The 121,896-nt window shown below is 41.0% G+C and overlaps 18 protein-coding genes and 1 pseudogene across 18 annotated transcripts; 1 reads left to right on the top strand and 18 right to left on the bottom strand.

The window, feature by feature from the left end:
- Positions 1–561: 561 nt before the first annotated feature.
- On the bottom strand, positions 562–3,911 carry LOC121186944 (extracellular calcium-sensing receptor-like). Its single transcript, XM_041045888.1, has 6 exons — positions 3,718–3,911; positions 3,204–3,501; positions 2,293–3,087; positions 1,903–2,130; positions 1,621–1,744; positions 562–1,475 (listed from the first exon to the last, which is right to left on the bottom strand). Exons 1-6 carry the CDS (start codon positions 3,804–3,806, stop codon positions 562–564), a joined length of 2,448 nt encoding a protein of 815 aa, XP_040901822.1. The 5' UTR covers positions 3,807–3,911.
- Positions 3,912–6,772: 2,861 nt separating this feature from the next.
- Positions 6,773–10,327, bottom strand: LOC121186945 (extracellular calcium-sensing receptor-like). Its single transcript, XM_041045889.1, has 6 exons — positions 10,134–10,327; positions 9,662–9,959; positions 8,763–9,557; positions 8,373–8,600; positions 8,105–8,228; positions 6,773–7,686 (listed from the first exon to the last, which is right to left on the bottom strand). The coding sequence occupies exons 1-6, from the start codon at positions 10,220–10,222 to the stop codon at positions 6,773–6,775; spliced, it is 2,448 nt and encodes an 815-aa protein (XP_040901823.1). The 5' UTR covers positions 10,223–10,327.
- A 2,364-nt stretch (positions 10,328–12,691) lies between these two features.
- LOC121186984 (extracellular calcium-sensing receptor-like) lies at positions 12,692–16,466 on the bottom strand. Its single transcript, XM_041045960.1, has 6 exons — positions 16,273–16,466; positions 15,801–16,098; positions 14,898–15,692; positions 14,508–14,735; positions 14,253–14,376; positions 12,692–13,605 (listed from the first exon to the last, which is right to left on the bottom strand). The coding sequence occupies exons 1-6, from the start codon at positions 16,359–16,361 to the stop codon at positions 12,692–12,694; spliced, it is 2,448 nt and encodes an 815-aa protein (XP_040901894.1). The 5' UTR covers positions 16,362–16,466.
- A 1,591-nt stretch (positions 16,467–18,057) lies between these two features.
- On the bottom strand, positions 18,058–21,764 carry LOC121186985 (extracellular calcium-sensing receptor-like). Its single transcript, XM_041045961.1, has 6 exons — positions 21,571–21,764; positions 21,084–21,381; positions 19,959–20,753; positions 19,569–19,796; positions 19,285–19,408; positions 18,058–18,971 (listed from the first exon to the last, which is right to left on the bottom strand). Exons 1-6 carry the CDS (start codon positions 21,657–21,659, stop codon positions 18,058–18,060), a joined length of 2,448 nt encoding a protein of 815 aa, XP_040901895.1. The 5' UTR covers positions 21,660–21,764.
- Positions 21,765–23,587: 1,823 nt separating this feature from the next.
- Positions 23,588–27,130, bottom strand: LOC121186937 (extracellular calcium-sensing receptor-like). The gene is made up of 6 exons (XM_041045865.1): positions 26,937–27,130; positions 26,450–26,747; positions 25,326–26,120; positions 24,936–25,163; positions 24,645–24,768; positions 23,588–24,501 (listed from the first exon to the last, which is right to left on the bottom strand). Exons 1-6 carry the CDS (start codon positions 27,116–27,118, stop codon positions 23,588–23,590), a joined length of 2,541 nt encoding a protein of 846 aa, XP_040901799.1. The 5' UTR covers positions 27,119–27,130.
- Positions 27,131–28,498: 1,368 nt separating this feature from the next.
- Positions 28,499–32,225, bottom strand: LOC121187602 (extracellular calcium-sensing receptor-like). The gene is made up of 6 exons (XM_041046920.1): positions 32,032–32,225; positions 31,516–31,813; positions 30,605–31,399; positions 30,219–30,446; positions 29,937–30,060; positions 28,499–29,412 (listed from the first exon to the last, which is right to left on the bottom strand). Exons 1-6 carry the CDS (start codon positions 32,118–32,120, stop codon positions 28,499–28,501), a joined length of 2,448 nt encoding a protein of 815 aa, XP_040902854.1. The 5' UTR covers positions 32,121–32,225.
- A 1,777-nt stretch (positions 32,226–34,002) lies between these two features.
- Positions 34,003–37,796, bottom strand: LOC121187138 (extracellular calcium-sensing receptor-like). Its single transcript, XM_041046267.1, has 6 exons — positions 37,603–37,796; positions 37,089–37,386; positions 36,185–36,979; positions 35,795–36,022; positions 35,521–35,644; positions 34,003–34,916 (listed from the first exon to the last, which is right to left on the bottom strand). Exons 1-6 carry the CDS (start codon positions 37,689–37,691, stop codon positions 34,003–34,005), a joined length of 2,448 nt encoding a protein of 815 aa, XP_040902201.1. The 5' UTR covers positions 37,692–37,796.
- A 2,843-nt stretch (positions 37,797–40,639) lies between these two features.
- LOC121187250 lies at positions 40,640–43,858 on the bottom strand (annotated as a pseudogene).
- Positions 43,859–46,795: 2,937 nt separating this feature from the next.
- Positions 46,796–56,160, bottom strand: LOC121187246. The gene is made up of 13 exons (XM_041046422.1): positions 55,897–56,160; positions 54,998–55,792; positions 54,608–54,835; positions 54,340–54,463; positions 53,018–53,921; positions 52,103–52,195; positions 51,680–51,865; positions 49,953–50,207; positions 49,439–49,736; positions 48,528–49,322; positions 48,138–48,365; positions 47,856–47,979; positions 46,796–47,709 (listed from the first exon to the last, which is right to left on the bottom strand). The coding sequence occupies exons 1-13, from the start codon at positions 56,158–56,160 to the stop codon at positions 46,796–46,798; spliced, it is 5,208 nt and encodes a 1,735-aa protein (XP_040902356.1).
- Positions 56,161–58,926: 2,766 nt separating this feature from the next.
- Positions 58,927–62,701, bottom strand: LOC121187167 (extracellular calcium-sensing receptor-like). Its single transcript, XM_041046308.1, has 6 exons — positions 62,508–62,701; positions 62,036–62,333; positions 61,133–61,927; positions 60,743–60,970; positions 60,488–60,611; positions 58,927–59,840 (listed from the first exon to the last, which is right to left on the bottom strand). Exons 1-6 carry the CDS (start codon positions 62,594–62,596, stop codon positions 58,927–58,929), a joined length of 2,448 nt encoding a protein of 815 aa, XP_040902242.1. The 5' UTR covers positions 62,597–62,701.
- Positions 62,702–64,292: 1,591 nt separating this feature from the next.
- On the bottom strand, positions 64,293–67,804 carry LOC121187194 (extracellular calcium-sensing receptor-like). Its single transcript, XM_041046350.1, has 6 exons — positions 67,611–67,804; positions 67,097–67,394; positions 66,194–66,988; positions 65,804–66,031; positions 65,520–65,643; positions 64,293–65,206 (listed from the first exon to the last, which is right to left on the bottom strand). Exons 1-6 carry the CDS (start codon positions 67,640–67,642, stop codon positions 64,293–64,295), a joined length of 2,391 nt encoding a protein of 796 aa, XP_040902284.1. The 5' UTR covers positions 67,643–67,804.
- Positions 67,805–70,662: 2,858 nt separating this feature from the next.
- LOC121187604 (extracellular calcium-sensing receptor-like) lies at positions 70,663–74,044 on the bottom strand. The gene is made up of 6 exons (XM_041046923.1): positions 73,851–74,044; positions 73,339–73,636; positions 72,417–73,211; positions 72,027–72,254; positions 71,772–71,895; positions 70,663–71,576 (listed from the first exon to the last, which is right to left on the bottom strand). The coding sequence occupies exons 1-6, from the start codon at positions 73,937–73,939 to the stop codon at positions 70,663–70,665; spliced, it is 2,448 nt and encodes an 815-aa protein (XP_040902857.1). The 5' UTR covers positions 73,940–74,044.
- A 1,122-nt stretch (positions 74,045–75,166) lies between these two features.
- On the bottom strand, positions 75,167–78,919 carry LOC121186943 (extracellular calcium-sensing receptor-like). Its single transcript, XM_041045887.1, has 6 exons — positions 78,726–78,919; positions 78,215–78,512; positions 77,314–78,108; positions 76,924–77,151; positions 76,669–76,792; positions 75,167–76,080 (listed from the first exon to the last, which is right to left on the bottom strand). Exons 1-6 carry the CDS (start codon positions 78,812–78,814, stop codon positions 75,167–75,169), a joined length of 2,448 nt encoding a protein of 815 aa, XP_040901821.1. The 5' UTR covers positions 78,815–78,919.
- A 1,570-nt stretch (positions 78,920–80,489) lies between these two features.
- On the bottom strand, positions 80,490–83,753 carry LOC121187046 (extracellular calcium-sensing receptor-like). The gene is made up of 6 exons (XM_041046112.1): positions 83,548–83,753; positions 83,129–83,414; positions 82,105–82,929; positions 81,782–82,012; positions 81,536–81,659; positions 80,490–81,403 (listed from the first exon to the last, which is right to left on the bottom strand). The coding sequence occupies exons 1-6, from the start codon at positions 83,751–83,753 to the stop codon at positions 80,490–80,492; spliced, it is 2,586 nt and encodes an 861-aa protein (XP_040902046.1).
- An 834-nt stretch (positions 83,754–84,587) lies between these two features.
- LOC121187047 (extracellular calcium-sensing receptor) lies at positions 84,588–88,147 on the bottom strand. The gene is made up of 6 exons (XM_041046113.1): positions 87,927–88,147; positions 87,549–87,837; positions 86,419–87,225; positions 86,108–86,335; positions 85,640–85,763; positions 84,588–85,498 (listed from the first exon to the last, which is right to left on the bottom strand). The coding sequence occupies exons 1-6, from the start codon at positions 88,145–88,147 to the stop codon at positions 84,588–84,590; spliced, it is 2,580 nt and encodes an 859-aa protein (XP_040902047.1).
- A 1,692-nt stretch (positions 88,148–89,839) lies between these two features.
- On the bottom strand, positions 89,840–92,542 carry LOC121187287 (extracellular calcium-sensing receptor-like). The gene is made up of 5 exons (XM_041046471.1): positions 92,273–92,542; positions 91,441–92,193; positions 91,127–91,354; positions 90,890–91,013; positions 89,840–90,738 (listed from the first exon to the last, which is right to left on the bottom strand). The coding sequence occupies exons 1-5, from the start codon at positions 92,525–92,527 to the stop codon at positions 89,840–89,842; spliced, it is 2,259 nt and encodes a 752-aa protein (XP_040902405.1). The 5' UTR covers positions 92,528–92,542.
- A 2,760-nt stretch (positions 92,543–95,302) lies between these two features.
- On the bottom strand, positions 95,303–98,011 carry LOC121187180 (extracellular calcium-sensing receptor-like). Its single transcript, XM_041046326.1, has 5 exons — positions 97,742–98,011; positions 96,910–97,662; positions 96,596–96,823; positions 96,353–96,476; positions 95,303–96,201 (listed from the first exon to the last, which is right to left on the bottom strand). The coding sequence occupies exons 1-5, from the start codon at positions 97,994–97,996 to the stop codon at positions 95,303–95,305; spliced, it is 2,259 nt and encodes a 752-aa protein (XP_040902260.1). The 5' UTR covers positions 97,997–98,011.
- A 2,283-nt stretch (positions 98,012–100,294) lies between these two features.
- LOC121187164 (extracellular calcium-sensing receptor-like) lies at positions 100,295–103,107 on the bottom strand. Its single transcript, XM_041046304.1, has 5 exons — positions 102,838–103,107; positions 101,999–102,751; positions 101,685–101,912; positions 101,440–101,563; positions 100,295–101,288 (listed from the first exon to the last, which is right to left on the bottom strand). The coding sequence occupies exons 1-5, from the start codon at positions 103,090–103,092 to the stop codon at positions 100,390–100,392; spliced, it is 2,259 nt and encodes a 752-aa protein (XP_040902238.1). The 5' UTR covers positions 103,093–103,107; the 3' UTR covers positions 100,295–100,389.
- An 11,929-nt stretch (positions 103,108–115,036) lies between these two features.
- On the top strand, positions 115,037–118,690 carry LOC121187486 (extracellular calcium-sensing receptor-like). Its single transcript, XM_041046746.1, has 10 exons — positions 115,037–115,185; positions 115,281–115,584; positions 115,821–115,907; positions 116,009–116,116; positions 116,228–116,394; positions 116,558–117,035; positions 117,119–117,343; positions 117,456–117,579; positions 117,688–118,160; positions 118,250–118,690. Exons 1-10 carry the CDS (start codon positions 115,046–115,048, stop codon positions 118,688–118,690), a joined length of 2,547 nt encoding a protein of 848 aa, XP_040902680.1. The 5' UTR covers positions 115,037–115,045.
- Positions 118,691–121,896: the final 3,206 nt, after the last annotated feature.

Genomic DNA, 121,896 nt, shown 5'->3' with positions numbered 1-121,896 from the left:
TGATGTAACTGGCCTTCTTGCATTTCTATTCATAGGAGGCTTCTGAACCGCTCTTAGTCTGACCCGTCCCCTAGGACCTGTTTGCCTTGGGAGACCCTAAGAGGGAATTTAGCCCCGACAACATAGCTCCTAGGATCAATCGGGTACTCAAAACCCTCCACCACGATAAGGTGGCGGTTCAAGGAGGGGAGAAGAACCGAAACCAAACGAGGAAATTGAAACGTGTTCGTCTGTGAAAACATTGACTTTATTGTTTGATTACATTTTAAAATATGCAATAAATGTTGTAAAATCAGAAAGAAATCAGGTATTAGGCTGGTGCGTTTACACGTTCTTTACGAATAGGTTGATGTGATTGTGTATTACACTGTATTAAATGCTGTCACCTCCATATGCTATGTCAAAATTGAACAATACACACTGGAAAAATATAAAAGAATTATAATATTACAAGACTTAAAATGAATATAGGCATCTATCTGACTATGTTGTTAACAAAAACCTTTGTGTAAATATTGTGATGGCTCCTGAATTCCTTTGCCACTATATTGTTTGTACTTCTCAGAATGATTTTGGTGCTGCCTTCCCCATCATATTCTTTTTTGTATTCTTCTCTGGTTTCATTAAGATAATGTAACATTTTGGAATAAAAATACAAATGAGCAGTCCAAAGCTGGAGGCCAGGATAGCAAATATTTCCACAGCAACACTGAACTTCCCAGGAGAGCTGACATATGCTGGAATGAAAGTGATCCACACTGCACAGAATATCAACATGCTGAAGGTGATAAATTTGGCTTCGTTAAAGTTATCAGGCAGTTTCCGAGCCAGAAAAGCAAGGATGAAACACAGGACAGCCAGGAGCCCTATGTATCCTAACACAGCCCAGAAGCCTACAGCTGAGCCAAGCTTGCACTCTAAGATTATTCTGTCCTTATAGAGCAACAAATTCTTGAAAGGAAACGGAGGGTTGATTGTCAGCCAGAGTATGCAAATTAAAACCTGTATGAGAGTGAAAGCCAGAACACTGAGTCTCTGCTGTGCAGGTCCAAACCATTTCATCACATTACTGCCTGGAAGTGTGGCCCTGAAGGCCATTAACACCACTATAGTTTTCCCCAGAACACAAGAGATACAAAGGACAAAGATAATGCCGAATGCTGTGTGTCTCAGCATGCAGGACCACTCAGAGGGCCGGCCGATGAAGGTCAGAGAGCACAGGAAACACAGAGTCAAGGAGAAGAGCAGCAGGAAGCTCAGCTCAGAGTTGTTGGCCCTGACAATAGGAGTTTTCCTGTATCTGAAAAAAATGAATGAAACAGCTACAGTCATGCATGTTCCAAACAGTGACGCTGCAGTGAGCAGTGCTCCCATAATTTCTTCATATGATAGAAACTCTGCCTCCTTCTTTACACAAGCATCTCTTCTCTCATTTGACCAGAATTCAGGTTGGCATCTCACACAGGTGACAGAATCTGAAACGTAACATTAAAGCAAATGTTATATTATAAAAAAAATAAAAAATAAAAATATATATATATATATATATATTCATGTTTATATATTTATATTTATATATAAGAAAAAAAAAAGAAAATCCCACATTAAATATTACCAGACCTGTAATGTTGCTTATTTCTCCCTCTGCACATCTTATACAGTCATAGCAGCAGACAGGCTTTCCTTTCTGGAGAACCTTACGAGTTCCTGGGGGACATTTCTCACTGCAGACTGACACAGGCACCTGCATGGACAAAACTACTAAGAGTAAAATGTATAGACACAGAATTTAAATAGGTGGTGTCTTTGCCAACCTCTATTATCAATTTTGATTCATTGAAGCCAAACATCATCACAGAGTAACAATTATACTATTATTACTAATTACGCTTGGTAACGTACCTGTGTTGAGTTCTTTGCCCAAATTAAAGTCTTATTGTGCAGATTCAGCTGCTTTTCTGCAGGTAAAGATGCATCATAGAGACCAACTGTGACAAAGTCCACAATGCCATTTTCCCTTGGCTGCCAGTTTATAATTTCATACTTTGCTGCTGGGTCTCCGTCCTCATTAAAGAAAACTTCATCTCCTTCCTTTGTTTTGAAGTGAACCTTTTTTATGTGCTGTAAAATCTAAGAAGACAGTTAATGATTTGGTTAATTGTGACAAACATCCTGTAGATCTGATCACTCAGCAGCATCACAGACAGAGGGAACACTTTTAAAAACACTGGAACCATTTTTCTTGTGACCTCATGTGAAAATGAGAATGTTAGTATTTAGTGTTGAACTCACCGTGAATGGATCTAGCTGCACCTTGTTGTTACATGTTTCATTACAGCCCAGAATACTATGAAGTGCATGAGCCACAGCATACACTCCTTTGTAAACATTGTTAAATATAGGCATGAGGGACATATCAGTGAAGCTGTTATGCACTCCAGTCAAATCTTCATGTCCAGTACATTCTCTCTGATTCTCTGCTGATGACTCTGACTGCTTGAACTTACAGCTAAATAACGTCTCCCAGAACTCAGTAAACATTTCATTACTAGATGAATTGAGAGACTTCACATCCAGTATGAACTCTCTCATGCCGCTGACATGTGTTTTGGGGATGGACAGGCCTATGGCACCATCCAGAATATGATGCTTATCCAGTTCTGCAGTTTGAGAATCTAAGATCCAGCTCTCACTGCCTACCCACTGGCATCCAGTCAAATTGTGGCGGGACAACTCACGTATTAGCATATCCATTTCCTTGAGGGAGAGGAAAGTGACAATCACCTTGGAGGTGGAAGCCTTGATAATGTCAATTATCTTTTGTACTTTATTTGGTGGATCTGTTCTAAAGAAAGACACAGAGTACTCCAGACAGATTCCCAGCTGCTGTGCAGTTTCTATGAATGTAGCCATCCCATTATTACCATAATCATCATTGGTTCTGATAGCTCCAACCCAAGTCCAACCAAAATACTTGACCAGCTGGGCCAGAGCTCTGCTCTGGTAGTAGTCACTGGGTATTGTTCTGAGGAAGGATGGGTACTTGGTTTTGTCACTGAGACAAGCACAGGTGGCAAAGTGACTGATCTAAAAGAGAAAAGAAATGACATTCTAAGATAAATATTCAAAATATAAATATAAATGAAATCTCAGAATAATCTGTGTATTTTCACAATTAAAATTCATTTACCAAACCTACTCACCAATGGGATATGAAAAGGTCCAATAGCAGTAGCTATACCCATGCATGGAGAGGAAGAACTTTCTCCCATAATGACCTGCACCTGTGCAGTTCTGGTACATGGTGCCTCAGATGGTGCAGATACAATTTCATAACCGTTAGCCAAGGCCAGTGCAACTTTCACACTTCTGGCAATGGATCTACAAGAATCATACATTTTATATCCCAGAGAGATGCCAGGCAGCAAGTCTGTGCTGTTGTTAATCTCCTCAATGGCAAAAAGCATAGCCTGGGCAAACTGGAACTCTCTGAAATTCAAACTTAATGCAAAAAGTGATATTTTTGTAGTCACAGAACTGTAAACAGAACCAATAGCACAGTACATGAAAGTAACCGATGGTATTAATGCACACAACAGGGAATATTTATCATTTCAGTACTTATTTTGATAACCCTTTTTCTTTTTTACCGTTTTTCTATCTCTACCCACTTCCTCTTAATATTTTTAATACAAATATTTCTACAGTATAATTTACCTGATACATTCCAGTGGCAGTGGTTTGTGCATGTAGGTATCTCTTCTTTCCTTCCAGCTGCTGTGGAAAGAGAAGATTCCCCCCAGCATAATGTCCCCGTCCTTAGACAGCTGAGGACTCTCAGGATCCCCTCTCAGCCTGCACACCGGCTCCTCAGCCTGAGAGAAAGACGCCACTAACAACAACTGTAACAGTGCCCAACCTCGCTCAGGCCAACTCTGTGTGGACGTCATTCTGTCTGAGAGGACTAACCCACTGGGTGGTATCACATGTACCTTGTCGCACAAGAGAAGCTTGCACTGGTATTTATACAGTTTTGAGCAGGATAAAAAGTAATAATAGAACAGTGATGTTTCATCTCTGTGGACCTGCAAGTTGAGGCAAGAAGAACAGGTGCACAAACAGAAAAAAAGAGTTTTGGTACCAGCCTTTTTTTAAATTTCCTTCCTGAATTTGTTTTCAGACAAAATTCAGTGAGGCTTCACATATTTTACTTTTTGAAATGATCATTTTTAATGTGTGAAAATCCAATTTATATTTTCAGTTACAACGTGGAAATATAATGTGGAATGAGGATTACTCTATGGATAGTCGAAAAAGTTTGACTTTAGGCCGGATCATTGAAATTTTACACTGTAAAATAACTGGTCCAGTACTAATATGGAGTCTAAGCCTGCAGTAGTTGACAATTCTTGACCATTAGGGGGCCGTACCACAAGGTTTAAACATTATATCATATCTAAGAAATTTGATATACTGCTCTTGTTAGCAAGCAGTGGCTCATTTGCACATTCAGTACACATAACGTGCTATCAGTATTAATTTGGAATAATGTTCGTGTCCCCCAGGCGTATTCAAATATAAAATTCAATTTCATTTTACCTCCATTTTGGTCACCACCAAAACCTGATGGAAATATCAGACATTGTACCTGCTTTGTTTTTCTTTTGCTTAATTCAGCCTGGTGTCCCTGAAAGTGGTATTGGAAAATCACAACAGTAAAACTGAAGGCTGTAAAACCAGAAATGCTATATTGACTTAAGGGAATCTGAAGAGTTGTGATAAAATTTTCGGTGACTTTGTCACTACATGTAACACAATTCACAAAGCAAATCAATCCGTTAATACTATTAAAATATCCATCAGAGAAGCTTTAACGTTACTCTTACGCACCAAAAGAGAGAACTGAGCTGAAGAACTCCTTGGAACATTTTATGTTACGAAACCACACTTGACCAGGCACAGTGTGAATGTGGGGACAAACTCTTCTGGGGGAATCCGGAGGCATTCCCAGGCCAGCCGAGAGACATAGTACCTCCAGCGTATCCTAGGTCTTCCCCGTGGCCTCCTCCCAGTGGGACATGCCCGGAACACCCCCCCCAGGAGAGGCCAGGGGCCATCCGAAATAGATGCCTGAACCACCTCTCGATGTGGAGGAGCAGCAGCTGTACTCCGAGCTCGTTCCGGACGACAGAGCTCCTCACAATATCTCTAAGGGAGCACCCAGCCACCCTGCGGAGGAAACTCATTTCAGCCACTTGTATCCAAGATCTTGTCCTTTCGGTCATCACCATAGGTGAGAGTAGGAACGTAGATTGACCAGTAAATCAAGAGCTTTGCCTTTTGGCTCAGCTCCTTCTTTACTACGACATACGGGTACATTGATCACATTACTGTCAATTGCACGCTCCGTCCTTCCCTAACTCGCGAACAAGACCCCAAGATACTTGAACTCCTCCACTTGACGCAGGAACTCTCCTCCAACCTGGAGAGGGCAAACAACCCTTTTCCGGTTGAGAACCATGACCTCGGACTTGGAGGTGCTGATTCTCATCCCAGCCGCTACACACTCGGCTGCAAACTGCCCCAGTACATGCTGAAGGTCCTGGTTTGATGGAGCCAACAGGACAACACTGTGTTCAAAAAGCAGAGATGAAATCCGGTGGTCCCTAAACCGGACTCCCTACGGCCCCTGGCTGTGCCAAGAAATTCTGTCCATAAAAATTATGAACAGAACCAGTGACAAAGGGCAGCCCTGCCGGAGTCCAGCATGCACTGGAAACAGGTCTGACTTACTGCCGGCGATGCGAACCAAGCTCCTGCTCCAGTCGTACAGAGATCGGACCCCTTACTCCTAGAGCACCCCCCACAGGATGCCATGAGGGACACGGTCGGACGCCTTCTCCAGGTCGACAAAACACATGTGGACTGGTTGGGCGAACTCCCATGAACCCTCGAGCACCCTATAGAGGGTATAGAGTTGGTCCAGTGTTCCACAACCAGGACAAAAACCACAACGTTCCTCCTGAATCTGAGGTTCGACTATTGGCCGCGGGTGGTGGAACCATGGGAGGACGGCCCCACATCACTCCTTCAGGCTCTGCCCGACTGGGCCCAGTAGGGAGAGGTCCAGCCACCAGGCGCTCGCACGCATGCCCCAACCTCAGGCCTGGCTGCAGGGTGGGGCCCCGGCTGTGCCATACCAGGTGATGTAACTGGCCTTCTTGCATTTCTATTTATAGGAGGCTTCTGAACCGCTCTTGGTCTGACCCGTCCCCTAGGACCTGTTTGCCTTGGGAGACCCTAACAGGGCATTTAGCCCCGACAACATAGCTCCTAGGATAATTCGGGTACTCAAACCCCTCCACCATGATAAGGTGGCGGTTCAAGGAGGGGAGAAGAACCGAAACCAAACGAGGAAATTGAAACATGTGTTTGTCTGTGAAAACATTGACTTTATTGTTTGATTACATTTTACAAAATGTAATAAATGTTGTAAAATCAGAAAGAAATCAGGTATTAGGCTGGTGCATTTACTTGTTCTTTACGAATAGGTTGATGTGATTGTGTATTACACTGTATTAAATGCTGTCACCTCCATATGCTATGTCAAAATTTAACAATACACACTGGAAAAATATTAAAGAATTATAATATCACAAGACTTAAATAAAATGAATATAGGCATCGATCTGACTATGTTGTTAACAAAAACCTTTGTGTAAATGTTATGATGGCTCCATGAATGCCCTTACAACCATATTGTTTGAACTTCTCAGAATGATTTTGGTGCTGCCTTCACCATCATATTCTTTTTTGTATTCTTCTCTGGTTTCATTAAGATAATGTAACATTTTGGAATAAAAATACAAACGAGCAGTCCAAAGCTGGAGGCCAGGATAGCAAATATTTCCACAGCAACACTGAACTTCCCAGGAGAGCTGACATATGCTGGAATGAAAGTGATCCACACTGCACAGAATATCAACATGCTGAAGGTGATAAATTTGGCTTCATTAAAGTTATCAGGCAGTTTCCGAGCCAGAAAAGCAAGAACAAAACATAACATGGCCAGAACTCCTATATACCCAAGTACAGCCCAAAAGCCCAGAGCTGAGCCCAGAGCGCACTCTAAGATGATTTTGTCCTTGAAGTCCTTAAAATTCTTCAATGGAAAAGGAGGAGAAATTGTTAACCACATGATACATATAACAACCTGTATGAGAGTGAAAGCCAGAACACTGAGTCTCTGCTGTGCAGGTCCAAACCATTTCATCACATTACTGCCTGGAAGTGTGGCCCTGAAGGCCATTAACACCACTATAGTTTTCCCCAGAACACAAGAGATACACAGGACAAAGGTGATGCCGAATGCTGTGTGTCTCAGCATGCAGGACCACTCAGAGGGCCGGCCGATGAAGGTCAGAGAGCACAGGAAGCACAGAGTCAAGGCGAAGAGCAGCAGGAAGCTCAGCTCAGAGTTGTTGGCCCTGACAATAGGAGTTTTCCTGTGTCTGAAAAAAATGAATGCAACAACTGCAGTCATGCATGTTCCAAATAGAGATGCCGTAATGAGCAGTGCTCCCATAATTTCTTCATATGACAGAAACTCTGCCTCCTTCTTTACACAAGCATCTCTTCTCTCATTTGACCAGAATTCAGGTTGGCATCTCACACAGCTGACAGAGTCTGAAACGTAAAAATGAAAGCAGACGTTAGACTTGCTAAGTAGATTTCTTTCTTTGCTTTGCTTCTGCATCTGCATGAACTCCATGCACGTCAGTCACCCTACACGGTCATCACAAAATAGATGGATAAGTGGATTACAGCTCCATAATATGATCATGCAATATATGTTTATTTTATAGATACATTATTTTTTAAATAATAATGTATTTCTACATTTTTCCAATGTACATTTTTTTACATTCTATTTCTTGTCTGTATTGAAAAATACTAGAAAGTAATTGCATATTCCCCAGGGTCACCTGCCGTGCTTTGGAAAATATAAAATAACAATGAACCATTCTCAAAAATGACCTGTGATCATGGCAATTTTGTTTTGCAGCACAATGAAGTGAAAATCCCACATTAAATATTAAAAGACCTGTAATGTTGCTTATTTCTCCCTCTGCACATCTTATACAGTCATAGCAGCAGACAGGCTTTCCTTTCTGGAGAACCTTACGAGTTCCTGGGGGACATTTCTCACTGCAGACTGACACAGGCACCTGCATGAACAAAACTGCTATCAGCAAAGTGTATGTGTATCCATTTTCAATAGGTGGTGTCTTTGCAACACTTGAATTTTAATATATTGAAACCAAACATCATCATACAGTAACAATTATAATGTATTATATTTGGTAACGTACCTGTGTTGAGTTCTTTGCCCAAATTAAAGTCTTATTGTGCAGATTCAGCTGCTTTTCTGCAGGTAAAGATGCATCATAGAGACCAACTGTGACAAAGTCCACAATGCCATTTTCTCTTGGCTGCCAGTTTATAATTTCATACTTTGCTGCTGCGTCTCCGTCCTCATTGAAGAAAACTTCATCTCCTTCCTTTGTTTTGAACCTAATCTTTTTTATGTGCTGTAAAATCTAAGAAGACAGTTAATGATTTGGTTAATTGTGACAAACATCCTGTAGATCTGATCACTCAGCAGCATCACAGACAGAGGGAACACTTTTAAAAACACTGGAACCATTTTTCTTGTGACCTCATGTGAAAATGAGAATGTTAGTATTTAGTGTTGAACTCACCGTGAATGGATCTAGCTGCACCTTCTTGTTACATGTTTCATTACAGCCCAGAATACTATGAAGTGCATGAGCCACAGCATACACTCCTTTGTAAACATTGTTAAATATAGGCATGAGGGACATATCAGTGAAACTGTTATGCACTCCAGTCAAATCTTCATGTCCAGTACATTCTCTCTGATTCTCTGCTGATGACTCTGACTGCTTGAACTTACAGCTAAATAACGTCTCCCAGAACTCTGTAAAAATTTCATTACTAGATGAATTGAGTGGCTTCACATCCAGTATGAACTCTCTCATGCCGCTGACATGTGTTTTGGGGATGGACAGGCCTATGGCACCATCCAGAATATGATGTGTATCCAGTTCTGCAGTTTGGGAATCTAAGATCCAGCTCTCACTGCCTACCCACTGGTATCCAGTCAAATTGTGGCGGGACAACTCACGTATAAGCACATCCATATCCTTGTGGGAGAGGAAAGCGACAATCACCTTGGAGGTGGAAGCCTTGATAATGTCAATTATCTTTTGTACTTTATTTGGTGGATCTGTTCTAAAGAAAGACACAGAGTACTCCAGACAGATTCCCAGCTGCTGTGCAGTTTCTATGAATGTAGCCATCCCATTATTACCATAATCATCATTGGTTCTGATAGCTCCAACCCAAGTCCAACCAAAGTGCTTGACCAGATGTGCCAGGCCTCTGCTCTGGTAGTAGTCACTGGGTATTGTTCTGAGGAAGGATGGGTACTTGGTTTTGTCACTGAGACAAGCACAGGTTGCAAAGTGACTGATCTAAAAGAGAAAAGAAATGACATCCTAAGATAAATATTAAACATAGAAATATATATGGAATTACAGTTTTTCTTTCAACAAATATATTTACCAAACCTACCCACCAGTGGGATATGAAACTGTCCAATCACAGTAGCTATTCCAATACAAGGAGAGGAAGAAGTTTCTCCCATAATAGCCTGCACCTGTGCAGTTCTGGTACATGGTGCCTCAGATGGTGCAGATACAATTTCATTACCATTAGCCAAAGCCAGTACAACCCTCACACTTCTGGCAATGGATCGACAAGTATCATACATTCTATAGCCCAGAGAGATGCCAGGCAGCAAGTCTGTGCTGTTGTTAATCTCCTCAATGGCAAAAAGCATAGCCTGGGCAAACTGGAACTCTCTGAAATTCAAACTTAATGCAAACAGTGATATTTTTGTAGTCATAGCACTTCAAACAGAAACAATAGCACAGTGCATGAAAGTAACTGATGGTATTAATGCACACAACAGGAAATATTTATCATTTCAGTACTTATTTTGATAACCCGTTTTCTTTAAATCCTAATATTTCTACAGTATAATTTACCTGGTACATTGCAGTGGCAGTGGTTTGTGCATGTAGGTATCTCTTCTTTCCTTCCAGCTGCTGTGGAAAGAGAAGATTCCCCCCAGCATAATGTCCCCGTCCTTAGACAGCTGAGGGCTCTCAGGATCCCCTCTCAGCCTGCACACCGGCTCCTCAGCCTGAGAGAAAGACGCCACTAACAACAACTGTAACAGTGCCCAACCTCGCTCAGGCCAACTCTGTGTGGACGTCATTCTGTCTGAGAGGACTAACCCACTGGGTGGCATCACATGTGCCTTGTTGTAATTCAGAAGCTTGCACTGATATTTATACATTTTTGATCAGTTTGAAAAAAAAAATTGAACAGTGATGTTTCATCTTTGTGGACCTGCAAGTTGGGGCATGAAGCGGGAGGTGCACAAACAAAAAGTTTTGGGCTCCATCCTATTTTTTAATTTTCTGTTTGTGTTTTCAGACATTAAGATTCAGTTGGGTAGTTTCTTTCTTTCTTCTTTTTTTTTAATGTTGACTTTTGCATCATAAAGATTCAGTCCATACTTGAATCTACACTGTCATTTCAAACACAGAAGCATAATGTGTGATGAAGGTCAGTGTAAGCAAGAGAAAATTAAACTTTAGGCTGGCTCAGTGAAATTTCACACAACACAACAATAACTGGTTACACGCAAATAGAGAGTCTTTTTAAGCCTGGAATAGTTGAGACTCTTTGGCCACTTGGGTGTAACACTACCAACAGAACATCATTTTAACTGTGTGTATATATTGTCAGCAAACAGTGGCTTATTCACAGACCTTATGACTGCGCCATCAATCTGCTGCCAGGGGCGCCTCTCTGTTTGAGCTGACTGCATAGTCTGTCTCGTCTGGGAGTCACTGGATGCAGGTATAATCTGACCATCATCTTCACCACTGGGTGCAGGGTTTTTCTTTGTAACCAAGAAAGACAAGACATTATGTCCATGTATACGTTTTTTTCTATACATAGATTTTCTAAGTTAGATCTATTAAACGCAAGATCGAGCCAGATGCTATTTCTAGACAACATGCTTCTCAGGAGGAGGCAATGCCACCATCCAACACTATCCTGCCAGCATCACCTGTGGTGGCTGCCCTTACTTGGGAGATAGTGTCGACCATCATAGAAGCCCAGCTGGGAGGGTTACTGGCCGGAGGAGTGGAGCTGGTGAGCAACTTTCACAGGGCCCATGCTGACAAGCCTGGTGGCACCCATTTTGGGGGGAGGTGGTACTGTTACTACCTTCTACCTTCACTCTACCTTCTGGAAACCTGGACTCACACTCTGCCCAACGTCACCCCTCCACTGAACTCAGCCCACGTCTCCTCTGCCTACTGAGACTGAACCCAACACTCCTCTGTCTGTTGCCTTTGTCCTCTGTCACCCTCTGCCACAAGCCAGACCTTTTTTGTTTGTTGTTGTTGTTGAAGGACATTAAAACTGTGGAACTGCATCTTTGCCTCTGTGCTCTGCATCTGGGCCCAGCGTCATTAGATTAGTTGGGAGATAATTTTCTGTGACTTTGTCATCAACAGCAACCCCATTCACGGTACCCATAGCAAATCAATCCATTCTTATTAATAAAATACTGATTGGAGCAGCTTTAACATTTAACTCTTAGGTATTATTCTTAGGCACCATAAGGGTGAACTGAGGTGAAGAAAACTCTGGAACATTATATGTTTTTAGAAAGCTTAATTTTACAATACATTAAACCTGCAATTATTTGGTATTTGTGTGAATAGGCTATATAAAGGAAATCTTATTTAGCCTGATGCAGTGTGGATGTCAGGGATAAGTTCAAGAGCAAGTGTCTTTGTAAGTGTCAAGCAGTCAGTGTCAGAAGCACCAATCCTAGCCTTTTATGATGTTAACAAACCAACTATTGTGAGCACTGATGCAAACAGCTTTGGCCTTGGACAAAAAACCTAGCACCAGTCACTGTTATAGCTAATAACCCAATTCTTCTTCACCCTAAGAAGTGCAGAGATAAGAGATCAGAAACAGTGTATAGAAGATCTGAGCATGTGAAAAGGTCTCCAGATAGTTGTAAGGCCTGGAAGTCTTCACTGTCCAAAAGGATCATAAGCCATTGGTCCCACTCACTTACAGTAGGGACATCGATGGGGAGACACACTCCAAAATCCTGTACATTATATGCAGATGAAAGGCATCTGTTGAAAATGGAGACATCTGCGAGTCAAGCCAATTTTTTTTCTGTGAAAACATAGATTTTATTGTTTGATTACATTATATACTGTACTAAATATTGCAAAACCAGTATGAAATCCTATATTAGGCTTGGGCATTTACTTGTAATTTATGTATTGGATGTTGTGACTGTATGTTCCATTGTATTAACTCATCTCCATATGATAAGACATAAACAAAATTAAGCACATTAGGAAAATACTAAAGACAGTATTAAGAGTCTTCAGTAAAATGAATATGGGCATCTGCTTCAAAGGTTTGTTAACCAAAACTATCATGTAAATATTATGATGGCTCCTGAATTCCTTTGCCACCATATTATTTGGACTTCTCAGAATGATTTTGGTGCTGCCTTCCCCATCATATTCTTTTTTGTATTCTTCTCTGGTTTCATTAAGATAATGTAACATTTTGGAATAAAAATACAAATGAGCAGTCCAAAGCTGGAGGCCAGGATAGCAAATATTTCCACAGCAACACTGAACTTCCCAGGAGAGCTGACATATGCTGGAATGAAAGTGATCCACACTGCACAGAATATCAACATGCTGAAGGTGATAAATTTGGCTTCATTAAAGTTATCAGGCAGTTTCCGAGCCAGAAAAGCAAGAACAAAACATAACATGGCCAGAACTCCTATATACCCAAGTACAGCCCAAAAGCCCAGAGCTGAGCCCAGAGCGCACTCTAAGATGATTTTGTCCTTGAAGTCCTTAAAATTCTTCAATGGAAAAGGAGGAGAAATTGTTAACCACAGGATACATATAACAACCTGTATGAGAGTGAAAGCCAGAACACTGAGTCTCTGCTGTGCAGGTCCAAACCATTTCATCACATTACTGCCTGGAAGTGTGGCCCTGAAGGCCATTAACACCACTATAGTTTTCCCCAGAACACAAGAGATACACAGGACAAAGGTGATGCCGAATGCTGTGTGTCTCAGCATGCAGGACCACTCAGAGGGCCGGCCGATGAAGGTCAGAGAGCACAGGAAACACAGAGTCAAGGCGAAGAGCAGCAGGAAGCTCAGCTCAGAGTTGTTGGCCCTGACAATAGGAGTTTTCCTGTATCTGAAAAAAATGAATGCAACAGCTACAGTCATGCATGTTCCAAACAGTGACGCTGCAGTGAGCAGTGCTCCCATAATTTCTTCATATGATAGAAACTCTGCCTCCTTCTTTACACAAGCATCTCTTCTCTCATTTGACCAGAATTCAGGTTGGCATCTCACACAGGTGACAGAGTCTGAAACGTAAAAATGAAAGCAGATGTTAGACTTGCCAAGTAGATTTCTTTCTTTGCTTTGTTTCTGTATCACAAACTGAATCACAAACTACATGGTCATCACAATATAGATGAATAACTGTATGAAGGCTCCATGATCAATAATGATACAGGTATTACAGTTACAAGATCTAAAATGTGTATGTTTTATAGATATATTATTTGTTTTATGATATAGTGTTACTAGGTTTTTCCTTGGTCAACGGTCCTCGATTCTGTTTACTTTCCATACATTTGGATAAATCTGGAGTTGAGGAAATTAAAAAAAAAAAAAAAACCATCAACCTAAAACCTTCACATTCACAAAAAGTCACCAGAAGGCTGGAATCAAATAAGTTGTTCATATACATTATTTAACCTTGAAGTTCTCACAGTGTGTGTGTTGTATTTAGCTGATTTCTGTACTCTCAGTATTTGTTTGATATGTTGGACGTTCCAATATTAAATTGATGTTTCTATTGAAAAATACTGCACAGTCATTGCATATTCCCCAGGCTCACCTGCCCTGTTTTTAAAATTTGAAAATAAAAATGTGCCATTTATGGAAATTAGCATGTGATTGTGGTGAAAAAAAAAAAAGAAAAATCCCACATTAAAAATTACCAGACCTGTAATGTTGCTTATTTCTCCCTCTGCACATCTTATACAGTCATAGCAGCAGACAGGCTTTCCTTTCTGGAGAACCTTACGAGTTCCTGGGGGACATTTCTCACTGCAGACTGACACAGGCACCTGCATGAACAAAGCTACTATCAGCAAAGTGTACGAGCATTTATTTTTACCTGGTGGTGTCTTTGCAACACATGAATTTTTGAACATTATGATACAGTAACAGTTATAATGTATTATACTTGGTAACGTACCTGTGTTGAGTTCTTTGCCCAAATTAAAGTCTTATTGTGCAGATTCAGCTGCTTTTCTGCAGGTAAAGATGCATCATAGAGACCAACTGTGACAAAGTCCACAACATCATTTTCTCTTGGCTGCCAGTTTATAATTTCATACTTTGCTGCTGGGTCTCCGTCTTCATTGAAGAAAACCTCATCTCCTTCCTTTGTTTTGAACCTAATCTTTTTTATGTGCTGTAAAATCTAAGAAGACAATTAATGATTTGGTTAATTGTGACAAACATCCTGTAGATCTGATCACTCAGCAGCATCACAGACAGAGGGAACACTTTTAAAAACACTGGAACCATTTTTCTTGTGACCTCAGGTGAAAATGAGAATGTTAGTATTTAGTGTTGAACTCACCGTGAATGGATCTAGCTGCACCTTGTTGTTACATGTTTCATTACAGCCCAGAATACTATGAAGTGCATGAGCCACAGCATACACTCCTTTGTAAACATTGTTAAATATAGGCATGAGGGACATATCAGTGAAGCTGTTATGCACTCCAGTCAAATCTTCATGTCCAGTACATTCTCTCTGATTCTCTGCTGATGACTCTGACTGCTTGAGCTTACAGCTAAATAACGTCTCCCAGAATTCAGTAAACATTTCATTACCAGATGAATTGAGTGGCTTCACATCCAGTATGAACTCTCTCATGCCGCTGACATGTGCTTTGGGGATGGACAGGCCTATGGCACCATCCAGAATATGATGCTTATCCAGTTCTGCAGTTTGAGAATCTAAGATCCAGCCCTCACTGCCTACCCACTGGTATCCGGTCAAATCGTGGTCGGACAACTCATGTATTAGCATATCCATATCCATGTGGGCGAGGAAAGCGACAATCACCTTGGAGGTGGAAGCCTTCATAATGTCAATTATCTTTTTTATTTTGTCTGGTGGATCTGTTCTAAAGAAAGACACAGAGTACTCCAGACAGATTCCCAGCTGCTGTGCAGTTTCTATGAATGTAGCTATGCCATCATTACCATAATCATCATTACTTCTGATAGCTCCAACCCAAGTCCAACCAAAGTGCTTGACCAGTTGTGCCAGGCCTCTGCTCTGGTAGTAGTCACTGGGTATTGTTCTGAGGAAGGATGGGTACTTGGTTTTGTCACTGAGACAAGCACAGGTGGCAAAGTGACTGATCTAAAAGAGAAAAGAAATGACATCCTAAGATAAACATTAAACATAGAAATATATATGGAATTACAGAATAAGTATTTTTTCAAAAATATATTTACCAAACCTACCCACCAGTGGGATATTAAAAGGTCCAATAACAGTAGACATAGCCATACTAGGAGAAGAAGTTGTTTCTCCGATAATGACCTGCACCTGTGCAGTTCTGGTACATGGTGCCTCAGATGGTGCAGATACAATTTCATTTCCATTAGCCAAAGCCAGTACAACCCTCACACCTCTTGCAATTGATCGACAAGTATCATATATTTTATATCCCAGAGAGATGCCAGGCAGCAAGTCTGTGCTGTTGTTAATCTCCTCAATGGCAAAAAGCATAGCCTGGGCAAACTGGAACTCTCTGAAATTCAAACTTAATGCAAACAGTGATATTTTTGTAGTCACAGCACTTCAAACAGAAACAATAGCACAGTACATGAAAGTAACTGATGGTGTTGATGCACACAACAGGGAATATTTATCATTTCAGTACTTATTTTGATAACCCTTTTTCTTTAAATCCTAATATTTCTACAGTATAATTTACCTGATACATTCCAGTGGCAGTGGTTTGTGCATGTAGGTATCTCTTCTTTCCTTCCAGCTGCTGTGGAAAGAGAAGATTCCCCCCAGCATAATGTCCCCGTCCTTAGACAGCTGAGGGCTCTCAGGATCCCCTCTCAGCCTGCACACCGGCTCCTCAGCCTGAGAGAAAGACGCCACTAACAACAACTGTAACAGTGCCCAACCTCGCTCAGGCCAACTCTGTGTGGACGTCATTCTGTCTGAGAGGACTAACCCACTGGGTGGCATCACATGTACGGTGTCGCACAACAGAAGCTTGCACTGGTATTTATACAGTTTTGAGCAGGATAAAAAGTACTGATTGAACAGTGATGTTTCATCTCTGTGGACCTGCAAGTTGGGGCAAGAAGCACAAACAGAAAAAATGAGTTTTGGGTACCAGCCTTTTTTTAAATTTCCTTCCTGAATTTGTTTTCAGACAATAAAATTCAGTTGGGTAGTTTCTTTCTTTCTTCTTTTTTTTTTAATGGTGATTTTTGCATCATAAAGATTCAGTCCATACTTGAATCTATACTTTAATTTCAAACACAGAAGCATAATGTGTGATGAAGGTCAGTTTAAGCAAGAGAAAATTAAACTTTAGGCAGGTTCAGAGAAAATTCACAAAACAGAACAATAACTGGTTACATGCAAATAGAGAGTCTTTTTAACAGTGGCATATTTACACCTTGAGCTGTTGAATGCAAATATAAAATAGAATTTTATAAAATATATATAAAATTCGTTCTCTCTTCCTCTGCAGGCTCTCATAGATTCTGGGGCAGAGGACAGTTTCCTGGATTGGGAACTTGCTAAGCAGATGGGCACTGAGATAGAGGAATTGGAGAAACTGCTCAGTGCTTCTGCTCTGGATGGTCGCTTGTTAGCTCATGTGTCAGATCACAAAGCCGCAGTTATGCTGGTCCTGTCCGGTAACAACAAACAAAACATCTGTTTTCATCTCCTGTTGGCTCCTAAGACCCCTTTGATTTTAGGGCAGCCGTGGTTAAGGCGCCATAATCCTCTCATTGACTGGTCTAGAAACTGCATTTATGGGTGGAGTGAATATTGTCATTCTCACTGAATACAATCTGCTCTCCCTGCATTAACAGATGCTGCCGGTCAGGTTGTGGAGGAGCTACCAGATCCGTCCACTGTCTCATCAGAGTACCATGACCTTGGGGAGGTTTTTAGCAAGCAGCCTCCCTGCTGCTCCACAGGCCTTATGATTCCTTTTGTTTGTTGTTGTTGAAGGACATTAAATCTGTGGAACTGCATCTTTGCCTCTGTGCTCTGCATCTGGGTCCAGCATCATTAGATTAGCCTATTTAGACTATAACCAAGTATTTGTAAGGCCTGGAAGTCTTCACTGTTCAAAAGAATCATAAGCCATTAGTCCCACTCACTAACAGTAGGGACATCGATGGGGAGACACTCTCCAAAATTCTGTACATTGTATACAAATGAAAGGTATATTTATATACTGTACTAAATATTGCAAAACCAGTATGAAATCCTATATTAGGCTTGGCCAATTACTTGTAATTTATGTATTGGATGTTGTGACTGTATGTTCCATTGTATTAACTCATCTCCATATGATAAGACACAAACAAAATTAAGCACATTAGGAAAATACTAAAGACAGTATTAAGAGTCTTCAGTAAAATGAATATGGGCATCTGCTTCAAAGGTTTGTTAACCAAAACTATCATGTAAATATTATGATGGCTCCTGAATTCCTTTGCCACCATATTATTTGGACTTCTCAGAATGATTTTGGTGCTGCCTTCCCCATCATATTCTTTTTTGTATTCTTCTCTGGTTTCATTAAGATAATGTAACATTTTGGAATAAAAATACAAATGAGCAGTCCAAAGCTGGAGGCCAGGATAGCAAATATCTCCACAGCAACACTGAACTTCCCAGGAGAGCTGACATATGCTGGAATGAAAGTGATCCACACTGCACAGAATATCAACATGCTGAAGGTGATAAATTTGGCTTCATTAAAGTTATCGGGCAGTTTCCGAGCCAGAAAAGCAAGAACAAAACATAACATGGCCAGAACTCCTATATACCCAAGTACAGCCCAAAAGCCCAGAGCTGAGCCCAGAGCGCACTCTAAGATGATTTTGTCCTTGAAGTCCTTAAAATTCTTCAGTGGAAAAGGAGGAGAAATTGTTAACCACATGATACATATAACAACCTGTATGAGAGTGAAAGCCAGAACACTGAGTCTCTGCTGTGCAACCCCAAACCATTTCATCACATTACTGCCTGGAAGTGTGGCCCTGAAGGCCATTAACACCACTATAGTTTTCCCCAGAACACAAGAGATACACAGGACAAAGGTGATGCCGAATGCTGTGTGTCTCAGCATGCAGGACCACTCAGAGGGCCGGCCGATGAAGGTCAGAGAGCACAGGAAACACAGAGTCAAGGAGAAGAGCAGCAGGAAGCTCAGCTCAGAGTTGTTGGCCCTGACAATAGGAGTTTTCCTGTATCTGAAAAAAATGAATGCAACAACTACAGTCATGCATGTTCCAAACAGTGACGCTGCAGTGAGCAGTGCTCCCATAATTTCTTCATATGATAGAAACTCTGCCTCCTTCTTTACACAAGCATCTCTTCTCTCATTTGACCAGAATTCAGGTCGGCATCTCACACAGGTGACAGAATCTGAAACGTAAAATTAAAGCAGGTGTTAATAAAATAAATTCTTTACATACATTCTTTAACATTCAAGTTCTCACAGTGTGTGTGTTGTATTTAGCTGATTTCTGTACTTTCAGTATTTGTTTGATATGATGGATGTTCCAAAATTAGATTGATGTTTCTATTGAAAAAAACTGCACAGTCATTGCATGTTCCCCAGGGTCACCTGTCCTCCTTTGAAAATTTGAAAATAAAAATGTGCCATTTATGGAAATTGGCATGTGATTGTGGCGAAAAAAAAAAAGAAAAGAAAATCCCACATTAAATATTACCAGACCTGTAATGTTGCTTATTTCTCCCTCTGCACATCTTATACAGTCATAGCAGCAGACAGGCTTTCCTTTCTGGAGAACCTTACGAGTTCCTGGGGGACATTTCTCACTGCAGACTGACACAGGCACCTGCATGGACAAAGCTACTAGGAGTAAAATGTATAGAATTACTGAATTTAAATAGGTGGTGTCTTTGCCAACCTCTATTATCAGTTTTGATTCATTGAAGCCAAACATCATCATACAGTAACAATTATACTACTATTACTAATTACACTTGGTAACGTACCTGTGTTGAGTTCTTTGCCCAAATTAAAGTCTTATTGTGCAGATTCAGCTGCTTTTCTGCAGGTAAAGATGCATCATAGAGACCAACTGTGACAAACTCCACAATGTCATTTTCTCTTGGCTGCCAGTTTATAATTTCATACTTTGCTGCTGGGTCTCCGTCCTCATTGAAGAAAACCTCATCTCCATCCTTTGTTTTGAAGTGAACCTTTTTTATGTGCTGTAAAATCTAAGAAGACAATTAATGATTTGGTTAATTGTGACAAACATCCTGTAGATCTGATCACTCAGCAGCATCACAGACAGAGGGAACACTTTTAAAAACACTGGAACCATTTTTCTTGTGACCTCATGTGAAAATGAGAATGTTAGTATTTAGTGTTGAACTCACCGTGAATGGATCTAGCTGCACCTTGTTGTTACATGTTTCATTACAGCCCAGAATACTATGAAGTGCATGAGCCACAGCATACACTGCTTTGTAAACATTGTTAAATAAAGGCATGAGGGACATATCAGTGAAGCTGTTATGCACTCCAGTCAAATCTTCATGTCCAGTACATTCTCTCTGATTCTCTGCTGATGACTCTGACTGCTTGAACTTACAGCTAAATAACGTCTCCCAGAATTCAGTAAAAATTTCATTACTAGATGAATTGAGTGGCTTCACATCCAGTATGAACTCTCTCATGCCACTGACATGTGTTTTGGGGATGGACAGGCCTATGGCACCATCCAGAATATGATGCGTATCCAGTTCTGCAGTTTGGGCATCAAAGATCCAGCTCTCACTGCCTACCCACTGGTATCCAGTCAAATTGTGGCGGGACAACTCATGTATTAGCACATCCATATCCATGTGGGAGAGCAAAGCAAAAATCACCTTGGAGGTGGACGCCTTGATAATGTCAATTGTCTTTTGTATTTTGTCTGGTGGATCTGTTCTAAAGAAAGGCACAGAGTACTCCAGACAGATTCCCAGCTGCTGTGCAGTTTCTCTGAATGTAGCTATGCCATTATTACCATAATCATCGTTGGTTGTGATAGCTCCAACCCAAGTCCAACCAAAGTGCTTGACCAACTGGGCCAGAGCTGTCATCTGGTAGTAGTCACTGGGCATTGTTCTGAGGAAGGATGGGTACTTGGTTTTGTCACTGAGACAAGCACAGGAGGCAAAGTGACTGATCTAAAAGAGAAAAGAAATGACATCCTAAGATAAATATCCAAAATATAAACATACACTGTTGCCCATAAAGTTGGAGTTTATTTGCTTTCAGACACATTCCTCTTTTCATTCCGTTTTATACACATCAGTAATCATATTGCAAGCAAGTGATCAATAAAGTTTTGAGAAGATATACACTTTATCTATGAAGAATAAATCACATTGTCACAATAATTTCATGAGAAGAGGTAAAATATAATTTTTTCCAACTTTATGGGCAACAGTGTATATGGAAACTCAGAATAATCAGTATATTTTCACAAATAAAACTTATTCATCAAACCTACCCACCAGTGGGATATTAAATGGACCGATAACAGTAGATATAGCCATACTAGGAGAAGAAGAACTTTCTCCCATAATGGCCTGCACCTGTGCAGGTCTGGTACATGGGGCCTCAGATGGTGCAGATACAATATCATTACCATTAGCCAAGGCCAGTGCAACCCTCACACTTCTGGCAATGGATCCACAAGAATCATATATTTTATAACCCAGAGAGATGCCAGGCAGCACGTCTGTGCTGTTGTTAATCTCCTCAATGGTAAAAAGCATAGCCTGGGCAGTCTGGAACTCTCTGAAATCCAAACTTAATGCAAACAGTTATAAATATTTGTACTTGTCACACAAGTTGAAATGGAAATAACAGCACAGTAAATAAAAGGAATATATGGTATTAATGCACACAACAGGGAATATTTATCATTGTACCTGTTTTCTATCTCTACCCACTTCCTCTTAATACTTTTAATACAAATATTTCTACAGTATAATTTACCTGGTACATTCTAGTGGCAGTGGTTTGTGCATGTAGGTATCTCTTCTTTCCTTCCAGCTGCTGTGGAAAGAGAAGATTCCCCCCAGCATAATGTCCCCGTCCTTAGACAGCTGAGGGCTCTCAGGATCCCCTCTCAGCCTGCACACCGGCTCCTCAGCCTGAGAGAAAGACGCCACTAACAACAACTGTAACAGTGCCCAACCTCGCTCAGGCCAACTCTGTGTGGACGTCATTCTGTCTGAGAGGACTAACCCACTGCCTGACACCACATGTACTTTGTGTAAATCAGAAGCTTGTGCTGACATTTATACATTTTTGAGCAGCATAAGAAGTAATAATAGAACAGTGATGTTTCATCTCTGTGGACCTGCAGGTTTGGGCAAGAGACGGGAGGTGCACAAACCTTTTTTTTTTGTTTGTTTTGTTTTCTTAGTACATAGACTTTCAGACACTAAGATTCAGTTTGGTTTCACATATTTACTTTTTGAAATAATAAATCCTACAACATGAAGATCCAGTGTATACTTGTATTTATACTTTCAATTCAAACACTGGAAAACAATGTGGGATGGTTATTGTATGTAAGAGAAAATTAGACTTTAGGCAGGCTCAGGGAAATTTCACACATCAGAGTAACAACTGGTCCAGTACAAATAAAGAGTCTTGTTAATCCTGCACCAACTGCAAATTTTTGGCCACTTGGGGGCAACACCATAAGATGTAAAAACAACATTATAAAGTTGACCTGTTGACAACCAGTGGCTTACGTACACGTTCAGACTGTAGAACATGATATTAGCATTAATTTGGACTCCTGTTTTTGTCCTCCTGGATAATGCAAATTTAAAATTACACTGTTGCCCCTAAAGTTCGAATAAGTTTTGTTTTCAGACACATTCTTCTTTTTATTCCTATTTATACACATCAGTAATCACATTGGAAGAGACTGATCAGTAAAGTTTTGAGAAGACACTTTTTCACCAAGAATAAATCACATTATCACAATCATTTCATGAGAAGAGGTAAAATATATGTTGTTCTAACTTTATGGGCAACAGTGTATATTTCCCTTTATCTCTATTTTGGTTGCTACCAACACCTGAGGGAAATCTCTGACATTGTAACTGCTCTTTTTTTCCTTTAAGGCCGTCAACATCAAAGTAGAGAAAATGTCCCTCCACACAGGAGGAGGCCTCAGGTACCACTGATCTCCCACCTACAATGTTATCCTTTCAGGAGACTTCCAGGAGAATAAGCACCTGTCCACACTTTGCCTCATGTATCTCCAACAACCGTCATTCACTCCTGACTCCAGGTGACTGACCAATAAGTGATATCATTGGCCAAGTTAACGATACAAGACTAAATACCTGGGTCTCTCCACCAGGATCCAAGATCCTCTATCTTATATGCACACAATGAAAGTCATCTGCAGAAACAGGAGACATCTCAGACAGCCGGTTCACCAATGTCTCCCGTATGCTTTGGAGGAAGGATGGACAGTTCTGACACGGCAGAATGGCATGCAGGCTCTAACACAGCCATCAGCTGTATGTTCCTATCAGAAGTCAGATCTGTCAAACTGTCACTTCACATAAAAGACTTTGTATTGAAAAGTGTTAATTACATAATCCTGTCCCGTATGAAATGAAATCTGTCCTGTGCCTCCAATAACAGGGTTGCCTTCCTGAGCCAGTTCAGGTGGTTGTGCTGAGCCTTATTGAGCTCGAGCCTCAGTAGATTAAACAAAATGTTTTAAGGCAAAGATGTTTCTGTCTGTGAAAACATAGATTTTATTGTTTGATTACATTTTATAAACTGTAATATATATTGGAAAACCAGTGAGGAATCATGTATTACATTTGGACATTTACTCACACTTTATGTATTGGTTGATCTGATTTTGTATTACATTGAATGAAGTGCTATCATCTCCATATTGCATGTCAAAAATTAACTGTTGTGTAATAATTATGATGGCAGCAGAGTGCCTTTTACACAATAATGTTCAAACTTTTCAGAATGATTTTGGTGCTGCCTTCCCCATCATATTCTTCTTTGTATTATTCTCTGGTTTCAGTAAGATAATGTAACATTTTGGAATAAAAATACAAATGAGCAGTCCAAAGCTGGAGGCCAGGATAGCAAATATTTCCACAGCAACACTGAACTTCCCAGGAGAGCTGACATATGCTGGAATGAAAGTGAGCCACACTGCACAGAATATCAACATGCTGAAGGTGATAAATTTGGCTTCGTTAAAGTTATCAGGCAGTTTCCGAGCCAGAAAAGCAAGGATGAAACACAGGGCAGCCAGAAGCCCGATGTATCCTAACACAGCCCAGAAGCCTACAGCTGAGCCAAGATTGCACTCTAAGATTATTCTGTCCTTATAGAGCAACAAATTCTTGAAAGGAAACGGAGGGTTGATTGTCAGCCAGAGTATGCAAATTAAAACCTGTATGAGAGTGAAAGCCAGAACACTGAGTCTCTGCTGTGCAGGTCCAAACCATTTCATCACATTACTGCCTGGAAGTGTGGCCCTGAAGGCCATTAACACCACTATAGTTTTCCCCAGAACACATGAGATACACAGGACAAAGATGATGCCGAATGCTGTGTGTCTCAGCATGCAGGACCACTCAGAGGGCCGGCCGATGAAGGTCAGAGAGCACAGGAAACACAAAGTCAAGGAGAAGAGCAGCAGGAAGCTCAGCTCAGAGTTGTTGGCCCTGACAATAGGAGTTTTCCTGTGTCTGAAAAAAATGAATGCAACAACTACAGTCATGCATGTTCCAAACAGTGACGCTGCAGTGAGCAGTGCTCCCATAATTTCTTCATATGATAGAAACTCTGCCTCCTTCTTTACACAAGCATCTCTTCTCTCATTTGACCAGAATTCAGGTTGGCATCTCACACAGGTGACAGAGTCTGAAACGTAAAATTAGAGAAGGTGTTAGACTTGCTGAGAATATTTTATAGTCACTGCATATTCACTACGGTCACCTGTCCTACTTTGAACATTAGAGAATAAAAAAGTGCCATTTATGGAAACACATTAAATATTAAAAGACCTGTAATGTTGCTTATTTCTCCCTCTGCACATCTTATACAGTCATAGCAGCAGACAGGCTTTCCTTTCTGGAGAACCTTACGAGTTCCTGGAGGACATTTCTCACTGCAGACTGACACAGGCACCTGCATGAACAAAGCTACTATCAGCAAAGTGTACGAGTATTCATTTTTACCAGGTGGTGTCTTGACATCAATTTGTTATAAATTTTTATGCATCAAAAAAAAATATTATGAAAAAATTCAAATTTTTAAAATTATACTACTATTACTAATTACGCTTGGTAACGTACCTGTGTTGAGTTCTTTGCCCAAATTAAAGTCTTATTGTGCAGATTCAGCTGCTTTTCTGCAGGTAAAGATGCATCATAGAGACCAACTGTGACAAAGTCCACAACATCATTTTCTCTTGGCTGCCAGTTTATAATTTCATACTTTGCTGCTGGGTCTCCGTCCTCATTGAAGATAACTTCATCTCCTTCCTTTGTTTTGAAGTGAACCTTTTTTATGCGCTGTAAAATCTAAGAAGACAGTTAATGATTTGGTTAATTGTGACAAACATCCTGTAGATCTGATCACTCAGCAGCATCACAGACAGAGGGAACACTTTTAAAAACACTGGAACCATTTTTCTTGTGACCTCATGTGAAAATGAGAATGTTAGTATTTAGTGTTGAACTCACCGTGAATGGATCTAGCTGCACCTTGTTGTTACATGTTTCATTACAGCCCAGAATACTATGAAGTGCATGAGCCACAGCATACACTCCTTTGTAAACATTGTTAAATATAGGCATGAGGGACATATCAGTGAAGCTGTTATGCACTCCAGTCAAATCTTCATGTCCAGTACATTCTCTCTGATTCTCTGCTGATGACTCTGACTGCTTGAACTTACAGCTAAATAACGTCTCCCAGAATTCAGTAAACATTTCATTACTAGATGAATTGAGTGACTTCACATCCAGTATGAACTCTCTCATGCCGCTGACATGTGTTTTGGGGACAGACAGGCCTATGGCACCATCCAGAATATGATGCGTATCCAGTTCTGCAGTTTGGGAATCAAAGATCCAGCTCTCACTGCCTACCCACTGGTATCCAGTCAAATTGTGGCGGGACAACTCATGTATTAGCACATCCATATCCATGTGGGAGAGCAAAGCAAAAATCACCTTGGAGGTGGAAGCCTTGATAATGTCAATTGTCTTTTGTATTTTTTCTGGTGGATCTGTTCTAAAGAAAGGCACAGAGTACTCCAGACAGATTCCCAGCTGCTGTGCAGTTTCTCTGAATGTAGCTATGCCATTATTACCATAATCATCATTGGTTGTGATAGCTCCAACCCAAGTCCAACCAAAGTGCTTGACCAGCTGGGCCAGAGCTGTCATCTGGTAGTAGTCACTGGGCATTGTTCTGAGGAAGGATGGGTACTTTGTTTTGTCACTGAGACAAGCACAGGAGGCAAAGTGACTGATCTAAAAGAGAAAAAAATGACATCCTAAGATAAATATCCAAAATATAAACATACACTGTTGCCCATAAACTCGGAATAATTTTGCTTTCAGACACATTCCTCTTTTCATTCTGTTCTATACACATCAGTAATCATATTGCAAGCAAGTGATCAATAAAGTTTTGAGAAGATATACACTTTATCTATGAAGAATAAATCACATTGTCACAATAATTTCATGAGAACAGGTAAAATATATTTTTTTCCAACTTTATGGGCAACAGTGTATATGGAAACTCAGAATAATCAGTATATTTTCACAAATAAAACTTATTTACCAAACCTACCCACCAGTGGGATATTAAATGGACCGATAACAGTAGATATACCCATGCTAGGAGAGGAAGAAGTTTCTCCTATAATGGCCTGCACCTGTGCAGGTCTCGTGCATGGTGCCTCAGATGGTGCAGATACAATATCATTACCATTAGCCAAGGCCAGTGAAACCCTCACACTTCTGGCAATGGATCCACAAGAATCATACATTTTATAACCCAGAGAGATGCCAGGCAGCATATCTGTGCTGCTGTTAATCTCCTCAATGGTAAAAAGCATAGCCTGGGCAGTCTGGAACTCTCTGAAATCCAAACTTAATGCAAACAGTTATAAATATTTGTACTTATCACACAAATTGAAATGGTAATAATAGCACAGGAAATAAAAGGAATTGATGGTATTAATGCACACAACAGGGAATATTTATCATTGTACCTGTTTTCTATCTCTACCCACTTCCTCTTAATATTTTTAATACAAATATTTCTACAGTATAATTTACCTGATACATTCCAGTGGCAGTGGTTTGTGCATGTAGGTATCTCTTCTTTCCTTCCAGCTGGTGTGGAAAGAGAAGATTGCCCCCAGCATAATGTCCCCGTCCTTAGACAGCTGAGGACTCTCAGGATCCCCTCTCAGCCTGCACACCGGCTCCTCAGCCTGAGAGAAAGACGCCACTAACATCAACTGTAACAGTGCCCAACCTCGCTCAGGCCAACTCTGTGTGGACGTCATTCTGTCTGAGAGGACTAACCCACTGCCTGACACCACATGTACTTTGTGTAAATCAGAAGCTTGTGCTGATATTTATACATTTTTGAGCAGCATAAGAAGTAATAATAGAACAGTGATGTTTCATCTCTGTGGACCTGCAAGTTCGGGCAAGAGACGGGAGGTGCACAAACCTTTTTTTGTTTGTTTGTTTTTCTTAGTTTATGTGTTTTCAGACAGTAAGATTCAACTTGGTTTCACATATTTACTTTTTGAAATAATAAATTTTACATCATGAAGATCCAGTGTATACTTGTATTTATATTTTCCATTCAAACACTGAAAAATAATGTGGGATGGTTATTGTATGTTACTTACTATAATATTATCCATTAGAGCAGATTTGAAATGTTTTCAATGTACAGATAGTGCACTCTCAGATGTTATTGTTGGACAACATAAAAAAAATCTGTAACTGTGAAGAGTCATCCAAGTCATGGTTCTCTGAGAAAGTTTGAATATAGGGAAACTAAACTGGTATTAGATTCTTCAAGAGTTTTGGATGAGAGGTGAAACATCTTCAACATTTTGAAGATGCCAACGTCTTCAAGGCCATCAGCGTCAAAGCAGAGAAACTGTCCTTCCACATAAGAGGAGGCCTCAGGTACCACTGATGTCCCACCTACAATGTTATCCTTTCAGGAGACTTCCATGAGACTAAGCACCTGTCCACACGTTGCCTCGTGTGTCTCCAACGACCGTCATTCACTCCTGACTCCAGGTGAGTTTAACGACTCTGACAACATTCATCAGAACACCCAGGAACACTGACCAATAAGTGGTATCATTGGCCTGGTTAACGATACAAGACTAAATACCTGGGTCTCTCCAGCAGTCAGTCAGAACTGAAGCCTCTTGGATGAGAGGTCAAATGTCTTCAAGAATCTAATACCAGTCCAACTTTCTCAGAGAAAATTCTATAACATTTAATATTATAAGAAACCAGAGACAACATATGTGCAAATTGAGAAAGAGTGTGTATCAGTGATCTGCGCTTGTTCTACAGACATTTGTAAGGGATTGAAATCTTCTCTGTTCAAACAGATCATGAGCCATTAGTCCCACTCATGAACAGCAGGAACATCAATTAAGTAACATACTCCAAGATCCTCTATCTTATATGTACACAATGAAAGTCATCTGCAGAAATTGGAGACATCTCAGACAGCCGGTTCACCAACGTGTCCCGTATGCTTTGGAGGAAGGATGGACAGTTTTGAAACTTCATGTTGGAGCTGACATCAGCCAGCAACAGAAAACTACCTGCCATTTACACAGTAATGTTCAAAATTCTCAGAATGATTTTGGTGCTGCCTTCCCCATCATGTTCTTTTTTGTATTCTTCTCTGGTTTCATTAAGATAATGTAACATTTTGGAATAAAAATACAAATGAGCAGTCCAAAGCTGGAGGCCAGGATAGCAAATATTTCCACAGCAACACTGAACTTCCCAGGAGAGCTGACATATGCTGGAATGAAAGTGAGCCACACTGCACAGAATATCAACATGCTGAAGGTGATAAATTTGGCTTCATTAAAGTTATCAGGCAGTTTCCGAGCCAGAAAAGCAAGAACAAAACATAACATGGCCAGAACTCCTATATACCCAAGTACAGCCCAAAAGCCCAGAGCTGAGCCCAGAGCGCACTCTAAGATGATTTTGTCCTTGAAGTCCTTAAAATTCTTCAATGGAAAAGGAGGAGAAATTGTTAACCACAGGATACATATAACAACCTGTATGAGAGTGAAAGCCAGAACACTGAGTCTCTGCTGTGCAGGTCCAAACCATTTCATCACATTACTGCCTGGAAGTGTGGCCCTGAAGGCCATTAACACCACTATAGTTTTCCCCAGAACACAAGAGATACACAGGACAAAGGTGATGCCGAATGCTGTGTGTCTCAGCATGCAGGACCACTCAGAGGGCCGGCCGATGAAGGTCAGAGAGCACAGGAAACACAGAGTCAAGGCGAAGAGCAGCAGGAAGCTCAGCTCAGAGTTGTTGGCCCTGACAATAGGAGTTTTCCTGTGTCTGAAAAAAATGAATGCAACAACTACAGTCATGCATGTTCCAAACAGTGACGCTGCAGTGAGCAGTGCTCCCATAATTTCTTCATATGATAGAAACTCTGCCTCCTTCTTTACACAAGCATCTCTTCTCTCATTTGACCAGAATTCAGGTTGGCATCTCACACAGGTGACAGAGTCTGAAACGTAACAGTAAAGTAAATGTTATTTCTTTTCTCTTTCTTCTATTTTTTTCTGCATGAACTCTATGCATATCATATATATATATATATAAACAAGAAACAGAAATCATCCACAGATTGTGATACTACACATTTTATGGAAATTCGCCACGGAACTGCTTTGGGAATTACAGTCATTGACAGAAGTCTTGTCGCACAAGGACATAGTAAATTTAAATTTAAAATCTGACCTTTCTGTCCTAATTAAATGATAAAACTCAATGAATGATACAAAACTTTATTTTGGTATAATAAGCATAATTTAGAGGGCATTGCCTTTGATTTAAGCCATTTATTATTCCAGTTGATCAACTGTAAGTCAAGTTATTATTTGTTGTTCCTACAACTTGGATAAGCAACAAGACTTTTGTCAGGGACTGTAAAAAATAAAAATGTGCCATTTCTTAAGATTGGCTTGTGATCATGACAGTTTTGTTTTATAGCACAGTAAAGTGAAAATCCCACATTAAATTTTACCAGACCTGTAATGTTGCTTATTTCTCCCTCTGCACATCTTATACAGTCATAGCAGCAGACAGGCTTTCCTTTCTGGAGAACCTTACGAGTTCCTGGGGGACATTTCTCACTGCAGACTGACACAGGCACCTGCATGGACAAAGCTACTAAGAGTAAAATGTATAGACACAGAATTTAAATAGGTGGTGTCTTTGCCAACCTCTATTATCAATTTTGATTCATTGAAGCCAAACATCATCACAGAGTAACAATTATACTATTATTACTAATTACGCTTGGTAACGTACCTGTGTTGAGTTCTTTGCCCAAATTAAAGTCTTATTGTGCAGATTCAGCTGCTTTTCTGCAGGTAAAGATGCATCATAGAGACCAACTGTGACAAAGTCCACAATGCCATTTTCTCTTGGCTGCCAGTTTATAATTTCATACTTTGCTGCTGGGTCTCCGTCCTCATTGAAGAAAACCTCATCTCCTTCCTTTGTTTTGAAGTGAACCTTTTTTATGTGCTGTAAAATCTAAGAAGACAGTTAATGATTTGGTTAATTGTGACAAACATCCTGTAGATCTGATCACTCAGCAGCATCACAGAGGGAACACTTTTAAAAACACTGGAACCATTTTTCTTGTGACCTCATGTGAAAATGAGAATGTTAGTATTTAGTGTTGAACTCACCGTGAATGGATCTAGCTGCACCTTGTTGTTACATGTTTCATTACAGCCCAGAATACTATGAAGTGCATGAGCCACAGCATACACTGCTTTGTAAACATTGTTAAATATAGGCATGAGGGACATATCAGTGAAGCTGTTATGCACTCCAGTCAAATCTTCATGTCCAGTACATTCTCTCTGATTCTCTGCTGATGACTCTGACTGCTTGAGCTTACAGCTAAATAACGTCTCCCAGAATTCAGTAAACATTTCATTACTAGATGAATTGAGTGGCTTCACATCCAGTATGAACTCTCTCATGCCGCTGACATGTGTTTTGGGGATGGACAGGCCTATGGCACCATCCAGAATATGATGCGTATCCAGTTCTGCAGTTTGGGAATCTAAGATCCAGCTCTCACTGCCTACCCACTGGTATCCAGTCAAATTGTGGCGGGACAACTCACGTATTAGCACATCCATATCCATGTGGGAGAGGAAAGCGACAATCACCTTGGAGGTGGAAGCCTTGATAATGTCAATTATCTTTTGTACTTTATTTGGTGGATCTGTTCTAAAGAAAGACACAGAGTACTCCAGACAGATTCCCAGCTGCTGTGCAGTTTCTATGAATGTAGCCATCCCATTATTACCATAATCATCATTGGTTCTGATAGCTCCAACCCACGTCCAACCAAAGTGCTTGACCAACTGGGCTAGAGCTCTGCTCTGGTAGTAGTCACTGGGTATTGTTCTGAGGAAGGATGGGTACTTGGTTTTGTCACTGAGACAAGCACAGGTGGCAAAGTGACTGATCTAAAAGAGAAAAGAAATGACATCCTAAGATAAATATTAAACATAGAAATATATATGAAATCTCAGAATAATCAGTATATTTTCACAATTAAAATTCATTTACCAAACCTACCCACCAGTGGGATATGAAAAGGTCCAATAGCAGTAGCTATACCCATGCATGGAGAGGAAGAACTTTCTCCCATAATGACCTGCACCTGTGCAGTTCTGGTACATGGTGCCTCAGATGGTGCAGATACAATTTCATAACCATTAGCCAAAGCCAGTACAACCCTCACACCTCTTGCAATTGATCGACAAGAATCATACATTTTATATCCCAGAGAGATGCCAGGCAGCAAGTCTGTGCTGTTGTTAATCTCCTCAATGGCAAAAAGCATAGCCTGGGCAAACTGGAACTCTCTGAAATTCAAACTTAATGCAAACAGTGATATTTTTGTAGTCACAGCACTTCAAACAGAAACAATAGCACAGTACATGAAAGTAACTGATAGTAATAATGCACACAACAGGGAATATTTATCATTTCAGTACTTATTTTGATAACCCTTTTTTTCTTTTTTACCTGTTTTCTATCTCTACCCACTTCCTCTTAATATTTTTAATACAAATAGTTTTACAGTATAATTTACCTGATACATTCCAGCGGCAGTGGTTTGTGCATGTAGGTATCTCTTCTTTCCTTCCAGCTGCTGTGGAAAGAGAAGATTCCCCCCAGCATAATGTCCCCGTCCTTAGACAGCTGAGGACTCTCAGGATCCCCTCTCAGCCTGCACACCGGCTCCTCAGCCTGAGAGAAAGACGCCACTAACAACAACTGTAACAGTGCCCAACCTCGCTCATGCCAACACTGTGTGGACGTCATTCTGTCTGAGAGGACTAACCCACTGGGTGGCATCACATGTACCTTGTCGCACAAAAGATGTTTGCACTGGTATTTATGCATTTTTTAGCAGGATAAAAAGTACTGATTGAACAGTGGTGTTTCATCTCTGTGGACCTGCAAGTTGGGGCAAGAAGCACAAACAGAAAAAAGAGATTTGGGTACCAGCCTGTTTTTAAATTTCCTTCCTGAATTTGTTTTCAGACAATAAAATTCAGTGAGGCTTCACATATTTTACTTTTTGAAATGATCATTTTTAAAGTGCGAAAATCCAATTTATATTTTCAGTTACAGCATGGAAATATAATGTAGAATGAGGATTACTCTATGGAAAGTCAAGTAATTTGACTTTAGGCAGGATCATTGAAATTTTACACTGTAAAATAACTGGTCCAGTACAAATATGGAGTCTAAGCCTGCAGTAGCTGACATTTCTTGACCATTAGGGAGCCGTACCACAAGGTTTAAACATTACATTATATTTTAGAAATCTGATATATTGGTCTTGTTAGCAAGCAGTGGCTCATTTGCACATTCAGTCCATATTAAATGCTATTAGTATTAATTTGGATTAATGTTGGTGTATGCGAATATAAAATTCTATTTCTTTTTAGCTCCATTTTGGTCACCACCAAAACCTGATGGAAATATTGGACATTGTAAGTCCAAGTCCAAGTGCAAGTCATTGTGACTGTCAAGCAGTCAATGTCATCTTAACACACACAAAGACAACAGATGCACAGATTGAGAGACGGTGTGTAGCAGTGATCTGGGCTTGTGAAAAGTCCCCAAACATTTGTAAGAGCTTGAAAGCTTCACTGTTCAAACTACTATTATTACAATTATAAGCCAGTAGTCGCACTCATGAAACACAAGGACACTCATGGAGTGACACATTCCAAGATCCTCTGCCTTGTATGCGTAAAGAACAGTTTCTGCAGAAACTGCAGACATCTGAGACAGCTGGTTCATCCAGAGTCTAACTCAGCCACCAGCTGTGTTTTCCATGTCAGAATTCATAGCTGACTTACAAATCCAGAAGTAAATACACATAAACACATAAATCATTCTAGATAGATAGATAGATAGATAGATAGATAGAACAATAAATACGTTTTGAATTTTCATACTTCTGGATTTGTCTGAAATGTGTTAATTACGTAATCCTGTCCTGTGCAAAATGAAAACGTCCCCGTTCCTCCAATAATAAGGTTGCCATCCTGAGCCAGTTGAAGTGGTTTTGCAGAGTCTTGCTGAACTCAAGCCTGATTGGAAGAAACTAAACGAGGAAATCGAAACATGTTTTTGTCTGTGAAAACATTTTGATTTTATTGTTTGATTACATTTTAGAGAAAAAGTAATAAATGTTGCAAAACCAGTAAGAAACCAGGTATTAGACTGGTGCATCTACTTTTACTTTATAAATTGGTCTACGTGATTGTGCATTACACTGTCTTAATTGATAGATAGATAGATAGACTTTATTCATCACTCAGAGGGAAATTGTTAAATGTTAAATTGTTAAATGCTGTCATCTCCATGTGGTATGTTAAAATTTAATGATACAGTAGATGAGTAGAAAAATACTTAAGAATTAAAATATCACAAGTCTCCAGTAAAATGAATGTAGATATCTACTTCACTATCTTGTTAACAAAAACTTTTGTGTAAATATTGTGATGGCTCCTGAATTCCTTTGCCACCATATTGTTTGAACTTCTCAGAATGATTTTGGTGCTGCCTTCCCCATCATATTCTTCTTTGTATTCTTCTCTGGTTTCATTAAGATAATGTAACATTTTGGAATAAAAATACAAATGAGCAGTCCAAAGCTGGAGGCCAGGATAGCAAATATTTCCACAGCAACACTGAACTTCCCAGGAGAGCTGACATATGCTGGAATGAAAGTGATCCACACTGCACAGAATATCAACATGCTGAAGGTGATAAATTTGGCTTCGTTAAAGTTATCAGGCAGTTTCCGAGCCAGAAAAGCAAGGATGAAACACAGGACAGCCAGGAGCCCTATGTATCCTAACACAGCCCAGAAGCCTACAGCTGAGCCAAGCTTGCACTCTAAGATTATTCTGTCCTTATAGAGCAACAAATTCTTGAAAGGAAAAGGTGGGTTGATTGTCAGCCAGAGTATGCAAATTAAAACCTGTATGAGAGTGAAAGCCAGAACACTGAGTCTCTGCTGTGCAGGTCCAAACCATTTCATCACATTACTGCCTGGAAGTGTGGCCCTGAAGGCCATTAACACCACGATAGTTTTCCCCAGAACACAAGAGATACACAGGACAAATATGATGCCGAATGCTGTGTGTCTCAGCATGCAGGACCACTCAGAGGGCCGGCCGATGAAGGTCAGAGAGCACAGGAAACACAGGGTCAAGGAGAAGAGCAGCAGGAAGCTCAGCTCAGAGTTGTTGGCCCTGACAATAGGAGTTTTCCTGTGTCTGAAAAAAATGAATGCAACCACTACAGTCATGCATGTTCCAAACAGTGACGCTGCAGTGAGCAGTGCTCCCATAATTTCTTCATATGATAGAAACTCTGCCTCCTTCTTTACACAAGCATCTCTTCTCTCATTTGACCAGAATTCAGGTTGGCATCTCACACAGGTGACAGAATCTGAAACGTAAAAATGAAAGCAGGTGTTAAACTTGCTAAGTAGATTTCTTTCTTTGCTTTGTTTCTGTATCACAAACCAAATCACAAACTACATGGTCATCACAATATAGATGAATAACTGTATGAAGGCTCCAAGATCATTAATGATACAGGTATTACAGTTACAGGTATAAGATGCGAAATTTCTTTTTATGATTTATAAAAAATATTGTATTATAGATATATTTATGTTACTATGTTTTTCCAGTTTTTTAAGAACATAAAAAAAGCATCAACCTGAGATCATCGCATTTCTCAATGAAGAAGTCACCAGGCAGCTGGAATAAAATAAATTGTTCACATACATTCTTTAACATTCAAGTTCTCACAGTGTGTGTGTTGTATTTAGCTGATTTCTTTACTTTCAGTATTTGTTTGATATGATGAATGTTCCAAAATTAGATTGATGTTTCTATTGAAAAATACTGCACAGTCATTGCATGTTCCCCAGGGTCACCTGTCCTCCTTTGAAAATTTGAAAATAAAAATGTGCCATTTATGGAAATCGGCATGTGATTGTGGCGAAAAAAAAGAAAAGAAAATCCCACATTAAATATTACCAGACCTGTAATGTTGCTTATTTCTCCCTCTGCACATCTTATACAGTCATAGCAGCAGACAGGCTTTCCTTTCTGGAGAACCTTACGAGTTCCTGGGGGACATTTCTCACTGCAGACTGACACAGGCACCTGCATGGACAAAACTACTAAGAGTAAAATGTATTGACACAGAATTTAAACAGGTGGTGTCTTTGCCAACCTCTATTATCAATTTTGATTCATTGAAGCCAAACATCATCATACAGTAACAATTATTCTGTATTATATTTGGTAACGTACCTGTGTTGAGTTCTTTGCCCAAATTAAAGTCTTATTGTGCAGATTCAGCTGCTTTTCTGCAGGTAAAGATGCATCATAGAGACCAACTGTGACAAAGTCCACAATGCCATTTTCTCTTGGCTGCCAGTTTATAATTTCATACTTTGCTGCTGGGTCTCCGTCCTCATTGAAGAAAACCTCATCTCCATCCTTTGTTTTGAAGTGAACCTTTTTTATGTGCTGTAAAATCTAAGAAGACAGTTAATGATTTGGTTAATTGTGACAAACATCCTGTAGATCTGATCACTCAGCAGCATCACAGACAGAGGGAACACTTTTAAAAACACTGGAACCATTTTTCTTGTGACCTTATGTGAAAATGAGAATGTTAGTATTTAGTGTTGAACTCACCGTGAATGGATCTAGCTGCACCTTGTTGTTACATGTTTCATTACAGCCCAGAATACTATGAAGTGCATGAGCCACAGCATACACTCCTTTGTAAACATTGTTAAATAAAGGCATGAGGGACATATCAGTGAAGCTGTTATGCACTCCAGTCAAATCTTCATGTCCAGTACATTCTCTCTGATTCTCTGCTGATGACTCTGACTGCTTGAACATACAGCTAAATAACGTCTCCCAGAACTCTGTAAAAATTTCATTACCAGATGAATTGAGTGGCTTCACATCCAGTATGAACTCTCTCATGCCGCTGACATATGTTTTGGGGATGGACAGGCCTATGGCACCATCCAGAATATGATGCTTATCCAGTTCTGCAGTTTGGGAATCAAAGATCCAGCTCTCACTGCCTACCCACTGGTATCCAGTCAAATTATGGCGGGACAACTCATGTATTAGCACATCCATTTCCATTTGGGCGAGGAAAGCGACAATCACCTTGGAGGTGGAAGCCTTGATAATGTCAATTATCTTTTTTACTTTATTTGGTGGATCTGTTCTAAAGAAAGACACAGAGTACTCCAGACAGATTCCCAGCTGCTGTGCAGTTTCTATGAATGTAGCCATCCCATTATTACCATAATCATCATTGGTTCTGATAGCTCCAACCCAAGTCCAACCAAAGTGCTTGACCAGCTGGGCCAGAGCTCTGCTCTGGTAGTAGTCACTGGGTATTGTTCTGAGGAAGGATGGGTACTTGGTTTTGTCACTGAGACAAGCACAGGTGGCAAAGTGACTGATCTAAAAGAGAAAACAAATGACATCCTAAGATAAATATTCAAAATATAAATATAAATGAAATCTCAGAATAAGCAGTATATTTTCACAGATAAAATTCAAAACTACCCACCAGTGGGATATGAAAAGGTCCAATAGCAGCAGCTATACCCATGCATGGAGAGGAAGAAGTTTCTCCCATAATGGCCTGCACCTGTGCAGGTCTGGTACATGGTGCCTCAGATGGTGCAGATACAATTTCATAACCGTTAGCCAAGGCCAGTGCAACTTTCACACTTCTGGCAATGGATCTACAAGAATCATACATGTTATAGCCCAGAGAGATGCCAGGCAGCAAGTCTGTGCTGTTGTTAATCTCCTCAATGGCAAAAAGCATAGCCTGGGCAGTCTGGAACTCTCTGAAATTCAAACTTAATGCAAACAGTGATATTTTTGTAGTCACAGCACTGTAAACAGAAACAATAGCACAGTACATGAAAGTAACTGATGGTATTAATGCACACAACAGGGAATATTTATCATTTCAGTACTTATTTTGATAACCCTTTTTCTTTTTTACCTGTTTTCTATCTCTACCCACTTCCTCTTAATATTTTTAATACAAATATTTCTACAGTATAATTTACCTGATACATTCCAGTGGCAGTGGTTTGTGCATGTAGGTATCTCTTCTTTCCTTCCAGCTTCTGTGGAAAGAGAAGATTCCCCCCAGCATAATGTCCCCGTCCTTAGACAGCTGAGGACTCTCAGGATCCCCTCTCAGCCTGCACACCGGCTCCTCAGCCTGAGAGAAAGACGCCACTAACAACAACTGTAACAGTGCCCAACCTCGCTCAGGCCAACTCTGTGTGGACGCCATTCTGTCTGAGAGGACTAACCCACTGGGTGGCATCACATGTACCTTGTCGCACAACAGAAGCTTGCACTGCAATTTATGTTTTTTTGATCAGGACAAAAAGTAATAATAGAACAGTGATGTTTCATCTCTGTGGACCTGCAAGTTGAGGCAAGAAGCACAGGTGCACAAACAGAAAAAAGAGTTTTGGTACCAGCCTTTTTTTTAAATTTCCTTCCTGAATTTGTTTTCAGACAAAATTCAGTGAGGCTTCACATATTTTACTTTTTGAAATGATCATTTTTAAAGTGTGAAAATCCAATTTATATTTTCAGTTACAACGTGGAAATATAATGTGGAATGAGGATTACTCTATGGATAGTCGAAAAAGTTTGACTTTAGGCAGGATCATTGAAATTTTACACTGTAAAATAACTGGTCCAGTACTAATATGGAGTCTAAGCCTGCAGTAGTTGACAATTCTTGACCATTAGGGGGCCGTACCACAAGGTTTAAACATTACATTATATTTTAGAAATTTGATATACTGCTCTTGTTAGCAAGCAGTGGCTCATTTGCACATTCAGTACACATAACGTGCGATCAGTATTAATTTGGAATAATGTTCGTGTCCCCCAGACGTATTCAAATATAAAATTCAATTTCATTTTACCTCCATTTTGGTCACCACCAGAACCTGATGAAAATATCGGACATTGTACCTGCTTTGTTTTTCTTTTGCTTAATTCAGCCTGGTGTCCCTGAAAGTGGTATTGGAAAATCACAACAGTAAAACTGAAGGCTGTAAAACCAGAAATGCTATATTGACTTAAGGGAATCTGAAGAGTTGTGATAAAATTTTCGGTGACTTTGTCACTACATGTAACACAATTCACAAAGCAAATCAATCCGTTAATACTATTAAAATATCCATCAGAGAAGCTTTAACGTTACTCTTACGCACCAAAAGAGAGAACTGAGCTGAAGAACTCCTTGGAACATTTTATGTTACGAAACCACACTTGACCAGGCACAGTGTGAATGTGGGGACAAACTCTTCCGGGGGAATCCGGAGGCATTCCCAGGCCAGCCGAGAGACATAGTACCTCCAGCGTATTCTAGGTCTTCCCCGTGGCCTCCTCCCAGTGGGACATGCCCGGAACACCTCCCCAGGGAGGCGCCCAGGGGGCATCCGAAATAGATGCCTGAACCACCTCTCGATGTGGAGGAGCAGCGGCTGTACTCCGAGCTCCTCCCGGATTACAGAGCTCCTCACAATATCTCTAAGGGAGCACCCAGCCACCCTGCGGAGGAAACTCATTTCGGCCACTTGTATCCCAGATCTTGTCCTTTCGGTCATCACCATAGGTGAGAGTAGGAACGTAGATTGACCAGTAAATCGAGAGCTTCGCCTTTTTGTTCAGCTCCTTCTTTACCACGACAGACGGGTACATTGACCGCATTACTGTCAATTACATGCTCCATCCTTCCCTAACTCGTGAACAAGACCCCAAGATACTTGAACGCCTCCACTTGACTCAGGAACTCTCCTCCAACCTGGAGAGGGCAAACAATCCTTTTCCGGTTGAGAACCATGGCCTCGGACTTGGAGGTGCTGATTCTCATCCCAGCCGCTACACACTCGGCTGCAAACTGCCCCAGTACATGCTGAAGGTCCTGGTTTGATGGAGCCAACAGGAAAACACTGTCTTGAAATCTGGTGGTCCCTAAACCGGACTCCCTCCGGCCCCTGGCTGTGCCAAGAAATTCCAGTGACAAAGGGCAGCCCTGCCGGAGTCCAGCATGCACTGGAAACAGGTCTGACTTACTGCCGGCAATGCGAACCAAGCCCCTGCTCCAGTCGTAAAGAGATCGGACAGCCCTTAGCAGAGGGCCCTGGACCCCTTACTCCCAGGGCATCCCCCACAGGATGCCATGAGGGACACGGTCGAACGCCTTCTCCAGGTCGATAAAACACATGTGGACTGGTTGGGAAAACTCCCATAAACCCTCGAGCACCCTATAGAGGATATAGAGTTGGTCCAGTGTTCCACAACCAGGACGAAAACCACATTGTTCCTCCTGAATCTGAGGTTCGACTATTGGCCGCAGGTGGTGGAACCACGGGAGGACGGCCCCATGTCACTCCTTCAGACTCTGCCCGACTGGGCCCAGTAGGGAGAGGTCCAGCCACCAGGCGCTCTCATGCATGCCCCAACCCCAGGCCTGGCTGCAGGGTGGGGCCCCGACTGTGCCATACCGGGTGATGTAACTGGCATTGTTGCAGTTCTATTCATAGGAGGCTTCTGAACCGCTCTTAGTCTGACCCGTCCCCAAGGACCTGTTTGCCTTGGGAGACCCTAACAGGGCATTTAGCCCCGACAACATAGCTCCTAGGATCAATCGGGTACTCAAACCCCTCCACCACGACAAGGTGGCGGTTCAAGGAGGGGAGAAGAACCGAAACCAAACGAGGAAATTGAAATGTGTTTGTCTGTGAAAACATTGACTTTATTGTTTGATTACATTTTAAAATATGCAATAAATATTGTAAAATCAGAAAGAAATCAGGTATTAGGCTGGTGCATTTACACGTTCTTTACGAATAGGTTGATGTGATTGTGTATTGCGCTGTATTAAATGCTGTCACCTCCATATGCTATGTCAAAATTTAACAATACACACTGGGAAAATATAAAAGAATTATGATATTTCAAGACTTAAATAAAATGAATATAGGTATCTATCTGACTATGTTGTTAACAAAAACCTTGTGTAAATATTGTGATGGCTCCTGAATTCCTTTGCCACCATATTGTTTGTACTTCTCAGAATGATTTTGGTGCTGCCTTCCCCATCATATTCTTTTTTGTATTCTTCTCTGGTTTCATTAAGATAATGTAACATTTTGGAATAAAAATACAAATGAGCAGTCCAAAGCTGGAGGCCAGGATAGCAAATATTTCCACAGCAACACTGAACTTCCCAGGAGAGCTGACATATGCTGGAATGAAAGTGATCCACACTGCACAGAATATCAACATGCTGAAGGTGATAAATTTGGCTTCGTTAAAGTTATCAGGCAGTTTCCGAGCCAGAAAAGCAAGGATGAAACACAGGACAGCCAGGAGCCCTATGTATCCTAACACAGCCCAGAAGCCTACAGCTGAGCCAAGCTTGCACTCTAAGATTATTCTGTCCTTATAGAGCAACAAATTCTTGAAAGGAAACGGAGGGTTGATTGTCAGCCAGAGTATGCAAATTAAAACCTGTATGAGAGTGAAAGCCAGAACACTGAGTCTCTGCTGTGCAGGTCCAAACCATTTCATCACATTACTGCCTGGAAGTGTGGCCCTGAAGGCCATTAACACCACTATAGTTTTCCCCAGAACACAAGAGATACACAGGACAAAGGTGATGCCGAATGCTGTGTGTCTCAGCATGCAGGACCACTCAGAGGGCCGGCCGATGAAGGTCAGAGAGCACAGGAAACACAGAGTCAAGGAGAAGAGCAGCAGGAAGCTCAGCTCAGAGTTGTTGGCCCTGACAATAGGAGTTTTCCTGTGTCTGAAAAAAATGAATGCAACCACTGCAGTCATGCATGTTCCAAATAGTGACGCTGCAGTGAGCAGTGCTCCCATAATTTCTTCATATGATAGAAACTCTGCCTCCTTCTTTACACAAGCATCTCTTCTCTCATTTGACCAGAATTCAGGTTGGCATCTCACACAGGTGACAGAATCTGAAACGTAACAGTAAAGCAAATGTTATATTATAAATATATAAAAATATTATATATATATATATATATATATATATATATAATAAAAAGAAAAGAAAGAAAAATCCCATATTAAATATTACCAGACCTGTAATGTTGCTTATTTCTCCCTCTGCACATCTTATACAGTCATAGCAGCAGACAGGCTTTCCTTTCTGGAGAACTTTACGAGTTCCTGGGGGACATTTCTCACTGCAGACTGACACAGGCACCTGCATGAACAAAGCTACTATCAGCAAAGTGTACGAGCATTTATTTTTACCAGGTGGTGTCCTGGAAAAACTTGCACTGAAAAGAAACATTATGATACAGTAACAGTTATAATGTATTATATTTGGTAACATACCTGTGTTGAGTTCTTTGCCCAAATTAAAGTCTTATTGTGCAGATTCAGCTGCTTTTCTGCAGGTAAAGATGCATCATAGAGACCAACTGTGACAAAGTCCACAATGTCATTTTCTCTTGGCTGCCAGTTTATAATTTCATACTTTGCTGCTGCGTCTCCGTCCTCATTGAAGAAAACCTCATCTCCTTCCTTTGTTTTGAACCTAATCTTTTTTATGTGCTGTAAAATCATTGTTAAATATAGGCATGAGGGACATATCAGTGAAGCTGTTATGCACTCCAGTCAAATCTTCATGTCCAGTACATTCTCTCTGATTCTCTGCTGATGACTCTGACTGCTTGAGCTTACAGCTAAATAACGTCTCCCAGAATTCAGTAAACATTTCATTACTAGATGAATTGAGTGGCTTCACATCCAGTATGAACTCTCTCATGCCACTGACATGTGCTTTGGGGATGGACAGGCCTATGGCACCATCCAGAATATGATGCTTGTCCAGTTCTGCAGTTTGAGAATCTAAGATCCAGCTCTCACTGCCTACCCACTGGTATCCAGTCAAATTGTGGCGGGAAAACTCATGCATTAGCACATCCATTTCCATGAGGGACAGGAAAGTGACAATCACCTTGGAGGTGGAAGCCTTGATAATGTCAATTATCTTTTGTACTTTATTTGGTGGATCTGTTCTAAAGAAAGACACAGAGTACTCCAGACAGATTCCCAGCTGCTGTGCAGTTTCTATGAATGTAGCCATCCCATTATTACCATAATCATCATTGGTTCTGATAGCTCCAACCCAAGTCCAACCAAAGTGCTTGACCAGCTGGGCCAGAGCTCTGCTCTGGTAGTAGTCACTGGGTATTGTTCTGAGGAAGGATGGGTACTTGGTTTTGTCACTGAGACAAGCACAGGTGGCAAAGTGACTGATCTAAAAGAGAAAACAAATGACATCCTAAGATAAATATTCAAAATATAAATATAATTGAAATCTCAGAATAAGCAGTATATTTTCACAGATAAAATTCAAAACTACCTACCAGTGGGATATGAAAAGGTCCAATAGCAGCAGCTATACCCATGCATGGAGAGGAAGAACTTTCTCCCATAATGGCCTGCACTTGTGCAGGTCTGGTACATGGTGCCTCAGATGGTGCAGATACAATTTCATAACCATTAGCCAAGGCCAGTGCAACTTTCACACTTCTGGCAATGGATCTACAAGAATCATACATGTTATAGCCCAGAGAGATGCCAGGCAGCAAGTCTGTGCTGTTGTTAATCTCCTCAATGGCAAAAAGCATAGCCTGGGCAGTCTGGAACTCTCTGAAATCCAAACTTAATGCAAACAGTTATAAATATTTGTACAAATCACACAAATTGAAATTGTAATAATAGCACAGGAAATAAAAGGAATTGATGGTATTAATGCACACAACAGGGAATATTTATATTTGTACCTGTTTTCTATCTCTACCCACTTCCTCTTAATATTTTTAATAATATTTTCAAACTTAATGCGAACAGTGATATTTTTGTAGTCACAGAACTGTAAACAGAACCAATAGCACAGTATATGAAAGTAACTGATGGTATTAATGCACACAACAGGGAATATTTATCATTTCAGTACTTATTTTGATAACCCTTTTTCTTTTTTACCTGTTTTCTATCTCTACCCACTTCCTCTTAATATTTTTAATACAAATATTTCTACAGTATAATTTACCTGATACACTCCAGTGGCAGTGGTTTGTGCATGTAGGTATCTCTTCTTTCCTTCCAGCTTCTGTGGAAAGAGAAGATTCCCCCCAGCATAATGTCCCCGTCCTTAGACAGCTGAGGACTCTCAGGATCCCCTCTCAGCCTGCACACCGGCTCCTCAGCCTGAGAGAAAGACGCCACTAACAACAACTGTAACAGTGCCCAACCTCGCTCAGGCCAACTCTGTGTGGACGCCATTCTATCTGAGAGGACTAACCCACTGGGTGGCATCACATGTACCTTGTCGCACAACAGAAGCTTGCACTGCAATTTATGTTTTTTTGATCAGGACAAAAAGTAATAATAGAACAGTGATGTTTCATCTCTGTGGACCTGCAAGTTGAGGCAAGAAGCACAGGTGCACAAACAGAAAAAAGAGTTTTGGTACCAGCCTTTTTTTTAAATTTCCTTCCTGAATTTGTTTTCAGACAAAATTCAGTGAGGCTTCACATATTTTACTTTTTGAAATGATCATTTTTAATGTGTGAAAATCCAATTTATATTTTCAGTTACAACGTGGAAATATAATGTGGAATGAGGATTACTCTATGGATAGTCGAAAAAGTTTGACTTTAGGCCGGATCATTGAAATTTTACACTGTAAAATAACTGGTCCAGTACTAATATGGAGTCTAAGCCTGCAGTAGTTGACAATTCTTGACCATTAGGGGGCCGTACCACAAGGTTTAAACATTACATTATATTTTAGAAATTTGATATACTGCTCTTGTTAGCAAGCAGTGGCTCATTTGCACATTCAGTACACATAACGTGCTATCAGTATTAATTTGGAATAATGTTCGTGTCCCCCAGGCGTATTCAAATATAAAATTCTATTTCATTTTACCTCCATTTTAGTCACCACCAGAACCTGATGAAAATATCGGACATTGTACCTGCTTTGTTTTTCTTTTGCTTAATTCAGCCTGGTGTCCCTGAAAGTGGTGTTGGAAAATCACAACAGTAAAACTGAAGGCTGTAAAACCAGAAATGCTATATTGACTTAAGGGAATCTGAAGAGTTGGGATAAAATTTTCGGTGACTTTGTCACTACACGTAACACAATTCACAAAGCAAATCAATCCGTTCATACTATTAAAATATACATCAGAGAAGCTTTAACATGTTACTCTTACGCACCAAAAGAGAGAACTGAGCTGAAGAACTCCTTGGAACATTTTATGTTACAAGAAAACTTAATTGAACCTACTAAGATTTGTGATTGTGTAAACAGACTATGTAAATAAAACCCCAATTGACCAGGCACAGTGTGAATGTGGGGACAAACTTTTCCGGGGGAATCCGGAGACATTCCCAGGCCAGCCGAGAGACATAGTACCTCCAACATATCCTAGGTCTTCCCCGTGGCCTCCTCCCAGTGGGACATGCCCGGAACACCACCCCAGGAGAGGCCAGGGGCCATCCGAAATAGATGCCTGAACCACCTCTCGATGTGGAGGTGCAGCGGCTGTACTCCGAGCTCCTCCCGGATGACAGAGCTCCTCACAATATCTCTAAGGGAGCACCCAGCCACCCTGCGGAGGAAACTCATTTCGGCCACTTGTATCCCAGATCTTGTCCTTTCGGTCATCACCATAGGTGAGAGTAGGAACATAGATTGACCAGTAAATCAAGAGCTTTGCCTTTTGGCTCAGCTCCTTCTTTACTACGACATACGGGTACATTAATCACATTACTGTCAATTGCATGCTCCGCCCTTCCCTAACTCGCGAACAAGACCCCAAGATACCTGAACTCCTCCACTTGACGCAGGAACTCTCCTCCAACCTGGAGAGGGCAAACAACCCTTTTCCGGTTGAGAACCATGACCTCGGACTTGGAGGTGCTGATTCTCATCCCAGCCGCTACACACTCAGCTGCAAACTGCCCCAGTACATGCTGAAGGTCCTGGTTTGATGGAGCCAACAGGACAACACTGTCTTCAAAAAGCAGAGATGAAATCCGGTGGTCCCTAAAACCGGACTCCCTCCGGCCCCCGGCTGTGCCAAGAAATTCTGTCCATAAAAATTATGAACAGAAGCAGTGACAAAGGGCAGCCCTGCCGGAGTCCAGCATGCACTGGAAACAGGTCTGACTTACTGCCGGCAATGCGAACCAAGCTCCTGCTCCGGTCGTACAGAGATCGGGCAGCCCTTAGCAGAAGGCCCTGGACCCCTTACTCCTAGAGCACCCCCCACAGGATGCCATGAGGGACACGGTCGGACGCCTTCTCCAGGTCGGAAAAACACATGTGGACTGGTTGGGCGAACTCCCATGAACCCTCGAGCACCCTATAGAGGGTATAGAGTTGGTCCAGTGTTCCACAACCAGGACGAAAACCACAACGTTCCTCCTGAATCTGAGGTTCGACTATTGGCCGCGGGTCGTGGAACCACGAGAGGACGGCCCCATGTCACTCCTTCAGACTCTGCCCGACTGGGCCCAGTAGGGAGAGGTTCAGCCACCAGGCGCTCGCATGCGTGCCCCAACCCCAGGCCTGGCTGCAGGGTGGGGCCCCGGCTGTGCCATACCGGGTGATGTAACTGGCCTTCTTGCATTTCTATTCATAGGAGGCTTCTGAACCGCTCTTAGTCTGACCCGTCCCCTAGGACCTGTTTGCCTTGGGAGACCCTAAGAGGGAATTTAGCCCCGACAACATAGCTCCTAGGATCAATCGGGTACTCAAAACCCTCCACCACGATAAGGTGGCGGTTCAAGGAGGGGAGAAGAACCGAAACCAAACGAGGAAATTGAAACGTGTTCGTCTGTGAAAACATTGACTTTATTGTTTGATTACATTTTAAAATATGCAATAAATGTTGTAAAATCAGAAAGAAATCAGGTATTAGGCTGGTGCGTTTACACGTTCTTTACGAATAGGTTGATGTGATTGTGTATTACACTGTATTAAATGCTGTCACCTCCATATGCTATGTCAAAATTGAACAATACACACTGGAAAAATATAAAAGAATTATAATATTACAAGACTTAAAATGAATATAGGCATCTATCTGACTATGTTGTTAACAAAAACCTTTGTGTAAATATTGTGATGGCTCCTGAATTCCTTTGCCACTATATTGTTTGTACTTCTCAGAATGATTTTGGTGCTGCCTTCCCCATCATATTCTTTTTTGTATTCTTCTCTGGTTTCATTAAGATAATGTAACATTTTGGAATAAAAATACAAATGAGCAGTCCAAAGCTGGAGGCCAGGATAGCAAATATTTCCACAGCAACACTGAACTTCCCAGGAGAGCTGACATATGCTGGAATGAAAGTGATCCACACTGCACAGAATATCAACATGCTGAAGGTGATAAATTTGGCTTCGTTAAAGTTATCAGGCAGTTTCCGAGCCAGAAAAGCAAGGATGAAACACAGGACAGCCAGGAGCCCTATGTATCCTAACACAGCCCAGAAGCCTACAGCTGAGCCAAGCTTGCACTCTAAGATTATTCTGTCCTTATAGAGCAACAAATTCTTGAAAGGAAACGGAGGGTTGATTGTCAGCCAGAGTATGCAAATTAAAACCTGTATGAGAGTGAAAGCCAGAACACTGAGTCTCTGCTGTGCAGGTCCAAACCATTTCATCACATTACTGCCTGGAAGTGTGGCCCTGAAGGCCATTAACACCACTATAGTTTTCCCCAGAACACAAGAGATACAAAGGACAAAGATAATGCCGAATGCTGTGTGTCTCAGCATGCAGGACCACTCAGAGGGCCGGCCGATGAAGGTCAGAGAGCACAGGAAACACAGAGTCAAGGAGAAGAGCAGCAGGAAGCTCAGCTCAGAGTTGTTGGCCCTGACAATAGGAGTTTTCCTGTATCTGAAAAAAATGAATGAAACAGCTACAGTCATGCATGTTCCAAACAGTGACGCTGCAGTGAGCAGTGCTCCCATAATTTCTTCATATGATAGAAACTCTGCCTCCTTCTTTACACAAGCATCTCTTCTCTCATTTGACCAGAATTCAGGTTGGCATCTCACACAGGTGACAGAATCTGAAACGTAACATTAAAGCAAATGTTATATTATAAAAAAAATAAAAAATAAAAATATATATATATATATATATATTCATGTTTATATATTTATATTTATATATAAGAAAAAAAAAAAGAAAATCCCACATTAAATATTACCAGACCTGTAATGTTGCTTATTTCTCCCTCTGCACATCTTATACAGTCATAGCAGCAGACAGGCTTTCCTTTCTGGAGAACCTTACGAGTTCCTGGGGGACATTTCTCACTGCAGACTGACACAGGCACCTGCATGGACAAAACTACTAAGAGTAAAATGTATAGACACAGAATTTAAATAGGTGGTGTCTTTGCCAACCTCTATTATCAATTTTGATTCATTGAAGCCAAACATCATCACAGAGTAACAATTATACTATTATTACTAATTACGCTTGGTAACGTACCTGTGTTGAGTTCTTTGCCCAAATTAAAGTCTTATTGTGCAGATTCAGCTGCTTTTCTGCAGGTAAAGATGCATCATAGAGACCAACTGTGACAAAGTCCACAATGCCATTTTCCCTTGGCTGCCAGTTTATAATTTCATACTTTGCTGCTGGGTCTCCGTCCTCATTAAAGAAAACTTCATCTCCTTCCTTTGTTTTGAAGTGAACCTTTTTTATGTGCTGTAAAATCTAAGAAGACAGTTAATGATTTGGTTAATTGTGACAAACATCCTGTAGATCTGATCACTCAGCAGCATCACAGACAGAGGGAACACTTTTAAAAACACTGGAACCATTTTTCTTGTGACCTCATGTGAAAATGAGAATGTTAGTATTTAGTGTTGAACTCACCGTGAATGGATCTAGCTGCACCTTGTTGTTACATGTTTCATTACAGCCCAGAATACTATGAAGTGCATGAGCCACAGCATACACTCCTTTGTAAACATTGTTAAATATAGGCATGAGGGACATATCAGTGAAGCTGTTATGCACTCCAGTCAAATCTTCATGTCCAGTACATTCTCTCTGATTCTCTGCTGATGACTCTGACTGCTTGAACTTACAGCTAAATAACGTCTCCCAGAACTCAGTAAACATTTCATTACTAGATGAATTGAGTGGCTTCACATCCAGTATGAACTCTCTCATGCCGCTGACATGTGTTTTGGGGATGGACAGGCCTATGGCACCATCCAGAATATGATGCTTATCCAGTTCTGCAGTTTGAGAATCTAAGATCCAGCTCTCACTGCCTACCCACTGGCATCCAGTCAAATTGTGGCGGGACAACTCACGTATTAGCATATCCATTTCCTTGAGGGAGAGGAAAGTGACAATCACCTTGGAGGTGGAAGCCTTCATAATGTCAATTATCTTTTGTACTTTATTTGGTGGATCTGTTCTAAAGAAAGACACAGAGTACTCCAGACAGATTCCCAGCTGCTGTGCAGTTTCTATGAATGTAGCCATCCCATTATTACCATAATCATCATTGGTTCTGATAGCTCCAACCCAAGTCCAACCAAAATACTTGACCAGCTGGGCCAGAGCTCTGCTCTGGTAGTAGTCACTGGGTATTGTTCTGAGGAAGGATGGGTACTTGGTTTTGTCACTGAGACAAGCACAGGTGGCAAAGTGACTGATCTAAAAGAGAAAAGAAATGACATTCTAAGATAAATATTCAAAATATAAATATAAATGAAATCTCAGAATAATCTGTGTATTTTCACAATTAAAATTCATTTACCAAACCTACTCACCAATGGGATATGAAAAGGTCCAATAGCAGTAGCTATACCCATGCATGGAGAGGAAGAACTTTCTCCCATAATGACCTGCACCTGTGCAGTTCTGGTACATGGTGCCTCAGATGGTGCAGATACAATTTCATAACCGTTAGCCAAGGCCAGTGCAACTTTCACACTTCTGGCAATGGATCTACAAGAATCATACATTTTATATCCCAGAGAGATGCCAGGCAGCAAGTCTGTGCTGTTGTTAATCTCCTCAATGGCAAAAAGCATAGCCTGGGCAAACTGGAACTCTCTGAAATTCAAACTTAATGCAAAAAGTGATATTTTTGTAGTCACAGAACTGTAAACAGAACCAATAGCACAGTACATGAAAGTAACCGATGGTATTAATGCACACAACAGGGAATATTTATCATTTCAGTACTTATTTTGATAACCCTTTTTCTTTTTTACCGTTTTTCTATCTCTACCCACTTCCTCTTAATATTTTTAATACAAATATTTCTACAGTATAATTTACCTGATACATTCCAGTGGCAGTGGTTTGTGCATGTAGGTATCTCTTCTTTCCTTCCAGCTGCTGTGGAAAGAGAAGATTCCCCCCAGCATAATGTCCCCGTCCTTAGACAGCTGAGGACTCTCAGGATCCCCTCTCAGCCTGCACACCGGCTCCTCAGCCTGAGAGAAAGACGCCACTAACAACAACTGTAACAGTGCCCAACCTCGCTCAGGCCAACTCTGTGTGGACGTCATTCTGTCTGAGAGGACTAACCCACTGGGTGGTATCACATGTACCTTGTCGCACAAGAGAAGCTTGCACTGGTATTTATACAGTTTTGAGCAGGATAAAAAGTAATAATAGAACAGTGATGTTTCATCTCTGTGGACCTGCAAGTTGAGGCAAGAAGAACAGGTGCACAAACAGAAAAAAAGAGTTTTGGTACCAGCCTTTTTTTAAATTTCCTTCCTGAATTTGTTTTCAGACAAAATTCAGTGAGGCTTCACATATTTTACTTTTTGAAATGATCATTTTTAATGTGTGAAAATCCAATTTATATTTTCAGTTACAACGTGGAAATATAATGTGGAATGAGGATTACTCTATGGATAGTCGAAAAAGTTTGACTTTAGGCCGGATCATTGAAATTTTACACTGTAAAATAACTGGTCCAGTACTAATATGGAGTCTAAGCCTGCAGTAGTTGACAATTCTTGACCATTAGGGGGCCGTACCACAAGGTTTAAACATTATATCATATCTAAGAAATTTGATATACTGCTCTTGTTAGCAAGCAGTGGCTCATTTGCACATTCAGTACACATAACGTGCTATCAGTATTAATTTGGAATAATGTTCGTGTCCCCCAGGCGTATTCAAATATAAAATTCAATTTCATTTTACCTCCATTTTGGTCACCACCAAAACCTGATGGAAATATCAGACATTGTACCTGCTTTGTTTTTCTTTTGCTTAATTCAGCCTGGTGTCCCTGAAAGTGGTATTGGAAAATCACAACAGTAAAACTGAAGGCTGTAAAACCAGAAATGCTATATTGACTTAAGGGAATCTGAAGAGTTGTGATAAAATTTTCGGTGACTTTGTCACTACATGTAACACAATTCACAAAGCAAATCAATCCGTTAATACTATTAAAATATCCATCAGAGAAGCTTTAACGTTACTCTTACGCACCAAAAGAGAGAACTGAGCTGAAGAACTCCTTGGAACATTTTATGTTACGAAACCACACTTGACCAGGCACAGTGTGAATGTGGGGACAAACTCTTCTGGGGGAATCCGGAGGCATTCCCAGGCCAGCCGAGAGACATAGTACCTCCAGCGTATCCTAGGTCTTCCCCGTGGCCTCCTCCCAGTGGGACATGCCCGGAACACCCCCCCCAGGAGAGGCCAGGGGCCATCCGAAATAGATGCCTGAACCACCTCTCGATGTGGAGGAGCAGCAGCTGTACTCCGAGCTCGTTCCGGACGACAGAGCTCCTCACAATATCTCTAAGGGAGCACCCAGCCACCCTGCGGAGGAAACTCATTTCAGCCACTTGTATCCAAGATCTTGTCCTTTCGGTCATCACCATAGGTGAGAGTAGGAACGTAGATTGACCAGTAAATCAAGAGCTTTGCCTTTTGGCTCAGCTCCTTCTTTACTACGACATACGGGTACATTGATCACATTACTGTCAATTGCACGCTCCGTCCTTCCCTAACTCGCGAACAAGACCCCAAGATACCTGAACTCCTCCACTTGACGCAGGAACTCTCCTCCAACCTGGAGAGGGCAAACAACCCTTTTCCGGTTGAGAACCATGACCTCGGACTTGGAGGTGCTGATTCTCATCCCAGCCGCTACACACTCGGCTGCAAACTGCCCCAGTACATGCTGAAGGTCCTGGTTTGATGGAGCCAACAGGACAACACTGTGTTCAAAAAGCAGAGATGAAATCCGGTGGTCCCTAAACCGGACTCCCTACGGCCCCTGGCTGTGCCAAGAAATTCTGTCCATAAAAATTATGAACAGAACCAGTGACAAAGGGCAGCCCTGCCGGAGTCCAGCATGCACTGGAAACAGGTCTGACTTACTGCCGGCGATGCGAACCAAGCTCCTGCTCCAGTCGTACAGAGATCGGACCCCTTACTCCTAGAGCACCCCCCACAGGATGCCATGAGGGACACGGTCGGACGCCTTCTCCAGGTCGACAAAACACATGTGGACTGGTTGGGCGAACTCCCATGAACCCTCGAGCACCCTATAGAGGGTATAGAGTTGGTCCAGTGTTCCACAACCAGGACAAAAACCACAACGTTCCTCCTGAATCTGAGGTTCGACTATTGGCCGCGGGTGGTGGAACCATGGGAGGACGGCCCCACATCACTCCTTCAGGCTCTGCCCGACTGGGCCCAGTAGGGAGAGGTCCAGCCACCAGGCGCTCGCACGCATGCCCCAACCTCAGGCCTGGCTGCAGGGTGGGGCCCCGGCTGTGCCATACCAGGTGATGTAACTGGCCTTCTTGCATTTCTATTTATAGGAGGCTTCTGAACCGCTCTTGGTCTGACCCGTCCCCTAGGACCTGTTTGCCTTGGGAGACCCTAACAGGGCATTTAGCCCCGACAACATAGCTCCTAGGATAATTCGGGTACTCAAACCCCTCCACCATGATAAGGTGGCGGTTCAAGGAGGGGAGAAGAACCGAAACCAAACGAGGAAATTGAAACATGTGTTTGTCTGTGAAAACATTGACTTTATTGTTTGATTACATTTTACAAAATGTAATAAATGTTGTAAAATCAGAAAGAAATCAGGTATTAGGCTGGTGCATTTACTTGTTCTTTACGAATAGGTTGATGTGATTGTGTATTACACTGTATTAAATGCTGTCACCTCCATATGCTATGTCAAAATTTAACAATACACACTGGAAAAATATTAAAGAATTATAATATCACAAGACTTAAATAAAATGAATATAGGCATCGATCTGACTATGTTGTTAACAAAAACCTTTGTGTAAATGTTATGATGGCTCCATGAATGCCCTTACAACCATATTGTTTGAACTTCTCAGAATGATTTTGGTGCTGCCTTCACCATCATATTCTTTTTTGTATTCTTCTCTGGTTTCATTAAGATAATGTAACATTTTGGAATAAAAATACAAACGAGCAGTCCAAAGCTGGAGGCCAGGATAGCAAATATTTCCACAGCAACACTGAACTTCCCAGGAGAGCTGACATATGCTGGAATGAAAGTGATCCACACTGCACAGAATATCAACATGCTGAAGGTGATAAATTTGGCTTCATTAAAGTTATCAGGCAGTTTCCGAGCCAGAAAAGCAAGAACAAAACATAACATGGCCAGAACTCCTATATACCCAAGTACAGCCCAAAAGCCCAGAGCTGAGCCCAGAGCGCACTCTAAGATGATTTTGTCCTTGAAGTCCTTAAAATTCTTCAATGGAAAAGGAGGAGAAATTGTTAACCACATGATACATATAACAACCTGTATGAGAGTGAAAGCCAGAACACTGAGTCTCTGCTGTGCAGGTCCAAACCATTTCATCACATTACTGCCTGGAAGTGTGGCCCTGAAGGCCATTAACACCACTATAGTTTTCCCCAGAACACAAGAGATACACAGGACAAAGGTGATGCCGAATGCTGTGTGTCTCAGCATGCAGGACCACTCAGAGGGCCGGCCGATGAAGGTCAGAGAGCACAGGAAGCACAGAGTCAAGGCGAAGAGCAGCAGGAAGCTCAGCTCAGAGTTGTTGGCCCTGACAATAGGAGTTTTCCTGTGTCTGAAAAAAATGAATGCAACAACTGCAGTCATGCATGTTCCAAATAGAGATGCCGTAATGAGCAGTGCTCCCATAATTTCTTCATATGACAGAAACTCTGCCTCCTTCTTTACACAAGCATCTCTTCTCTCATTTGACCAGAATTCAGGTTGGCATCTCACACAGCTGACAGAGTCTGAAACGTAAAAATGAAAGCAGACGTTAGACTTGCTAAGTAGATTTCTTTCTTTGCTTTGCTTCTGCATCTGCATGAACTCCATGCACGTCAGTCACCCTACACGGTCATCACAAAATAGATGGATAAGTGGATTACAGCTCCATAATATGATCATGCAATATATGTTTATTTTATAGATACATTATTTTTTAAATAATAATGTATTTCTACATTTTTCCAATGTACATTTTTTTACATTCTATTTCTTGTCTGTATTGAAAAATACTAGAAAGTAATTGCATATTCCCCAGGGTCACCTGCCGTGCTTTGGAAAATATAAAATAACAATGAACCATTCTCAAAAATGACCTGTGATCATGGCAATTTTGTTTTGCAGCACAATGAAGTGAAAATCCCACATTAAATATTAAAAGACCTGTAATGTTGCTTATTTCTCCCTCTGCACATCTTATACAGTCATAGCAGCAGACAGGCTTTCCTTTCTGGAGAACCTTACGAGTTCCTGGGGGACATTTCTCACTGCAGACTGACACAGGCACCTGCATGAACAAAACTGCTATCAGCAAAGTGTATGTGTATCCATTTTCAATAGGTGGTGTCTTTGCAACACTTGAATTTTAATATATTGAAACCAAACATCATCATACAGTAACAATTATAATGTATTATATTTGGTAACGTACCTGTGTTGAGTTCTTTGCCCAAATTAAAGTCTTATTGTGCAGATTCAGCTGCTTTTCTGCAGGTAAAGATGCATCATAGAGACCAACTGTGACAAAGTCCACAATGCCATTTTCTCTTGGCTGCCAGTTTATAATTTCATACTTTGCTGCTGCGTCTCCGTCCTCATTGAAGAAAACTTCATCTCCTTCCTTTGTTTTGAACCTAATCTTTTTTATGTGCTGTAAAATCTAAGAAGACAGTTAATGATTTGGTTAATTGTGACAAACATCCTGTAGATCTGATCACTCAGCAGCATCACAGACAGAGGGAACACTTTTAAAAACACTGGAACCATTTTTCTTGTGACCTCATGTGAAAATGAGAATGTTAGTATTTAGTGTTGAACTCACCGTGAATGGATCTAGCTGCACCTTCTTGTTACATGTTTCATTACAGCCCAGAATACTATGAAGTGCATGAGCCACAGCATACACTCCTTTGTAAACATTGTTAAATATAGGCATGAGGGACATATCAGTGAAACTGTTATGCACTCCAGTCAAATCTTCATGTCCAGTACATTCTCTCTGATTCTCTGCTGATGACTCTGACTGCTTGAACTTACAGCTAAATAACGTCTCCCAGAACTCTGTAAAAATTTCATTACTAGATGAATTGAGTGGCTTCACATCCAGTATGAACTCTCTCATGCCGCTGACATGTGTTTTGGGGATGGACAGGCCTATGGCACCATCCAGAATATGATGTGTATCCAGTTCTGCAGTTTGGGAATCTAAGATCCAGCTCTCACTGCCTACCCACTGGTATCCAGTCAAATTGTGGCGGGACAACTCACGTATAAGCACATCCATATCCTTGTGGGAGAGGAAAGCGACAATCACCTTGGAGGTGGAAGCCTTGATAATGTCAATTATCTTTTGTACTTTATTTGGTGGATCTGTTCTAAAGAAAGACACAGAGTACTCCAGACAGATTCCCAGCTGCTGTGCAGTTTCTATGAATGTAGCCATCCCATTATTACCATAATCATCATTGGTTCTGATAGCTCCAACCCAAGTCCAACCAAAGTGCTTGACCAGCTGGGCCAGAGCTCTGCTCTGGTAGTAGTCACTGGGTATTGTTCTGAGGAAGGATGGGTACTTGGTTTTGTCACTGAGACAAGCACAGGTTGCAAAGTGACTGATCTAAAAGAGAAAAGAAATGACATCCTAAGATAAATATTAAACATAGAAATATATATGGAATTACAGTTTTTCTTTCAACAAATATATTTACCAAACCTACCCACCAGTGGGATATGAAACTGTCCAATCACAGTAGCTATTCCAATACAAGGAGAGGAAGAAGTTTCTCCCATAATAGCCTGCACCTGTGCAGTTCTGGTACATGGTGCCTCAGATGGTGCAGATACAATTTCATTACCATTAGCCAAAGCCAGTACAACCCTCACACTTCTGGCAATGGATCGACAAGTATCATACATTCTATAGCCCAGAGAGATGCCAGGCAGCAAGTCTGTGCTGTTGTTAATCTCCTCAATGGCAAAAAGCATAGCCTGGGCAAACTGGAACTCTCTGAAATTCAAACTTAATGCAAACAGTGATATTTTTGTAGTCATAGCACTTCAAACAGAAACAATAGCACAGTGCATGAAAGTAACTGATGGTATTAATGCACACAACAGGAAATATTTATCATTTCAGTACTTATTTTGATAACCCGTTTTCTTTAAATCCTAATATTTCTACAGTATAATTTACCTGGTACATTGCAGTGGCAGTGGTTTGTGCATGTAGGTATCTCTTCTTTCCTTCCAGCTGCTGTGGAAAGAGAAGATTCCCCCCAGCATAATGTCCCCGTCCTTAGACAGCTGAGGGCTCTCAGGATCCCCTCTCAGCCTGCACACCGGCTCCTCAGCCTGAGAGAAAGACGCCACTAACAACAACTGTAACAGTGCCCAACCTCGCTCAGGCCAACTCTGTGTGGACGTCATTCTGTCTGAGAGGACTAACCCACTGGGTGGCATCACATGTGCCTTGTTGTAATTCAGAAGCTTGCACTGATATTTATACATTTTTGATCAGTTTGAAAAAAAAAATTGAACAGTGATGTTTCATCTTTGTGGACCTGCAAGTTGGGGCATGAAGCGGGAGGTGCACAAACAAAAAGTTTTGGGCTCCATCCTATTTTTTAATTTTCTGTTTGTGTTTTCAGACATTAAGATTCAGTTGGGTAGTTTCTTTCTTTCTTCTTTTTTTTTAATGTTGACTTTTGCATCATAAAGATTCAGTCCATACTTGAATCTACACTGTCATTTCAAACACAGAAGCATAATGTGTGATGAAGGTCAGTGTAAGCAAGAGAAAATTAAACTTTAGGCTGGCTCAGTGAAATTTCACACAACACAACAATAACTGGTTACACGCAAATAGAGAGTCTTTTTAAGCCTGGAATAGTTGAGACTCTTTGGCCACTTGGGTGTAACACTACCAACAGAACATCATTTTAACTGTGTGTATATATTGTCAGCAAACAGTGGCTTATTCACAGACCTTATGACTGCGCCATCAATCTGCTGCCAGGGGCGCCTCTCTGTTTGAGCTGACTGCATAGTCTGTCTCGTCTGGGAGTCACTGGATGCAGGTATAATCTGACCATCATCTTCACCACTGGGTGCAGGGTTTTTCTTTGTAACCAAGAAAGACAAGACATTATGTCCATGTATACGTTTTTTTCTATACATAGATTTTCTAAGTTAGATCTATTAAACGCAAGATCGAGCCAGATGCTATTTCTAGACAACATGCTTCTCAGGAGGAGGCAATGCCACCATCCAACACTATCCTGCCAGCATCACCTGTGGTGGCTGCCCTTACTTGGGAGATAGTGTCGACCATCATAGAAGCCCAGCTGGGAGGGTTACTGGCCGGAGGAGTGGAGCTGGTGAGCAACTTTCACAGGGCCCATGCTGACAAGCCTGGTGGCACCCATTTTGGGGGGAGGTGGTACTGTTACTACCTTCTACCTTCACTCTACCTTCTGGAAACCTGGACTCACACTCTGCCCAACGTCACCCCTCCACTGAACTCAGCCCACGTCTCCTCTGCCTACTGAGACTGAACCCAACACTCCTCTGTCTGTTGCCTTTGTCCTCTGTCACCCTCTGCCACAAGCCAGACCTTTTTTGTTTGTTGTTGTTGTTGAAGGACATTAAAACTGTGGAACTGCATCTTTGCCTCTGTGCTCTGCATCTGGGCCCAGCGTCATTAGATTAGTTGGGAGATAATTTTCTGTGACTTTGTCATCAACAGCAACCCCATTCACGGTACCCATAGCAAATCAATCCATTCTTATTAATAAAATACTGATTGGAGCAGCTTTAACATTTAACTCTTAGGTATTATTCTTAGGCACCATAAGGGTGAACTGAGGTGAAGAAAACTCTGGAACATTATATGTTTTTAGAAAGCTTAATTTTACAATACATTAAACCTGCAATTATTTGGTATTTGTGTGAATAGGCTATATAAAGGAAATCTTATTTAGCCTGATGCAGTGTGGATGTCAGGGATAAGTTCAAGAGCAAGTGTCTTTGTAAGTGTCAAGCAGTCAGTGTCAGAAGCACCAATCCTAGCCTTTTATGATGTTAACAAACCAACTATTGTGAGCACTGATGCAAACAGCTTTGGCCTTGGACAAAAAACCTAGCACCAGTCACTGTTATAGCTAATAACCCAATTCTTCTTCACCCTAAGAAGTGCAGAGATAAGAGATCAGAAACAGTGTATAGAAGATCTGAGCATGTGAAAAGGTCTCCAGATAGTTGTAAGGCCTGGAAGTCTTCACTGTCCAAAAGGATCATAAGCCATTGGTCCCACTCACTTACAGTAGGGACATCGATGGGGAGACACACTCCAAAATCCTGTACATTATATGCAGATGAAAGGCATCTGTTGAAAATGGAGACATCTGCGAGTCAAGCCAATTTTTTTTCTGTGAAAACATAGATTTTATTGTTTGATTACATTATATACTGTACTAAATATTGCAAAACCAGTATGAAATCCTATATTAGGCTTGGGCATTTACTTGTAATTTATGTATTGGATGTTGTGACTGTATGTTCCATTGTATTAACTCATCTCCATATGATAAGACATAAACAAAATTAAGCACATTAGGAAAATACTAAAGACAGTATTAAGAGTCTTCAGTAAAATGAATATGGGCATCTGCTTCAAAGGTTTGTTAACCAAAACTATCATGTAAATATTATGATGGCTCCTGAATTCCTTTGCCACCATATTATTTGGACTTCTCAGAATGATTTTGGTGCTGCCTTCCCCATCATATTCTTTTTTGTATTCTTCTCTGGTTTCATTAAGATAATGTAACATTTTGGAATAAAAATACAAATGAGCAGTCCAAAGCTGGAGGCCAGGATAGCAAATATTTCCACAGCAACACTGAACTTCCCAGGAGAGCTGACATATGCTGGAATGAAAGTGATCCACACTGCACAGAATATCAACATGCTGAAGGTGATAAATTTGGCTTCATTAAAGTTATCAGGCAGTTTCCGAGCCAGAAAAGCAAGAACAAAACATAACATGGCCAGAACTCCTATATACCCAAGTACAGCCCAAAAGCCCAGAGCTGAGCCCAGAGCGCACTCTAAGATGATTTTGTCCTTGAAGTCCTTAAAATTCTTCAATGGAAAAGGAGGAGAAATTGTTAACCACAGGATACATATAACAACCTGTATGAGAGTGAAAGCCAGAACACTGAGTCTCTGCTGTGCAGGTCCAAACCATTTCATCACATTACTGCCTGGAAGTGTGGCCCTGAAGGCCATTAACACCACTATAGTTTTCCCCAGAACACAAGAGATACACAGGACAAAGGTGATGCCGAATGCTGTGTGTCTCAGCATGCAGGACCACTCAGAGGGCCGGCCGATGAAGGTCAGAGAGCACAGGAAACACAGAGTCAAGGCGAAGAGCAGCAGGAAGCTCAGCTCAGAGTTGTTGGCCCTGACAATAGGAGTTTTCCTGTATCTGAAAAAAATGAATGCAACAGCTACAGTCATGCATGTTCCAAACAGTGACGCTGCAGTGAGCAGTGCTCCCATAATTTCTTCATATGATAGAAACTCTGCCTCCTTCTTTACACAAGCATCTCTTCTCTCATTTGACCAGAATTCAGGTTGGCATCTCACACAGGTGACAGAGTCTGAAACGTAAAAATGAAAGCAGATGTTAGACTTGCCAAGTAGATTTCTTTCTTTGCTTTGTTTCTGTATCACAAACTGAATCACAAACTACATGGTCATCACAATATAGATGAATAACTGTATGAAGGCTCCATGATCAATAATGATACAGGTATTACAGTTACAAGATCTAAAATGTGTATGTTTTATAGATATATTATTTGTTTTATGATATAGTGTTACTAGGTTTTTCCTTGGTCAACGGTCCTCGATTCTGTTTACTTTCCATACATTTGGATAAATCTGGAGTTGAGGAAATTAAAAAAAAAAAAAAAACCATCAACCTAAAACCTTCACATTCACAAAAAGTCACCAGAAGGCTGGAATCAAATAAGTTGTTCATATACATTATTTAACCTTGAAGTTCTCACAGTGTGTGTGTTGTATTTAGCTGATTTCTGTACTCTCAGTATTTGTTTGATATGTTGGACGTTCCAATATTAAATTGATGTTTCTATTGAAAAATACTGCACAGTCATTGCATATTCCCCAGGCTCACCTGCCCTGTTTTTAAAATTTGAAAATAAAAATGTGCCATTTATGGAAATTAGCATGTGATTGTGGTGAAAAAAAAAAAAGAAAAATCCCACATTAAAAATTACCAGACCTGTAATGTTGCTTATTTCTCCCTCTGCACATCTTATACAGTCATAGCAGCAGACAGGCTTTCCTTTCTGGAGAACCTTACGAGTTCCTGGGGGACATTTCTCACTGCAGACTGACACAGGCACCTGCATGAACAAAGCTACTATCAGCAAAGTGTACGAGCATTTATTTTTACCTGGTGGTGTCTTTGCAACACATGAATTTTTGAACATTATGATACAGTAACAGTTATAATGTATTATACTTGGTAACGTACCTGTGTTGAGTTCTTTGCCCAAATTAAAGTCTTATTGTGCAGATTCAGCTGCTTTTCTGCAGGTAAAGATGCATCATAGAGACCAACTGTGACAAAGTCCACAATGTCATTTTCTCTTGGCTGCCAGTTTATAATTTCATACTTTGCTGCTGGGTCTCCGTCTTCATTGAAGAAAACCTCATCTCCTTCCTTTGTTTTGAACCTAATCTTTTTTATGTGCTGTAAAATCTAAGAAGACAATTAATGATTTGGTTAATTGTGACAAACATCCTGTAGATCTGATCACTCAGCAGCATCACAGACAGAGGGAACACTTTTAAAAACACTGGAACCATTTTTCTTGTGACCTCAGGTGAAAATGAGAATGTTAGTATTTAGTGTTGAACTCACCGTGAATGGATCTAGCTGCACCTTGTTGTTACATGTTTCATTACAGCCCAGAATACTATGAAGTGCATGAGCCACAGCATACACTCCTTTGTAAACATTGTTAAATATAGGCATGAGGGACATATCAGTGAAGCTGTTATGCACTCCAGTCAAATCTTCATGTCCAGTACATTCTCTCTGATTCTCTGCTGATGACTCTGACTGCTTGAGCTTACAGCTAAATAACGTCTCCCAGAATTCAGTAAACATTTCATTACCAGATGAATTGAGTGGCTTCACATCCAGTATGAACTCTCTCATGCCGCTGACATGTGCTTTGGGGATGGACAGGCCTATGGCACCATCCAGAATATGATGCTTATCCAGTTCTGCAGTTTGAGAATCTAAGATCCAGCCCTCACTGCCTACCCACTGGTATCCGGTCAAATCGTGGTCGGACAACTCATGTATTAGCATATCCATATCCATGTGGGCGAGGAAAGCGACAATCACCTTGGAGGTGGAAGCCTTCATAATGTCAATTATCTTTTTTATTTTGTCTGGTGGATCTGTTCTAAAGAAAGACACAGAGTACTCCAGACAGATTCCCAGCTGCTGTGCAGTTTCTATGAATGTAGCTATGCCATCATTACCATAATCATCATTACTTCTGATAGCTCCAACCCAAGTCCAACCAAAGTGCTTGACCAGTTGTGCCAGGCCTCTGCTCTGGTAGTAGTCACTGGGTATTGTTCTGAGGAAGGATGGGTACTTGGTTTTGTCACTGAGACAAGCACAGGTGGCAAAGTGACTGATCTAAAAGAGAAAAGAAATGACATCCTAAGATAAACATTAAACATAGAAATATATATGGAATTACAGAATAAGTATTTTTTCAAAAATATATTTACCAAACCTACCCACCAGTGGGATATTAAAAGGTCCAATAACAGTAGACATAGCCATACTAGGAGAAGAAGTTGTTTCTCCGATAATGACCTGCACCTGTGCAGTTCTGGTACATGGTGCCTCAGATGGTGCAGATACAATTTCATTTCCATTAGCCAAAGCCAGTACAACCCTCACACCTCTTGCAATTGATCGACAAGTATCATATATTTTATATCCCAGAGAGATGCCAGGCAGCAAGTCTGTGCTGTTGTTAATCTCCTCAATGGCAAAAAGCATAGCCTGGGCAAACTGGAACTCTCTGAAATTCAAACTTAATGCAAACAGTGATATTTTTGTAGTCACAGCACTTCAAACAGAAACAATAGCACAGTACATGAAAGTAACTGATGGTGTTGATGCACACAACAGGGAATATTTATCATTTCAGTACTTATTTTGATAACCCTTTTTCTTTAAATCCTAATATTTCTACAGTATAATTTACCTGATACATTCCAGTGGCAGTGGTTTGTGCATGTAGGTATCTCTTCTTTCCTTCCAGCTGCTGTGGAAAGAGAAGATTCCCCCCAGCATAATGTCCCCGTCCTTAGACAGCTGAGGGCTCTCAGGATCCCCTCTCAGCCTGCACACCGGCTCCTCAGCCTGAGAGAAAGACGCCACTAACAACAACTGTAACAGTGCCCAACCTCGCTCAGGCCAACTCTGTGTGGACGTCATTCTGTCTGAGAGGACTAACCCACTGGGTGGCATCACATGTACGGTGTCGCACAACAGAAGCTTGCACTGGTATTTATACAGTTTTGAGCAGGATAAAAAGTACTGATTGAACAGTGATGTTTCATCTCTGTGGACCTGCAAGTTGGGGCAAGAAGCACAAACAGAAAAAATGAGTTTTGGGTACCAGCCTTTTTTTAAATTTCCTTCCTGAATTTGTTTTCAGACAATAAAATTCAGTTGGGTAGTTTCTTTCTTTCTTCTTTTTTTTTTAATGGTGATTTTTGCATCATAAAGATTCAGTCCATACTTGAATCTATACTTTAATTTCAAACACAGAAGCATAATGTGTGATGAAGGTCAGTTTAAGCAAGAGAAAATTAAACTTTAGGCAGGTTCAGAGAAAATTCACAAAACAGAACAATAACTGGTTACATGCAAATAGAGAGTCTTTTTAACAGTGGCATATTTACACCTTGAGCTGTTGAATGCAAATATAAAATAGAATTTTATAAAATATATATAAAATTCGTTCTCTCTTCCTCTGCAGGCTCTCATAGATTCTGGGGCAGAGGACAGTTTCCTGGATTGGGAACTTGCTAAGCAGATGGGCACTGAGATAGAGGAATTGGAGAAACTGCTCAGTGCTTCTGCTCTGGATGGTCGCTTGTTAGCTCATGTGTCAGATCACAAAGCCGCAGTTATGCTGGTCCTGTCCGGTAACAACAAACAAAACATCTGTTTTCATCTCCTGTTGGCTCCTAAGACCCCTTTGATTTTAGGGCAGCCGTGGTTAAGGCGCCATAATCCTCTCATTGACTGGTCTAGAAACTGCATTTATGGGTGGAGTGAATATTGTCATTCTCACTGAATACAATCTGCTCTCCCTGCATTAACAGATGCTGCCGGTCAGGTTGTGGAGGAGCTACCAGATCCGTCCACTGTCTCATCAGAGTACCATGACCTTGGGGAGGTTTTTAGCAAGCAGCCTCCCTGCTGCTCCACAGGCCTTATGATTCCTTTTGTTTGTTGTTGTTGAAGGACATTAAATCTGTGGAACTGCATCTTTGCCTCTGTGCTCTGCATCTGGGTCCAGCATCATTAGATTAGCCTATTTAGACTATAACCAAGTATTTGTAAGGCCTGGAAGTCTTCACTGTTCAAAAGAATCATAAGCCATTAGTCCCACTCACTAACAGTAGGGACATCGATGGGGAGACACTCTCCAAAATTCTGTACATTGTATACAAATGAAAGGTATATTTATATACTGTACTAAATATTGCAAAACCAGTATGAAATCCTATATTAGGCTTGGCCAATTACTTGTAATTTATGTATTGGATGTTGTGACTGTATGTTCCATTGTATTAACTCATCTCCATATGATAAGACACAAACAAAATTAAGCACATTAGGAAAATACTAAAGACAGTATTAAGAGTCTTCAGTAAAATGAATATGGGCATCTGCTTCAAAGGTTTGTTAACCAAAACTATCATGTAAATATTATGATGGCTCCTGAATTCCTTTGCCACCATATTATTTGGACTTCTCAGAATGATTTTGGTGCTGCCTTCCCCATCATATTCTTTTTTGTATTCTTCTCTGGTTTCATTAAGATAATGTAACATTTTGGAATAAAAATACAAATGAGCAGTCCAAAGCTGGAGGCCAGGATAGCAAATATCTCCACAGCAACACTGAACTTCCCAGGAGAGCTGACATATGCTGGAATGAAAGTGATCCACACTGCACAGAATATCAACATGCTGAAGGTGATAAATTTGGCTTCATTAAAGTTATCGGGCAGTTTCCGAGCCAGAAAAGCAAGAACAAAACATAACATGGCCAGAACTCCTATATACCCAAGTACAGCCCAAAAGCCCAGAGCTGAGCCCAGAGCGCACTCTAAGATGATTTTGTCCTTGAAGTCCTTAAAATTCTTCAGTGGAAAAGGAGGAGAAATTGTTAACCACATGATACATATAACAACCTGTATGAGAGTGAAAGCCAGAACACTGAGTCTCTGCTGTGCAACCCCAAACCATTTCATCACATTACTGCCTGGAAGTGTGGCCCTGAAGGCCATTAACACCACTATAGTTTTCCCCAGAACACAAGAGATACACAGGACAAAGGTGATGCCGAATGCTGTGTGTCTCAGCATGCAGGACCACTCAGAGGGCCGGCCGATGAAGGTCAGAGAGCACAGGAAACACAGAGTCAAGGAGAAGAGCAGCAGGAAGCTCAGCTCAGAGTTGTTGGCCCTGACAATAGGAGTTTTCCTGTATCTGAAAAAAATGAATGCAACAACTACAGTCATGCATGTTCCAAACAGTGACGCTGCAGTGAGCAGTGCTCCCATAATTTCTTCATATGATAGAAACTCTGCCTCCTTCTTTACACAAGCATCTCTTCTCTCATTTGACCAGAATTCAGGTCGGCATCTCACACAGGTGACAGAATCTGAAACGTAAAATTAAAGCAGGTGTTAATAAAATAAATTCTTTACATACATTCTTTAACATTCAAGTTCTCACAGTGTGTGTGTTGTATTTAGCTGATTTCTGTACTTTCAGTATTTGTTTGATATGATGGATGTTCCAAAATTAGATTGATGTTTCTATTGAAAAAAACTGCACAGTCATTGCATGTTCCCCAGGGTCACCTGTCCTCCTTTGAAAATTTGAAAATAAAAATGTGCCATTTATGGAAATTGGCATGTGATTGTGGCGAAAAAAAAAAAGAAAAGAAAATCCCACATTAAATATTACCAGACCTGTAATGTTGCTTATTTCTCCCTCTGCACATCTTATACAGTCATAGCAGCAGACAGGCTTTCCTTTCTGGAGAACCTTACGAGTTCCTGGGGGACATTTCTCACTGCAGACTGACACAGGCACCTGCATGGACAAAGCTACTAGGAGTAAAATGTATAGAATTACTGAATTTAAATAGGTGGTGTCTTTGCCAACCTCTATTATCAGTTTTGATTCATTGAAGCCAAACATCATCATACAGTAACAATTATACTACTATTACTAATTACACTTGGTAACGTACCTGTGTTGAGTTCTTTGCCCAAATTAAAGTCTTATTGTGCAGATTCAGCTGCTTTTCTGCAGGTAAAGATGCATCATAGAGACCAACTGTGACAAACTCCACAATGTCATTTTCTCTTGGCTGCCAGTTTATAATTTCATACTTTGCTGCTGGGTCTCCGTCCTCATTGAAGAAAACCTCATCTCCATCCTTTGTTTTGAAGTGAACCTTTTTTATGTGCTGTAAAATCTAAGAAGACAATTAATGATTTGGTTAATTGTGACAAACATCCTGTAGATCTGATCACTCAGCAGCATCACAGACAGAGGGAACACTTTTAAAAACACTGGAACCATTTTTCTTGTGACCTCATGTGAAAATGAGAATGTTAGTATTTAGTGTTGAACTCACCGTGAATGGATCTAGCTGCACCTTGTTGTTACATGTTTCATTACAGCCCAGAATACTATGAAGTGCATGAGCCACAGCATACACTGCTTTGTAAACATTGTTAAATAAAGGCATGAGGGACATATCAGTGAAGCTGTTATGCACTCCAGTCAAATCTTCATGTCCAGTACATTCTCTCTGATTCTCTGCTGATGACTCTGACTGCTTGAACTTACAGCTAAATAACGTCTCCCAGAATTCAGTAAAAATTTCATTACTAGATGAATTGAGTGGCTTCACATCCAGTATGAACTCTCTCATGCCACTGACATGTGTTTTGGGGATGGACAGGCCTATGGCACCATCCAGAATATGATGCGTATCCAGTTCTGCATTTTGAGAATCTAAGATCCAGCTCTCACTGCCTACCCACTGGTATCCAGTCAAATTGTGGCGGGACAACTCATGTATTAGCACATCCATTTCCATGTGGGCAAGGAAAGCAACAATCACCTTGGAGGTGGAAGCCTTGATAATGTCAATTATCTTTTGTACTTTATTTGGTGGATCTGTTCTAAAGAAAGACACAGAGTACTCCAGACAGATTCCCAGCTGCTGTGCAGTTTCTATGAATGTAGCCATCCCATTATTACCATAATCATCATTGGTTCTGATAGCTCCAACCCAAGTCCAACCAAAGTGCTTGACCAGCTGGGCCAGAGCTCTGCTCTGGTAGTAGTCACTGGGTATTGTTCTGAGGAAGGATGGGTACTTGGTTTTGTCACTGAGACAAGCACAGGTGGCAAAGTGACTGATCTAAAAGAGAAAAGAAATGACATCCTAAGATAAATATTCAAAATATACATATATATGGAATTACAGAATAAGTATTTTTTCAAAAATATATTTACCAAACCTACCCACCAGTGGGATATTAAATGGACCGATAACAGTAGATATAGCCATACTAGGAGAAGAAGTTGTTTCTCCGATAATGACCTGCACCTGTGCAGTTCTGGTACATGGTGCCTCAGATGGTGCAGATACAATTTCATTTCCATTAGCCAAGGTCAGTACAACCCTCACACCTCTTGCAATGGATCGACAAGTATCATACATTTTATAGCCCAGAGAGATGCCAGGCAGCAAGTCTGTGCTGTTGTTAATCTCCTCAATGGCAAAAAGCATAGCCTGGGCAAACTGGAACTCTCTGAAATTCAAACTTAATGCAAACAGTGATATTTTTGTAGTCACAGCACTTCAAACAGAAACAATAGCACAGTACATGAAAGTAACTGATGGTATTAATGCACACAACAGGAAATATTTATCATTTCAGTACTTATTTTGATAACCCTTTTTCTTTTTTACCTGTTTTCTATCTCTACCCACTTCCTCTTAATATTTTTAATACAAATATTTCTACAGTATAATTTACCTGGTACATTCCAGTGGCAGTGGTTTGTGCATGTAGGTATCTCTTCTTTCCTTCCAGCTGCTGTGGAAAGCGAAGATTCCCCCCAATATAATGTCCCCGTCCTTAGACAGCTGAGGACTCTCAGGATCCCCTCTCAGCCTGCACACCGGCTCCTCAGCCTGAGAGAAAGACGCCACTAACAACAACTGTAACAGTGCCCAGCCTCGCTCATGCCAACACTGTGTGGACGTCATTCTGTCTGAGAGGACTAACCCACTGGGTGGCATCACATGTACCTTGTCGCACAACAGAAGCTTGCACTGGTATTTATACATTTTTGATCAGGACAAAAAGTAATAATAGAACAGTGGTGTTTCATCTCTGTGGACCTGCAAGTTGGGGCAAGAAGCACAGGTGCACAAACAGAAAAAAAAAGTTTTGGTACCAGCCTTTTTTTAAATTTCCTTCCTGAATTTGTTTTCAGACAATAAAATTCAGTGAGGCTTCACATATTTTACTTTTTGAAATGATCATTTTTAAAGTGCAAAAATCCAATTTATATTTTCAGTTACAACATGGAAATATAATGAGGATTACTCTATGGAAAGCTGAAAAATTTTGACTTTAGGCAGGATCATTGAAATTTTACACAGTAAAATAACTGGTCCAGTACAAATATGGAGTCTAAGCCTGCAGTAGTTGACGTTTCTTGACCATTAGGGGGCCGTACCACAAGGTTTAAACATTACATTATATCTTAGAAACTATTAGATATATTGGTCTTGTTAGCAAGCAGTGGCTCATTTGCACATTCAGTCCACATTAAGTGCTATTAGGATTAATTTGGATTAATATTCGTGTCCCCCAGGTGTATGCAAATATAAAATTCTATTTCTTTTTACCTCCGTTTTGGTCACCACCAAAACCTGATGGAAATATCGGACATTGTACCTGCTCTTTTTTTCTTTTGCTTAATTCAGCCTGGTGTCCCTGAAAGTGGTGTTGGAAAATCACAACAGTAAAACTGCAGGCTGTAAAACCAGAAATGTTATATTGACTTAAGGGAATCTGAAGAGTTGTGATAAAATTTTCTGCGACTTTGTCACTACACATAGCACAAAATTAAGCAATTTATTGAAAACTGCATTTAAACTCAAACAGGCTATTCATCAACTGATCAAAAGTTTAAGACCACAGCCCAAAAAACCCCGAAACAGAACAAAAAGTTTCAAAAAAGGACTCAGTATTGAGTAGCCCCACTGATCTTGTCGATCACTTTTAGGCGCGCTTGATGCGAGTGTTTCCAGGAGGTTGGTGGGAATGTTGTTCCAATCGGTGAAGATGGCTTCACAAAGGGCATCCAAGGTCTGGAATTGACGCCCATTTTTGTAAACTTCCCTTGCCATCCATCCCCCAAATGTTCTCAATGGGATTTAGATCAAAGGAATGTGAAGGATGGTCCAAAAGAGCGACGTTATTCTCCTAGAAGAAGTCATCATCATCACCTTCATCAGGCGGGTGTTGTGAACTGCAGCGTTGTCCTGTTGAAAGACCCAGACATTACCGCACAGACGGGGGCCCTCAGTCAAGAGGGATGCCCACTGCAACATTTCCACTAGGCCAGCCGCCATTTGACACCCCTGCAAAACCTGAAGCTCCATTGTTCCATTGAAGGAAAAAAAAAAACCCAGATCATGATGGACCCTCCTCCACTGTGCCACGTAAAAAACATCTCCAGTGGGGTCTCTTTATCATGCCAATAATGTTGGAAGCCATCAGGACCATCCAGGTTAAAATATTTCTCGTCAGAGAATAAAACGTTCTTCCACCTTTCAGTGTCCCATGTTTGGTGCTCCTTTGCAAAGTCCAAACGGGCGGGTTTGTGGCGGGGAGGAGACGTGGCCTTTGAAGACGTTTTTTGTTCTTTAAGCCCTTCTCTCACAGATGTTGTCTTATGGTTATTGGGCTGCAGTCAGCATCAGTAAGGGCCTCAATTTGGGTCGAGGATTGGCCTGTGTCTTCACAGCCAGCCCGTGGGATCCTCCGGCTCAGCGGAGGTGAAATTTTTGTTTCTACCACTTCACTTTTTTGTCCCATAACCCGCAGGATCTTTAAAGAAATTTAAAATGACTGTCTTACTGCGTCCAACCTCTGCAGTGATGACACGTTGCAAAAGGCCTTGTTCATGTAGCTCAATAATCCTGCCACGTTCAAAGACAGAAAGCCTCTTTGCCGTTGCCATCAGGAGGCCATGACAGTGTGAATGAAAGCCATGGATGCCAGATTTTTGCGTAGATTTTGACTTCTGAAGGCTGTGGTCTTAAACTTTTGATCAGCTGATCAACAGCCCGTTTGAGTTTAAATGCAGTTTTCAATAAATTACTTACTGTCTATTTTTTGTCTCTTGCTCCTGTTTCTTCTTTTTGCATTTTGTAGCTCTACCTACAACCTTGTTATGATCCAACAGCAAGAAATGTGAATTCTTGTTATTTTTCCACCGGTCTTAAGATTTTGATCAGGAGTATATATATATATAGCTCTAACAATAAATATATTTTGCATTTTCATACTTCTGGATTTGTCTGAAATGTGCTAATTACATAATCCTGTACTGTGCAAAATGAAAATGTCCCCGTTCCTCCAGTAATAAGGTTGCCATCCTGAGCCAGTTTAAGTGGTTTTGCAGAGTCTTGCTGAACTCAAGTCTCATTAGAAGAAACTAAACTAGGAAATCGAAACACGTTTTTTTCTGTGAAAACATTTTGATTTTATTGTTTGATTACATTTTAGAGAAAATTTAATAAATGTTGCAAAACCAGTAAGAAACCAGATAATAGACTGGTGCATCTACTTGTACTTTATGAATTGGTCTATGTGGTTGTATATTACATGCAGTCATCTCTATATGCTATGTCAAAATTTAATATTACAAAGTAGAAAAATACTAAAGAATTACAATATCACGAGTGTCCAATAGAATGAATAAAGGTATCTACTTCACTATCTTGTAAACAAAAACTGTAAATATTGTCGTGGCTCCTGAATTCCTTTGCCACCTTATTATTTGAACTTCTCAGAATGATTTTGGTGCTGCCTTCCCCATCATATTCTTTTTTGTATTCTTCTCTGGTTTCATTAAGATAATGTAACATTTTGGAATAAAAATACAAATGAGCAGTCCAAAGCTGGAGGCCAGGATAGCAAATATTTCCACAGCAACACTGAACTTCCCAGGAGAGCTGACATATGCTGGAATGAAAGTGAGCCACACTGCACAGAATATCAACATGCTGAAGGTGATAAATTTGGCTTCATTAAAGTTATCGGGCAGTTTCCGAGCCAGAAAAGCAAGAACAAAACATAACATGGCCAGAACTCCTATATACCCAAGTACAGCCCAAAAGCCCAGAGCTGAGCCCAGAGCGCACTCTAAGATGATTTTGTCCTTGAAGTCCTTAAAATTCTTCAATGGAAAAGGAGGAGAAATTGTTAACCACATGATACATATAACAACCTGTATGAGAGTGAAAGCCAGAACACTGAGTCTCTGCTGTGCAGGTCCAAACCATTTCATCACATTACTGCCTGGAAGTGTGGCCCTGAAGGCCATTAACACCACTATAGTTTTCCCCAGAACACAAGAGATACACAGGACAAAGGTGATGCCGAATGCTGTGTGTCTCAGCATGCAGGACCACTCAGTGGGCTGGCCAATGAAGGTCAGAGAGCACAGGAAACACAGAGTCAAGGAGAAGAGCAGCAGGAAGCTCAGCTCAGAGTTGTTGGCCCTGACAATAGGAGTTTTCCTGTGTCTGAAAAAAATGAATGCAACAACTACAGTCATGCATGTTCCAAACAGTGACGCTGCAGTGAGCAGTGCTCCCATAATTTCTTCATATGATAGAAACTCTGCCTCCTTCTTTACACAAGCATCTCTTCTCTCATTTGACCAGAATTCAGGTCGGCATCTCACACAGGTGACAGAATCTGAAACGTAAAAATTAAAGCAGGCGTTAAACTTGTTGAGAATATTTTACAGTCATTGCAAATTCACCAGGGTCACATGTCCTACTTTGGACATTAGAAAATTAAAATGTGCCATTTATGGAAACCGGCATGTGATTATGACAATTTTTTTTGTAGCACAATAAAGAAAAAATCCCACATTAAAAATTACCAGACCTGTAATATTGCTTATTTCTCCCTCTGCACATCTTATACAGTCATAGCAGCAGACAGGCTTTCCTTTCTGGAGAACCTTACGAGTCCCTGGGGGACATTTCTCACTGCAGACTGACACAGGCACCTGCATGGACAAAACTACTATCAGCAAAGTGTACGAGCATTTATTTTTACCAGGTGGTGTCTTTGCAACACATGAATTTTTGAACATTATCATACAGTAACAATTATAATGTATTATATTTGGTAACATACCTGTGTTGAGTTCTTTGCCCAAATTAAAGTCTTATTGTGCAGATTCAGCTGCTTTTCTGCAGGTAAAGATGCATCATAGAGACCAACTGTGACAAAGTCCACAACATCATTTTCTCTTGGCTGCCAGTTTATAATTTCATACTTTGCTGCTGGGTCTCCGTCCTCATTGAAGAAAACCTCATCTCCTTCCTTTGTTTTGAAGTGAACCTTTTTTATGTGCTGTAAAATCTAAGAAGACAGTTAATGATTTGGTTAATTGTGACAAACATCCTGTAGATCTGATCACTCAGCAGCATCACAGACAGAGGGAACACTTTTAAAAACACTGGAACCATTTTTCTTGTGACCTCATGTGAAAATGAGAATGTTAGTATTTAGTGTTGAACTCACCGTGAATGGATCTAGCTGCACCTTCTTGTTACATGTTTCATTACAGCCCAGAATACTATGAAGTGCATGAGCCACAGCATACACTCCTTTGTAAACATTGTTAAATATAGGCATGAGGGACATATCAGTGAAGCTGTTATGCACTCCAGTCAAATCTTCATGTCCAGTACATTCTCTCTGATTCTCTGCTGATGACTCTGACTGCTTGAACTTACAGCTAAATAACGTCTCCCAGAATTCAGTAAAGATTTCATTACTAGATGAATTGAGTGGCTTCACATCCAGTATGAACTCTCTCATGCCACTGACATGTGTTTTGGGGATGGACAGGCCTATGGCACCATCCAGAATATGATGCGTATCCAGTTCTGCAGTTTGAGAATCAAAGATCCAGCCCTCACTGCCTACCCACTGGTATCCAGTCAAATCGTGGTAGGACAACTCACGTATTAGTACATCCATATCCATGTGGGAGATAAAAGCAACAATCACTTTGGAGGTGGACGCCTTGATAATGTCAATTGTCTTTTGTATTTTGTCTGGTGGATCTGTTCTAAAGAAAGGCACAGAGTACTCCAGACAGATTCCCAGCTGCTGTGCAGTTTCTATGAAAGCAGCCATCCCATTATTACCATAATCATCATTGGTTCTGATAGCTCCAACCCAAGTCCAACCAAAGTGCTTGACCAACTGTGCCAGGCCTCTGCTCTGGTAGTAGTCACTGGGTATTGTTCTGAGGAAGGATGGGTACTTGGTTTTGTCACTGAGACAAGCACAGGTGGCAAAGTGACTGATCTAAAAGAGAAAAGAAATGAGATAAAATTCACAACATAAATATACTAAGATAAATATGAAACATATAAACATATATGGAATTACAGAATAAGTATTTTTCACGAATATATTCACTAAATCTACTCACCAGTGGGATCTTAAAAGGTCCAATAACAGTAGATATAGCCATACATGGAGAGGAAGAAGTTTCTCCCATAATAGCCTGCACCTGTGCAGGTCTGGTACATGGTGCCTCAGAGGGAGCAGATAAAATTTCATTTCCATTAGCCAAGGCCAGTACAACCCTCACACTTCTGGCAATGGATCCACAAGCATCATACATTTTATAGCCCAGAGAGATGCCAGGCAGCAAGTCTGTGCTGTTGTTAATCTCCTCGATGGCAAAAAGCATAGCCTGGGCAAACTGGAACCCTCTGAAGTTCAAACTTAAAGCAAAGAGTTATATTTTACTGGTTGCACCACTTGAAATAGAAACAATAGCACAGTAAATTGAATCATTTAATGGCATTAAATCACCCAACAGGGAATATTTATAATTTCAGTACTTATTTTGATAACTCTTTTTTCTTTTTTATATCTCTATCTCTACACACTTCCTCTTAATATTTTAAACCCAAATATTTCTACAGTATAATTTACCTGGTACATTCCAGTGGCAGTGGTTTGTGCATGTAGGTATCTCTTCTTTCCTTCCAGCTGCTGTGGAAAGAGAAGATTCCCCCCAGCATAATGTCCCCGTCCTTAGACAGCTGAGGACTCTCAGGATCCCCTCTCAGCCTGCACACCGGCTCCTCAGCCTGAGAGAAAGACGCCACTAACAACAACTGTAACAGTGCCCAACCTTGCTCAGGCCAACTCTGTGTGGACGTCATTCTGTCTGAGAGGACTAACCCACTGGGTGGCATCACATGTGCCTTGTTGTAATTCAGAAGCTTGTGCTGATATTTATACATTTTTGATCAGTTTGGAAAAAAAAAATTGAACAGTGATGTTTCATCTCTGTGGACCTGCAAGTTGGGGCAAGAGCCGGAAGTTGCACAGACAGAAAAAGAGTTTTGGGTTCCAGCCTATTATTATTATTATTATTTAATTTCCTTACTTCATGTGTTTACAGACAGTAATACTAAGTTGTGCTGCATTTTATATACATATATATGAATATGTTTTACATTATTATGATCCATCTCATATTTGAATTCATATTTTCAATTTAAATATAATGTGGGATGATGGTTACTGTATGTAAGAGAAAACTAGGCTTTGGGCAGGCTAAAGAGATTTCGCACAACAGTAAATTAACCAATCCAGTACAATTATTTCAGAATCTGCAGACACCTGAGAATGCTGTTTCACCCAGGCTCTATCTCAGCCATCAGCTGTATTTTCATCAGAAGTCAGAGCTCACTTTCAAATACAGAGAGAGATATAAATAGTTCAATATATATATAGATCTAATAGCAAATACTTGTTGCATTTTCATACTTCTTGAATTGTCTGAAATGTGTTAATTACATAATCCTGCCCTGTGTACCATGAAAACCGTCCTGTGCTTCCAGTCACAAGGTTGCCTTCCTGAGCCAGGTCAGCTGATTGTTCTGAACCTTGTTGAACTTAAGCTTCAGTAGATGAAACCACATGAGTAAACTTAAATACTATATTTTATAAACTGCGATAAATGTTGAAAACCAGTAAGAGATCATAGATTAGGCTGGTGCATTTACTCATACTTTACGGATTGCTTGATCTGATTGTGTATTACATTGAATTAAGTGCTGTCATCTCCATATCCTATGTCACAAATGAAATGAAAGACAGTAGAAATTACTAAAGTTTTTAAATACAAGTCTTCAGTGAAATTAATATAGGTATCTACTTTACTGTCCTGATAACAAAAACATTGGTGTAAATATTATGATGGCTCCTGAATTCCTTTGCCATCATATTATTTGAACTTCTCAGAATGATTTTGGTGCTGCCTTCCCCATCATATTCTTTTTTGTATTCTTCTCTGGTTTCATTAAGATAATGTAACATTTTGGAATAAAAATACAAATGAGCAGTCCAAAGCTGGAGGCCAGGATAGCAAATATTTCCACAGCAACACTGAACTTCCCAGGAGAGCTGACATATGCTGGAATGAAAGTGAGCCACACTGCACAGAATATCAACATGCTGAAGGTGATAAATTTGGCTTCATTAAAGTTATCAGGCAGTTTCCGAGCCAGAAAAGCAAGAACAAAACATAACATGGCCAGAACTCCTATATACCCAAGTACAGCCCAAAAGCCCAGAGCTGAGCCCAGAGCGCACTCTAAGATGATTTTGTCCTTGAAGTCCTTAAAATTCTTCAATGGAAAAGGAGGAGAAATTGTTAACCACATGATACATATAACAACCTGTATGAGAGTGAAAGCCAGAACACTGAGTCTCTGCTGTGCAGGTCCAAACCATTTCATCACATTACTGCCTGGAAGTGTGGCCCTGAAGGCCATTAACACCACGATAGTTTTCCCCAGAACACAAGAGATACACAGGACAAAGGTGATGCCGAATGCTGTGTGTCTCAGCATGCAGGACCACTCAGAGGGCCGGCCGATGAAGGTCAGAGAGCACAGGAAACACAGAGTCAAGGAGAAGAGCAGCAGGAAGCTCAGCTCAGAGTTGTTGGCCCTGACAATAGGAGTTTTCCTGTGTCTGAAAAAAATGAATGCAACAGCTACAGTCATGCATGTTCCAAACAGTGACGCTGCAGTGAGCAGTGCTCCCATAATTTCTTCATATGATAGAAACTCTGCCTCCTTCTTTACACAAGCATCTCTTCTCTCATTTGACCAGAATTCAGGTTGGCATCTCACACAGGTGACAGAATCTGGAAGGTAAAAATTAAAGCAGGTGTTAAACTTAACTGCCTGATAACTGTCTGAAAGCTCCATGATATAATCATTAATGATTCAGTCATTATATAAAGTATAAGATGCAACCTTTGTTCATTTTAAAGATATATGATTTGTTTTATGATATTGTGTTACCAAGTTCTTCCATGGTAAATTTTTTAAATGCTCTGAAAACATAAATAACATCAATCTTAGATTTTCTCATTTTTCAAAGAAAAAATAAATCAATGTCACCAGAGAACAGTAATCAGGAAAAATCTTCACATGGATTATCTAACATTGATTTGAGGTTGCCAGAGTGTGCATTATGTATTTAGGTGATTTCTGAAACTTCAGTATTTATTTGTTTGATATACTAAAATTAGTTTGATATATTTGTAATGAAAACACTATACAGTCATTGCGTATTCCCCAGGGTCACCTGCCCTGGTTTGAAAAATCTGAAAATTAAAATGTGCCATTTATGGAAATTGGCATGTGATTGTGGCAATTTTTCATTTTTAGCAAAAAAAAAGAAAGAAAGAAAGAAAGAAAGAAAAATCCTACATTAAATATTACCAGACCTGTAATGTTGCTTATTTCTCCCTCTGCACATCTTATACAGTCATAGCAGCAGACAGGCTTTCCTTTCTGGAGAACCTTACGAGTTCCTGGGGGACATTTCTCACTGCAGACTGACACAGGCACCTGCATGGACAAAGCTACTATCAGCAAAGTGTACGAGCATTTATTTTCAATAGGTGGTGTCTTTGAAACATTAAAACCATTCCATTCAAACCAAACATTGTAATTATTCTGTATTATATTTGGTAACGTACCTGTGTTGAGTTCTTTGCCCAAATTAAAGTCTTATTGTGCAGATTCAGCTGCTTTTCTGCAGGTAAAGATGCATCATAGAGACCAACCATGACAAAGTCCACAACATCATTTTCTCTTGGCTGCCAGTTTATAATTTCATACTTTGCTGCTGGGTCTCCGTCCTCATTGAAGAAAACTTCATCTCCTTCCTTTGTTTTGAAGTGAACCTTTTTTATGTGCTGTAAAATCTAAGAAGACAGTTAATGATTTGGTTAATTGTGACAAACATCCTGTAGATCTGATCACTCAGCAGCATCACAGACAGAGGGAACACTTTTAAAAACACTGGAACCATTTTTCTTGTGACCTCATGTGAAAATGAGAATGTTAGTATTTAGTGTTGAACTCACCGTGAATGGATCTAGCTGCACCTTGTTGTTACATGTTTCATTACAGCCCAGAATACTATGAAGTGCATGAGCCACAGCATACACTCCTTTGTAAACATTGTTAAATATAGGCATGAGGGACATATCAGTGAAGCTGTTATGCACTCCAGTCAAATCTTCATGTCCAGTACATTCTCTCTGATTCTCTGCTGATGACTCTGACTGCTTGAACTTACAGCTAAATAACGTCTCCCAGAATTCAGTAAACATTTCATTACTAGATGAATTGAGAGACTTCACATCCAGTATGAACTCTCTCATGCCGCTGACATGTGTTTTGGGGATGGACAGGCCTATGGCACCATCCAGAATATGATGCGTATCCAGTTCTGCAGTTTGGGCATCAAAGATCCAGCCCTCACTGCCTACCCACTGGTATCCAGTCAAATTGTGGTGGGAAAACTCATGTATTAGCACATCCATATCCATGAGGGAGAGGAAAGCGACAATCACCTTGGAGGTGGAAGCCTTCATAATCTCAATCATTTTTTGTATTTTGTCTGGTGGATCTGTTCTAAAGAAAGACACAGAGTACTCCAGACAGATTCCCAGCTGCTGTGCAGTTTCTATGAATGTAGCCATCCCATTATTACCATAATCATCATTGGTTCTGATAGCTCCAACCCAAGTCCAACCAAAATGCTTGACCAGCTGGGCCAGAGCTCTGCTCTGATAGTAGTCACTGGTTATTGTTCTGAGGAAGGATGGGTACTTGGTTTTGTCACTGAGACAAGCACAGGTGGCAAAGTGACTGATCTAAAAGAGAAAAGAAATGACATCCTAAGATAAACATTAAATTGAAATATATGTGGAATTACAGAATAAGTATTTTTTCACAAATATATTCACTAAACCTACCCACCAGTGGGATATTAAAAGGTCCAATAACAGTAGACATAGCCATACTAGGAGAAGAAGAACTTTCTCCCATAATGGCCTGCACCTGTGCAGGTCTGGTACATGGTGCCTCAGAGGGAGCAGATAAAATTTCATTTCCATTAGCCAAGGCCAGTACAACTCTCACACTTCTGGCAGTGGATCCACAAGTATCATACATTTTATATCCCAGAGAGATGCCAGGCAGCAAGACTGTGCTGTTGTTAATCTCCTCGATGGCAAAAACCATAGCCTGGGCAAACTGGAACTCTCTGAAATTCAGACTTAAAGTAAACAGTTAAATTTTACTAGTCACTCCAAATGAAACAGAAACAATAGCACTTTAAATGGAAGCATTTGATGGTATTAATGCACACAACAGAGAATATTCCTCATTTAAGTACTTATTTTGATCACCTTTTTCTTGTACCTGTTTTCTATCTCTACCCACTTCCTCTTAATATGTTAAATCCTAATATTTCTACAGTATAATTTACCTGATACATTCCAGTGGCAGTGGTTTGTGCATGTAGGTATCTCTTCTTTCCTTCCAGCTGCTGTGGAAAGAGAAGATTCCCCCCAGCATAATGTCCCCGTCCTTAGACAGCTGAGGACTCTCAGGATCCCCTCTCAGCCTGCACACCGGCTCCTCAGCCTGAGAGAAAGACGCCACTAACAACAACTGTAACAGTGCCCAACCTTGCTCTGGCCAACTCTGTGTGGACGTCATTCTGTCTGAGAGGACTAACCCACTGGGTGGCATCACATGTGACTTAATGTGAATCAGAAGCTTACACTGGTATTTATACATTTTTGATCAGGTTAAAAAATAATAACTGAACAGTGATGTTTCATCTCTGTGGACCTGCAAGTTGGGGCAAGAAGCACAGGTGCACAAACAGAAAAAGAGTTAGCGGCTATAGCCTGTTGTAAACATCCGTTGTGTATGTAATGTTAACATTACAAAGATGCATTTTGTGTTTGTCTTTATACTTGTTCAATAATTAAAGATGGATTAAGATTACTTTATTCCAGTAATTGAGAAATATTGACTTTAGACATTCTCACTGAAATTTACAATAGTTTAAAAACTGGCTCATCAAACATAGCTCAGTATGATAGCAATTAAATGTGTTATTCAAATATTCAGTCTCTTTTTATCTCTTTTTTGGTCTCCACCTTTTTCTTCGAAAAATATTTGGGCCTTTAGCTGCAACATCCTTTCTTACGTCCACCAGCTAGTCTCTAATTTTATCTGTCTGATATTTTTGGAGGCCCACTCCCTCTGAGCATGTCTGTGCCCTAACAGGACATCCGTTTTGTTATGCATCCTATGGAGGTGCTCCTTTTATTCTGTGCATGTGGTCTTCTTACACCAACTTTTTCTATTCCATGCACAATGCACTTACAGCTCATGGCCTTGTGAGCTTTACTGCAGTACTGTACATCCAGTTGGATGTCTTGGGCTCTGTGCTTTAAATACATTCTGACCCATTCAGTAACTAGGTCCGGAAGTTTTCCAGTCAGCAGATGTTATTGCAAAATATGCTTAGTTTTAGTACAATGTATGTATGTATGTATGATGGTTTGAATGAATCATTTATGTACGTCTGCCGTATATAATTTGTATGTAAGAAATATTCAATACTACGTTTATCAGCACAGTTCATAACTGATATAAAGGTCAAACTGGTTTGACCCTGTCACTGTGTGTAAACAATCGGCAAGACTTGTGTAAAAATATCATGTTTTTATCTTAGATACAGTGTAAGGTTCAAGAGAAATTAGAATGGTGGAATGAGTCAAATTATTTGAATTTACTTGTTTTATTTAATTAAGAGTTTGTGCTTTCCTGACATTTTATATTGTTTACTGAAGCACGTGTGCATGGATTCTGTAATTTGGGGTTAAAAAACAAATTTTATTTCTATTTCATTAACACATACAGTATACTGTATAAAAACAAATATTTCATCTAAATTTCATTAAATTATTTTTATGTTCATATATATTTAGTACATGAGAATAATTGTCAAGCGAGTTACATATACACAGCAATTTTATAAGTTGCTTTCATTTAAGCTGCAGCATCAGTCTGTTTTCGTATGAATAATTTAGCACAGTTAGTGTGACCTAAAAATTCACATTTCTTCAGAAATTTATATTTTAAGTTTCTGTCTAAACCAATCAGAGACACAGAAAATGATAAAAGCAAATCTATTGCTCTTGTAAAAAAAAAATAAATAAATAAAAAATAAAACTCAAAGGGCTCCTGGGATCACTTTACCCATCAAATGTTTCTTTGTATTGTGTTCAGGTTTTAATAAAATTATGTAGCACTTGGGCAAAAAAATACAAAACAGCAGTCCGTAACTTGAAGCCAGAATAGCAAATATCTCCACAGCCACAGTGAACTTCCCAGGAGAGCTGACATAAGCTGGGATAAAGGTGATCCACACTGCACAGAATATCAACATGCTGAAGGTGATAAATTTAGCTTCATTGAAATTATCAGGCAGCTTTCGAGCCAGAAAAGCAAGAACAAAGCATAACATAGCCAGGAGCCCTATGTATCCTAACACAGCCCAGAAGCCTACAGCTGAGCCTAAGGCACACTCAAGTATGATCTTCTCTTTGTAGTGATTCATATTTTTGTAGGGAAAAGGAGGATTGATTGTCAGCCAAAGTATACAAATCAAAACCTGTATGAGAGTGAAAGCCAGAACACTGAGTCTCTGCTGTGCAGGTCCAAACCATTTCATCACATTACTGCCTGGAAGTGTGGCCCTGAAGGCCATTAACACCACTATAGTTTTCCCCAGAACACAAGAGAGACACAGGACAAAGGTGATGCCGAATGCTGTGTGTCTCAGCATGCAGGACCACTCAGAGGGCCGGCCGATGAAGGTCAGAGAACACAGGAAACACAGAGTCAAGGAGAAGAGCAGCAGGAAGCTCAGCTCAGAGTTGTTGGCCCTGACAATAGGAGTCTGCCTGTAGTGGAAAAATATCAGGGCTACAGTCATCGCTAAGCAGGCACCAAACACAGAAAAGGTGACCAACAGTATACCCATCAGTTCCCTGAAGGTGAGGAACTCAATGGCTTTCAAGTCACAGCTGTTCCTGTCTTCGTTGGACTTGTACTCAGGGGGACATTTGTCACATTTCACTGCATCTGAAAGCATAAATATGTTTAGGCTGTACAGCACACACATCTTCAGATAGACCAGTAAAGTGCTAGCAGTGATTCTGCCCAACAGAAACACGATGAGTGCTAGAGTAAATGCTAGGAATCCTGCTGTCTCACTTGTACTGTTGCTGAACTCTCCGTCAGCACAGGTGATGCAATCAAAGCAGCAGATAGGCTTTCCCTTAACAAAAGCCCGGCGGGTACCAGGTAAACAGCTCTCACTGCAAACGGACCTGGGCACCTGCATCACAGTGACAGCATCAAAGAAACGTTCACAATTTCCAGACTCATAACCACGTTAAAAAAAATCACAGCCAGCGTTAAAAAACATCTCATTATGACTGGCTGTCTACATTAACTTACCTCGGGATTCTCGCCTGCCCAGATGGCTTTCACACCCGCTTTCATCTCAAACTGCTGACCCTCAGGCCGAGAGGCATCATAGTAACCAATGGTCTCAAAGGCTATGTAACCCGTCTCATCCATCTGCCAGTTTACGAGTGCATAACGTGCCACAGGGTCGCCCGACTCATCAAAGAATACATTTTCACCAATCTTGGTAGAGAAATTGACCTGGGTCAGATAATGAAGCACCTGCAGAGAAAAAAGTGATGTTGTTACTTCACTTCATTATTGTTAATACACACAGCAGTTTGATGTCGGTTGTTGTTCAGTGCTTTGTTTACCTGCCATGGTTGCACATTTTCCCTATCAGCACAAGTGCTATTCTCAAAAGGCCCCTGTCCGTCTTTGCAAGTAAAGAGCATGTGCAGTGCATAACCTACAGCGTATGTGGCCTTGTAAACATTATTCAGCAGACTGGCATCTGAAACATCTGTGAAGCGTGTGTTTGTGTCCCACAGAGACTCCTTCCCGGTGCAGGCTGCCACTGAACCCTGGGTGTGAGTCTCTGCTTGGGGAGACAGGGAGCAGCCGAACACCATCTCCCACAACTCCACCAGTCCTCGGTCCCCTGGCGTGGTGGAAGGCCTGCTGTTAGCCAGGAACTCCTGCAGTCCAGGGATGTGAGCATTGAGTGCTGCGAAGCCCACTGCCCCCTGGACCACAGCATAGTTTACTGGAGAGGCAATATAGCGATAAGTGATCCAGCCCTCACTGCCCACCCACTGCAGGCCCGTCACATTCTGAGCATGAAGCTCTTTGATAAGGATGTCAAGGTCTGTGCCATCAGCAAATGCCACTATTACCTTGGAGGTGGATTTCTTTATAATGTCCACCACCTCTAAGAACCACTTCCTGGGGTCAGTCCTATAAATCGCCACTGAGTATTCAACACATACGCCTTCCTTTTCAGCTGCTTCCAAGAAAGTGGCCATGCCACCATTCCCATAGTCACTGTTAGTTCTAATGGCCCCAACCCAGGCCCAGCCAAAGTGTTTTACCAGCTTTGCCAGTGCTTTGCTTTGGTAAATGTCACTAGGTATGGTTCTGAAGAAAGAAGGATAGTCTCTTCTGTTACTAAGACATGCACAAGTAGCTGAATGACTGATCTGAAACACAAGTCACAGAGAGAAATCGCAAAGTTTTATCACGTTTCTGCAATTCATGAAGACACGGCTGTCCTCAATACCTGATATGAATCATACATGTAATAAAGCATTTTCACATCTTATATTAATCTTCATTCAACAACACAAACTCAACTGACAGTTCATGTGTGTAGAGAGTGTGCATGCTACTAACACTCACCACCGGTATATGGAAGGGTCCCATGGTGCGTGCAATACCTATTGTCGAGGTGGATGTGGTTTCCCCTATGACAGCATGCACATTGGAGAGTTTGTTACAGCTGCCTTCCCCGGTCTCATGTCTGTTCATCAGGTTTAGTGATGCCCTGATGGACAAAGGAATACTGGGGCAGGAGTCAAAGATCCTGTAGCCCAGTGTCACTCCTGGCAGCAGCTCTGAGCTGTTGTTGATCTCCTCTATGGCAAACATCATAGTGTACGCGTACTGAAGCTCTCCTGGGTCCAGTCTGAGAAGGGAGAATTTGTGAAAAGCAAAAATTGTGACACATACATAAAGACAAACAAGGATTTACAAACGCAGATAAAGAACATATATCGTAATACAATTTACAATAAACATTTTTTTCATCCCTTTCTTACCCTTCACACTGGATTGTTCCTGGGTTGACTGGTAGAGCTGGATTGACACTGACTGGGGTCTGATGGAAGGAGAAAATGCCTCCAATGTTGATGTCTCCCTCCTTAGAAAACTGAGACAGTTCTTTTGTCCCATATGTTTGACACACAGGTTTCCCTCCTCTGACAGCCAGAAGGGAAATAAGTAGCAGATCGGCTAACAGCAGCATAATTGTTCACCTCAATATCCACCACCCAAGGCCCAAGGATAAAACCACTGGACTCTGAGCATTTTATAGGGTTTTTCTTTTAACTCTCACAAAGCCTGTGGGGCTTGGGTGCAGTGCATTTGAATATTGTGTTTCTCTCCACCAGTGGCAGCGCTTGTCGTGTGATTAACAGATATATGGGCCTATGAGATGGCATCTTTGTTCTTAGCATTACCAGTTCCTTACAATAATAATTTCAGAAACCTGAGCAGACCTTTGGGAATGTCTGAGCTGTTTCTGTGTATTGTGTTTGTGTGTGTAAAAAAAAAAAAAAAAAATATGTATGTATGTATGTATATATATATATATATATATGTGTGTGTGTGTGTGTGTGTGTGTGTGTGTGTGTGTGTGTGTGTGTGTGTGTATACACACACACACACACACGAAGGAGAAAATGTAAATGTTCTCCTTTGAATAGGCAAAACTATCTCATTGCTCTACAGAAGAAAAGGAGCTGAACTTTATTTTCCACATCAAATATACCAGAGCGAAAGTTAAAAACATTAAACTGTAACTCCACCAGCCAGATGCTGATGCTTTATTTCATGTATCCCTTTCGTATGTACTGTATTTTAAATCTAACGCAATATATTTTTACTTTGCAAAATAGCTTTGCACATATGGTCAGTTTCCCACTGAAATTAGTGAGTGCGTTGTTTCCATTTAACAAAGAGCTACATGTGAACAAGCAAGTAATCTGCATATTGATTAATGTCTAAAGGAAGTAGAAAAAAATTCTTTAGAGCATTGGAAGAACCTTTAATATGTTAGGCTATTATTCTGCACACTCATTTATAGTGACTTTGACGGGTTTCTCCCCATCATGTGCTTTTTAGTATTCCTCTCCGGTTTCAATAGTAAAATATAACACTTTGGGGCATATATACAGAAAAGTAACCCAAAGCTAGAGGCCAGGATAGCAAATATCTCCACAGCCACAGTGAACTTCCCAGGAGAGCTGACATAAGCTGGGATAAAGGTGACCCACACTGCACAGAATATCAACATGCTGAAGGTGATAAATTTAGCTTCATTGAAATTATCAGGCAGCTTTCGAGCCAGAAAAGCAAGGATGAAGCACAGCACAGCCAGAAATCCTATATACCCCAACACCGCCCAGAAGCCTACAGGTGAACCCAAGTCACACTCTAGAATAATCCTTTCAGCGGCATGAGCTGTGTTTTTGTAGGGGAATGGTGGGGCAATAGTTAACCACAGCACACAAACTAAAACCTGCAGTAAAGTACAGCTGAGAACACTTGTTCTCTGAAGCGGGGCAGAACACTGAGGAATGGTGTTTACTGGCCTTTTAGCCTTAAAGGCGAGCACCACTGCAATGGTTTTAGCCAAGATACAAGACATGCACAAGGCAAAGGTGATGCCGAATGCTGTGTGTCTCAGCATGCAGGACCACTCAGAGGGCCGGCCGATGAAGGTCAGAGCACACAGGAAACACAGAGTCAAGGAGAAGAGCAGCAGGAAGCTCAGCTCAGAGTTACTGGCTTTGACAAGTGGTGTGTGACGAAACCGAAAGAAAACACATGACACCACTAGCGTTAAACTCGCTCCAAATAATGAGAAAAAAGTGAGCAGGGCCCCCATTGTTTCTCCATAAGATAGGAACTCGATCACCTTTGGAACACACTGGCTGTGATCTTTATTTGACCAGTACTCCAGTGGACACCGTGAGCACTCTGCAGAATCTGAATGGAAAACATGCGGTAAGCTGCAAGTTATGTTAGCATTCATGCCTACATATAATGACATACAGGTGAGATATTGGAAAGCATTCATTTTGTATAAACACTCAATAATAAGGGACAGTTAGGAAAGTGTTAACTCACTGTTGGAGTTGCTGATCTCTCCAGCAGCACAGGCGACGCAGGAGAAACAGCAGATGGGTTTGCCTTTGATCACGGCCTGCCGGAAACCTGGCAGGCAACTGTCACTGCAGACAGACTGCGGCCTCTGTAACAACAACACAACCGTCACCGTTTATCCCTCCTGGAATCCAAACAATTTAATTTATTCATCACCAGGTGAAACATAAATAAACTTTAGGCTTGGTTCTCACACATTAATCTGCATCAGAAGTGAAATTTGAAACGTCACTAGTCAGTTCTGATTTTTTATTTTTTTTCCTGTTAACACTGCTCCAATCAATACAAAGCAGCAGGGAAACTACAAATGAATAAATAAAATAGGAACATATGTGCATTCCTTGAATAAAAACATTTTTCTGACCAAACAGTTCAAAACATCATCGACTGTGTGACGGAGGATGATGATTAAACCTCTTTCTTCTACTGTACCTTCAGGGATTCTGCGGCCCATATTATTTTTATTCCGTTCATGGTGAACTGTTTTCCATTTGGCAGCGAAGCATCATAGCTCCCTACAGCCACAAACACGGTGTCTCCTGCTCGGTTTTTCTGCCAGTTCACCAGCTCATAGGCCGCTGCGGGGTCTCCGTTTCCATCGAAATACACTCTTTCTCCCGACTGAAGAGTGAAATCCACGTCTTGGAGATGTTTCACAATCTATCAATATAGAATAGTGGTGAAAAACTTTAAGTACAGGGAATTGTAAATTATTCAAGTAACTCACGAAGACAAGCTCTTACCTCTTTTGGCTCTAAATGATCTTTCCATGTACACGACTGGTTCACCACTTCACCACTTTGTCCACATTTTAACATGTCATGCATGGCATGAGCCACAGCATACACAGCCTTATAGACATTGTTAGATATCCTTAGCTCTGACACATCTGTGAAAGGATTGTTAATGTCCTGTAAACTCTCAGAGCCAGAGCACTGGGTCTGACCATGCACACTGGACTGGAAACTGCAGCCAAAGGTTGCCTCCCAGAACTCTCTCAGCACATTATTCTGAGGGTCCTGACTCGGGTTAACCTGTAACAGAAACTCTTTCAAGCCTTTTATCTTTGTCTTTCTAATGGTGAAGCCCAGAGACCCTGCCAAGATGGCAGAGTACCTCATATTGGCCAAATGACCTGCTGTAATCCAGGATTCACTGCCCACCCACTGCAACCCAGTCATGTTCTGGTTCAGAGCTTCCTCAAGCAGAATGTCCATCTCGCCCTGAGCGAGGAAGGCGACTAAAACTCTTGCACTGCCACTACGGATCACTCTGACCACCCTGGCAATCTGCCCAGTGGGGTCAGTCCTTGATATGGCCTCTGAGTACTCAATACAAACGCCTTCCTGACTTGCAGCTGTGATAAATGTCGCCATGCCATTGTTGCCATAGTCATTGTCACTTCTAACAGCCCCAACCCACGTCCAGCCAAGGTGCTTCACCAGTTTTGCCAGGGCTCTGCTCTGGTAGTAGTCACTGGGGATGGTTCTGAAGAAGGAGGGGTACGCCTTTCTGTTACTCAGACAAGCACATGTGGCAAAGTGGCTGATCTAACAGAGAAGAAAGTGAGGGAAACAAAAATACATTATTAACATTTGAGACTCAGGTCAGGTCAGAGAAAACACTAACGAAATACTGACAGTTATGCTTTATCTGTGCGAACCCTGGCAACGTTAATCCCAGCTGTAGCACAGCCCTAAAGCCATAAGTCGTAATATTACAAGAACTCAGTCTTTGTTAACAGTCACTTTACAGTAATTTGATTATTAGCTCTGGAGCATCAAAATAAAGTGTGATCAAGCTTTTTGGAAAAAAGAAAAATATTGAAAACCGTCACAGAAAAGCAACACACATATATTATACAAATATTTACCACTGGTATTTGGAAAATCCCTGAAATTTGCAGCATCACGATAGTGGAAGAGGACTCAGAGGCTCCGATGATGGCGTGAACAGATGACTGACCAGAGCATTTTTTTCCCAAAGTCTTTTCCTCTCCATTCATCAGACCCATCACTGTACGTGTTGACGGCAGTGTTGAACCACAGCTGTCAAATACCTTATAACCAATTGAGATATTAGGCAGTAGAGAGCTGCTATTGTTAATCTCCTCAATGGCAAAAATCATTGTTTGGGCAAAACGAAATTCTCTGAAATTTATCCTGAAAAGAGGAAGAACAGTTTTCAGATTTTATGGAACTTTTCTTCTGTTTAGGAAACAGCAAATGAGAAAGGAGACGACAAACAGTACCTGGAGCACGCGAGAGGCTCTGGAGTACCTGTGAAAGAGAGTGGAGGCTTTGAGATTTGGCTGTGGATGGAGAACGCTCCTCCAATAGTGATGTCTCCATCCTTAGACAACACAGGAAACTCTGGGCTCCCTAACATCTCACAGAGCACAGCGTCTTCCTCTGCACCAAAGGCTCCCATGAAAAGTACAAACAATAACATTACACTGACACAGTCACTCATCTGGTACAGAGAGAAACACACACACACACACACACACCTGGACCCTTCTTCTCTCATTGACACGTAGCTCCCAGGCAGAGCTTTATACCTCTGCATAAATGATTGAGGTCTTCTCACCAAATCACAGTGTGATGATGTCAGAGCACTTTCCATTCTGTTTTTACAACCATTAGGTCATTATCACTGCACGTTGCAAATGAAATAGTAGGGAGATGAGATGAGGGGGAACACAAAGCATTTAAATGTTCTTTTGATGCAAAGTAAGGACTATGAATAAACTTGTACCTGTAGCTGCACCAAATCTATGAAAGTAAAAAGAGGAAACAGAAAAAACTCAAACTTAACAAAAGATCCGAAAAGAAACACTATATAAAATAATTGTCAACGAAACAAATACATTTACCACAATTTGCATTATTTTTATACTCTTTAAACATAATTGTATAGTTATGGCAGTAGTAGACCTAAAAAAATCACATAGTTTAATATTTTGAGCAATGTTTGTTTGGGGCAGTGCAAATACATTGCATGTACTGCCCTGACTCTGTACTTGACCTTCAGGTGAAGAAGGGTGTGCAGTGCAGGGATTGGCTTTAGAGCACACTGTATGAATTATTTTTGGTATAATGTATTAGTACAAGTGAACACCTCAACTGCCCTTTACTGTGGACAGCCATCTGTGAGCAAGTGTGCCGTGGCCTCGTGCTGGGAATGTAGTATGGTATGTGTAAGTATATTCAAAAACTCAATACAGAAAAAAAAATTAAAATGCCAGCCACTGTTCTAAAAAATTACACATTCATTTATTAATATCCACAATATTTCATGAGCCTAGTGTTTTTAGTTGCTTAACAATAATTCATTTGCCATAACCACAATCACTCCTTCATCTTAAATGTAACTGAATATGCTTGAAATTAGTGAATACGTTACAATATTTTAAATGTCCAGCAGGTGGCACTATACAACAGCAAACATTTTCTGCAAGCTAATGTGCTAAATGTTGTGCCAAACACATGCATGTTACTGCTCTCTATGTAAGCATGTTAACACAAGAATGTTAAGAACAACTGAAGGCACATCCGACCCTGAGTATGTCTGAATCTAATGAAGTAATCCTCACAAAAAAAAGCTGACAAGCTTGATCTGAAATATCTTAATTAAGCACTGTACAGAGGAGGAATGGGATCTCTATTTGCTATTTCATTAGCCATGTTAGGAGGTAAACACATAACAGTGTGTACTGGAACACATGGTGTCAGGTCTGACTCACATGCTTTTACATAATGAAAGGTTTTTACAGTGGTGGGATAACAGTGTACATAATAAGTGCTTCTGTGTGAACTTTAGCTGTGCTGTTTAAGATGAAGAGACACATGGTCATGGATAGTTTTAAATATTTTGTAAATTACATGGAATAAAACACAGATTAATGCGGTGAATCCTCATTTTAATAACTAATCAAATGAACTAAAATATCATTCTTAAACGCCTCCCATCAATGGTAAAGTATGTATAAAAAAAGGGATTTTTACTTTGAAACTTTTGTCTTGGTTGCGATGTAGAAAAAAGGGAACTCTAAATAACATTTCATTGAATAGTATGCTCAGGTTACATCAGAAGTCCAAATAAATATCAAACAAATATCAATTTCTTCAATCTGATATCTATATTTAATCGTGTTCATCATGATCATGTTTTCCCCATTAGATGTTTCCTTGTGTTCAGTTCAGGTTTGAAAACAATAATAAAGCATTTTGGAGCAAATATACAGAAAAGTAGCCCATAACTGGAGGCTAAGATAGCAAATATCTCCACAGCCACAGTGAACTTCCCAGGAGAGCTGACATAAGCTGGGATAAAGGTGATCCACACTGCACAGAATATCAACATGCTGAAGGTGATAAATTTAGCTTCATTGAAATTATCAGGTAACTTTCTACCCAAAAAAGCAAGGATGAAACACAGGGCAGCCAGGAGCCCTATGTATCCTAACACAGCCCAGAAGCCTACAGCTGAGCCTAAGGCACACTCAAGTATGATCTTCTCTTTGTAGTGGTTCATATTTTTGGAGGGAAAAGGAGGATTGATTGTCAGCCAAAGTATACAAATCACAACCTGTATGAGAGTGAAAGCCAGAACACTGAGTCTCTGCTGTGCAGGTCCAAACCATTTCATCACATTACTGCCTGGAAGTGTGGCCCTGAAGGCCATTAACACCACTATAGTTTTCCCCAGAACACATGAGATACACAGGACAAAGGTGATGCCGAATGCTGTGTGTCTCAGCATGCAGGACCACTCAGAGGGCCGGCCGATGAAGGTCAGAGAGCACAGGAAACACAGAGTCAAGGAGAAGAGCAGCAGGAAGCTCAGCTCAGAGTTGTTGGCCTTTACCAAGGGAGTGTCCTTATTGATCAAGAATAGAGTGGCCACAATTAAGGTAAGCAGTAAACCAAACAAAGTGAAAAACACAAATATTTTACCCATAACTTCTGTGAAGGAGAGGAACTCCACATTTTTCAGAACACATGCATCTCTGTTTTGATTGGACCAATACTCTTCAGGACACTTTTTGCATCCATTAGAATCTGTAATAGAAATATTGTTACTATTATTGTAATTTAAGTTCTTACATCCTAAAAACATAAATAAGAGACTGAACCATAGCAAACTTTAACATGATGCACAGTGAGCAAGCAAACAATCTGTAAGAACTGTCATATGTCAGGTTTGTGGCACCTGTGCTGTTGCTGATTTCTCCCTCTGCACACGGTATACAGTCATAGCAGCAGACAGGCTTTCCTTTCTGAAGCACTTTACGGGTTCCTGGACGACAGCTCTCACTGCACACTGACACAGGCAACTTTGAAAGAAAAAGAAAAATGTTTCAATCAAGAATGGTTATTGTCAAACCACATGGCCATGGCAAACTCTAGTCTTAAATAAATGTGTTTTACTGTTAATTAACATATTTGCCTCTGTCTTTCCTCCAGACCAAATTATGTCCTCAGTCTTGAGAAAAAACTTCTGTCCTGGAGGCAGGGAAGCATCGTAGTAGCCCACAGGTTTGAAGTGAATTGATCCATCTGATCCACGCTGCCAGTTCACCACCTCATACTGGGCCAGAGCTGCTCCAGTGCTGTCAAACCACACCTGGTCCCCAGTCTTAATTGTAAAGTTCACTGTCTTTAGAGACTCCACAACCTAAAAAGCAGGAAGACAGTTCTGTATGTCAGTATATTAATTTACAAAGCTAAGAAATTAAGAGTTTAGTCATCAGTTCACTTTACCTGCCAGGGTGTAACCTTCACAGTCTTGTTACATCCCTGACTGCTTGAGCACTTTAGTATGCTGTGCAGAGAGTAGGCTACAGCATAGATGGCTTTGTAGAGGTTATTGGAATATCTCAGCTCTTTCACGTCGGCATCATAATTTTTCAGATCAAGTAGATCATGGTTTTCTTTGCATGAAGCTGTTTCTGTCATGCTGTCATTTCTCTCATCGCACTTAAACTCTCTCTCCCAGAAATCTCTGATTAAGAAATCATCCAGGCCACTGATATTGGCCTTTTGCACAGCAAACCCCAGTGAACCTCCCAGCACACTAAAGCTGGTAGGAGTCACAAGGCTGTCAGCAGTGATCCAGGCCTCCACACCGATGAACTGTCGGCCTGTGATGTTGTGCAGACTCAACTGCTCTAGAAGATCGTTCATCTCTACATGGGCTAAGAAACCCACAATGACCCGGGCAGTGCTCTTACGGATCACATCTACCACTTTCGTCAGTTTTTCTGGTTCAGCTCTGTGAAATTTCACTGTATACTCCACACACACACCTTCCACTTGGGCTGCATCAAGGAAAATAGCCATGCCATTGTTACCATAGTCACTGTCGCTGTTCACTGCACCGACCCAGGTCCAGCCAAAGTGTTTTACCAGATGGGCGAGGATTCGGCCTTGGTAGAGATCACTGGCAATGGTTCGAAAGAAAGAGGGATATTCCTTCCTGTTGCTCAAACACTCACAAGTAGCTGAATGACTTATCTGAGAATACACAAAAGAGAGACAAAATTAGGAGAGCTTGCACACAATGCACACACTGATACACAGACATCCCTCTCACCACTGGTATTCTGAATGGTCCTGCAGTGCGTGCCAGCACAATGGTTGAAGAGGATTCAGACTCCCCGATAATGGCATGAACAGCTGATTGACCAGAGCAGCTCTTTCCTGCAGTCCACTCATCACCATTCATCAGGGCCATCGCAGCACGAATTGAGGATAATGTTGAGGCACAATTGTCATAAATACGGTATCCGATAGAAACATTGGGAAGAAGAAAGTCACTTTTGTTTATTTCCTCTACTGCATAAATCATGGTCTGTGCAAATCGAAACTCCCTGAGGTTGACACTGAGACAAAAACAGAAATTGAAAACTTGCAGTCACTGTGATACAACACATAACTAATTATCATTATCCAAAACACAAAATTACCGGGAACATGTGAGACGTGTTGGTTTCTCTGAAAAAGAAAGCGGAGGATCTGCAATTTTGCTGTGGATGGAAAAGGCTCCCCCAATCGTGACATCTCCCTTTTTAGCCAACAGAGGGAACTCCGGACTCCCCAGTATCTGACAGGAAGGAGCTTCCTCCTCTGCTGCTCCAAATGCCAACAGAAGCCCCACACAAACCAGTCCTGTTATCACTCGTGACATTTTCTACTCCCAGATCCTGATGAGCCACAGACACCCTGGTTAGCATCAAAGCGGACTCAAACGTGATGTTTTATGACCTTAGCTGACGACAGGACTCATCTGCCTCTTACCAGCCAATCAGAGATAAGTGAGATAGAACAGACCTGATTGGGCCTTGCCATGAAATTACAGAATGAAGTTAGTAACTAGTTACTTTGCAGACTAAGTTCTCTGTGTAGAACATATGAGGATTATAAAGTAGTTTGAGATTTTTTCTTTCTTTGCAGCAAAGAAGCTGCACCAAATCCTCAAAAGTGCAAAAGATAAAATAGAAAAAAGAAACACTGGAAAGTAAAGTCAACAATCAAGAGAGGATCTGGAAAAAACAATAAAATAACTGTCAACAAAACAAATATGTTAACTAAAACGTGCACTATTTTTATACTTTTCTTTTTTTTTTTGGAAAGAGTTTTATAGTTATGACTTAAAACATCACATAATTTTATATTTTGAGCAATATTTGTTTGGGACAGTGCAAATAAATTGCTTCATACCCAGATACAAAAAAGAGGATAAAAGCACTTTGATCCAGTGCAGGGTTTGACTTTAGAATACACTGCATGAATTGTTTTGGTGCAGTGTATTAGGACAAAAGAAGGGAATAATGGAACACTATCAGCTGAACAAGTCAACACCTTAACTGCCCTTGACTGTGGTCAACCATTTGTGAGCACCATTTTGTGTTCTTGGGAGTATGTCAAGTGTAATGATGTTGAAAAAAATCAAAACAAAAAATATAATACGCCATCACAGTATTCTGAAAAATTACAATAACAATGGAAAAGTCTTCGTATCACAATTTGCATATATTGACAACATTTAGTGCGAGTACAGGAAGTATTATTTTTGAGGTTGAATTGGACTGAAGTTTGGATCCTGTTACAGACCTACAAATGCCATTCACATATAGGCTATATTGACTATATTCACAATATTTCCTGAACGTATTTTTTAGTTTTTTAGCAGCAATTTAACCATAATTAATTTGCCATAACACCGCCCGGTTGGCTCAGTTGGTAGAGCATGAGACTCAATCTCAGGGTCATGGGTTTGAGCCCCAGCTGAAGGCTGACTGACCGGGAGGCTGGATGGAGGTTAGCCGGCCGATAGCTAGCCTGACTGGGAGGCTAACTGGAGGTTAGCAGTTCCAAGGGTAGTTGACCAAGGCCCTAAGCTGGAGGCTAGCAGGCCGAAGGCTAGCTGATGAGGGGCTGGCAGGAGGCTAACAGGCCAAAGGCTAGCTGACATGGGAGGGGGCTGGCTGGAGGCTAGCAGGCCGAAGGCTAGCTGATGGAGGCTGGCTGGAGGCTAGCAGGCCGAAGGCTAGCTGATGAGGGGCTGGCTGGAGGCTAGCAGGCCGAAGGCTAGTTGATGGGGGGCTGGCAAGAGGTTAGCAGGCCAAAGGCTAGCTGACATGGGAGGGGGTTGGCTGGAGGCTAGCAGGCCAATGGCTAGCTGACAGGGGAGGGGGCTGACTGGAGACTAGCAGGCCGAAGGCTAGCTGATAAGGGGCTGGCTGGAGGCTAGCAGGCCAAAGGCTAGCTGACATAGGAGGGGGCTGGCTGGAGACTAGCAGGCCGAAGGCTAGCTGATAAGGGGCTGGCTGGAGGCTGGCTGGCTGGAGGCTGGCTGGCTGGAGGCTGGCTGGCTGGAGGCTAGCAGGCCAAAGGCTAGCAGGCCAAAGGCTAGCTGACAGGGGAGGGGGCTGGCTGGAGGCTAGCAGGGCGAAGGTTAAGTACTAACAGAGCATTCCTGAAAAAGAGAACCTGGCTCAGAGTGAAACCTCCCCAAATAAATGAAGGTTAAGATCTCTATTTGGTGTTTCTTTAGTTTTGTTTGGGATGAACACAAAAGAGTCTGTTCTTTAACAGACAATGTCAAGTTTGAGCCACATGCTCTGCTATAATCTAAAGACTTTACAGTTGTGTTGTGCAGTGTACAGTGCTTCTGTGTAAGCTCTAACTGTGCTATGTACAATGAAAAGACACATGGTCATGTATAGTTTTAAATATTTTGTATTTACATGAAACTAGAAAAAGATTAATCGAGCAAATCATCTGTTTAATTATGAACCAAATAAACTGTAAGAACAAAGATTACTGAAAGTAAAAAATGTTTTCAACAAGTATGTAGAACCACATAGGAAGGATTCAATATGTCATGAAATTATCTGAAATATAATTTTTGACCGCCTGTCAACAGTGGTAAAGTGAGTATAAAAAGGACTTTGGCTGTGATGCAAAAAGAAGCGAACACTAAATAACATTTATATTTCAGTGAATAGTATGCTCAGGTCACATCAAAGGTTAGGCCAAGCTACAAGTCATGAAATAGAAGTAAAAGATATAATATCCATTTCTTCACTCTGATATCTAGATTTAATCGTGTTCATCATGATCATGTTTTCCCCATCAGATGTTTCTTTGTGTTCAGTTCGGGTTTGAAAACAATAATAAAGCATTTTGGAGCAAATATACAGAAAAGTAGCCCATAACTGGAGGCTAAGATAGCAAATATCTCCACAGCCACAGTGAACTTCCCAGGAGAGCTGACATAAGCTGGGATAAAGGTGATCCACACTGCACAGAATATCAACATGCTGAAGGTGATAAATTTGGCTTCATTGAAATTATCAGGCAGCTTTCGAGCCAGAAAAGCAAGGATGAAACACAGGGCAGCCAGGAGCCCTATGTATCCTAACACAGCCCAGAAGCCTACAGCTGAGCCTAAGGCACACTCAAGTATGATCTTCTCTTTGTAGTGGTTCATATTTTTGGAGGGAAAAGGAGGGTTGATTGTCAGCCAAAGTATACAAATCAAAACCTGTATGAGAGTGAAAGCCAGAACACTGAGTCTCTGCTGTGCAGGTCCAAACCATTTCATCACATTACTGCCTGGGAGTGTGGCCCTGAAGGCCATTAACACCACTATAGTTTTCCCCAGAACACATGAGATACACAGGACAAAGGTGATGCCGAATGCTGTGTGTCTCAGCATGCAGGACCACTCAGAGGGCCGGCCGATGAAGGTCAGAGAGCACAGGAAACACAGAGTCAAGGAGAAGAGCAGCAGGAAGCTCAGCTCAGAGTTGTTGGCCTTTACCAAGGGAGTGTCCTTATTGATCAAGAATAGAGTGGCCACAATTAAGGTAAGCAGTAAACCAAACAAAGTGAAAAATACAAATATTATACCCATAACTTCTGTGAAGGAGAGGAACTCCACATTTTTCAGAACACATGCATCTCTGTTTTGATTGGACCAATACTCTTCAGGACACTTTTTGCATCCATTAGAATCTGTAATAGAAATATTGTTACTATTATTGTAATTTAAGTTCTTACATCCTAAAAACATAAATAAGAGACTGAACCATAGCAAACTTTAACATGATGCACAGTGAGCAAGCAAACAATCTGTAAGAACTGTCATATGTCAGGTTTGTGGCACCTGTGCTGTTGCTGATTTCTCCCTCTGCACACGGTATACAGTCATAGCAGCAGACAGGCTTTCCTTTCTGAAGCACTTTACGGGTTCCTGGACGACAGCTCTCACTGCACACTGACACAGGCAACTTTGAATCGAAGAAAAAGGTTTAGTTTTTCAATCAATCAAGAATAGTTATTGTCAAACTACATGGCCAAACTCTAGTCTTAAATAAATGTGTGTTTTACTGATAATTAACATATTTGCCTCTGTCTTTCCTCCAGGCCACATTATGTCCTCAGTTCTGAGGACAAACTTCTGTCCTGGAGGCAGGGAAGCATCGTAATAGCCCACAGGTTTGAAGTGGACAGTCCCGTCTGATCCACGCTGCCAGTTCACCACCTCATACCGGGCCACAGCTGCTCCGGTGCTGTCAAACCACACCTGGTCCCCATTCTTAATCGTGAAGTTCACTGTCTTTAGAGACTCTAAAACCTAAAAAGCAGAAAGACAGTACTGTATGTCAGTATATTAATTTACAAAACCGAGAAATTAACAGCATCGTTATCAGTTCATTTTACCTGCCAGGGTGTAACCTTCACAGTCTTGTCACATCCCTGACTGCTTGAGCACTTTAGTATTCTGTGCAGAGAGTAGGCTACAGCATAGATGGCTTTGTAAATATTACTTGAGTATCTCAGCTCTGTCACATCATCATCATAATTTTTCAGATCAAGTAGATCATGGTTTTCTTTGCAGGGCAGTGTTTCTGTCATGCTGTCATTTCTCTCATCACACTTAAACTCTCTCTCCCAGAAATCTCTGATTAAGAAATCATCCAGGCCACTGATATTGGCCTTTTGCACAGCAAACCCCAGTGAACCTCCCAGCACACTAAAGCTGGTAGGAGTCACAAGGCTGTCAGCAGTGATCCAGGCCTCCACACCGATGAACTGTCGGCCTGTGATGTTGTGCAGACTCAACTGCTCTAGAAGATTGTTCATCTCTACATGGGCTAAGAAACCCACAATGACCCGGGCAGTGCTCTTACGGATCACATCTACCACTTTTGTCAGTTTTTCTGGTTCAGCTCTGTGAAATTTCTCTGTATACTCCACACACACACCTTCCTCTTGGGCTGCAGAAAGGAAAATAGCCATGCCATTGTTACCATAGTCACTGTCGCTGTTCACTGCACCGACCCAGGTCCAGCCAAAGTGTTTTACCAGCTGGGCGAGGGCTTGGCTCTGGTAGAGATCACTGGCAATGGTTCGAAAGAAAGAGGGATATTCCTTCCTGTTGCTCAAACACTCACAAGTAGCTGAATGACTTATCTGAGAATACACAAAAGAGAGACAGAATTAGGAGAGCTTGCACACAATGCACACACTGATACACAGACATCCCTCTCACCACTGGTATTCTGAATGGTCCCGTAGTGCGTGCCAGCACAATGGTTGAAGACGTTTCAGACTCCCCGATAATGGCATGAACAGCTGATTGACCAGAGCAGCTCTTTCCTGCAGTCCACTCATCGCCATTCATCAGGGCCATCACTGCACGCATCGAGGATAACGTTGAGCCACAATTGTCATAAATACGGTATCCGATAGAAACATTGGGAAGAAGAAAGTCACTTTTGTTTATTTCCTCTACTGCATAAATCATGGTCTGTGCAAATCGAAACTCCCTGAGGTTGACACTGAGACAAAAACAGCAAAATGAAAACTTGCAGTCACTGTGATACAACTCATAAGAAACTATTATTATCCAATGCACAAAATTACCTGGAGCATATCAGAGGTGTTGGTTTCTCTGTGAAGGAAAGCGGAGGATTTGTAACTTGGCTGTGGATGGAAAAGGCTCCCCCAATCGTGACATCTCCCTTTTTAGCCAACAGAGGGAACTCCGGACTCCCCAGTATCTGACAGGAAGGAGCTTCCTCCTCTGCTGCTCCAAATGCCAACAGAAGCCCCACACAAACCAGTCCTGTTATCACTGGTGACATTTCCTACTCCCAGATCCTGATGAGCCACAGACACCCCGGCTGGCATCAACACGGACTCAAACGTTATGTTTTATGACCTTAGCTGACGACAGGGCTCACTGGCCTCTCAGTAACCAATCAGAGATAAGTGAGGTAGAACAGTCCTGATTGGACCTTGCCATGAACTTATGGAATGAAATTACTTTTCCATGGCAGGTGTAGTAACTAGTTACTTTGCAGATTAAGTTATTTTTGTTCTTTTTACATTGAGGTTTTCTGCTTCTTCCACCATTGACTGCCATAAGCTTGGAAACAGAATTACATTCCCCATAACAAACTGCTTTGCTGTTAAAATACAGTCCACAGAGTAAGATATTTAATGATTTTGTGTATGAAAACAGAAGAAGTTTCATGGAAACATTTCCATATATACTTGACCTGGTTTAAAGGTGGCATTCCATAACATTTGTTGCCCACAAGACTTTATTCAGTTTTTTTGCTGAAAGTAAGATATTTGATGCATTTGCAAATATCAACACAAACATCTTAAAATGACTAAGATAGGCGTACTGTTCATTAATTGCATAATTTTCCTACTTTTTTTTTTTTTCAAATATTTCAGCAATTAAGACTTAACTATGTACATAAAAGAAGCTGTAAAGGTGAAAATGTATATTTTTGTGTTTATATCTTCATAAAAAATTATAGTTGCACATTTACTTTTATTTTCATTTGTTCCATAACATGTTGCCTCATTTAACAAATAAATGAGGTAACATATGTTACCTCATTTATTTGTTAATTAGAAAATTGTGTATTTGCATAGCACACATTGCCCACATTTATTGCCAGTGCCAGAAGTAACAGTGTGAAGGTTGTGGTGGTCAATGGGTATGAAGCCAGTCTGACCTCATGAAGGAGACTGGAGTTAAGCACAGTTAACCCTGAGTATGTCAATCTAATGAAGTACTCGTCACACAAAAAAAAAAAGCTTAAACTTGTCATGAAACACAAGGCAGACACACACACACCTGAATCAACACAGGTAAAGACACAGACAAACTGACCAGCACACAAGGGAACAACGAGACTTTCATACACCAGGTAATAAGCAACAGGTGAAACCAATTACGGCGGGGCAGACAATCACAAAAGGAGGGAAACTAGACAAAGACAAGACACACAAGGGCTACGACTTCAAAATAAAACAGGAAATACACAACCAAAACAAGAGTAACTTGACCAAAGAAACACAACCGGAACTACTAACAGCACTAAAGAAATTAAACTACCAAAGGATTCAGATCATGACAAAACTGTCGTAAGTTTAGTCAAGTAGATCCGAAATATCTTAATTAAGCACTATACAGAGGAGGAATTCTGTTCATCCAAACCAACATTTTTTTTAACTATTAATATGCACGCTTGTGGCTCATAGATTGTTGGCTCATTTCATGTATCACTGTTGTGTCCTTGAGCAAGACCTTTAACTCATAGCTTGCTTCAGTGGAGCTGTGCAACGGCCAACAGATGAGACTGTGGCCAGGTCTGAGGTGTGAATGTCTGTAGTTGGTTGGGTATTTACAGAGCACTCCTGCTAAAGAGAACCTGGCTCACAGTGGAATCTCCCTGAATAAATGAAGGTCAATATCTCTGTTTGCTATTTCATTATTTATGTTTTGGAGTAAACACAGAACAGCCTGTACTGAAACAGATGTCAAGTTTGAGCCCCATGCTTTTAATTAGTACAAGGAATTTAAGGTTGTGTGACAAAAGAGTATGTGATGAGTGCTTCTGTGCATGCTCTGGCTGTGTTATTTAAAATGAGGAAACACATGGTCATGGATGGTTTTGAATGTTTTGTCATTTACATGAAATAAAACAGATGCAGCGAACCATCTGTTTAATTATCAACCAAATTTACTGTAAAAGCAATTAGTACTGACAACAAATTTAAGACAGTCTGAACAGTATGCTCAGGTCACATCAAAAGTTAGGCCAAGCTACAAGCTGTGAAATGATATACTGTCCCTTCCTTCACTCTGATATCTAGATTTAATCGTGTTCATCATGATCATGTTTTCCCCATCAGATGTTTCTTTGTGTTCAGTTCAGGTTTGAAAACAATAATAAAGCATTTTGGAGCAAATATACAGAAAAGTAGCCCATAACTGGAGGCTAAGATAGCAAATATCTCCACAGCCACAGTGAACTTCCCAGGAGAGCTGACATAAGCTGGGATAAAGGTGATCCACACTGCACAGAATATCAACATGCTGAAGGTGATAAATTTGGCTTCATTGAAATTATCAGGCAGCTTTCGAGCCAAAAAAGCAAGGATGAAACACAGGGCAGCCAGGAGCCCTATGTATCCTAACACAGCCCAGAAGCCTACAGCTGAGCCTAAGGCACACTCAAGTATGATCTTCTCTTTGTAGTGGTTCATATTTTTGGAGGGAAAAGGAGGGTTGATTGTCAGCCAAAGTATACAAATCAAAACCTGTATGAGAGTGAAAGCCAGAACACTGAGTCTCTGCTGTGCAGGTCCAAACCATTTCATCACATTACTGCCTGGGAGTGTGGCCCTGAAGGCCATTAACACCACTATAGTTTTCCCCAGAACACAAGAGAGACACAGGACAAAGGTGATGCCGAATGCTGTGTGTCTCAGCATGCAGGACCACTCAGAGGGCCGGCCGATGAAGGTCAGAGAGCACAGGAAACACAGAGTCAAGGAGAAGAGCAGCAGGAAGCTCAGCTCAGAGTTGTTGGCCTTTACCAAGGGAGTGTCCTTATTGATCAAGAATAGAGTGGCCACAATTAAGGTAAGCAGTAAACCAAACAAAGTGAAAAATACAAATATTTTACCCATAACCTCTGTGAAGGAGAGGAACTCCACATTTTTCAGAACACATGCATCTCTGTTTTGATTGGACCAATACTCTTCAGGACACTTTTTGCATCCATTAGAATCTGTAATAGAAATATTGTTACTATTATTGTAATTTAAGTTCTTACATCCTAAAAACATAAATAAGAGACTGAACCATAGCAAACTTTAACATGATGCACAGTGAGCAAGCAAACAATCTGTAAGAACTGTCATATGTCAGGTTTGTGGCACCTGTGCTGTTGCTGATTTCTCCCTCTGCACATGGTATACAGTCATAGCAGCAGACAGGCTTTCCTTTCTGAAGCACTTTACGGGTTCCTGGACGACAGCTCTCACTGCACACTGACACAGGCAACTTTGAATGAAAGAAAAAGAAAAAGGTTTAGTTTTCTTAAACAATCATTCAAGAATCAAACCACATGGCCAAACTCTAGTCTTAAATAAATGTGTGTTTTACTGTTAATTAACATATTTGCCTCTGTCTTTCCTCCAGACCAAATTATGTCCTCAGTCTCAAGGACAAACTTCTGTCCTGGAGGCAGGGAAGCATCGTAGTAGCCCACAGGTTTGAAGTGGACAGTCCCGTCTGATCCACGCTGCCAGTTCACCACATCATACCGGGCCACAACTCCTCCGGTGCTGTCAAACCACACCTGGTCCCCATTCTTAATCGTGAAGTTCACTGTCTTTAGAGACTCTAAAACCTAAAAAGCAGGAAGACAGTACTGTGTGTCAGTATATTAATTTACAAAACTAATAAACTAACAGTTTAGTCATCGGTTCATTTTACCTGCCAGGGTGTAACCTTCACAGTCTTGTCACATCCCTGACTGCTTGAGCACTTCAGTATGCTGTGCACAGAGTAAGCTACAGCATAGATGGCTTTGTAGACATTACTGGAGAATCTCATTTCTGTCACATCATCATCATAATTTTTCAGATCAAGTAGATCATGGTTTTCTTTGCATGAAGCTGTTTCTGTCATGCTGTCATTTCTCTCATCACACTTAAACTCTCTCTCCCAGAAATCTCTGATTAAGAAATCATCCAGGCCACTGATATTGGCCTTTTGCACAGCAAACCCCAGTGAACCTCCCAGCACACTAAAGCTGGTAGGAGTCACAAGGCTGTCAGCAGTGGACCAGGCCTCCACACCGATGAACTGCAGGCCTGTGATGTTGTGCAGACTAAAATACTCTAGAAAAATGTTCATCTCTACATGGGCCAGGAAAGCCACAATGACCCGAGCAGTGCTCTTGCGGATCACATCTATCACTTTCTTCAGTTTTCCTGGTTCAGCTCTGTGAAATTTCTCTGTATACTCCACACACACACCTTCCACTTGAGCTGCAGCAAGGAAAATAGCCATGCCGTTGTTACCATAGTCACTGTCACTGTGCACTGCACCAACCCAGGTCCAGCCAAAGTGTTTTAACAGCTGGGCGAGGGCTTGGCTCTGGTAGAGATCACTGGCAACGGTTCGAAAGAAAGAGGGATATTCCTTCCTGTTGCTCAAACACTCACAAGTAGCTGAATGACTTATCTGAGAATACACAAAAGAGAGAAGCAGAGTCAACACAAAGCCAAGTCAGGAGAGTTTACACACTGATACACAGACATCCCTCTCACCACTGGTATTCTGAATGGTCCTGTAGTGCGTGTCAGAACAATGGATGAAGACGTTTCAGACTCCCCGATAATGGCATGAACAGCTGATTGACCAGAGCAGCTCTTTCCTGCAGTCCACTCATCGCCATTCATCAGGGCCATCACTGCACGCATCGAGGATAACGTTGAGCCACAATTGTCATAAATACGGTATCCGATAGAAACATTGGGAAGAAGAAAGTCACTTTTGTTTATTTCTTCTACTGCATAAATCATGGTCTGTGCAAATCGAAACTCCCTGAGGTTGACACTGAGACAAAAACAGCAAAATGAAAACTGTTCACTGTGACAAAACTCATCATTAATTGTTATCATCCAATGCACAAAATTACCGGGAACATGTCAGAGATGTTGGTTTCTCTGTAAAGGAAAGTGAAGTTTGGATGATTTGGCTGTGGATGGAAAAGGCTCCCCCAATCGTGACATCTCCCTTTTTAGCCAACAGAGGGAACTCCGGACTCCCCAGTATCTGACAGGAAGGAGCTTCCTCCTCTGCTGCTCCAGATGCCAACAGAAGCCCCACACAAACCAGTCCTGTTATCACTGGTGACATTTTCTACTCCCAGATCCTGATGAGCCACAGACACCAGGTCGCAGCCAAAGCCGACTTAAATGTGACATTTTATGACCTTAGCTGACGACAGGGCTCACGGGCCATTCACTAGCCAATCAGAGATAAGTGAGATAGAACAGACCTGATTGGGCCTCATGAAATTACTGTGCCACAGCAGGTGTAGTAACTCGTCACTTTGTAAATTAAGTTTTTTGTGCACAACATATGATAAACTATCAAATATGATGCACTGCTGTGGATTAAACTGTTCAAAAGTATTTGAATTAAGAAAAATAAGGGTTTTGCAATATTCGCCTTCAAAATTAAAACAAGTCAACATATCAATACTCACAACATAGTTCATACTGTAACATACTGCTGACAGTCAGACTGAGGCCATTCTTTAGTCAGTACTTTTACTTTGGATGCTCTAAAGATCCCCACTCCCCATACTGAACTGTTCTGTTGCTGAAATACAGTCAGCAGGGTAAGATGTTTAGTGATTTTCAAAAATCAGTGATTTTTATTTTGCAAACTGTACTCAACAAAGAGACAAGCAGGTAATGAGGCCTGTCACTGAAGAGACTGTTCAACCCACAAACTCCAAAAACTTCCTCATACTTTCAGCCAGAGACTTGGTTCAAGCTTTATATTTATCTTCTCCTTCTGCCACTTACATGTTAGTACTTTTTAGAAGTTAGTCACTTTTTGGTTGTGTTTGCAGTAAAGACAAGGCAATGCTATTAAGCCCACAGCCCCACAGTCTTTTTACTCTTGAATGTATTCAGCTACTCCTGCTTTAACTGAAATTAAGAAAAAAAAACTACTTTTGCAACTGAAGATTAAATAACACAACTTCTTAATTATAGCTGTTCATTTGATGCCAGTTTTTGAATGTACTCTCTCGTTTCTTCTTCCTTTTGTCTTTAGGGTCGAACTGTTTTTAGGGTTTAAGGGTTCCAGTCTACAACATAACTTATTCAACAGTTTTTTCTGTTTAATGCATTTGGAAATATCAACACAAACACTGATCAGACATCTTAAAATTACTAAAGTGGGATGATTTTTCACTTGTTCTATCATTTTCACTTTTATTTGAATACATCTGCACTGGCAATTAGGACCAAACTACGTACATAATAGAGGATTTAAATGTGGAAAAACTATATTTACACGTTTATATTTTTATCCAAAAAGGATTATAAATGATTGTGGTACACAAGTTTAATTTTCTTTTATCATAAGTATCACTTTTTATGGAATTCTGTATTTGGATGAGGGAATTAAAGTTACACTTTTGACAACTGATCAAAATAAACAAATCAACACACCTGATTTAGCGAAGCATTGGGCCATGTGATATTTAATTTGATGTTATTGTTGTTTTTCAGGCAAAGGGGTTATTAATAGCGGGCTGATATGCCTCTCAGGTCCTTTTTAATTAAAAAGAGATTGTTTGTATGTTTGCACAGATGCCTGTTAGTTTATGAAACACTTCAGGGCTCCCCAGAGTCTGCCATTTGGGAGATGATTTGGTAGGAACATGTGGTGAAGAGCAGGTGCTTTGTGCCTGACCACGACTTACACCTCAGGCTCTTCACACTCAAAAGCAAGCAAACAAACTAACAAACTCCCGCTAGAGTTCACAGTGTCTACAACCTGCCTCCACACCTCTCCCTGCAGCTCATACTGGAAAACTCCTGAACTGTTGCATCATGATCCCCTTAAGATCTCTACATGGGACCTTGAGGCCTTTGTCAAGACTCTTTGGGCCCTGGAGCCCAAAGTCTGACACTTTGGTTTGTCAATATGATGTTCACTTTTGAACTCAACAAACTTTAAAAAACAAAGAAAGACAGAGATCAAAAGTTTCTGGGAACGGGAATCAATTATTGATGTGATGTGTTAATGGTAGACAGAAGACATCCAGTTAGATGTCATATTAGATCAATTTGTAAAATATATTATGCAGGTTATAAGTGACAATAAATTAATAAGGTTATGACATATTTCACTGTTATAGTACACAGTCATGTAATTTAAAACATGTAATCAAAGTATGTGGCTATTGTAATAAGTTTTCAGGATCTCCTAAATTCCACTTCTATTCCCAAAAAAAGGAGAGTGTTTTGCATTTTGAATCACAACAACTATGAACCAAAGAAAACTTACAATTAAAAGGTACAGTTCATCAGATGGGTTGGCACAATGACAAAGCGGTTTGCACTGTCACCTCACAAGAAAAAGATCTAACCACAATCAAGAATCCAGAATCAAAGGCCACAAGGACCCAACCTTGCGGCCTTTGTGTTTATCTGTTCCCCCATGTTGTATCCTGTTTTCCATGTAATAGTGCATAACCGCACTGATTACTGGTGATCTATCTCTCTATCTGTCTGTGACGTGGCCAAAACAATGCAGTTCTCAAACCTTACACCCCTGTATGAATGTTGAACATCTCTTCTGGGAAGGCTGACCAGAAGATTTCTCAACCTGGCTGCATGAAATTTCTTTCATGAAACTTCTTTCACACCAAACTCAGATTTTCATGTACCTGGCTTCCTGCAGGACAGCACTGTCACGCTGAAAGAGGGAAGGGTTTTCACAAAAGTGTTGCCACAAAGTTGGAGGTGTTATTCCTAATCAGGGATACAGGTACCAAGAGGTACACTGTGAAATGACTTAAAACCTCAGTTAAAAAATTAATAAATGTGTATATATGTATGTATATGCGTGTGTGTGTATATATGTATGTATATGAGTGTGTGTGTGTGTGTGTGGCAGTGTGATGCATTTTTTTTATATTTTGGATTTTTATGATTACAGTAGTCAAAAACCCTCTAGCTACAGCAGCCTGACTGCACAGAACACACCTGAGCTGCAACACTTTTCCACCCCATGTAGAGACTGAACACATGCAAGGAGTAAGCAAACCAGCAGAAAAGTTTGAACAGACAGGTAAAAGTAACACAGACACATAGTTGCAAAGTTTCTGCCCCCCCTAGTGGCAGTAATATGACTTCAAACCAGATCAAAACTGGGGGGAAAAAAACAAGGAAATCCAATGATCAGCCCTGTTAACTACTTTTTGTCCTCACAACATAATTAAAACAAGAATACATGCACACTCACAATCTTTGCTTTGTGAACTAAGGAGTATAGCCATACCATGGACAATGCTGCCATCTCCTGGCCGTATTATGCAACAGCTGAAAAGCTGATGTAGATGATGTTGCCACCAATGAGTATTATGATGATTATTATAATTAAGAAACAGCAAGACATTCTATGTAATGCAGGGACAATCAAAATTAAAAGACAAAAGGTTGAGGTGCCAGTAATTTTAGAAACACCATAATGAGGATGCATACTGGCTCATGAGGGGTTCACATGTTTATTATACAGTTTCTAACTGGAACTAAATTATGTATTTTGTAAAACCCAAAAATCATTTTTAAAGCTAAACCAAAAGCAATGAAGAGAGGGTAGATTTTGCTCCATTCTGAACCACCTGGGGCAAGACAGTAACCTGACTACAATGCAATGCAGTGCAGATCAAAGTAGTGGCAAAGAGTAGCAGAAAACAGCTGTTGGAAAGCAAGTTAGAATTCTGTTAATACCAGAATCAGCTTATACACAGAGGATGATATTATGTGACCTTCAGAAATACAGAGTACACCTTCAGACTCCCAAAGTTTGTTTGTCAAAGCCCAGCAGAACCATAAGGACTTGAGGAAGGTCATCTTTTGTGATGAGTCCTTTTACTCTGCCAAGTACCTGGCAGTCTGTTGATTACATGGACACCTCGAGAGGCCCACAAGCCTGAGTGTCTCCGGCTTGAGGGCCTGACATTTGGCAGAGGATTGCTGATGATTTGGGGATATTTGTTGAAAGCCAGACAGCTTCATCTCTGCGAAAGACATATGAATATAAAAACATTTGAAGGTGTTTTTAGAGCAAAATCCGACTATGCTTCCCAGTGTCAATGGCCTATAGGGCTGCAGGATGATTATGTATGCCATATGAAATTAAACCCAAATTGTGAACATCCGGATGTAAACCCAGATGTAAAACACCTTTGAAATGTACTTTTATGCAATTAGACATTAGAGTTATAACTCGGTGAACAGAGCCAAGCTGTCTGACTTCTTGGGCCAGACTGAGATTGTAAGTAACATGATTCATTTTCACAATGTAGGCTTATTCTTTATTTTGTGTCATTATGACAATCAGGGCATGCACTCTGTGCAACGTGTTTCATCAGTTATGTTTAGATGGCATATACCTAAAATAAATAAGTTTGTCTTTCTGAAGCTAAATGATACGATCATCGTCTGAGGAACCATTTGAAACTCTGTCTCACCTTGTGATTGCCTTGAGAATCATGGTATTGCACGTTAAAACAAAACATCTAAATTGGAAACCCCAACAGAACCACTCGTAGCACTCAGGGTGTGTTGAACAGGTTCTGACATGCCAGATTTATCACATTTATCCTAAAGCTTCTATTTTATCCTTTTCAATATCAAACTAATTAACGTAGCTGGTACTGAATAATGATCCTGCTGTAGTCTGTTGCTAATTAATTTCAGTGGCTTGTTTTGAAAGAAGCAAGATCACCTTCCATTAAAACTCAAAATTAATTAACTTACAACACAACACCTGCTCAGCTCGTGTTTCATAGCCTCAGGCCCAGATGTCATCAGTCTTGTCGGAAACACTTGCTTGTCTTTGCTTGCCCAGCTGGCCCCTTTGTTCCCCCAGCCCCCTGGGTAAAAGACAAATTGGCAGGTTTTAGAATGACACCATGACGCCATACTTCCATAACATACACAATAACAAGTTTTAAGTGCTCCCCGAGTGTAAGTTACACTTCAGTGCATGTTGTTATTCATGACTGATTAAAATAAAAATAAAAAAAAAACACCGGGCTGGGTATTATTTTCCTAATGTACAAGTTCACAAACAAGTCACGATCCCCAAACACACACACACAGTGTGACTAGAAGTTACACTCTCATATCTTTATTTTATAATCAACATTTAAGAACAAATATGTTCTTCTGAGAGATGGTTAGACTTTGACCACTTTTGCCATTGGATTTTACAGTATGAACTGATATTTGTCTAGACAATCACAAGGACATATATCTACTGATTTCTCTTTGATTTCTATAAAGACACTGGGATTTCTTACACAAATTACACAAATACTAGCCTTGAGTTACAATTACTGTTGTAAGGCTAAAGCTTGAAGGGGCAAAAGGTTTGACAATGACAACTAGAAAAAGTAAAAGTTCTAATCTGAAAGATTGAAAGAACATATCTGTGGCAGTCCTTCAGCTAAACGTGCAATGGTAATGACACTCGTTTCGAAAACTAACCCAGACTTTCTTGATGGTGGTACTTTTAATTGTAGCCTGTTTTGTTCTGAGACTCTTTAGAGAACCATCGAAGCAGGAATGAGAAGTTTGAGTGGTGCAACATTAAAACTTTAGAGTATGTAGGCCATCATTCAACATCTTTGTTCTTACAATAAACCTTCTTTGTGAGTCATGATCAGATTTTTTAAAAATGAACATCAATATGAAAACATTAAAGCTGTGAAACTCATGCAATACTAAAACAATGAACAAGAAGGGAATTGGTTTCCACAGAGCATACAAAGCTTGAATGAATGAATAATTTAATGACTGAACAGAACAGACAAGGAGTTTCAGATATTTATTTTTCTTTGCTTGGAGATTGCTAGATCTGAAAGGCCAAGGATGTGCCATCTGAGCAACAGAGGAGAATAAAAACAAATCAAAGCTTCAGTCGATTCAAAATCCTGTCCTGTGTATCTGTTTAATTTTCAGATTCCGTGGACTTCACACTCCTTCAGTTGTCTGATAAAGACAAAGGTTATTAGTTATTTTACGGCTATTTGCCTCACTTGATTGTGGCAGAACACACAGGAAACATAAGGAGAGTGGGGCATTACACCGTGTGCATCAAAGGTCCATGGCCGAATGGAACCTGGGGATGTTTCAGTTACATGGTATGTAACTACCAGAATGTCCCTTTTAAGGCATTTTTGCAGGAGAAAATATGGTGCTATCAAAAGACTGCTCTGAATGTAAGTTGTATTTACTTGAACAGCAATCTGACTTACTTGATAAAACCATGAAAACCAATTGCTTCGAAAAAAGCAAGTACTTCAGCAATCTAAGTGCCTCAAATATCTATACAGGAATGAAAAACAATCTCCTAAAATAATCTGAATTGCAATTAAACATAATAAATCAAGGTAATAACACAGTTGAAAGTTCAATTATATTGTTTTTTTTCTCCCATTCTTTATATCAACTGTCTTTTTAAAGATAGACTTCAGTGACATCCACAAACACAGCTTTAATACGGTAATATCAATAATACAGTAAACACAGCTTTAAAATTGTAATAACAGTTCATAGACCACCCTTGATAAAGAACCAACACGCTGACAAGTGCACTTTTGTATCCCTGAACATTATTACTCAAAAATCACTAAATAAAAAGAATATATATGTATATATATATGCCGACAAGTGCAAAGTGGCTTCATTCAATGAAGCCACTCATGAACAAGTGAGATTTGCCAAATGTCACCACTCGTACATTTGCATTCTAACTCAACAAGAGATTTTTACGACTTTGAAATTTTGGTGGGAGTTTGTTGTCTCCCAAGCCAAGCATCACTCTTTGAATGAATGTTTTTCATTGCTTTAGGGTAGTCCAAATGTAACACATGTAACAGTCCAAACAAGAAGCAAAGTGCCTCAGTTAGATTCTGGAGATCATCCATTACAATACCTCCCTCAACAATGATGCCAGTAGACACTGGGTGAAGGTGGTGCTGATTTGGAGTGAGCTGCACATCTTCACGGGCAACAGTCAGAACCCCCGACAGATACTTCTGCCCAGGTCTCAGCAGTGTCAAAATCCTGTGGTGAAACCAAACAATAACATTACAACAGGGAAACGCTGTAAATTATCACCATTTCATCTGTCCTGTCGACACTCCCGATGATCATTTTCATAGTGAGACAACATGATCAATATCTATTTTTGTTTCTGTATGTCCAATAGCTCTTAACATTGCGGCTAAGCTCAGCGCAAACAATGACAGTGGATAGAAGTTAGTGGCATACTCAGTAAAAGCGAATAAAATATTCATTGCCATGATTAACACTAAGCTAAGCTAAGTTGCGATGCTAACAGCTGGAAGCCAGCCACCGGACTATATCAGCCTAGAAAACATCACAGATTTTTTGAGGCATTTCTGCTTTATTTGATAGTGACAGCAGAGAGACAGAAAAAGCAGAGGGGTGAGAGGAGGAAACACGCACCAAAGCACTCCTTCCAAATCAAACTCTACCAGGGGAACCACCAGACAAATCAAATGCATCTGCATTTAAAACACAAGTAGCAGTAATAGTGGATGATGAACAAATTAAGCTCTAGATAATGCAGCATTAAAAAGCTACAGAACAAAAATGTCTGTGAAAGTCTATACCAAACAAGACTCACTGCATTATTTTAAGAAACAATCCACAGCTGTAACAGTGAGTAGCAACATAAGTTCTACAGGGGTTGTAGGTTTTACTTATATTGTATCATATGTACTGTATATTTCTCAGGACAATCCATCTGAGTTCATCAGTGGAGGTGAGTTGGATGCCTGTGCTGTGATCATCAGCAACAGCTCTTGCAGAAATCAGTCTCTCCTTACTTTCATCAGGAAGAGAAGTTCTTCAAGGCCAAAAACTAGCTGCACGCCATCACAACGCACCCCCACTCCTGGCGACTAATTTGGTAGTCGATTAGTCTAAAATTTAAATTTAGACTAGTCGACTTGTCTAAAACTAAAAAAACACCAACAATTTAATCGAAACGGTCCGAAAAAAAATACTGCATGTACGCGGGAGGCATTTGAATTTCTGGAGATTGGGGCTGCCCCTGGCTGTGGGTGGCTGCATAACATCTTCGACGCTACAGTTAATCAGCATTGTACATTGATAAAATATTAACAATTAGTTTAACAGACTATCGTTTCTTTTTAAAACAGCAGAGGTGGAGGTCATGATTTAAACATACTGTAGACAGTAAAACTGCACCTTGTAAAACAACTTAGACCCAAAAAGCACATTTTCTTAAACCCGACGCTAACTTCTGCTAGCGTTAGCGGTTAGCATCCGCCGCTAGCACCTGCTACCCAGCTCACCACAACGGCTCGTCGCAGCATAGCCCTCGAGGCTCCCGTTACCGGTGACGGCCAGGTAACAGTCGACCAACAGTCGTAGCAGTTAAATCATATTAACAGACAAACGTGCTTGATAACTTACCTTATTTTTCTTTCAAAAGATTAACAAGACGCCGCAAAAGTCGAGTCAGGAGACGGCCTGTGTGCCCCGGCCTGTGTGCTGGACAGGTACGCTGCTGCGCGGGAGAGACTGAATGTTGCTACAGCGCATGCGCACGTCCTCTTCTCGAATGCGCAGCGGCAGTGGGACTGTGCTGGCTAGTAACTGTTGCCGCCATCTTAACGCTAAATAAAGTAATCTTAACTCTAAACACTAAGTGTTTTGCGTTTTTCACCATGCAAGTAACTGTTACTTCATAAATACCAGCCATAAGTGCATATTATTGATAACCTAGTAAAGTTAACTAATGTATGTACGTCAGGGTAGCTGTTGGACTTTACAGTGTATTACCTGTATTGTGCTAATGAGCAAGCAGGTGGGGTAGACCAAAGATGGGAATTAGTTGGAAGACATTAACCGTCTACAGCTTCCACTCTAAGCTGCCAACACCATAGATCCACGAGAGATCAGTGCGAGAACTGCACAATGCTGAACTGCTAAACTAGTAAACAAAGGTGTAGACACTTAACAGGGGCACAAGAGATATTTTTCCAAACAAGATGTGTGCGCCCCATGTTGATTCCGGCTGATAAATACGCAGCATACTAGCAGTTGAAACTATCTCTTAAATTCAGTCCCTCTCTGGCTCCCTTTGAATCTGCAGACACTTTGGATGGATCATCAGGATGATATATACCAGAGTATCTCTACCATATAGGTTGTTTTGTGTGAAATATGGAATGGAAAATTAAGGAAAATGTAATAAGCACTTGCAGAGGGAACTAAGTTTTAGCAAATTTTGGTTTGGTCTGCATATTTTGTGAATTGCTTTCAGGAGTTTCAGGAGTGTTTCTTTGAGGAGGACCAGGTTCAGGTCAGCTTTTCTCTTCTGCTGATGAAGAGAATCTGCAAGAGTCTCTTTGAGGGCAACTGAGGGACTTCTTGGACTCCTCCAATAAGTTTTTGCATTTGCAGCCACAGAGGCTGACCTCCCAGGACCCTAAAGGACTCCTTCTTCAGTGTAGTGACCTTCTTAACCACAGGGGTGCAACCACAGGGCTGCACAGGGAACGTTTTGTCTTCTGGCTGAAAAAACTGGCTGTCTCTGCTGGTTTGGATTTCACATTCTCCCTCAACGCTGATACTGAGGAAATGAATTGGCTTGAGAGTCACTATAAGTCAAAATAAATCCATAAACAAGCAAAAGTATTGAACTGACTCATGATATTCTCTCATTTTTTCTTCTCCAACTCTCTGTGCCTATTCTTCATTCTGTTATCTGTCTTTTTCATTGTGTTTTTTCCCATTTATTGTCTGTCTGTCCATCTATCTGTCTGCGTGTCTCTATAATATCTTAACTTGTGCTTAACGTCAGTCTGCTCATCGTATCACGCTTGTTGACTCACTCACAGCTGTTTGTATCTCACTGTTAGAACCTGTAATTCTCAGTGCTCCCTCAAAATGACCATCTGTCTGTTTTCTTTTTCCATCCATCTTTTTGTCAGTTTGCCTGTCTGCACATCTACATCTTCACAAAATACAGTGTAACACCCAATACTCAGGGGCTTCAATTATCTGGAAACAGACATCCCTGTGAGGACAACTGTGATACAATTGCAGTCTCATTATTGTTCACTTCTAATCAGCTTGTTTTCAGAAACAGTGAAACTCTCCCCTGAGAGTATAAAATGCCTTGAGTCTAAAATCTTGTTTAAGGCTTACTAACAATAAAAGGAAACCACTGCATCACAATACTGAGCTTTCTCTTAGTGCATGTCTGTCCTTCCTCTTCTGAGCGTCACACAGGGACATATTAAGTGGATAAGGAAACCTATATGACCTGAGGCAGCCCAACATACAGCATGTAATATTCACTTCATACTCTGTGGTGCTCTGTTTTGTAGCCTGCGGGGTTTGCCTAGTAATGATATGCACAACACCCTAATGACTCATTAATCTTGCCATATTAAACCTGTTTAACCCCACAGAAGGATACGTTATGTAAGAACAAGGAAAAAATCCCCCCCCCCCCCCCCAAAAAAAATTAAAAACATCAAAGCAAAAGTTCTGAGACAAATTTTTCTGGATTCTGGTGAAGCCGTCATTTGAGAGCAAATAACTACATAACAGTTTCATTATATGTTAGGTAAAACTGTAATGTAATGTGCTCCCATTAGCCATTACATCAGTTTTACCTGACATACACTCTGAATCACATTAAATCTACATTCGAAAACAATACAATCACACAAGTCTTTCCGTATATCGCAGTGAACAATATTTGTGAAGTTTTCATCTTTCGATATGTTTGATACGACTGTGAAGCTTTCCACTCACTGAGTAGTTCACTGTGTGCTTCATGTTTGTGTGTGTGTGTGTGTGTGTTAGAAAGATGTGTAACTTCATTTAGCAGCCCCCTGGTGACATCGGCCTACTGTCTGCCTCTTCACATCACTGATGGATGAGTTAGGCCTAGTCAGGCATGACACTGTGACATGACACAGCTCTTGTCTTTTTCCATTTTACTCAAGTGCTCACTCCAGTTCCTTGTTATTGTTGTTACTCACTGTGAAACTGGGGGCTCTTTTTCCATTGATCAGAAGCCCAGGGGAAATAAAGTCAATCTGACAGTTGTGATATAGGGTAGAAAGCATATATAGGCTACAGGGCAGTATCTCTTACTTGACACTGAGGACCGGAGGCTTGTCTGTGCTGTGTTGATGCTATGAAGACACAGCACTCTGGAAGTGTTTCATTTCTTTATTTCTTTATACAAACTCAGGTTGATTAGGTGCTTTTCACAAATTTGTTTGAGTTAAAGGGAATTTACCTGTTTTGACTGTACTAGTGACTTTGTGCTCCTACGGTTCTGCAGATACTGTGCTTGTCTGAATGGGCTCATCATGAATTTTCTGTGCACTTGCTCTTGCTTGTTCTTGACCACAGACAAATTGTTTGGTGCTTTGTCAGCTTACAGGGTAGTTGTTTGGCTCACGATTTGCTGTTTGCATTGGTTATCCAAACATCCGTTATCTGAATAGGCACAGACACAGTCTATATTTGGTGTCAAAGATATATGCTGACATAGCTTAAAGAAAGAATGAATCATTTTTGGATGAGATCGCCAGAGTACAGTCTTTTATGGAGAAGGACTGAGTTTGTGCTTTTGGGTCTCCTGTGGTGTGGGATTTTCCCCTACTACTCCCACCAAGACCACAACCAACAGTGCAAAATGATCCCAGGTTCTATGCCCCTACCAGTGCTGGAGAAAAAGGGGGATATTATCTTGGGGGGACTCTTCTCACTTCATGACATGGTGGTGGAGCCCAGTCTGTCCTTCACCTCTATGCCTCCTCCTACACAGTGCACCAGGTAAGCTGTTTTTAGCAAGTCCTCAAATTTCTAGACCTGCAAAGTTGGCACAAATCCCGCTTCCACAGTTCAGTTCATCCAGGTTTTTCTTCCAGATTTAACTTTCGGACGTTCCGTTGGATGCAAACTATGATCTTTGCTATCGAGGAGATCAACAAAGATGGCAGGCTCCTTCCCAACATCACACTGGGTTATAGGATATATGATTCATGCAGCACACCCTACCAGGCTCTGAAGGCTGCCATGGAGTTAATGGGAACTGAGAAGAGTTCAGGGGCTGAAGGACAGACACAGAGTGAAGACACCTGTCGTGGGACCGTACCAGCCGTGATAGGAGATGGAGGTTCTACTCAGTCTCTTGTAGTGGCCCGTTTCCTGGGAGTCTTCCATGTGCCACAGGTAAATTAGTCATAGCTACTCATCAGTGGTATATCAGTCATTTACTGTGCGTTACGGCCATTGGGCAGGGCAGAGATGAGTTGCTTTTTTGCTGCAATATTTTTTGTTGTCACTACCTCTCGGGAGGGCAAATTCAATGCACACCTGCTTTAACCTTTGGGTTCTGTGAGTTAAGTCCAGTTGGCTGATTTAATTGATCTGTCAATGAATTACTATGTGTGTTTTCTTCCATTCAGGTTAGTTATTTCTCCAGCTGTGCCTGTCTCAGTGACAAAAAGGAGTTTCCTGCCTTTTTAAGGACCATGCCCAGTGACTTCTTCCAGGTTAGAGGCAGCAAACACTCTTTCATATTACTCATTATGTGCTGCAACCTCTCTCAGTCATTTCTGAGACAATATAAATCATTCTCTCTTTTTCCTTATAGGTAGATGCACTAATACAACTTGTCAAGCATTTTGGCTGGACTTGGATAGGTGTGATTGCAGGGGATGATGCCTATGGCCGTGGTGGGGCAAATATCTTTGCTGATAAGGTGGGTCACACATCCATAAATGAAGAATGTAATCATTGTAAATTGCCATTTGCAAATTTCAATCTATAGCTTCTTGAAAACCTTCTCCTATCTCCTCTTCTGCTTTCTTAGGTTAGAGAGTTAGGTGCTTGCGTTGCCCTCCATGAGATCATCCCTAAGAACCGAGCACAGGCGGCAATTTCATCCGTTGTTTCCAAGATCCGCTCCTCTGGGGCTCGGGTGATTTTAGTGTTTGCTGTGGAACAAGACGCAGCAGCATTGTTTGATGAAGTACTCAGGCATGATGCTTTCAGCTGTTCAGAATCTTACACAATACTAGAGCATTTATGATATGATGAAAACTCACTTTTCTTATATTTTAACTGATGCAGGTTTTGTGGCATTGAATTTCTGATGTGTATATCAGTGCAAAAATGGCATCTGCATATCTCTTGAATTTAGACAGGGACTCACTGGGATACAGTGGCTGGCCAGTGAGGCGTGGATCACAGCTGCTGTCCTCTCCACCCCCAAAGAGTACCACCACATCCTCCAGGGTTCCATGGGGTTTGCCATTCGACAAGCACGCATCCCTGGATTGCAAGAGTTTCTGCTTCGCCTGCATCCCACAAGCCCAGATGCCCATGCAGATCCTTTCCTGAGACCTTTCTGGGAAGAGGTGTTTCAGTGCAGCCTAGGTTTGCTGGCTGAAGGTCAGGAACTTAATGTTAAAGGAAAACGTCCATGCTCTGGAGCAGAAGACCTGAGGACTGTAACAAATATCTATTCAGATGTGTCACAGCTAAGGATTTCTTACAATGTCTATAAGGCTGTGTATGCCATTGTCCATGCACTCAAGGCCATGAGAAACTGTGCGAAAGGAAAAGGTCCATTTCCTCTGCAGACCTGTCCAGATGTAGATAATATACAGCCATGGCAGGTATCATCTCATATGTATGCTAAAATATGGTTTATAGATCTTGGTATTACTACAAGATAAACATAAGCACCCTCTTCCCTTAGCTGCTTCATTACATAAAGCAGGTGGAATACTTGAACTCATTTGGTGATGAAATCAAGTTTGATGAGAATGGCGACCCTGCAGCCATGTATGACCTGGTTAACTGGCAGCTGAGCCCGAGCGGAGAAATGGAGTTTGTGACTGTTGGTAAATTTGATGAGATGACCGGAAAAGAAAAACTCCAGATCCAGGAACGCAGAATTGTATGGAATGGCAACCAAACCAAAGTAGGGATCTCAATCTAGAATAAAATAATGTTTTGTGGATTGTACTTTGTGAAATAATATTTACATTATGCAAATTGTGACCAGTGTAGTATGTGTTCTCTCTTTTGCTTAGGTTCCCTTGTCAGTATGCAGCAGCATTTGTCCCCCAGGCACAAGGAAGGCAATCAGACCTAACTTCCCTATCTGTTGCCATGACTGTGTGGTTTGTACAGCTGGGGAGATTAGCAATCAGACTGGTGAGGAAAGACTACTTGTCTACACTATGGTTTAGGTTCTGACCCACTGTTCAGTTCCAGTGGAAGAGCCACACTATAGCAGCTAAGTCCTTCTTATCTTTCCTTTAGATGCCATAGAGTGTGTACGCTGCCTGCCGGAGTTCTGGTCCAGCGCTGACAGGACAGCCTGTATCCCCAAAGAGGTGGAGTTCCTCTCCTTTAGCGACACTATGGGCATCACCCTGATGGCTATTTCACTTATTGGCTCCTTCTGCACGTGCGTTGTGGTCTTCATATTTTCCTGTCACAGAAGCACCCCCATCGTCAGGGCCAACAACTCCGAGCTGAGCTTCCTGCTGCTCTTCTCCTTGACTCTGTGTTTCCTGTGTTCTCTGACCTTCATCGGCCGGCCCTCTGAGTGGTCCTGCATGCTGAGACACACAGCCTTTGGGATCACCTTTGTCCTCTGTATCTCATGTATTCTGGGGAAAACAATCGTGGTGCTAATGGCCTTCAAGGCCACACTACCAGGCAGAAATATCATGAAATGGTTTGGGCCTAAGCAGCAAAAAGCAATCATTATCTTTTGCACACTTGTCCAGGTAAGGATTTTGAACTCTTTTAGCGCTTTGAAAAGTTGGAGGAGTGTGTATTTAAATATTTGAAAAAAGTCATATTTCTTTTTATCCAGGTAATCATCTGTATAGTGTGGCTGGTTGTTGCTCCCCCCACTCCACGCCAACTGATGCCACGTGAGAGCGCCATCATCATTCTCTTGTGTGACGAAGGTTCACCCGTAGCATTTGCTCTGGTGCTGGGCTACATTGGCCTGCTGGCCTGTCTCTGCCTTGTCTTGGCCTTCCTAGCAAGGAAACTCCCAGACAACTTCAACGAGGCCAGACTCATCACTTTCAGCATGCTCATCTTCTGTGCCGTGTGGGTAGCCTTTATCCCCGCCTACATCAGCTCTCCGGGGAAGTACTCCACAGTCACCGAGGTGTTTGCTATCTTGGCCTCTAGTTATGGACTGCTGGGCTGCATCTTTGCACCAAAGTGCTACATAATCCTACTAAGGCCAGAAAAGAACACGAGGAAACACCTGATGTCCAAAGCTACCACTGACAAATTTTAGGAGAATACGTTAATTCCATTCACATCGTATGCACCTGCTCTGTTCCAGATGAATAAAAACTCCCTTCATTTGAAAGTGTGGTTGAAAAAAAAGGGTGTGTGTAAGTGGTGGCAGAGAAAAAGTATATGAAACTTCCTGTCCTCGAACATTAACACTTACATTTTACCACCAGATGGTAGTAGTGCACTATCATTCATTATGCCCCATCCGTGCACAACCATGCTGCCACACACCGTTATTCTTAACAATAACTTTTCCCAATTATTTGATTTAATTTCATTCTATGTTTTGTTCATTAATTTGGTCAGTGAAGTACGTCAGTAGGAACAGGCAGTATGATCACAAAAGCAAGACCCACCCCCCCCCCCCCCCACCTCTGCAATCATGGTCATAGTCAACACTTAACAAAAAACATGGAAAAACCATGTTTTTATTGGAACAAATGATTTTATTTTTCCAGTGACATGACAGTCCTTTGACATCCTCAGTGGAAATGTGATGACAGCCCAGGGTTGGATCTGAATGGGATTTGGCAGCAGTGTCCGTGCTGATTTGACCTGAGATAGAGTGATGGGGCCCAGGGTCTCTGAGGTATGCTTAGTGGAAATCCCTGCTGTCATTGGTTAATTAAATCCTCATACTCCAGAGGCCTTTACATATAAGCATCACGCCTGACTGTTCCCTACAATAACAAACTAAAACGTCAGACATTTTTCCGACTGTCCACAGCTGCTCTCTGGCTAACATTGATTATCCACCACTGATTGATTTGTTGTTCCTCCCAAGACAGAGGAATACATTGGAAGATGGAGAGATGTTGGCTCTGAGCCTCTATCAGGGGCACACAGGGGTGGGAGGGGCAGATGGACAGCAGTGTTTTATTGACACTGTATTACTCAATTTACATATATTATAAGACAGTGGATTGATTTCTGCTCACAGTGCACAGCCTGTCTCTGTTTCATTTCAGAGTGTAATCCCTCAGATCATCACACTATTTGCTTGATTTAATTAAGGAAACCAGAATAGATCATCTTCATTCGAGGGTTAAATAATTAATTTGGTTTGAAAGAGAGAAGTGTGCAGTAATTTCTTCAATAAAATGAACGAGCCCTCAAATTACAGGCAAACAGACGTAAAAAGAAGCCTGTCACGGCTGTGGAAAATGTGTGAGCGAATGCATAGAATAGGCCCAGAATTCACAGAAATCCTATAAATTCCTAGAAAGGATATGTTGAGACACGATGACATAGGTTCGCTGACAACACAGGAGGGGAACTGAAAGCTGCAGTAAGGGAGGAATTCTACTTACTTAGACCCATTTACTCAGTTGTGTCATTTTTTGAGGCAAATGCTGACCAGATGTTTTCCTTCAGTGACAAAAGACATGCCCCAGCAGGGGCTCACAAAGGTTCACTTCATTAAAACAGACAAGTAATACAAACTGGTGTGTCAGGAGTATAAATTTGTGATAGGATATCTTAGGCTGTTTGGAAGTATTAGCAGTGATTAGGCTACAGAGATGCCGGGGTGGATAACACTGCACAAACATAGCATAATAAAATTCAGCAGCCCTGCAGTGAATCTCAGTCTGGTGCCGTCTGTAATGTTTGGTTTGTTTTGACAATGTCAGAAGTGTTGCTTCAGCTTAATAGTCTGTTTTGAGGAAGTAGTGTGTGTAGTTGTTAAGCAAATATTCTGTTAAGTGTCTCTCGCTTGGTGCTGTTAACAATCCACTTGTGACTTCTACTTGACAACTATACTACTTGAGACTTTTCCCTCCCACTTAATGTTGAAGTGTTTGCCAGCGACACCAGCAAATCACAATTACAAAAGCTGCAATTAGCATTACGTGTCGGTTTCGGACTGACAAGCACCATTTCTGTGAGTTTTCAAAGGCAGGGGTGGAAAAGAGGTCAGAAATCTCTTGCCAGGATTGCTGATGCATTGATAATAAACATTGAAAAATTATGTAAAAATGCACATAACTCAAATAAAGTTGAATCAGTAAGCTGAAAAACATTAAGAGCCATTTAGTGCAGTTGCTGGGCTGAGGTTCTGTGTTACTCCACCCTCTCCACCTTTTGTAAATCCAGCAGTGTTACTGATCACAGTGTTAGAGAACATGATGACAGCATGACAGAAAAGGGTATTAAGGGAGTGGGGTAAGTGTACGTACAAGTGACTTTGCATAATCATTATATAAGGCTACAGAGTTGAGTAAATGAAACGTGTCTTGCTCAGGTGGTGTCTCTTTCACCATGATCCTGGCATTCTGTCTTTTTTTCCCCCTCTTGAAACCAACTCTTTTCACGTAGCTTTTACTCCAACTTTCTTTCATCCATTATGTAGTGAGAGCTAGTGTCACAGAGGAGATGGGCACCATAGAAACTGCACCAGAAACTAATGGTCTCTGCCATAATAGCACCATTCACTGGGGCCCATGTGGTTGCCTACATTATATAGGGCAGTGACTGATTAGAAGGTCTCAAAAATCCCCTGAAATTGAAGTTGCTGCACTGATGATGGCTTTTTTGATATGGTATGAGTCACTATGCTAATCTAATTAGGTGCCAGATCCATGTTTGGGTGTTCTAAAATGGGAGGACAGATGTGTTGACAGAATGCAGTTGAGAGACAGCCATACAGCATTTCTCACACTGGATAATATGTGTAAGAGCGAACAATTCCCACAGTGTGCAACACAAACACTCGCACATTCACCGTCTGATGAGAGAATGTTTATGATGGGCTGTCAGGGTGGCACCACACTAACTCTTGAGCTAACAATATGATGAAATGTTTATTTCCTTTTATGCAGATATGCAGTTCTCTGAACAGCAGCAGCAGCAGCACTCACTTTATATCTTAGATCGAGTTGTGTACAGACAAAAACAGAGACAGTAATTTAATTTGAAGAATTACAGGAATCTTTATATTCTCTGTATATTCGTTGTTATATTTTATGTATTTATTTTTGCATGTGTCTTGATAAAGACCACATCGTTCTGAAAAGTACAGTGTTCTTACCCATTGATCTATGCAGCCATCAGAAGAATAACAAAACAATCTGGGGCAAAGATGCAGAACCATAAAAATCTACTGTACCCAGGAGAACTGATGTCCACAGGCCACCCAAACAATACAGAGCATCAACATGCTGAAGGTGATAAGTTTGGCTTCATTAAATGTGTCAGGGAGTTTCC

Source organism: Toxotes jaculatrix, chromosome 9 (genome assembly GCF_017976425.1).
Source record: "Toxotes jaculatrix isolate fToxJac2 chromosome 9, fToxJac2.pri, whole genome shotgun sequence".
NCBI classification, from domain to species: domain Eukaryota; kingdom Metazoa; phylum Chordata; class Actinopteri; family Toxotidae; genus Toxotes; species Toxotes jaculatrix.
The sequence above is the reverse complement of the archived record's forward strand: the minus strand, read 5'-3'. Positions and strand labels throughout refer to the sequence as shown.

Excerpts from the sequence above, each read along its gene's own strand:
- LOC121187046 (XM_041046112.1), bottom strand. The coding sequence starts at position 83,753 with ATGCTGCTGTTAGCCGATCTGCTACTTATTTCCCTTCTGGCTGTCAGA. Across the intron at positions 82,930-83,128 it reads GACCCTTCCATATACCGGTG|ATCAGTCATTCAGCTACTTG; the intron begins GTGAGTGTTAGT and ends CTTGTGTTTCAG. Across the intron at positions 81,404-81,535 it reads AGAGTTCAGCAACAGTACAA|ATGCAGTGAAATGTGACAAA; the intron begins GTGAGACAGCAG and ends TTATGCTTTCAG.
- LOC121187486 (XM_041046746.1), top strand. The coding sequence starts at position 115,046 with ATGATCCCAGGTTCTATGCCCCTACCAGTGCTGGAGAAAAAGGGGGAT. Across the intron at positions 115,908-116,008 it reads TGCCCAGTGACTTCTTCCAG|GTAGATGCACTAATACAACT; the intron begins GTTAGAGGCAGC and ends TTTTCCTTATAG. Across the intron at positions 118,161-118,249 it reads TCTTTTGCACACTTGTCCAG|GTAATCATCTGTATAGTGTG; the intron begins GTAAGGATTTTG and ends CTTTTTATCCAG.
- LOC121187287 (XM_041046471.1), bottom strand. The coding sequence starts at position 92,527 with ATGATTTATGCAGTAGAGGAAATAAACAAAAGTGACTTTCTTCTTCCC. Across the intron at positions 91,014-91,126 it reads GGTCTGGAGGAAAGACAGAG|TTGCCTGTGTCAGTGTGCAG; the intron begins GCAAATATGTTA and ends TTTCTTTCAAAG. Across the intron at positions 90,739-90,889 it reads AGAAATCAGCAACAGCACAG|ATTCTAATGGATGCAAAAAG; the intron begins GTGCCACAAACC and ends TTTCTATTACAG.
- LOC121186985 (XM_041045961.1), bottom strand. The coding sequence starts at position 21,659 with ATGCTGGGGGGAATCTTCTCTTTCCACAGCAGCTGGAAGGAAAGAAGA. Across the intron at positions 19,409-19,568 it reads GGGCAAAGAACTCAACACAG|GTGCCTGTGTCAGTCTGCAG; the intron begins GTACGTTACCAA and ends TTGTCCATGCAG. Across the intron at positions 18,972-19,284 it reads AGAAATAAGCAACATTACAG|ATTCTGTCACCTGTGTGAGA; the intron begins GTCTGGTAATAT and ends TTTACGTTTCAG.
- LOC121186944 (XM_041045888.1), bottom strand. The coding sequence starts at position 3,806 with ATGCTGGGGGGAATCTTCTCTTTCCACAGCAGCTGGAAGGAAAGAAGA. Across the intron at positions 3,502-3,717 it reads CTGCCACTGGAATGTATCAG|TTTGAATTTCAGAGAGTTCC; the intron begins GTAAATTATACT and ends TTTTGCATTAAG. Across the intron at positions 1,476-1,620 it reads AGAAATAAGCAACATTACAG|ATTCTGTCACCTGTGTGAGA; the intron begins GTCTGGTAATAT and ends GTTACGTTTCAG.
- LOC121187602 (XM_041046920.1), bottom strand. The coding sequence starts at position 32,120 with ATGCTGGGGGGAATCTTCTCTTTCCACAGCAGCTGGAAGGAAAGAAGA. Across the intron at positions 31,400-31,515 it reads GACCTTTTCATATCCCACTG|ATCAGTCACTTTGCCACCTG; the intron begins GTGGGTAGGTTT and ends TTTCTCTTTTAG. Across the intron at positions 30,061-30,218 it reads GGGCAAAGAACTCAACACAG|GTGCCTGTGTCAGTCTGCAG; the intron begins GTACGTTACCAA and ends TTGTCCATGCAG.
- LOC121186984 (XM_041045960.1), bottom strand. The coding sequence starts at position 16,361 with ATGCTGGGGGGAATCTTCTCTTTCCACAGCAGCTGGAAGGAAAGAAGA. Across the intron at positions 15,693-15,800 it reads GACCTTTTAATATCCCACTG|ATCAGTCACTTTGCCACCTG; the intron begins GTGGGTAGGTTT and ends TTTCTCTTTTAG. Across the intron at positions 14,736-14,897 it reads TGCAGCTAGATCCATTCACG|ATTTTACAGCACATAAAAAA; the intron begins GTGAGTTCAACA and ends TTGTCTTCTTAG.
- LOC121186943 (XM_041045887.1), bottom strand. The coding sequence starts at position 78,814 with ATGCTGGGGGGAATCTTCTCTTTCCACAGCAGCTGGAAGGAAAGAAGA. Across the intron at positions 78,109-78,214 it reads GACCTTTTAATATCCCACTG|ATCAGTCACTTTGCCACCTG; the intron begins GTGGGTAGGTTT and ends TTTCTCTTTTAG. Across the intron at positions 76,793-76,923 it reads GGGCAAAGAACTCAACACAG|GTGCCTGTGTCAGTCTGCAG; the intron begins GTACGTTACCAA and ends TTGTCCATGCAG.
- LOC121186937 (XM_041045865.1), bottom strand. The coding sequence starts at position 27,118 with ATGTTAGTGGCGTCTTTCTCTCAGGCTGAGGAGCCGGTGTGCAGGCTG. Across the intron at positions 26,121-26,449 it reads GTCCATTTAATATCCCACTG|ATCAGTCACTTTGCCTCCTG; the intron begins GTGGGTAGGTTT and ends TTTCTCTTTTAG. Across the intron at positions 24,769-24,935 it reads GGGCAAAGAACTCAACACAG|GTGCCTGTGTCAGTCTGCAG; the intron begins GTACGTTACCAA and ends TTGTTCATGCAG.
- LOC121187138 (XM_041046267.1), bottom strand. The coding sequence starts at position 37,691 with ATGCTGGGGGGAATCTTCTCTTTCCACAGAAGCTGGAAGGAAAGAAGA. Across the intron at positions 35,645-35,794 it reads GGGCAAAGAACTCAACACAG|GTGCCTGTGTCAGTCTGCAG; the intron begins GTACGTTACCAA and ends TTGTCCATGCAG. Across the intron at positions 34,917-35,520 it reads AGAAATAAGCAACATTACAG|ATTCTGTCACCTGTGTGAGA; the intron begins GTCTGGTAATAT and ends TTTACGTTTCAG.
- LOC121187194 (XM_041046350.1), bottom strand. The coding sequence starts at position 67,642 with ATGCACAAACCACTGCCACTGGAATGTACCAG. Across the intron at positions 66,989-67,096 it reads GTCCATTTAATATCCCACTG|ATCAGTCACTTTGCCACCTG; the intron begins GTGGGTAGGTTT and ends TTTCTCTTTTAG. Across the intron at positions 66,032-66,193 it reads TGCAGCTAGATCCATTCACG|ATTTTACAGCACATAAAAAA; the intron begins GTGAGTTCAACA and ends TTGTCTTCTTAG.
- LOC121187167 (XM_041046308.1), bottom strand. The coding sequence starts at position 62,596 with ATGCTGGGGGGAATCTTCTCTTTCCACAGCAGCTGGAAGGAAAGAAGA. Across the intron at positions 61,928-62,035 it reads GACCTTTTAATATCCCACTG|ATCAGTCACTTTGCCACCTG; the intron begins GTGGGTAGGTTT and ends TTTCTCTTTTAG. Across the intron at positions 59,841-60,487 it reads AGAAATAAGCAACATTACAG|ACTCTGTCACCTGTGTGAGA; the intron begins GTCTGGTAATTT and ends TTTACGTTTCAG.
- LOC121187047 (XM_041046113.1), bottom strand. The coding sequence starts at position 88,147 with ATGAGTGACTGTGTCAGTGTAATGTTATTGTTTGTACTTTTCATGGGA. Across the intron at positions 87,838-87,926 it reads GAGCCTCTCGCGTGCTCCAG|GATAAATTTCAGAGAATTTC; the intron begins GTACTGTTTGTC and ends TCCTCTTTTCAG. Across the intron at positions 85,499-85,639 it reads AGAGATCAGCAACTCCAACA|ATTCTGCAGAGTGCTCACGG; the intron begins GTGAGTTAACAC and ends TTTTCCATTCAG.
- LOC121187180 (XM_041046326.1), bottom strand. The coding sequence starts at position 97,996 with ATGATTTATGCAGTAGAGGAAATAAACAAAAGTGACTTTCTTCTTCCC. Across the intron at positions 96,477-96,595 it reads GGCCTGGAGGAAAGACAGAG|TTGCCTGTGTCAGTGTGCAG; the intron begins GCAAATATGTTA and ends TTCGATTCAAAG. Across the intron at positions 96,202-96,352 it reads AGAAATCAGCAACAGCACAG|ATTCTAATGGATGCAAAAAG; the intron begins GTGCCACAAACC and ends TTTCTATTACAG.
- LOC121187246 (XM_041046422.1), bottom strand. The coding sequence starts at position 56,160 with ATGCTTTTTGCCATTGAGGAGATTAACAACAGCACAGACTTGCTGCCT. Across the intron at positions 54,464-54,607 it reads GGGCAAAGAACTCAACACAG|GTGCCTGTGTCAGTCTGCAG; the intron begins GTACGTTACCAA and ends TTGTTCATGCAG. Across the intron at positions 53,922-54,339 it reads AGAAATAAGCAACATTACAG|ACTCTGTCAGCTGTGTGAGA; the intron begins GTCTTTTAATAT and ends TTTACGTTTCAG.
- LOC121187164 (XM_041046304.1), bottom strand. The coding sequence starts at position 103,092 with ATGATTTATGCAGTAGAAGAAATAAACAAAAGTGACTTTCTTCTTCCC. Across the intron at positions 102,752-102,837 it reads GACCATTCAGAATACCAGTG|ATAAGTCATTCAGCTACTTG; the intron begins GTGAGAGGGATG and ends GTGTATTCTCAG. Across the intron at positions 101,564-101,684 it reads GGTCTGGAGGAAAGACAGAG|TTGCCTGTGTCAGTGTGCAG; the intron begins GCAAATATGTTA and ends TTTCATTCAAAG.
- LOC121186945 (XM_041045889.1), bottom strand. The coding sequence starts at position 10,222 with ATGCTGGGGGGAATCTTCTCTTTCCACAGCAGCTGGAAGGAAAGAAGA. Across the intron at positions 9,558-9,661 it reads GACAGTTTCATATCCCACTG|ATCAGTCACTTTGCAACCTG; the intron begins GTGGGTAGGTTT and ends TTTCTCTTTTAG. Across the intron at positions 8,229-8,372 it reads GGGCAAAGAACTCAACACAG|GTGCCTGTGTCAGTCTGCAG; the intron begins GTACGTTACCAA and ends TTGTTCATGCAG.
- LOC121187604 (XM_041046923.1), bottom strand. The coding sequence starts at position 73,939 with ATGCTGGGGGGAATCTTCTCTTTCCACAGCAGCTGGAAGGAAAGAAGA. Across the intron at positions 72,255-72,416 it reads TGCAGCTAGATCCATTCACG|ATTTTACAGCACATAAAAAA; the intron begins GTGAGTTCAACA and ends CTGTCTTCTTAG. Across the intron at positions 71,577-71,771 it reads AGAAATAAGCAATATTACAG|ATTCTGTCACCTGTGTGAGA; the intron begins GTCTGGTAATTT and ends TTTACGTTTCAG.